Below are 121,309 nucleotides of genomic sequence, written 5' to 3' on the forward strand. Positions count from 1 at the left end.
AAAGTATTTGCAACATTAAGTTATAGGACTTTGACTCCTGGTTCTAAAAAGGACACCAGCTACTGCTTAAATCTTAAACACTGACAGCAATTAAAGCCTCATCTTCAGGCCTGGTAGAAAATGCCAATCAAAATAAACTGCATCCTGAGACACAGGGCCAGAAATTAAAGCTATTCAACTCCTCAAGGCCCAGGAACTATCATGGAAGAGATGGGCATGTGAGATTGTAGGGGCCAATTTTGAGAGATAGAATAAGTTGAGTTTCTCTGTAAATTAATCATCAATGTCTAAGGCACACTGATGTAAGACCAGCATATGGGCCCCTGTATCAGATTAACAAACTTTTTTTGTCATTTTTTTTAAATTGCATTTTAGGTTTTGGGGTACATGTGAAGAACATGCAAGATTAACAAATTTTTCTTGAAGCATTAACTGACTCCTTAATAAAGGTTATAAAAGGCATATGGAAGTTATATGTTACTGTCAAGATTAAAATTTTATAGATTGTTTAAAAAATTTTGAAAAACAAATTTAATTAGTTTCCTGCTGTTTTTTAAAATTAGGGCTTATTGTTTGAAAAATTAAGTCTCCTCTCCCAGACACTGAAGGCTTTTGCCTTTTTTTTGAAATCCTTGAGCTATCACTTTAGTCAAATGAGTGACTTATTTTACAATGACCTGTGATATCAAGTGTTTTGAAACTTTGATATCTGACAAAATTGTCAAACATCAATTATAAATTATGTTTTTTTGTCTTAATCATTTAAGATACTAGGTTCCCTAAAGTCCAAAAATGACATAATTTGGCATAAAAATTATACAGAAAGCACTGTCAAATATGAAATTGTGTTTGGTTTTCTTTGGACTGTATTTGTATAAATATGTTATTGGTATGTGTTCCAAAATTATGGGAAACTCCTATAATTTAATAACTTAATGTTGCAAGTACTTTATTCATATCCTATAATTCTGTTATGACTTTGTGTACATTATAAGTAATAATTGTAATTGCTATGTTAACTTATTATGTGCCAAAGAGGTAACAAATTTCCTTGTCAATTGTGTCTTTGACTATGGCTGCCCTAAAACTTTTTGTCATCCATGGACAATTGTGTTGTTTTGGTCCTCTTTAGAAGGTGGTTTTATAGCTGGGCACGGGGGTTCATGCCTGTAATCTCAGCACTTTGGGAGGCCAAGGCGGGTGGATCACAAGGTCAGAAGTTCAAGACCAGCCTGGCCAAGATGGTGAAACCCCATATAACTAAAACTACAAAAATTACCCAGGCATGGTGGCAGACACCTGTAATCCAAGCCACTGGGGAGGCTGAGACAGGAGAATCACTTGAACCCAGGTGGCAGAAGTTGCAGTGAGCCGAGATCACACCATTGCACTCCAGCCTGGGCAACAGAGTAAAACTCCATCTTAAAAAAAAAAAAGTAAAGAAGGTGGTTTTATAATCAGCTATAAAACTCTAACAGGTGCTCTTGAGTGCAAGTTTCTGATAACTTTGGAGACTGTGACATCAGAATGGAGGAAAAACTTTTGGGACTCATGGAGAGCTGAAATGTTCATGAATGTCAAGCAGAATAGGAATTAACTGCATGGACTGACCATATAGAAGACTGAAGTAATCTTTTTGACTTTTTGCTTAAAACATTGTTGATCCTTTGTTTTGTTTTTTCAGAGTCAAAAGAGTCTTTTCTTTTGAGCTATTGATAGCTTTTAATAAGTTATTATACTCTTACGAACAAAATTTAGAGCAGATTTGTTTCTCTCTGCCTGATTTCTTCAAATTTGGAAACTATTTGTGAGTATTCATAATTTATTGCAATAGTTATTTGCATAAATGTAGTAAGAATCTATTTTTATTTGTAACAGGACACAATTGGAGAAACTGATTATTCTACCAAGGCTTTGAATGGAATGGTGTGCTTTCCTTTAAGGAATTAAACTTGATTTATGGAGCCAATAAAAGCCCCGTGGGAAAACTGGCCTCATACTCTGTCTACACTGTCCCTGTCCAGGGTTCTTGACCTGTGGTAAGTAAAGAATATCACTTTCTGACAGGCCCAGGAGCCCCAAGTTTTATCTTGGGGCCTCAAGAGGAGAGAAATTCATGCAACTCATAGGTATTTGATGGTACAAATCCATGGCAGGGCTTAGCTTTAAACAAGTCTTTTCTGGGATTCCTTCTATGAAACAAAGTTCCATCAAAGCCAATTTAAAAGCCTATGTAAAAAAATAACTATTCTTCCTGCATTGTATATGGGTCATCAGGCCAAGTATAATAAAGGAAATCAGTCCTACCATGATTTGTGTTTGGTAAAAATGAGAAATTGGAGAGACAAAAATTTTGTTTTAAAAACTATAGTACCCCTGTTGTTAGATTCTAATCTTAACTAATTTTTTAAATTTTTATTATTTTCTACAGTTTGAACGAAATTTTAATTTTTTTGGCTACAAGTCTTCAAAATAATCTTTTCAATTTTTTTATTTGTTTTTCCCCATTTTTCTTAATTTGGAGTCAGTGAAAACTAAGCTGTGCTTTTGTAAAGCCCTGTGAACTGAAGCTTGACAACTTAAACTTCAGAAGAAATAATGGCAACCTATTTACACGCGTGTGCCACCTTCATACCTGCCTACGGATGTATGGACTTCTGAGTAATGCGGACTGTATCGATTTTCCAGGATGGTTCTTCTGTTTGTTTGTTTTCTCTCTTCCTTCCCTTATTTTCTCTTCATAGGACATGAGACTTGACAACCTTCTAACTATGAGCTTCCCTAAGAACTTGGGACCTACTGGTCTAGGAATAAACTCTCGTAACCATAGAGATCAGAGGAAACCTGAGATGAGAGACTCATTTTCTCCTAAAATGCTTTCTCCAAAAGATTTTGAAAAAGAAAAGGGTGGAAATATGAAAGGAAAATGTCTTAGGGTCCCCAAATCACTAAGCTAAAGGGAAGAGTCAAGCTGGGAACTGCTTAGGGCAAACCTGCCTCCCATTCTATTCAAAGTCACCCTCTGCTCACTGAGATAAATGCGTATCTGAGTTCCTCCTTTGGAGAGGCTAATCAGAAACTCGAAAGAATCCAACCATTTTTCTCTTACCTACCTACGACCCAGAAGCCCCTTCCCTGCTTCGCTTTGAGTTGTCCCGCCTTTCCAGACTGAACCAGTGTTTATCTTACATAGGTTGATTGATGTCTCCTGTCTCCCTAAAATGTATAAAACCAACCTATGCTTTGACTCCCCTGGGCACATGTTGTCAGGACCTTCTGAGGCAGTGTCATGGATGCGAGTCCTCAACGTTGGCAAGGCAAACTTTCTAAATTAACTGAAACCTGCCTCAGCTACTCAGGGTCCACAGTTTGCTGTCTCTCTTCACTAGGAAAGTGTTCTGCAAAGGCCGGCATCTCTTTTACTGAGTGATGTGTTCCAAGTGCCTGGAGCAGTGTCTGGCATGTGGAAGGTTTTCCATACATGTGTGCTAATTAATGAACTAGCCTTCTATGCTCATGCAGGGTGAGAGCTGAGTTTGGCTGAAAATGTGGTCCAGGAACTTTCTGCATAAGACTGTTACGGCCCCCATGGCCAACAATCATCTGCCCAGGCTTGGAAATTTCCCCAAATAGCGAGGAAAATGGTCCCGACAAAATTCAGCAAATCCAGGGCAGCTTTCAGTCAGGCTTCCTTTCCCGGGGTTCCTCGCTTCCTCATCTGCAACAGGCTTGAGTGATGCTATTGATCATTCCAATGAGAAAAAGGAAAAGGAAATGGAGGGGCAAGTCCCAGCTGGGGTGAAAAAGACGACTTGAATGGCTCCGGCTGCAGATTAACCTTGGCCTGTGGACTTTTCTGCTGCTGGAATGAGGAAGCCCACATCCCTGCGGTGGGGGCGCTGAGAGGGCTCGGGGTGGCTGAAAGGAGCTGCATTCCTGCTTGGCCTCTTCTCCATCTTCTCTTGGGGTGAGCCTCACCCTGGATCACAGCCACTAGATAGGGCCTAGAGGATCAGTCCCTGCTGTGGCCCCAGCCTCCCCTCCTCACCTGGCACCTCTCGGGGAGTCCTTGTCTCATTTGATAAGCAAAGAGCTGGGGCTGTGTGGCGGGTGCTCAGCCTGCAGATCAATGGCATCCAAGATTGTGACCCCAAGTGCTGGGTTCTGTCCCCTGTGGATCCCCTCAGCCTCTTCTGGGGAGTCTTCCTCCTCCCATGGCCCCCTTCTTCCCAGCAGCACAGCCCAGGGCAGGGGAAATTTCTGGAAGACAAAGTCACACACCCAATGCAGAACCGCAGATCACAGGGCCAAAAGCACCGTGCAGTTCACATTTGCCCAGAGAGGGCGAATAACCTGTGTGTTCACACAGCTCCTGGGTCAGTGTTAAAGAGACAGCTGGAAATGGAAGCTGGACCTTCCGACTTTTTTTCTTTTCTTTTTTGAGACAGAGCAAGGCTCTGTCTCCCGGGCTGAAGTACAGGGGAACCATCTCAGCTCACTGCAACCTCCACCTCCCAAGTTGAAGCAATTCTCCTGCCTCAGCCTCCCGGGTAGCAAGGATTACAGGCCCACACCACCATACCCAGCTACTTTTTGTATTTTTAATAGTGACGGGGTTTTGCCATCTTGGCCAGACTGGTCTTGAACTCCTGGCCTCAGGTGATCTGCCCACTTTGGCCTCCCAAAGTGCTGGGATTACAGGCGTGAGCCACTGTGCCCAGCCTAGTTTTAAGTTATTTCCAGTGCTGAGATGTGATTCCCTGAGGCAGATACAACAGCTTTCTTCCACCCCAGAGCTGCTTTCATCAGGGCTGCTGCCCTGAAATTCCCAAGCTGTCTTGTCTGGCCACTTGCCAGCGGCCGTAACCGTTCATGTCCTCGGCACACTGAGGGGTAAGATTCTTCTCTAGGGTGTTTGGAAGTATGTTCGGGAACGTCATTTCCCTTCTCATGGCTGAGTCTCTAGCTTCGCTGAGCCGTCACCCTCCCGGGTCCTCTCTTCCTAGGCCCTGAGACTCCAACGAGCGAACACTCGCCTTTTCCCTCTTCCCAGTCAGTCTCCTCCCCACCCCCGTACCTTCAGCCTGGCCAGGGGACGAACATGTTCCTGGCTCTGGCTGGGATGCAGAATCAAAGGATGAGGAAGATGGAAGGGTGTTAGAAATGACTCTTGTCCCACAGTGGGGAGCCGTCTCTTCTCCCCAGTGCCTGAGGATCAGAGCGGACGTGAGGGTTCTCGCTCATGCACTGAGCACCGAAGACGTACATACGTTTGATGAGCATCGACTGTGTAACGGGCACTGTGTGAGAGCTTTACCATCTCATGTAATCCTCACAACAAAGCCTAGTGAGGTAGGGATTGTCCATTTGACAGAGCAGGAAATTAAGGTTTCGAATGGCTCTTTAATTTGCCCTGGGTTACAGAGCTGATCGTGCCAAGGATTAGGGAACCCAAGCTCCAGGCGCAGGAGGGGCTGGTGGTGAGGTGCTGCCTCCTGGGCCTTCCCAGCTGCAAGACTGAGGGGTAAATGTCACTGTGCTGGGCACGGTGGCTCGTGCCTGTAATCCCAGCATTTTGGGAGGCCGAAGCAGGCAGTCACTCAGGTCAGGAGGTTGAGAACAGCCTGGACAACATGGTGAAATTTTGTAAATATACCAAAATTAGCCAGGCATGGTGGCAGGTATCTGTAGTCCCAGCTACTCAGGAGGCTGAGGCAGGAGAATCACTTGAACCTGGGAGGCAGAAGTTTCAGTGAGCTGAGATCTCACTACTGTGCACTCCAGCCTGGGCAACACAGCGAGACTCCATCTCAAAAACAAAAGCAACAACCTAGTGATTTCATCTCTTCAAATCAAATTTCAGAGGAGAAATTACTGGGCAAGGAAGGCAGGGGGGTCAGCTTGCCGACAGCCCCAACCTGCCGACGCTCAGCCTGCATATTTGTGATCAACTGGCTGCGTCTGGGAAACTCCCCAGTCACACCTGGGCAGAAGGCTGCCCCTCCTCTCCGGTTTAAGGAAGCAGGAAAAGGTGGCCGTCTGCGGAGACAGGTCTGCGGAGCGGTGGCGGCGGCGCCCTGGCTAGGATGGGCTCTCTCTGGGGTCTGCTTCTGCCCCTTTTCTTTTTCTGCTGGGAGGCTGGGGTCTCTGGGAGCGCTGCAGGTAAGGAGGCCAGACGTCCTGGGGGGCTTCTTCCCTGGTGGGGCTCCGGGAGTGAATTTCAGTATGGGCAGCCTTTCATGGGCAGGGTGGGATCTCGGGTTGATCAGAATGAACCACAGTGCTACACGTGAAGGGCTATTACTGTTCATAGAGTGTGCAGATAATGGTTTGTGTCAGTGTAAGCGCGCACGGCGCTGCAGTACACGCGAGCGAACCGTGGTGCTGCCATTGCACGGGGTCGCTGTGAGCTTGTGTTTATGAATGTGGGAGGGTAGGTGTGGCGGGGAAGCGGGGTGCGGGGAGGGGCCGGCTGGTGGTCATTTTGCAGAAGGCTGAAGAATGCAGCTTAACAGGATTCTGACGCCTCTAAGTTTATTACCCGGCATGGATCTCCTTCAAAATACAGAGTTCGTGTGAAAAGGTTAGGGTTAGGGTCGACTGTCACAAACTGCTTGGGAAGCGTGGATGCTGAGAGGCAGGGCTTTTGAGAAAGACGGGAACTAACATTGATCTGTCGCTAATAGTTGTGCCAAACTAATCACATACATTTTTAAAAAGAGAGCCCTCCATTCCTATGACCTCAGGGCCAGTTAAGGGAACAGGCCTCTGCTCTAGGCAGAAGTGCCAGCAGCCCCTTTCTGAAATGTTAGGTTTTGGTCAGGGGCAGAGGCTAACGCTTGTAATCCCAGCACTTTTGGAGGCCGAGGCATGTGGATCACCTGAGGTCTGGAGTTCGAGACCAGCCTGACCAGCATGGTGAAACCCTGTCTCTACTAAAAATGCAAAAATTAGCCTAGGGTGGTGGCGTATGCCTGTAATGCCAGCTACTTGGGAGGCTGAGGCAGGAGAATCACCTGAACCCAGGAGGTGGAGGTTGCAGTGAGCCGAGATTGCGCCACTGCACTCCAGCCTGGTCAAAAAGAATGAAACTTGTCTTGAAAAAATAAATAAATAAAAAATAAATGAAAAGTTAGGTTTTGCCTGAGCTGGCTCCCTGTGTCATGTGGGAAACGCCTGGCCAGTTTCTGTGGTTCTCGGCCCTCGGCAGGGCGGGGAGCGCTCTGTTTCCCTTGCTGGAGCCCCAAGGACTCTGCTGTCGGGAGCAGCACTCCCCACCCTGCCTCTGCTCCTCTCCCTCACTCCGCTTCCATGGGAAGGGGACACAGGTGCAGAAGCTCCTCCAGTCCTGGCCACTGCTCTGTCTTCTTGGCTCACCCTGGAAGGTGGACGCTGGCCCCACACATCCCTTCTCAAAGCCGCAGGCCGAGAGCCACAGGATCCCGGGGCTTGCTGGCCCCAAGTGGGTTGTCAGGGCTTCGGAGGATGCCAGTCAGGGCAGCTGCAGCTCCGTGGCTGCCGCACGGGCCTGGGCCTCCCAGGACTGCCTCCTCCTTCTTTGCTTATGCAGATGAAAAACGAGGTAACAGCACTGCCCGTCCCCACCCTCCTCCCAGAGGTGCCCAGGGTATAAATGCAGTGGCTCACGTGAAGTCCACTGGAGCTCAGCCTCACTGGGTCAGTCTTAACCACCACAGGCCCCGGCACCAGCAGACCAGAAACTGCGATGACTCCAGGCACCACGACCAGCTCAGAGGGAGCGCCCCAGACCCCCGGCCTCACTGAGACCTCAGCACCCGGCCACGCTGCCTCGGAGACTCAAACGCTGAGCACTGAGACCTCTCCTGGGACCTCAGTCCCAGCCAGCCCCATTCCAGTAGCAGACACCAGGGGAATCAAGACCACTTCCCCTGCGACAGAGACCAGGATCATCACAAAAATCACACCTCCCGACTTCGTGGTGGTGATCGCCACCTCCATGGAGACGTCGGTCACCAGCAGCAGCCCTGAGGGAGCCGGAGCGACCAGCCGTGAGACCGTCACAGGCAGTGATCCTGAGGACACCGTCTTTGACACCCTTTGCATCTATGACAGCTCTGAAGAGGCAAAGACACTCACTGTTGCCCTGTTGCCGCCGGCTCACACCTCCACAGAAGCTGAGGGCCTGTCCTCAGGGAGCAGCGCCTCGTCCCGCCGCTCCCAGCCAGTCATCACCACCTCATGGACCCCGGCATCCGACGTCACAGTCCTCACCGAAGCGCTGGTGACCGTCACCCACACGGAGGTCATCGACTGCAGCATCACAGAAATAGAAACAGCCACTCCCATCATCCCTGGGGCCTCAGACACAGACCACATCCCCACAGCAGCGGTGAAGGCCTCGCCCACCTCCCATCTACCAGCTCTGCCCGACTCCACTGCCGCAGAACCACACGTCACGGAGGCCACGGCCTCTGCTGAGACCCCATCAACAGCTGGTGCCACAGAGTCAGCCACACCTGATGCCACAGTTAAGACCCTACTCCCCACCAACAGTGCCACAGAAAGAGAAGTGACGACAGCCAAGGCCTTGACGCTCAGTGGGACTCTGGCGACAGTCAGCGGGAACCCGTTGGAAGAGCCCTCAGCCCTCTCTGCTGAGACGCCCAGTTACGTCAGAGTCTCCAGGGCAGCTTCGGTTTCCGCAGGGGCCGGGTCAGCAGTGGACGAAACGACGTCCTTTGCTGGGGCCTCCGCTTCAGCCTACAGCCCCTCGGAAGCAGCCACCACCCAGAACTTCACCCCTTCGGAGACCACCACGGACTTCAGAGCCAAGGGGCCCTTCCCCACCAGCAGGGACCCTCTTCCTTCTGTCCATCCGACCACAGCCGGCAGCAGCCCGGGAACCGGCAGCACCTCAGCCAAGACCCCGACGGAGCCCCTGACAGCTCAGACGGGGCGGACCACAACCGTTAGCGCAGGTAAGTGGCTCCCGCACGGTGACCTTTGGGGCTTGGGGACGCGGAGTTTCCAGGACATCTCGAGCCTGGGGACGGACAGGAAGGGAGGGTCTGGGGCCTGTTTGGAGCGCCCCTGACGTTGCCTCTTCGTGGTTTTCCAGTGGTTCTTGGCGAAATCAGGAAAAGGCAGATGGAGGGCTGTGTATGGACCGTGGAGGTGGAAGTCTGGAGAAATGGTTTGCCGTCTCAGCTCTGCCTTTAACAGCCCGAGTGGCCTTGGCCGAGTCCCTCTCCCTCTCTGGGCCTCCCTTTCTCTACCTGTAGTCGGAGAGACTTGGGATGGGCACTGAAGTCCTTTCCAGCTCTGAACTTCTATGAAGTTCACTGTTGAGCAGCTCTGGAAGCTTCTATTCCAGCCGTAGCCCCACAGAGGAGCAGCATGCAGGCATCAGGCCCAAGCTGCTGCTGTCTGACAGGCTGGGACCCCATGAAAGTGGGGCCCTCTGGATGCATTTCCTAGGATTTATGCCATAGATAGTGACTTAAAATAAATAAATACGGGCTGGGCGCCTGTAATCTCAGCACTTTGGGAGGCCGAGGAGGGTGGACCACCTGAGGTTAGGAGTTCGAGACCTGCCTGGTCAACATGGTGAAACCCCGTCTATATTAAAAATACAAAATTTAGCCGGGTGTAGAAGCGCATGCCTGTAATTCCAGCTACTCGGGACGCTGAGGCAGAAGAATTGCTTGAACCCAGGAGGTGGAGGTTGCGGTGAGCTGAGATCGCACCACTGCACTCCAGCCTGGGTGACAAGAGTGAGACTCCATCTCAAAAAATAATAATAATAGAAAAAAACAAATAAATACGGTGAAGGTGTGGGAGTTGAAAGCTCTATCTCTGAGGCAACGGGGACTTCTCAGGGGAGAGCTCGTTGCCAGAGGCTGCCTGGTCAGTGCAGCTTCCGGTCTGCAGCCTCCACCTCCGCCTCCTGTCACTGTCCTTGGGCCTCATCTCTGCGTATCCACAGCTTGCTCCCACCTTTCTGGAGGAGGTGGGAATACAAATATTAATCACAACCACTCAATAAAGAAAGACATTGTTGAGTATCTTTTGTGTTGTTGGCAGGGTGACATAAAAATGTTTCACACCCAGTGAGCATTGGCACCCCGAATGTTCTCTCTGATGGCAGGCAGTGTGCCACCAGCTCTGCATGTGCTCTGTCCTCTAACCTTCAAACAGCCTCATGAGGCGGGTAACACGACCCCACCTGACAGGGTTACAGATGGCAGCTAAACTGCTCTGGAAAGAAAAACCCTTTCCTCTGTTATTTGTTGATTAGATAAAACATTCATATGTGAAACTGAAACGTACCAAAAGGTACACCATAGACCGTCCTCCTCTCCTGGCTACCCCCACCCAGTCCTCTTCACACATGTAACCTGTGGGCTTCTTTCTTTTTCTTTTTCTTTTTTTGTTTTGAGACGGAGTTTCACTCTTGTTGCCCAGGCTGGAGTGCAATGGCATGACCTTGGCTCACCACAACCTCCGCCTCCCAGGTTCAAACAATTCTCGTGCCTCAGCCTCCCAAGTAGCTGGGATTACAGGCACGTGCCACCATGCCTGGCTAATTTTTTGTATTTTTTTTAGAGACGGGGTTTCACCATGTTGGTCAGGCTGGTCTCAAACTCCTGACCTTAGGTGATCTGCCCGCCTTGGCCTCTCAAAGTACTGGGATTACAGGTGTGAGCCACCACGCCCAGCTGGGACTGTTTCTTGTATGTAATTTTCTGCCCATGAAATGTGCATACGGAAGCAAGTCTATGTGTCTATTTCATCCTCATTTTTTGTGCCTGTGGAGCAAATGATAAACTCAGAAAAAAAGGTTTTCATTTACTTTGTATTTTGAGTCCGTATTTATGGCCTCGTGTTTTGTCTCTTCAACTGATTTTATTCTCTTATTTATTTTTTATTAATTAATTAATTTATTTATTTGAGATGGAGTCTCTCTCAGTTGCCCAGGCTGGAGTGCAGTGGCGCGATCTCGGCTCAGTGTAGCCTCCGCCTCCCGGGTTCAAGTGATTCTCCTGCCTCAGCCTCCTGAGTAGCTGGATTACAGGTGCCCACCACCACACCTGGCTAATTTTTGTATTATTAGTAGAAATGGGGTTTTGCCATGTTGGTCAGGCTGGTCTTGAACTCCTGACCTTGTGATCCGCCCACCTCAGCCTCCCAAAGTGCTGGGATCACAGGCGTGAGCCACTGCGCCCAGCCCTATTCTCTTAGTTTTATTGACCAGTCAATAAAATTGTGTTTCTTGTGGTTTAAACACTTACCATGAGGTCTACCCTCTTAACTGCTGCGATGCAGGATTGTCACCTACAGGCCCGGTGTGGGACGGCAGGGCACTACACTGACTCATCCTGCCTGACTGAAATTTCATCCCGTTGACAGCCCTCCGTCTCCCGTCTTTCCCAGAGCTCTTCTTTCTTGATTCCATGCTGTTTTGCCATCGCTTACTTAACCGGTTCTGTATGGATGGGCTCTTACGCTGCTTCTGGTATTTCATGATGACTCACGGCGCTGCAGTAAATCGTACCTTTCTCACGTGAGTGTCATTTTCTGTAGAATAAGCTTCCGGAAGTGCCATTGCTAGATCAATTCTAATAGTGTCGTGAGAGGAAGAAGCGACTTCAAGGCGGCAGGTGGAGCCTCAGTGGCAGAAGTTTCTTGCGGAGCCGCTAATGCAGGACAGCTCTTCAGCCCCCCACCAACTTCACGCGGGCCGAGGGCACCCCTCAGAGAGCCAGCCTCTCTCCGGCACCCTCCGTGGCTCGGCTCTTTTCCCACAGCTCCATCTAGGACCTCCCGGCCTTGAGAACATTCTAGATCCACGTTCATTTCCCCTTCCTCACACTGTTCTTTTGATTCTCCAAATGGAAGTGGTGCCCTAAGTCACTATTTGTTTCCCTCTTCTTGGGGGGTGCTACGGTGGCCCTAATGGTCCCAGAGGAATCCTTTTCTTTTTATAGCAAGTAAATGTAGCATCTGTGGGAATGCAGACACATTTATGCCTGAGAATGCCGCTTGAGCGGTGAGGGGGGCAGCTGGGCAGGATGAAGCCTGTCTTGATCCCTAAACTGACCCGACCAATTTTCATCTTCCTTTTCTTTTCTTTTCTTTTTTTTTTTTAGAGGCAGAGTCTCGCTCTGTCACCCAGGCTGGAGTTGAGTAGCCTGGCGCGATCTCAGCTCACGGCATCCTCCACCTTCAGGGCTCAGGTGATCCTCCCACCTGAGCCTCCTGAGTAGCTGGGATAACAGGCGTGAGCCACCACACCTGGCCCCGAGTTCATCTTGCTGTCCTCCATTTGCAGGTGAAAATGTAGGTTTCCTCCTCCTGCGGCTGAGCGTGGCCTCCCTGGAAGACCTCACTGATCCCAGAGTGGCAGAGAGGCTGACGCAGCAGGTGAGTAGAGGGAGGTGCGAGGTTCGCAGGGGTGCAGGAAAGATCTGCAGGGCACGGAAAAGCAACCACTACGCTTGGAAGGGAGCTCGTTCTTACAGAGAGCGAGGGCTGGGTCGGAGGACCCTGCCTGGCTGGCTCCTGCCGGCCTTCTCCGAGCTCCTCATTTCCTTCTCTGCGATGTGAACACACGACTCCCGCAACCCCAGTTTCTCCCGGTCCTTGGAAGCTTGGCCTTCTGGCCCCTGAGGAGAAGGTCAGTGATATGGAGGCCGGGTTATAGCATTTTATACAAAAACAGGCCAGGTCTGAGGATCCTGGAAGAGCCTCCTCCACCCTCAGTTACGGCTGGACCCTGCAGCCCAGACGTGGCCGTGGGGATTTTCTTTCTCTCCCTGCCTCGGCTGTGCTCCCTTTATTCTTCAGTCTTTCTTCATACGTATGAAGAGGCGGCCTTGTTAGCCCTAGATTCACGAGGCACTTCCCTCCCCACATTCTCATGTCATCCGGGGAAGGACAGGTCTCCTTAGCCTGGAAGGGCCACCGTAACTGACAACCCAGTCAGGGTCCCATAGAAGAAGGATGAGCCCCAAGGAAAGTGGGAGGCCAGGCAGAAGAAAAAGCGTGTAGACGTGCACTGCAGACGGGGCCCGAGGTTGGGATGCGGGTGTGCAAGCTGGGAAAATTCTCCTAAAAGCCGCTGGACAGGGGTGAAATTCTGCGGTCAGGGCGCCTGGGGACGGTGTGGCTTGCTGGATGGTCAGATTTCACGGGCCTGGCCTCTCTGAGGCATGGACGGTGCTCCCACCGCGCGGCACAAAGCAGCAGACGGAGCATGAGCTCTGCTCGCAGATGTGACCAGGAAGAACAGGCCCAGCACACAGCCTAGTGTGGGTCGCCTCTGACTGCCCTTGCCGGTACCCGGAGCTTGCATTTAGCACCTCTCACAGTCCATGGGTGCCACACTACTTATCAGTGGCTCAGGCTTACTGTCATCCCTTGCAAGGGTAACCCTGGCACAGATGCTGGGGGAGTCTTATGCCAGGTGCAGAGCTCATAGCCAGGCTGGACAGTGAAATGATTGCTCTTAGCAGACAGAAGCAAGATATGTCCATTGAGAGTGGGACCCTTTGTGGTAGGCAAAGAAAACCTCTGTCTGTCGTGAGTAAAAGGGGGATTTGTTGGCAGGGTCTGAGTGACTAGAATCAAAGGGATGCCAGGACGGCAGGCTTGGGAAAGAGGCAGGAGGACCCCCAGGGGCTCTGGGGGCCAGACGGTGGGAACAGACTGGCTGGGACACGGTCGCTCTTGCCAGTCAGATGGTGGGGACACGCTGGCTGGGACATGGTCGCTCTTGCCGGTCAGATGGCGGGGACACACTGGCTGGGACATGGTCGCTCTTGCCTGTCAGACAGTGGGGACACACTGGCTGGGACACGGTCACTCTTGCCGGTCAGATGGTGGGGACATGCTGGCTGGGACACGGTCACTCTTGCCGGTCAGATGGTGGGGACATGCTGGCTGGGACACGGTCGCTCTTGCCAGTCAGATGATGGCGGGAACACCTGGCTGGGACACAGTCGCTCTTGCCTGTCAGATGACAGGAACACGCTGGCTGGGACACGGTCGCTCTTGCCAGTCAGATGATGGCGGGAACACCTGGCTGGGACACAGTCGCTCTTGCCTGTCAGATGACAGGAACACGCTGGCTGGGACACGGTCGCTCTTGCCAGTCAGATGATGGCGGGAACACCTGGCTGGGACACTGTCACTCTTGCTGGTCAGATGGCGGGGACACACTAGCTGGGACACGGTCGCTCTTGCCGGTCAGATGGCAGGAACATGCTGGCTGGGACACGGTCGCTCTTGCTGGTCAGATGGCGGGGACACACTGTCTGGGACACAGTCGCTCTTGGTGGTCAGATGGCGGGGACACACTAGCTGGGACACGGTCGCTCTTGGTGGTCAGATGGCGGGAACACACTGGCTGGGACACGGTCGCTCTTGGCGGTCAGATGGCGGGAACACGCTGGCTGGGACACGGTCGCTCTTGCCGATCAGATGGTGGGGACACGCTGGCTGGGACACAGTCTCTCTTGCCAGTCAGATGGTGGGAACACGCTGGCTGGGACACGGTCGCTGTTGCCGGTCAGATGGCAGCGGGAATACGCTGGCTGGGACATGGTCACTCTTGCCGGTCAGATGGCGGGGACACACTGGCTGGGACATGGTCACTCTTGCCTGTCAGACAGTGGGGACACACTGGCTGGGACACGATCGCTCTTGCCGGTCAGATGGTGGGAACACGCTGGCTGGGACACGGTCGCTGTTGCCGGTCAGATGGCGGGAACACGCTGGCTGAGACACAGTCACTCTTGCCGGTCAGATGGCAGGTCCACACTGGCTGGGACACGGTCGCTCTTGCCGGTCAGATGGCAGGAACACGCTGGCTGGGACACGGTCGCTCTTGCCGGTCAGATGGCAGGAATACGCTGGCTGGGACACGGTTGCTCTTGCCAGTCGGTCACTCTTGGATACTGCCACAGCTGACGGGCATCATGCTGCCCACACACAGGATTTCACATGGGTTCTTGCTGCCTGTTTGTCTCGGGGTCACCTGTCAGAGCCACAGTCCTGAGTGGGAACGTTCGACAGGCTGAGCTTAGCTCTTGTGCTCCCACAGCACACACCTAGTTGCCGGGGGATGGAAAGAGGGGATGTCTGCATCCTTGACGGTCTCTCAGTGGCAGCACGGCCCATCACGACTCCCACTGTGAGGAGTCCCCTGAACGTGGCATGGGGATTTGGTGCCAGATGGCCAAATAAGTGACAGAGGCCCTCGGCACCTGGTAATTGAAGGAGCGAGTGCGGGTCCTTGTTGAAGAGGGAGGCCGGTTTTGTTTCCTTTTATTTATTGTTTTGAGACAGAGTCTCACTCTGTCGTCCAGGCTGAAGTGCGATGGCGTGATCTTGGCTCACCACAACCTCCGTCTCCTGGGTTCAAGTGACTCTCCTGCCTCGGCCTCCTGAGTAGCTGGGATTACAGGCGCCCGCCACCACACCTGGCTAATTTTTGTATTTTTAGTAGAGACAGGGGTTTGCCATGTTGGCCAGGCTGGTCTTGAACTCCTGATCTCAGGTGATCCACCTGCCTCGGCCTCCCAGAGTGATGGGATTACGGGCGTGAGCCCCCGTGCCCGGCCAGGAAGCCAGGTTTGAATGTCAGGTCTGAACCCCCAAACAGGAAATGATTTCTGGAATCGGAAAGACACTGGAACAGGTCAGGCAGCTGAGGCGCAGGCACCAGGCCACGTGGGGGTTGGGTGTCAGTTCTTGTCCGGGGACAGCTGACAGCTTGGGCTCAGGGATTAGACGATGAACTGTGGAACCAGCCAGATCTGGGTGTGAATTCTAGTTTCTAACCGTGTGGTCTTGGATGAGTGATTCCATGCGACTTTCATCCCTTACAATATGAGGATCGTAACACCTGCTTTACAAGGTTGCTGTGAAGTTTAGATGACATCGTGTGTGAAGCCCCTAGCCTGAGTCTAGCATGTGGGAGGCCCGGGAAGGGTTGCCGTCCTCCTCACGCGCTCTGCCCCGCTGTCCCTTCCTGTCCTCTGCCTGTGGTGAGCTCACAGGCCAGATGGGCTGAAAGGACCGCCTGGCTCCCTCGCTCTCCAGGTCCGCCGAGAACTCCACGCCCACGTGCCTCTCCTCGAAGTCTCCTTACTGCGCGTCAGGAGAGGCTAGTGGACACCAGCTGCAACCGGGCGTGTTTCATACACCAAAAGAGGGGAGTGCCTGTGACCTGGGCCCCCGCCAGCAGACCGGAGCTGCGCTGCTGTGTGGAGAGGTGCCCAGAAGTTTCTCATGAAGGGCAGCCGGCCCAAACCCCTCACCCCAGATGTGGTAACAGGACCCCAGCTCCCGTATACTGGAGTGTATGTGTGGGGAGGGGGCTTCACCTGTTCCCAGAGGTGTCCTTGGACTCACCTTGGCACATGTTCTGTGTTTCAGTAAAGAGAGACCTGATCACCCATCTGTGTGCTTCCATCCTGCCTTAAACGTCACTCGGCGTGGCCCAGGGCTGTCTACTGACCTGTACGCTCTTGCCATCTACAGTCTAGGGCTGTCTGTGCGCTCACGGCTCCCTCCTTCCTTCCACTGCCCCGGGTCTCGCTTTGCACTTCGATTAAGCATTTACTGAGACTGGCCTGGAGCCGGTGGAACAGTGAGCGACAGCAGGGCCGAGGTCACCTCTGTTCATCTCAGTATCCCCTGAGCTAGCAGGGCATCGAGCCTGTGGTAAGGACGCAGAGAATGTGGAATTGACCTGAATTTCAAGGTCTGGACACAAGCAGATTGAAAAGAAAGTCCGCAATATTTGATTATTCCTCTCATATCTTATAACTTACATGTTGTTATGTTTTAAAATTAAATGTGGTTTACTTTTTATTATAAAAGTGAAACTTGGCCAGGTACAGTGGCTCATGCCTGTAATCCCAGCACTTTGGAAGGCTGAGGTGAGTGGATCGCTTGAGCTCAGGAGTCTGAGACTGGCCTGGGTAACATGGTGAAACTCCATCTCTACAAAAATACACAAATTAGCTGGGTGTAGTGGTGCACACCTGTATCCCAGGTACTCTCGTGACTGAGGTGGGAGGATCGTTGAACCCGGGAGATGGAGGTTGCAGTCAGCTGAGATCACTTGTCACTCCGGTGACAAGGTGAGACCCAAAAAATAAATGAATAAAGATAAAAAGAAATAAAAGTAAACCTTGCTTATGATTTCAAAATTTTTAAAAATTCCAAAGACCAAGCAAAGTAAGAGTTAGGAAGAAGAGAAAGAAAAAGTTGTCTATAATCCCACCTCTTATACACAACAGTTTTTTATTTTATTCTTTTTTTTTAGATGAAGTTTCGCTCTTGTTGGTGCGATCTTGGGTCACAGCAAACTCCGCCTCCCCGATTCAAGTGATTCTTCTGCCTCAGCCTCCCGAGTAGGTGGGATTACAGGCATGCAACATCACATCCCGCTAATTTTTTTTACTTTTAGTAGAGATGGGGTTTCTCCATGTTGGTCAGCCTGGTCTCAAACTCTTGACCTCAGGTGATCCACTGCTTTGGCCTCCCAAAGTGCTGAGATTACAGGCGTGAGCCACTGCGCCCGGCCAACAATTTATTTTTTTAAATTGAGACAGGGCCTCACTCTGTCACCCAAACTGCAGTGCGGTAGTGCTGCCATAGCTCACTGCAGCCTCGACCTCCCAGGCTCGGGTGATCCTCCCACCTCGGCCTCCCGAGTAGCTGGGACCACAGAGTTGCACCACACCTGGCTAACTTTTGTATTTTTTTTGTAGAGATGGGGCTTTACCATGTTGCCCAGGTTTGTCTCGATCTGCTGAGTTCAAGAAATCCTCCCGCCTCAGCCTCCCAAAGTGCTGGGATTACAGGCATGAGCCACTGTGCCCAGCCTTATATACAGCTATTATTAGTGTATACTGTGCATTCAATTCTTAATCTCCCCACTTGGATGTTAATAAAATACATACCTTACAGTCACCATTTCTTTTTTTTTTTTTTTGGAGACAGAATCTCCCTCTGTCACCCAGGCTACAGTGCAGTGGCACAATCTTGGCTCAGTGCGGCTTCTGCCTCCTGAGTTCAAGCAATTCTCTGCCTCGGCCTCCCGAGTAGCTGGGATTACAGGTGCCCGCCACCATCCCCAGCTATTTTTGTGTGTGTGTGTATTTTTAATAGAGACAGGGTTTCACCATCTTGGCCAGGCTGGTCTTGGGCTCCTGACCTCATGATCCACCCACCTCAGCCTCCCAAAGTGCTGGGATTACGGGTGTGAGCCACCACGCCCCGCCAGCCTCCACGTTTCTAAAATCGAAGTTCTGATCTTTTCCTCTGCCCCTGCCCCACCTGCATCTTCGCCATCTCAGTTAATGTCAGTCGCTCAAGCCGACATCCTCAGCACTGCTCTTTATTCCTCTGTTTCTCTCACATTTTGCACCGGGAAATTCTGCTGCCATCAAACTATGCCCAGAATGTGGCCCCTCCTCAGCATCACCACTGCTGCCACCGAGATGGTCCAAGATGCCGGCATCTCTCACCTGGACTGCTGCCAGTCTGCCTGTTACCACCTCTGCCTCCTCCCCAGTCTAGTCCCAGCGCGTCAGCCAGGGCTGTCCTTCTACAACACAAGGCAGACCACGCCACATCTTTGCTCCAATCCTCCCATCTCACTCAGAAGAAAAGCGGAGTTCCGACAAGGGCTGCAAAGCCGTGCGTGACCCGCGCCCCTGCCGCCTTCGTCTGCTCTCTGTGCTGCAGCCACACTGATGCCTTTCTCGTCCCTCAATGCACCGAGCCTGCTCTTGCCTTGGGACCTTTCTGTGCACTGTTCAGTGTGCTCAGAGCCTTCTCCTCTAGACATCCACTCGGCCAACCCTCTGCCCCCACCTTCATTTCCCTTCTCAGTGAGGCCTGCCGTGACCGTACTGCTTACAGATTCAGTCTCCCCTCCTCCCACGCCACCGTGCCTGGCCGTCATGGCCTATAATTCTTTTTATATATTGTTGAACTTGATTTGCTAGTATTTTGCTGCTAATTTTTGCATCTTTGAGAGCTACTGGCCTGTAGCCTTCTGGTACTGCCTTTGGTTTTGGTGTGAGAGTGACACTGACAAACGACTCAGGGAGTAGTCCTCCTGCTTCTCTCTTCTGGAAAAGATTGCAGAAGATAGGTATTATTTTCTCCTGAAATATTTGGTAAAATTCTCCAGCGAACCCCTCTGTGTTGTGTGCTGAATTCTTGAGAAATGAATGCTGTGACTGTAGTTTTGTGTGGAGACTTCATTACATTGCACTTTGGGGAGTATGATGGTAAACTATAGCTCCGTGCATAAGAGACCAGCTTCGCCTATTGGGAGAAGTCATTCTCCATATAAAGGGGACAGTCTGGAGTCTGCTCAGATCCAAGACTGTGATGGCTAATAGTGAGTGTCAACTTGATTGGACCGAGGATGCAAAGTATTGTTCCTGGGTGTATCTGTGAGGGCGTTGCCGACGGAGACTAATATTTGAATCAGTGGGCTGGGAGGGGCAGACCCACCCTGAACCTGGGCAGGCACCATCTAACCAGCTGCCAGCACACCTGACGTGTGTAAGGCGGACAGAGGAACACGGAAGGACTAGACTTGCTGTCTTCCAGCCTCATCTTTCTCCCACGCGGGGTGCTTCCTGCCCTCAAACATCGGACTCCAGGCTCTTCAGCTGTTGGACTCTTGCACTTACGCCAGTGATTCAGCCACAGACTGAAGGCTGCACCGTCGGCTTCCCTACTTCTGCGGTCTTGGGATTCAGACCAGCTTCCTTTCTTCTCAGCTTGCAGACGGCCTGTTGTGGAACTTCACCTTGTGATCACGTGAGTCAATACTCCTTAATAAACTCCCCTTCATATACACATCTATTAGTCCTGTCCCTCTAGAGAACCCTAATACAAAGGTCATCTATATACACATACGGAGAGAGAGAGAGAGAGAGGCTAGCTCTGTCGCCCAGGCTGGAGCGCAGGGGCGCGATCTTAGCTCACTGCAACCTCTACCTCCCAGATTCAAGAGATTCTCCTGCCTCAACCTCCTGAGTAGCTGGGATTACAGGTGTGTACCACCACGCCTGGCTAATTTTTGTATATTAGTAGAGATAGGGTTTCACCATGTTGGCCAGGCTGGTCTCAAACTCCTGGCCTCAAGTGATCTTGGCCTTCCAAAGTGTTGGGATTACAGGCATGAGCCACTGCACCCAATCAAAGATCACATTTCTTTGGGTGCTTCCTTCACACCACTTACCCACCCACAAGAGTGAGCTTGAACACCGGCTTTGCACCATGTGACCTTTCTCACCCCATGATCGCCTTTTACTGGACCAGGCATAAACAACTGACGTAAATTGGACCAATCAGATTCTCCCTTCAGGGATTTGGGATTTAGAACTAAGAGGCAGCTACCTAGTTTCTGCATAAAGTTGGAATTGAGGTTTTGCAGGAATTGTGGACCAATTGTGTTGGAGTTGTTACACCAGATAGGTGTAAAAGTCCCACCTGCTGAGAGGATTATGTGGGAGCTGATCAGGTTGCTGGGGATAGTAGAGGCAGGGTAGGGCTGAGGGGCTGTGGGATGGAGAACCTCAGAACACTCTGGGGTCCCGGAAAGGACGGAGAAGGTATATTAGGGATCAGGTCCTCCAGATCTAAGGGTGGTGGGCGGCACTTTTCTTGAGTTGGTTCCCGGAAAGGGAGCCAAAATGGTTTAATCCCTCTTCCATGAAACACAGGCGTGGGGAGAAGACACTGCATTTATCCTTTTACAATTTTGTGAAATTGATGGACAAGCAGGCAGGGAGGAGTCCTGGGAGAGAGAGTCTGGGGCACTCCATCTTGGGGTATCTCTGTCCTCCTTAGAGGGTGAAACTGTGGCCTGTGTTGGGTGGGGGAGGAGCAGGTGATGTGGAGCGTGAAGCAAGGTTGGGGGAGCAACGCAGGATTTCCAACATGGGTAACCAAGGGCTGACCAGGGCTGGACCAGCTGCGCCTACTCCTCCACCACCTGCCCAACACGCCACCTCCACACCCTGTGCCCTCTGATGGTTGGGAGAAGCCTGTGCCCAGCCCTTTGGCCACCAGAAGAAAATCAGGAATAGAATCCCTGCTTTTGAAGACAAAAAAAGTCAGAGGGACTTTATTTAAATAGACTTTAATTAGAAGTAAACCAGGGAATTTTGTGTGCAGAAGCATTTTGGTTAACTTAGAGCCATCCCTGCATGATGAAATCTGGCGTGTGTGCACATGTGTGTGTGTGCGTGTATGTGCGTGCACATATGTGTATGCATGTGCATGCGTGTGTATGTGTACGCACACGTGTGTGCATGTATGTGTGTGTGTCTGCATGTATGTGTGTGCATGTGTGTGCGTGTGTATGTGTGCACATGCATGTGTGTGCACGTGTGCGTGTGTCTGCATGTGTGTGCATGTGCGTGCATGTGTGCGTGTGTGTGCATGCGTGTGTGTGTGTGCGCGTGTGTGTCTGCATGTATGTGTGTGTGCATGCACGTGCACGTGTGCACAGGCCAGTGTCCTCCTGTGGGTGTGGGTGTGTCTGTGTAAGGACCCATCCATGCACGTTTGGTCCTTATGGCCTCCTCATGTGCCCCTGCGCCTACCCCCAAGGCATAGTCTTGTCTTGATTCCCAGTATTCATTCTCCTTGAAGAATCCCAGGAGTCTTCAGTCACCTTCCCTTTTCCAGTCTCCCAAAAGCAATGGCGTCTTAGGTGTGTGGTGAGGATGGGGAGGGTCTTGAGGTATCCTGGGCCACAGCTGCCCCTTCAAGGCGAGGCCTCAGCTTTCCGAGTCCAGAGGATATGAGAATCTGGTCCTGGAGCAACCCCAGAAGTGCAGGACCACCAACGTCCCGAACCCCAGCAGCAAGACGGCACCGAGGGCCCCGAAGAAGATCCCGAAGAACGCTTCGAGTTTCACGCTCAGGTGCTCACAGCGCTCACCCCAGGCCGTGTAGATGGAGAAGGACACACAGCTGGGGACCGAGAGAGAGGCAGCGTGGTCAGAGGCGGCTGCTCAGCCTCCCAGCCTCTCTTCTGCTGGGGCAGAGGAGGTTCTCTAGGAGAGGCTGGGCTCGTCCCACTCTCTAGAGAGAGAGACTGAGTCAGCCTGAGGTCATGCTGAAGAGGCTGCTGGGCAAAGGAGGCAGGTGTGGGCTTTAAAACATGGGTCTAGGCCAGGCATGGTGGTTTCCGCCTGTAATCCCAGCACTTTGGGAGGCCAAGGCGGCTAGATCACCTGAGGTCAGGAGTTCAAGACCAGCCTGAACCAACATGGTGAAACCCCGTCTCTACTAAAAATACAAAAATTAGCCAGGCATGGTGGCATGCACCTGTAATCCCAGCTACTGGGGAGGCTGAGGCAGGAGAATCACTTGCACCCGGGAGGCAGAGGTTGCAGTGAGCTGAGAACGCACCACTGCACTCCAGCCTGGGTGACAGAGAGATACTCAGTCTCAAAAAATAAAAAATAAGTCTGGCTTTGGAAGCGTACCCTGCTCTTAACCTACTGGGCCCCCGGCAGCTTCCTTCTCATCTCCGAGCTGCCATTTTCTCATCTTCGAAGTGGTTCTAATACCCCACAGTGGCGCCTTTACTCTCCACACAGAGCAGGCACTCACAGCCCTCCTTTTTTCCACTGTCCCCTCTTCCCTGGTCTCCGAATTCTCTCCGATCTCAAAGGGAGCCATCGTAATTCCTGGGCCTTTGCAGTGTCTTGCCAGCTTGGGCTCCCCAGCACTCATCCACCTCCTGGCCGTGGCCCTACACACCTGCAGCGGGGCCCGCTGGGCAGGTGCTGGCACTGGCCTCCGTGGTCACAGTAGCCCCGACTGCAGGGGGACACACAGGTGAAGCCGCTCTGGGGGCCGTAAACCAGGTCGTAGCCCTCGTAGCCACTGCATTTGAAGTAAGCCCTCAGCATGCTCACGTTCACTGTTAGGACGAACACAGGCGAACACAGAAAGCAGCCAATGAACACAAAATCCTCCTGAGAAACGACTAGATACGTGCACAGACACACGTCCCTGGACATTCAGATCAGCGTGGTGGAGAATGGGGACAACGTTTCAGAAGTGGGGTCCGGTTACTACTGCATGTCGTTACCAAGGATGACAGTTTCCTACGGAAAATGCTTTGAAGGCGGCCAGACCTGAGTTGAAACTCAAACTCTGCCGTAACTAGTTGTGTAATTCAGGGAACATTCCTTATCTCGTGCAGCTTCAGTTTCCTTATGTTTAAAGGCATTGGAACTTACGCTGCTGTGAGATTTAAATGAGATAATATGTCCACAATACCCAGTACACTGCCTGACACAGAGTAAACACTCAAAAAATGGAAATGATTACTATAACATATTTTAGAATACGACACTATATTCAAACATACCATTATAAGGCAATATGTCAAATGGGAATATTGACACAATATATGAGATACTCTGTTCACAACTGCTTAAGGAGGAGCTTATGAAATATTAGGAATATTTGATCCTTCAATAAAAAGCCAATGTGTGAAGGTTCCGAGGCATAAAAGAAGGTTCAGAAAGGTATGTACAAAATATTGTTGTCTCTGGGGGTTGGAATTGCAGGGTTTTCTTTCTTCTCTTCTTTTTGTTAAATGTATGTTTCCTAAAGTTTCTGCAATAAACATATGATACTTATATAATAAAAATTTTAGGTTTTCAGCTGGGCACGGTGACTCATGCCTGTAATCCTAGTACTTTAGGAGGCCAAGGAGGGTGGATCACCTTAGGTCAGGAGTTCAAGACCAGCCTGGCCAACATGGTGAAACTCAGTCTCTACTAAAAATATAAAAATTAGCTGGGCGTGGTGGTATGCACCTATAATCCCAGCTACTCAGGAGGCTGAGGCAGAGGAATCACTTGAACTTGGGGGGTGGAGTTTGCAGTGAGCCGAGATCACGCCACTTCACTCCAGCCCGGGTGAAGAGGGAAACTCTGTCCCAAGGAAAAAAAAAAAAAAATTAAAGGTTATCTTTTTTTTTTTTTTGAGACAGAGTCTCACTCTGTCACCAGGTTGGAGTGCAGTGGCACAATCTCAGCTCACTGCAACCTTTGCCTCCTGGGTTCAAGTTATTCTCTTGCCTCAGCCTCCTGAGTAGCTGGAATTATAGCTGTGTGCCACCACGCCCAGCTAATTTTTGTATTTTTAGTAGAGACAGGGTTTCACCATGTTGGCCATGCTGGTCTCGAACTCCTGACCTCAGGTGATCCACCCGCCTTGGCCTCCCAAAGTGCTTGGCCTCCTAAAGGTGTGAGCCACCGTGCCTGACCAAGGTTTTCTTTAATAGCGTAGTCAGAGCTTGCCTTCCTGCTCCTCCTACCCCAACTCGCCAGCATAGAGTAGTTCTGAGGGATTTCACCGTATTCCTCCAGGAGAGAGGGGGCTTGACCTGGATTCTAGAAGAAGCTCTGGCTTGCTCCTGGACCCGAGTAAAACAGCAGTTTCTGTTGTGTTGGGACGGCCACTGCTCTGTTCTCTGCCCCATCCAGAAAATAGGGTGCATTATTCTTTTCTTTCTCTGACAAGCTTGCCAACTTATTCCTGTTCCGGGAGAACAGGGGCTGGGCTGTCAGCACTGAAAGGGGGCTCAGAAATCCCACCTTATTTTCAGGTCGGGGTATGGAGGCCTGGCCTGGGGAAGGTGCTTGCACATCATTCCCTGGCCAGTCTCCAGCTTCATACCCTCCAGCTGGAGGGCAGAGACGATGGGGATGCCCTTGTGTATGTTTAAGTGCAATGGCACTTTAAGAAAACCAGTAGCAATTTTGTGAAAATAAATTGCTGCTGTTTCGTGAGCAGCCGCAGTCAGCAGGCGGGGCCCGGAGGACGGGCTCTGGGAAGCCGCGTGCATCTGGCTGCCTTAGCAGCACCGGGAGCTCCTGCTCTCGAATCTAAAACGCGGCTGGATAAAACGTTCACGTTTTCTCTCAAAACCAAACAAAGTAAAACTAAATTAACGTGTATGTGTGGGCTGAAGCAGCCTCGGTTTACCTGCCCCCCGAAGTTATCCCACACTGTCCCCGGGATGGACTGACTCACGGGCCGTCACATCGCGCACGTCTTCCCTGGAGAGGGGCTGGAAGACCACGTCGTTCCTGGGCTCCTCGCTCCTCCGTGGGACGCGCTGGTGTAAGAACGCCTCCACCACCGCGGCCAGCAGCTGGTTGTTCAGGAAGTGGATGACAGGGCCCCGAGGGCGGTACTGGAAGCGCGACGTGACCGTCCAGTATTGAGCGGGGCTTCCTGAGGCCGGGGCTGGGGAATTGCTGTGGGGGGGGGCGACGGTGAGGGGGGCTGGGGGCCGGTGAGGAAGAAGACCCGGGGGCTCAGGGCTCACCGTCCCACTTACATTCGGTTCACTTCGCTGTTGTAGAGAAAGGCCCGCACGTGGAGGGTCCGCAGTCTGTATGCCACCTAGGGCAGAGGATGAGGGAATGGGGGGACGGGTGGCGGGGCCGGGGGCGGGTGTGAGGCCCCATCCAGAGAGGAGAGCCTCTCCCACCTTGATGCGTTTATTCATCCCTGTTTCCTCCTTGAATGTGAGACACATTCCTCACCCATCTCTGCGTCCTCGCCCTCTAGCCTAGTCCAGTGACTGTCACAGGTCCCCGTTTAACGTTTGTCGTGAGGGAAGGGTTTTCCATTCTCTCCCCTCCTAGGCCTCACATGACAAGCGGAGGATCTGATGTGCACGGCCCCTCCTTGCCTCTGATCCACGACCCTTGGCCCCTGCCCCAGTATATCAGACATCGATGGTCTAGACAGAACTAGGAGGTGGTCAGGTGCTGCGGGTGTCAAGGTGACTTAGGAGGAGTCTAAATTCAAAGAGTGCACAGTCTGGTGCAGGTGACAAGTGTCGACAGATTTTACCACGTGGAGTGCTATGCTAGCAGCAGTACTAATAGCAAAAATAATTTTTGAATACTTGTGTGTCGGGCGCCATACTGCTTTACACACATTGTTATTATTATTTTGAGATGGAGTCTTGCTCTGTAGCCCAGGCTGGAGTGCAGTGGCACGATCCCAGCTCACTGCAACCTCCACCTCCTGGGTTCATGCGATTCTCCTGCCTCAGCCTCCTGAGTAGCTGGGATTACAGGCATGCACCACCATGCCCTGCTAATTTTTGTATTTTTGGTAGAAATGGGGTTTTACCATATTGGTCAGGCTGGTTTCGAACTCCTGACCTCGTGATCCGCCTGCCTTGGCCTCCCAAAGTGCTGGGGTTATAGGCCTGAGCCACCTCACCCGGCCACACCCTGTCATTTAAATGGTGATACAACCTGTTGACTCAGGTGCTGATTGTCCCTGTGTTTACAGATGACCCGTTATATGATGGTCTAATTAGTACACTTGTTCTAGTGCAGCAGGGCAGGGGTTGTGAATCTGCCGTGCAGGACTCTAGGGCTGCAGCCACTCGGCAATTGTGCTACTTAGCCTGTGACTGAGGTATGGCACGGGAGCCAAGACGGAGCCCCCAGTTCCCTCTGGGAAGTCAGGGAAGACTCCCTGGAGGTGAAATGCCCTTTATTTTCTTCCAGATAACACCCAAGAAGTACAGGTCCTGAGATATTCTTAGAGGGAGAGGCTGGGGTGACTTGGCACCCCGGCCTCTGCTCACGATGAGTCGGTGACTCCAGCCCCTTCTGAGGTTTGTCCTGGGCCTCCCTCACCTCCTAACCCCCTGCACCTCCCATGGGGCAAGAGGCTCCGGCCTCCTCTGGCAACTGAATCCAGATGGATGACAAGATGAAGGATGGCCAGTGATGGCTCAGCCCTGGCCTGAACCCCCCAAGCTCTCCTTCCCACCCAGAGCGCAGCCTGCAGTACTGACCGAGGCGTTGACGTCTGCCATGGAGGCACTTTCCTCTTCGCTGAGCAAGAGCTGGATGACTCGTAAGGGAGGTTCTGGAGGTGGGAGAAGGAAATTCATCATCGCCCCATGGTTTACCCAGACTTACCCAAGAAGTCTGTTGGGCCAGCCCAGGGAGACTCCTCCATTCCACAGTGACAGAAGGTCACTGAAGAAGTCAGGACAAATGACCCTCACCCTAGTGCTCATTCCATTACGGTTAGGGCCTCCCTGACTCTCATCTCCCTGAGCCAGCTGTAAGGTCTCTGCCTCCACCCTTCCTCAGGAGGTCCACAGGCTCATGGTCCGCGCCGTGACAGCTGCCGTCGCCGGCCCCCGCAGCCCACACCTTACACCATCCCAGAGACCCCAGAGCTTCCCTGTCTTCCCCAAAGGCGGGAGGAATGCAGAGGTGAGGATGCCAGGGCACCTGGTGGTACCTAGGCTGATGGTCGGAGTAAAGTTGTTTCCAGCCAGGAGGCAGCGGCTGTCGGTGAAGGCTGGGGGGCAGGTGCATGAGGGCTGGCAGCCCAGAGCCTCGGAGATGTAGCAGTGGCCTTGATTATAGCAGTAATTCACAGGGCAGGACTGGTTCCGACAGAGGGAAGAGCTGCCCAGAGCTGCGGAGGGAGCGGAGGTCAGCAGCAGTGGGCAGCAGAGGGAGAGCCCAGCCCTTGGAAACCCGCTCTGGGACAGGCCTGGTTTCTATCCCACAGTGTTCTGCTGTGGGCCACTTGGAACCCCAGACCCTCCTTCTCCCCTTTTCCAGGCATTTCTCTGCAGGGAAACCCTCTTCCTCGGCCAGGCAGGTATTCTTCCACTTCTGCAGCAGGAGTGGAGTGCTTCTCAGACCCTCTGCTTCAGAAAGGACCCCGAAGGCTGGCGGCAGAAGACGGACCCCAGCCGGCTTTCCTCACACTCTCCCCTCTACTTCCATCTCCTTTTCTGCCTTAATAAAAGCTGCAGTTCCACCCCCTCTGGCCTTGGCTCTGAAGACACAGTGATCTCTAGACTTTTTTTGGGTGCCTTAGGGGGCTTGGTAAAGGCCTCCCTGTGATCTCCCTCATCAGACTCTGGTGGCTCAGAGCGGGAGGGACAGATGGCTGGGAGGACTCAAAGGGAAAATCAGGCACCTTTACTGCTGGATCCCCGTGCCAGCACCCCCAAATGTCCTGATTTGTGAGATGCAGAGACCCAGGCCTCGTGTCTCTGAAGACGCCCAGGGAGCCCGAGGACCCCGCTTTCCCGGTTCGCTGGCCCTGAAGTCTCGTCTCTTCACCAGACCATCTTCAGTCTTGTGCCTGGGGTTTTCCCCATCAATGCCTCAGGGATGCTGAGCGCTGTCCCCTCCCCTGTGCCTGTACAACCTCTTCTCCTTCAGCCCCACACCATCCACCACCCCGTTTCCCAGCCTACCTACATTTCCCATACCTACCCAGACCGAGCGTTCTAAGGCTTGCTGGAAAAGGGAGAGAAAGGGACCGCCTTTGGCTGTCTCCACACTTGAGCTACCACGTGTCCCCAGAAGCCCTCCTCCAGGCCCTGCTCCCAGCTCACCGGCACAGTGCCGCCCATCCCCAGTCAGGTCTGGAGGGCAGGCCTCGCAGCCCTTCCCAGGAACGCAGCTGACGTTTGGAAAGCACGGCTCCTCGCAGGCGTCCGCAGAGCGCTCGCAGTAGCGGCCGAAGGTGCCCCTGTCACACTTGCAGCCGGCCACCTGGAGAAGGGTTGCTGATCACAGGGCGGCCAGGAAACCAGACTAGTAAGGGCTTCCGGGTGTTTCTGACGGACCCATCTGGCTTGAGAACCCGTGGACCCTGGGTCGTGTCTTAGCTCTGCCAGCACCTACTGAGCAGCGTCTTGACCAGGCCTGGGGGCTGCGAGGTCCTGCCTACAGCCACACGGTAGTGCTGCCGTTTGGCCTCTCCGGGTCACCGTTTACCCTGACCCCCTGCCTGGTCCTGCACCAGGAGCTCAGCCTCTTCCCTCTCGCACTCTAGCTCCTTGCCTGAAATCCTTTCTAGAGGAAGACAGGGGATGAATGATTGACCGAATGCATGAATGAAACGTGTGTGCGTGTGTGTATGTATGTATGTATGCTCTACTACTGCTTGAAAACTGGATTCCTCATTCATTTACTTATTTTGAGACAGGGTCTCACTCTGTCACGCAGGTTGGAGTGCAGTGTCCTGATCTCTGCTCACTGCAACCTCCACCTCCAGGCTCAAAAGCTATCCTCCCCGCTCCCACCCTCCCACTGGGGAGGGGCTGGGATTACAGGCATGCGCTGTCATGCCCACTTTTTGTATTTTTCTTTTCTTTTTTTTTTTATGAGACAGAGTCTCATTCTGTTGCCCAGCTGGAGTGTAGTGTCTCAGTCTCGGCTCACTGCAATGTCCACCTCCCGAGTTAAAGCAATTCTTGTGCCTCAGCCTCCCAAAAAGCTGGGATTACAGGCATGTGCCACCACGCCCAGCTAATTTTTTGATTTTTAGTAGACATGGGGTCTGGCCATATTGCCCAGGCTGGTTTCAAAGTCCTGAGCTCAAGCAATCTGCCTGCCTCAGCCTCCCATGTGGCCTGCAAACCAGATGTCACGTAAGCTGCAGTTTTGACCTCCTTTGCTGACTCCCAAGCCAGGAAGACAGAGCCTCCCTGCTAAGCACCCTAAGAAAATGCAGCGGCAGCCCAGCAAAGGCTGTGGTTCCCCGAGATCCTGACTCCCCTTTCTAACGCCCTTACTGAAACGACCCAGGGAATCTCCCTAAAATGGCATCTCTGACGCGCTCTACTCCCAGGAGTGGCTATTTGGGGACATACAGAACAGCATATTGATCGCAATGTCTCTTTCCCACTGTGTTTTGTCCTTCTCTACTCCCCCCGCCCCACACCAACCTTCCCTACCTCTATCCCTTTCAAGTACTCATTCTCTGCTCATGCTTCAGAGGGGGTAGGGGTGTGTGTGTGTGTGTGTGTGTGTGTGTGTGTGTGTGTGTAAGGGATGAAGGAGGTGGTTTGTGTTGCCAGATAAACACTTTCCTTTCTGGGTCTTTCTTTACAACCAAAAATAAAAATAAAAACACAGATAGGACAAGAGTTGTGAAATGAGGCCGAGTATCTTGGCTAGAAACATGGCAAAGTAATGTCTCCAAACTGGAAAAGCTGTTTCTTTTAGCAGGAAGGAGAGAGTGAGCGAAGAAGCAAAGGGGCTTGGAGCTGTCAAGAGAGAGGGGACCCGCAGCTCTCTTCCCAGCACCCCGATGATGATATCCAGGGAGAAATGGCTGTGAGGTGCTTCTAGGCAGACGGGACCATAAACGGCCTCGTCAAAGGTTTCCTGTGTCTGAGCAAGGCGCAGAAGCGGCAGACCCTCTCCCTGGGTCTGAAGGGGAGATGGAGGGCAGAGCTGTGATGGAAACTGTGTGGACTCATGCCCAGGGACCCCATGCCCGCCTCCCACCCCACACCTCAGGGCCCTCTGCTGGGCTTGGCTGCAGAACTGTGGAACTGGGAACCACTGGGCACTGTGAGAAAGACAGAGGTGTAAGTTTCCTGCCAACCGGGCAGAATGGGAGGCAGGAGATAAACATTCAGTTGAACTATAAGCAATAAAGAAAGTTCTCTAGGACGGACACGGTGGCTCATGCCTGTAATCCCAGCACTTTGAGAGGCTGAAGCGGGCAGATCACCTGAGGTCAGGAGTTCGAGACCAGCCTGGTCAACACAACACGGTGAAACCCCGTCTCTACTAAACATACCAAAAATTAGCCGGGCATAATGGTGGGCGCCTGTAGTCCCAGCTACTCAAGAGGCTGAGGCAGGAGAATCGCTTGAACCCAGGAGGCGGAGGTTGCAGTGAGCTGAGATTGCGCCACTGCACTCCAGCCTGGGCGACAAGACCAAAATTTGTCTCAAAAAAAAAAAAGTTTCTCTGTCTTCCCAGGTGAGTTTATGGCCTAAGACTGGTATCCGCTCTATTCATCTACCACAGCTCCACCCACCTCCCAACACAGACACGCCCAGGAGAGGCAGAAACACAGCATCCCTCAGCACAGAAACTCCTCCACCCTTCTCCCGACACTCACCTCGAGGGAGGAGCCGCCCACCCTGCTGGTCTGGTTGTACAAACACTGGCTCTTTGCACTGCAATTGCAGACCGTGGTCCTGGGCTGGAGAGCAGACGACAAGCCGGTCTTGGCACTTCTTGCTAGAATCTCCAGTGAGAATGGCCTCAGCGACTTGGGTGTCCACAGCAATGTCCCATTCTCTGCCCCGGGGAAAATGAGATCGTTGAGAGCTGGGAGACTCCTCTGCTCTGTGGTCTGATGCATCCTGGCATCTAACACCCTGATTGCTGATTTGGGCTTCCCTCCCAACTCTCAGACCACCCTCCCCCTGCCCCAGACAGATCTCACTGGTCATTTTCTACGAGCAAGGCTGGTATGCGGGGGTAATCCTGGTCACACTCCCAGCTGGAAGGAGGTAGTACCAGCCCAACTGACTGATTGCAGCAGGGGACTCCACAGAGGGGAAACCCCAAAGGGCAGCCCTGCCTGGGCTTGCACTAGGATGGGACATCCTGGGGCATGCAGGATAAAGGCCAGGATCCTCCAGACACCTCCCCAGGCTACGCTGCCAGTCAAACTGGCTTCAGTCTCACAGCAGCCCCATCCTTTGCTCTGATTTATCACCCACCCCCACTTCCTGGACCTTTGACCAGACACCCCCTTCAGACACCAGACTAGAGTGAAACACGGCGACATATCTTCTGATCAAACTTATATTTTTCAAGAAAATACGAAAGTCTCCTTAAAACAGCAGATTGAAAGGAAGTGACAGACGAACATAATTTCCAGACCCTCATTCTTCAAGGGTGGAGCCCGGTGGAGAAGAAAATCTCCCAGTGCCATTGTCTTACACCTGGGAGGACACACGTGGGCAGAGGGGATGCAGGCACAGCAGTCCCTTCTGACACACGGAGGGAAAGGAACTCAGGCAGAGAGGCGAAGGGAACGCAGAACACGCTCCCTGGGGGCTTTGGTTTAGCCAAGAACAGCCACCCGCAGAATTAGTGCTGGTAACAGACAGAGCGGCATCCCCTGTGCTTTGACCCTTTGGCCCTGATCATGGATGCAGGCCTCGGAGTCTCGAGGGACCCATGGCGCCTTACTGGGTCCTAGTCCAGGAAACCAGACGAGGAGAGACACAGCTAGGTAAACATGGTTACCACACACAAAAAGGGCAAGAAAGGTAGTAAACAAAAGGATGTTTTATATTTCTTTAAATTTTCTCCTACATTAGATGCTTCCTTTAATATATGTAAAAATGTTGTAATTGGTAATTTTAAACTGTTGCACTTGATTTTCTAATAATTTGGTGAATGCATCATGATAATTAAAGATGACTGCATATGATCAGATAGAGATTAAATAATCTTTGCATCAGTTCCTTTTTTGTTGAGATGGAGTCTTGCTCTGTTGCTCAGGCTGGAGCAGTGACTCGGTCTCGGCTCACTGCAACATCTGTCTCCCGGGCTCAAGTGATTCTCCTGCCTCAGCCTCCCGAGTAGCTGGGATTACAGGCGCCTACCACCACGCCTCACTATCTTTTGTATTTTTAGTACAAAAGGGGTTTCACCATGTTGGCCAGGCTGGTCTCAAACTCCTGACCTCAGGTGATCCACCTGCCTCAGCCTCCCAAAGTGCAGGGATTGCAGGCGTGAGCCACTGCACCTGGCCTGGGGGGCACCTGTTTGAGGTATAGGTATCGTTCCAAAGAAATGCCAGTCCTGGATATTCAAATGAAAGAGTGACAGGAAGTTTTGCTGGGTATAGCGATGCAAAAATCCCAAAGTTTGATTCTGACCTCATCCCCTACCCACCTCCCCACTTTCCCCAGTCAAATATTCTTACTGAAGAGCTTCAAGTCAGTGCAATTGTCTCTGAGCGTGAAGGTGACATCCTCAGCATTGCTGGTGTACTGGATCAGCACGGTCTGCCCCTTGTAGGCTTCAACCACGCGGCTACCGTCGATGGAGGGCGGGTACTGATCTGAAACACCAAGCGGGGATGGGGGTTCCGAGGCAGGACGGTCTCCCGCTGTTTCAGCCTCCTCTCTTACAGTATATGGGAGGCATTCCCAGGACTGGGACCCCGCCCCGGAAGAAGGAACTATTCTTGTGCCTGCTCTCGGGCCGATGCACAGCAGGTCGGGACTGTGCCGCCCGCCTCGCCAAGTCTTTAGTTCTCTTTCTCTCCCCCACCGCCTCAAAAAGAGTTTCCTTTCATATTCTTTCCTGAACACAGTGCTATGCTGGGTGTGACAGAAAGGGGATTACAGAGCAGGCTTGTTTAGACCATCACAGAGTTGTGCCTTTGGCAAAGGGGAACGTCTAAACGGACATCGCATTTGTCCAGAAATACAGAGGGAGGGAAACCTTTTCATGGGTCTGTTTCTTGGAGCCCTGCCATTTCCATTTCACAGTTTGTTCACCCATTCATTCATTCAGTCCTTTACCAAATATTTATTGAGCTAAGTGGCTGGCACTGTCTGGGTAGTGAGGATACAGCCATTAATGAATAATAAAAATGATACCTGTGAAAATTATAAAATGTTGAGTAATTATAAATGCTAAGGAGAAAAGAATAAAGCGGGGAAGGCAAACAGGAAGTGTGGGTGAATGTGACATTTTAGGGTGGCCAAGAGAGGCCTCGCTGGGGACGGGACATTGGCATAAAGGGGGTGAGGGGGAGGGGGCAAGCGTGTGACTGTCCCCGCGAGAGAACTGCATGTGTGAAGCCTGGTGTGTCTGAAGAACACAGAGGAGCCCGCGGGGCTGGAGTGGAGGGAGCAGGGAAGGGCTACAGCACGAGGAGAAGATCTCTGAGAAGCAGCGGGATCAGACTGAGCAGGCCTAAGGCCGCCGTCAGGATGGAGAGAGCCGGGAAGTCACTGGAGGATTTGAGCAGAGGAAGAATCTGCTCGGTGAATGCAGATGCGCAGGGTCAAGCAGGGTCAGGGAAGGCTGCTCCTCATCGGCTCCCAGCTCTGAAAAGGCCTCCTGGGACCTCGGGCTACTTACTGAAGGTGGCGTTCACCCGCTTGTAGGTTTTTTGGAGCGCCAGCGTGTGAAGTCCAATGCTTGCGTTGCGCGTGGCCAGGGCGTCATAGATGCAGGATCTGTCTCCGTTGCAGCTGGAGATCAAGTCTTCATCCCGGGAGCCGTGTGTTTCCAGTTGGTCGTAGAAAACAGGGGTGAAGTTGGAGGGCAGCTGGTCATTCCTCTTGCCAAGGAGGCCTGTCCTGCTGATCTCCCCTGTAACACACAGGGCTCAACGGTCATGGATCAGGTGTGGCACTCAGCCTCACTTTGTCTGTGTCCACCCCTACCCCTCACTGTACGTGGCTTGGAGCGGTGGGGCTGTGGGAGTGCAGGGCCGGAGCGGTTTGCAGCTTGAGTCTGGAAACACGTGCTGCAATGAGAGGACCCTCCTCCCCGCCCTTCTCTCCTCCAGGTAGAGGGACACAGGCGGGATGGCAGTGGAGGGGACAGACCTGGGGTAGCATAGATTCCTCAGACCTCACGAAGGATGGTCTGCTTCCTACAGGCCCGACGGAGACGACATGGACATACCAGCTCCGCTCAGCCTGGCCTGCCCCGTCTGCCCCATCTGCCCCATCTGCCCCATCATCTGCCCCATCATCTGTCCCATCATCTGCCCCACCATCTGCCCCATCATCTGCCCCGTCTGCCCCGTCTGTCCCATCATCTGCCCCAGGACTCTGCCCAGACTCACAGGTCATTCCATAGTGGAAAAGCGTGGCCTCAGAGCTACTTGGGGGAATGGTGGAGCCATTGGGCATCCTCAAGTCGTCCTCCGGATTGTTATTCCAGATCCCTGAGGGACAGAGTGGGAGGTTGGCCACGCTGGGCACGCGGCTGTCCCCTTCCTGGCGAGCATCGGGGGACGCAGGGAGGAGCGGCCAGGACCTGGCAGCCTCTGCCTTTGCACCTGCTGCCAGGCCTCCAGGGTAGACGGGAGGACGGAGCCTTCACACGCTGCCCCTCTGCTTAGGGAGGAGCGGCAGGAAATTCGGGCAGAGATGCAGGAGGACGGGAGGGACATGGGAGGCAAGAAGAAAGGAGGAAGGATGTGGAAGTGCCCCCGCCCCCGCCTCCCTGGAGCCCACCCCGATGCTCCCTCAGAGCGGGAGGAGGGCAGGAAGGGAGCCTTAGCGGAGGCTGGAGAATCCCTCCCCCGGCCCGCTCCGTGCCCCGAGGGTTCTGCTCCGAGGAGGCCCGGGAAAGGGAAGCCGAGCGGGAATCGACCTCCGGCTGCCGCAGAGCCGCAGAGCCGCAGAGGCAGGTCCGAGCCGCCCTCACCCAGGAGGCCCTCGGTGCGGTTCCAATACTCCTGCGGGAGGCTGGCGGAGGCGTGGAGGATGCGGGAGAGCGCGGTCACCGAGACCGTGGCAGAGCCGTCGAAGCTGGCCGAGACCTCGGGGCCGCTGCGGCTCAGGAGGACTCCGGGGGCGCTGAACCTCTCGGGGCCTGGAACACAGGGAGGCAGCCGAAAGGAAGCCAGATCGGCCCCGCGGACCCGCCAGACACCTCCCAGCCGGGCCGCGCCACCTCCCTCCCCCGGGGCTGACACCGGGAGGGCTCCGCACTGGAGGCGGGAGAAGGAGGCCGCGAGCTCAGGCCCCACTCCCGGGAAAGGCTGTCCGCACACGGCTCCCCGCGCAGCTCGCTGCTCCTGGGGGGCGCGGGGAGAGGGCAGCCGACACTCCCCAGCCTCCCTCCCAGCCCCCCACCCCGCTACCTTCCAGCCCCCCTCCCAGCCCCCCTCCCAGCTCTCCCTCCCAGACCCCACTCTCACCCTACCGCCCAGTCCCAGTTCTCCCTCCCAGCCCACCTCCTAAACCCCCTCCCACCTATCTCCCAGCTTACCTCCCACCCTACCTCCCAGCCCCCCTCCCAGCTCTCCCTCCCAGCCCCGCTCCCAGCTCCCCTCCCAGTCCTCCTCCCAGCCCACCTCCTAAACCCCTCCCACCTATCTCCCAGCTCCCCTCCCACCCTACCTCCCAGCCCCCCTCCCAGCCCCCCTCCCACCCTACCTCCCAGCCCCCCTCCCACCCTACCTCCCAGCCCCCCTCCCAGCCCCCCTCCCACCCTACCTCCCAGCCCCCCTCCCAGCTCTCCCTCCCAGTCCTCCTCCCAGCCCACCTCCTAAACCCCTCCCACCTATCTCCCAGCTCCCCTCCCACCCTACCTCCCAGCCCCCCTCCTACCCTACCTCCCAGCCCCCCTCCCAGCCCACCTCCCACCCTACCTCCCAGCTCCCCTCCCAGCTCTCCCTCCCAGTCCCCCACCCACCCTACCTCCATCATCTTCGTGGTCAGGCTCAAATGTCACATTCTGGTTATCAAGCAGAACACGGATTCTGTCGTGAGGCTCAAGGAGCCACTGAACCTGCAAGGAGACGGGAGGGGATCTGAGCCCGCCCCGCAGGTGCAGCAGATGCCCAGGAAGGCAGAGGGGAGAGCGCCAGGGGCTGGGGGCTGCGCCCTGGACTGGAAGGAAGGTGCTGGAGGCTGTGGCCCGAGGTGGTGCCCACCGACCGCCACCATGGGCTCTGCAGGGCCAAGCTCTGCGCCAGGCATGGTTTTCAGAAGACAGCCTTCAACTCCCACAGCAGCCTGTGAGGCAGGTCATGTTATTAGCCCCAATCCTACTAGAAGAAACCAAGTTAAGTAGTTTCTTTGAAACCAAACAGCCGGGAAACCGCGGCGCCAGAACCATCACCCCGCCATCCCCAGGATTTACTCCGGGACAGCTGCAAGGGTGGAATGTGACCTCCCTCCCTCCTGCCCGGCTTCGCCTTCTTTCTCCTCTTCCTTCTCCTGGGTCTCAATATCCGGCCGAAGGTGCCTGTGGGTGAAATGCAGGAGGTCCCAGGCGCCCCTCACGAACCGTGACGGGGCCCAGGCTGCTGGAGTGGTACTGCGCGGCAAAGGCAATGAAGTTGGTGGCCTGGGCTGAGCCGGTCTGGGCGGTGCGGCCCTGCAGCTGGAAGGAGGAGTTCCCGTCCTGGGCCTGGACCAGCAGGAAGTCCCCCAGCCCATTGAAGGTGTAATTCACACCGTCCAAGGTGGTGATGTGGGGGTCCCCGAACATCCAGGCTGGAAGGAAAAAAGAGAGAGCACATCAGCATGACACACCATGGGCTGGGCTGAGATTCCCCGCTGCAGTCTGATAGGGCACTTGTCCGGGTGGACTCCAGCTGGGGAGATGTTCTCATGGAATCCTCCCCTCAAGGCCCCTGCACTTTCGTGCCCCCCCACCATTCTCACTCCTTCCCCAGCACCAGATACAAAGGCCTCCATTTGCCATCAGCCCCATCACTGGCACCCTCTCCATCTTCCCTTGTGGCCACAGCTCTGCCCCTACGCCTCATCCAGACGTTGTCCCAGAGGCCCAGAAGCTCCCCTCCCCGGATGCTCTGCCTGAGCCTGGACTTGACCCTCACCGGGCCGTGGGGGCCTGTATGCAGCGCAGCCTACTCGGGGCCGCCTCTGCTGGTACAGGGCACAGAGGTAGGGCTTGTCATTCCAGCGGCAGCACCAGCTCTGCGGCTCCAGTTCCTGGGCTGCAGAGAAGAGCAGTGAGTCAGGGAGGCGGAGGACCTGGAGATCCCAGCTGGAGAGCGTGGCAGGGCAGGGCAGGACGGAGTTGCTGGCAAGAGCATGGCTTTGGAATCCAGCACGGCCCTCCTCATCGACCTTGCGCGGTGGACAGGGTGCTGTCTCTTTTGCAGGCACTGGGGGACTGTGCAGCAGAGCACCTGGTAGGAGCTAAGCAGATTTCCTTTCCTGACGGTGGAGAGCCAAGAACCACCGCTCTCAACGTGCTGGGAGTGGGGAGGGTGCGGCTGACAGTCCGGGAACTGTGGAAACTGCCATAGGACGGGGGAGAGAGCGAGAGGACACAGACCACCGTGACCCCACGTCCCTGTGTCCTCCAGCTCTGTCGGAGGATCTCTGTGGGAGCTGACTCTCAGTCTACCCCCAAACGGCCTGCTCATCTGGGTCTACAGGGACGGGGTCAGACCAGGCGCTCTCTTCTTGCCTGGAAAGATGCCTCCACTCTGGCCTGGGGCTACGGGGCCAGGTGGAGATGGGGAAAGAGGCACTCAGCTCATTCATCCCCGAATGTCAGCTGGTGGGGATGCTGGAAGCTTCCTAACTTTACAAGATCAGGAAATGGAGGCCCAGATGGGGAAGGGTCTGGGAAGGATTGAGGACAGAGGCTTCATCCTGAGGGTCCCCTGCTTGGCTGGGAAGGTGGGGTTGAGAGCTTCATGGACTCACCACCGAACTGCTGAGGACTCTGCACGTGCCAGCTGTCACGAAGCTCTCCCCAGGGCCCGTAGCTGCAGCACGCGCCTCCTCTCCAGGAGGTGAAGCTGCAGAGCTGCCTGCTGCCGGGGGCCCGCCGACCTGAAACCAGTCCAGTCGCGCTCAGGCCCAGGCTGGGGCTGCCGGGGCTGGGCCGGGAACAAGCAGGGGGTTGTTTCTGGGGAGAGGCTGAGGGTGTGAGCAGAGAGGATGGTGGGTGGGCTTGCGGGGGACGGGAAGGAGGTGTCACCTATGCTGACGCGTCGGAATCGTAAGTCCCATCGTCCCTGCTGCCAGGAACAAGGGCAGGAGACCTGGTTCCAGCCCCAGCTGGGCTGCTGAGGCTGGCTCCTCAACCACTGCAGGCACATGAGACGGTAGTTGGGCCTTTCTTCCCTGTGTAGCCTGTAGAACTGCAGCCCTCGGAGGCCTGGGTCGGGGGATGGGGAGGAAAAAAGTGCTTATCCCAGGGCTTGGGGCTGCAGGCCCTGTCTTAGCTTTAGGGTCAACCCAAACTCACAAATGCACCCCCCGTGCCACTTCTCACCTCTTTGGACACCTTCAAAGGATGGGACCCAATTCAGATGGGCAACGAATCCTCCCCCAATGCCCATCACTGACTTAGTGTCTGTTTCTGATTACCAAACGTGGTTGCCACAGAACAAATAGAACTGGATTTACACTGCACAATTCACGTGGCTGGTTCCTAGGGCTAAAATGTACTTTGTCCTATCACATTTTGGAAACTGATTTCTTTCCCATTGCAGCCTCTGGACGTGGCACTGAGTCATGGAGAAGGCGCCGTCATTGGCCTCTTGACACCTGTCTTTTTACCTGCGTGAAAGCTCTTTGAGAGCAAACACAATTGTTCTTTTTCCTTTTAAAAATGTTTCTGGCTGTTAGCACAGTGTCTACCACACAGCAGGTGCTCAATAAATGATGATAATGAATGTCAGACCTCTGGACTCTTCTTGGTAGATTCTCTATTTTGAGATAGAGTCTCGCTCTGTCACCCAGGCTGGAGAGCAGTAATGTGATCTCGGCTCCCAGGTTCAAACGATTCTCCTGCCTCAACCTCCTGAGTAGCTGGGATTACAGGTGTGCACCACAACGCCTGGCTAATTTTTGTGTTTTTAGTAGAGACAGGGTTTCACCCTGTTGCCCAGGCTGGTCCTGAACTCCTGACCTCAAGTGATCTGCCACCTCGACCTCCCAAAGTGCTGGGATTACAGGCGTGAGCCACCTTGCCCAGCAGTAGATTTTCTTAAGGGATCTCCCCTGGGTTCTCATTCCAGCTCTGGACAGGACACTTGGGAGTATTGTCCATTCTACCCATTTATATCCCACCTCCCACAAGACCCTGTCCTCACTTCCAGGAGCTGGGCCCCCCTGAGAGTCCTCTTGGGTTGTACATCCGAGGGAGATGTAGCCCCCTCTGAGACTGTGCTGTGTCCGGGGGTGCAGAAGGTGCCAGCTGCTCCCTGGGCAGTGCCACGTCCCACTTAGACCTGTAGGAGGTTGGACCGTGTGGGGGATGCCCTTCAAGATGGTGGTGATGCCAGGGAGCTGCCCTCTAGGACTGCGACGGCACATGGGCTGAAGGACAAACAAGAGCTTGAGACCAGCTCAGGTGTGATAAGGTGGCACTTTTACCTAAGTTGGAATTCAGGAGCCTGTCAGGGCGATACTTCTCCCACACTGGCTGGAACATCAGTGGGCTGTTTTCGAAATAGCCATCTCCGCTGCAGGCAAAGGAAAGACGCTCAGGCCTCTGCCATGCACAGGCTCTTGCCTCTCGGTTGCAAGGCATCCATTCACTCTTCTAGCCGGTCAGCAGCTGGTCAACCAGCTAGGCAGTCAGTGGGTCAGCTGGTCATCCGACCCCCATCGTTGAGTCCCAGCACTGAGCAGGAGAGGGGATAAGACGGGTGGGCAGAGGTGGGAGGCTCTAACCGATTCCACATCTGATCGCCAGCTGCAAGGAAGTGGCAGGTCAGCTTGGTCATGAGATGGGTGTGGAAACAGCAGAGTTTCTGTTTGTTTCCCTTAAACAGAGGGATTGGAGAGGGGCGGTCTGGAGGGACAGTGTATCGTGAGGCTAAGAGCCGGTCTCTGGAGTTAGACAGTGACGGATTCAACTGCTGATCCCCACACTTACTAGCCTGGTGACCACGTGCAAGTTACTGACCCTCTCTGAGTTTTAGTTTTCACATCTGTGTAAAGGGATTACAGTAGCACCTACCTTGCAGTATTGTGAGGATTAAATGCAGTAACACCTGCGAACCACTCAGAACTGAGTGGGGCCCCAGTACATCAGGTGCTGCCACCACCACCGTCTCCATCACCGTCTGCAGGTGTGGGGTCCGAGACGCTCGGGAAGGAGGAAAGCCTGGAGCGGCCGCCTGCAGCCCCACCCCAGGTGCCTGGGCTTTTCCTCCTCCCTGACACAAGCGGGATGATGCGCCCCTGCGTGGCACCTTCCTCGGGCATGCTTGGACCGTGTGACATTCCTAGGTAGTTGGGTACTTCTACTCCTTACTCCTTCGCAGCACACCAAAAAACTAGCGAAAGCAGCGTGATCAAAGGGGTAAGCTGAACACTTGATGTAAGGGAAGACCACGCGCAGCGATTATCCAGAACAAGAGACATGTGACCTTCGCACTGATTGCCACACACCAGCTTATGGGAACGGCAGCGGGGCACCGTCACGTCGGAGAGAGCCTCCTCCACACGACAGGGGAATCCACATTTCAACCAGCCACAGCCCCCGCCCCTTCTCTCCCTTCACCACTGGCTTCATTTAAGCCTTCGGGTGCCCCCGGGTTAGTGAGAAATTCTCAGGAAGTCAGGAAGGCAGATTCTAGCCTCAGATGCCTGGGTTCAAACCTCCATGTTGCCACTTCCCAGCTCCGGGACTTTAGGCCAATTGCAGTCTATTTGCATCTCAGTGGCCCAATCCGTAGAATGGGGATAATAAATAGTATCTGCCTCATGGGGTGGTCGTGATAATCAAATGCAACAATGTGCATGAAGCGTTAGTGCAATCAGCCTTGGGTGTTGTTATCGTGATATTTGAGAAGGTAAGAGAGGCCAGCTGATGTCAGTGGAAATGAGGGAAGCCAGAGCTCTGGGAATTATTACAATGACGGGGACTGGGATGGGAAAGGGAATGGTGGACAAATGGGTGATCTTTTCATGTGAAGCAGCCAGATGCCTGGCCCCAGTGTGAGTCAGAAGCATCAGCCAGGAGGGTTCACGCCTGGCCCAGGATGGGAGTGTGTGTGCAGTGAAACCCCGCTCTGCACCCCTCCTGCCATCTGCTTAGTGCGGACAGCCCCTCCCATCCTACCTGGAGAAGCCCATGAGCACTGGGCTGCCTGCGTGCCGGGCCGCGTCCCACTGCATCCCACCGCTCTGGTAGAGAAACAGGGCATAGGACCTGCTCCCGTCCGTGGAGAGGATGGCCTGGTAGGTGTTGGCCTGGGGGTGGGTGGAAGCAAACACAGGGATGTCCATGAGTGACCGGGGGTCTCCTCTCTTATGTCCTCCCACCCGTCCCGCAGCCCCACTTTGATGTGCACATCACCTGTTCCCAGCCTGCCCACAGCAAAGGCATGGGCCCCAAAAGGCTGGCAAGTTTTGGGTCAGTTAGGGCAGCTTCACCCTGGGTGTGAAAGCACTTACCACCGTGTATTTGCCTTTTTGTGACTATCTTCCGGGAGGGGAGATAAAGGGTTAGGGTTATAATTCAGTTAGATAAGTGTTTGTAAGAGAAAGCTACCAGAACCTGAGAGCTGAGCCAAGATACCAGAGAGCTCGAGAGGGGACTTAATTAGCTCCCTGGGGGATATTTAAGAACACTGCCCAAATTGTCCCCTCCACCTGAACAGCATGGATGACCGGCTCAGGTGACACTGGGGTTTGCTGAAGAACTTTGTGACTACAAGAGCGGGGTCCTCAGAGGGAGGACAGAGGAGAGGGCTCCATGAGCCCCATGTCAAAGTTGAATGGCCTTGTGCTTAGGAGCCAGAGGCTGGAGTCAGAAGAGCCTCCACTCCAGGCCTGGCTTTGCCATTTGCTAGCTTCGTGACTGAGCAAGTTATTGATCTCTAACCACTGTCTGCCTCATCCCTAAAATGTGGATAATCATACCAGATCGAGCCACATGAAATTGCCAATAGCCAGACATTTTTGACTTACAGAAAGGCCACTTGCTATGTTTCAACCTAATAACACCTGGTTTGCTGGGAGGTCAAATAGGCAAAGGGCCGAGGCCGGCCACGGTGAGTGCTCAGCCAACAGCGGTGGCAGTGGGCGGGGTGGGGCGGGCTTGCTATAATTAGCAATCTTTCCTGGAGCCAGAGAGGGCTTTGGAAGAGCAGCCCCTGCCTAGAATTCGCGGATGTCTGACTCCCAGATGGCTCCCAGGGAGCTGTCCGCGGGTCTACTCACCCCGAGGCTCCACTGGGCAGGATAGGCGTGGGCACTGACCCACGTGACCTTTAGGGTCCACCTGGCCTTGTAGTCCCCGTTGTTTGTCATCTTTCTAATCCAGGACTCGGCCTGCAGGACTAGCAGGTTGTGTTCACCGTACAGCGTCTCGTATTCCTAGGAAAGGAGAGCAGATGAGAACAAGCCCACGAGGGTCCCACTCCCACCCAGGGACTCCCTCTTTCTGCCTGGGGATCCTGCCCACTTTAGCCCTCCCACATGGCCTACCCTCCCCTGTCCCAGGCCTGCATTTGTACCATGAGCTCTTCTGAAGTGAAGTTCAGTTCAAACCTGGGCTGCAGGAAGGCTGCAGTGTGCGGGATGCGGGGCCCTGGCCACTACGTCCAAGACCTCTGGACTTGAACTCAAGCGTCTCTTAGCTCAAACTGTCCCAGGGCACAGCCCCTCGGGCCCTCTTTCACCTCCCACGCCTAATCTGAGCTGCTTGAGGACAGGCGCGGTTCTCCCCATCTCGGAGCCTCTACGCTGCCCTGTCCGTGGCAGCGGCGCAGTCCACACTTGCCGCAGGAGCTTTCATCACAGGCTTCCTCTGATTGGCGTGGTTAACCCAGTCCAGGAGCACAGGAGGGGCCCTGCTGGACTCCCTCCTGTTAGGATCGACACCCTGCAGCCTTATTTTACAATCAAATGCTGCACTGTTAGCCCCCATCCCTGACACCTGCAGGGTCTTCTCATGATTGGGTTGGGGTATTCCTGACTCAGCTTAATATCCCTTGCTTCCTTCCACACCCACATTTAAGCCTCAGTCCCCTGCCTGCAGGGCCCTGGCTGTGGCAGCTGTAACTCTGGCAATGCCTTCCACACAGCTCTTTGCCTCCCCTGCCAGCTGCTGGGGGATCCTGATTGCCAGGCTTTGAAAGGCTTACCCGGTAAAATATGGTCCCCCGACTATGGGAGAAATCAGCATCATCCCAGAACGGAGCCACCAGGGCCACAGGGTCCCAGCCCGTGAAGCCTGTCGGGAGCGGGTTTGGGTAGGAGAAAATCTGGTCGTCTGACTCTGGGAAGATGATCTGGCCGTTGTCTGTGAACTGAGCACAAGGGTTTTGTGTGAGCGTTCAGGGAGGGAGGTGGGGAGGAAATGGCCCAGCCTCGGCCCAGCTCCTCAGAAGCTGACCCCCAGGGGCCTCTCTGGGTGGAGCTTTAGAGACGCTAACAACCCCTGGAAGCCATGTCCTATGTCCTGACTTCGGGAGAGACCTTTCCGTATGGGCCATCCCTTGGGTCCTCAGGCGGTGGGCCTGGTCCTGCTTCAGTGCAGACCCCTGGCTGTGGACCAGCCCCTCATAGGCACAACTCTCTTGGCCAGTCCTCTGGGCCCCATCCTGAAGCTTGTGACACATCAAGTGAGGCTCAGGGGGTGGAGACCCCCTCCCCATCTCTCAGGGGGTAGAAACCTCTCTCCATCACTCATGGGGTGAAGATCTCTCTCCATCACTCATGGGGTGAAGATCTCTCTCCACCACTCAGGGGGTGGAGATCTCTCTCCACCACTCAGCGGGTGGAGATCCTTCTCTCCATCATCCAGGGGGTGGAGATCTCTCTCTATCTCTCTCCATGGCTCAGGGGATGGAGATCTCTGTCTCCATCGCTCGGGGGTGGAGCTCTCTCTCCATCACTCAGTGGGTGGAGATCTCTCTCTATCTCTCTCCATGGCTCAGGGGGTGGAGATCTCTGTCTCCATCGCTCGGGGGTGGAGCTCTCTCTCCATCACTCAGTGGGTGGAGATCTCTCTATCTCTCTCCATGGCTCAGGGGATGGAGATCTCTGTCTCCATCGCTCGGGGGTGGAGCTCTCTCTCCATCACTCAGTGGGTGGAGATCTCTCTCTATCTCTCTCCATGGCTCAGGGGGTGGAGATCTCTGTCTCCATCGCTCGGGGGTGGAGCTCTCTCTCCATCACTCAGAGGGTGGAGATCTCTCTCTCTCTCTCTCCATCACTCAGAGGGTGGAGATCTCTCTCCATCACTCAGAGAGTGGAGATCTCTCTCTCCATCACCAGGGGGTGGAGATCTCTCTCTCCATCACTCAGGGGATGGAGATCTCTCTCCATCACTTAGGGGGTGGATTGTCTCTCTCCATCTCTCAGTGGGTGGAATTCTCTCTCCATCGCTCATCCCTGGGGGGGTGCAGCCCTCTCTCCATCACTGAGTTGCCCTCTGATGGTGTATTCCTCTCAGCCCCCTCCCTGAGGGGTGCAGGAGCCAGGACTGCCCTTCCAGCTCTGCTCCAGGAGACAGGGACCCAGGGGCCAGAGACTAATCACAGAACATGGAAACGACAGGAACAGTCAAGTTTCCCAAGTGCAGCTTTTTTACTTATAAGAAGGCCCCGCAGAAGTAGCGGTGGGCTGGGGGCGGGGCGTGCAGGTGGGCAGCCTTCGCCCGGCTCCCCGTGTTGCTCGGCTGGAGGCCTGACATTAAGAAGGCTGTGGAGGTGAACTAAACTAGCGGCCCAGCCAAGGCTGCTTCCACTCCCAGTTCCTGGGTTCCATCGTGAAGCTGGAGAGAGAAGCGGGCCCAGGGAGCTCAGGCTGTGCGGCCGCAGTGGAGAACTCACGTAGAGGGAATCCCGGAGAGAGGAGCCGAGGGGAAAGCCAGTCAGGGGCTTGAAGAGTGGGGAGGTGAAGTCCACAGTCCTCCTGACGAACTCCAGGTCCCCAGCGCCCGACCCGTAGGGGAGGAGGGAAACTCCTGGGCCAGGACAAAGAAGAGCAGGAAGTCCAAGTGGGCCTGGGCCTTCTTTAGGGCTGGAAGGGATCCCAGAGACTCCCCCACGCTGCCCCGCACCTGCCCTCTGTTCCCCGACGGCCCCAGAGGCCCTGCCAGCCAGCCATCAAGGGTTCTTGCACCCTCTCCACCCGCACTGGACACACGTCGTCATTTTACTCCCTAAACTGCGCCTGGCATCCTTTCCCCAGCTTGGAGAGAAACAGGTCCTGCTGTCAGAACACCAGCAAACGATTCTCAGTCTCTTACAGTAGTCCGATCCTTTTCAGGGTAAAAGGCAAAAGTCCAACGCAGTGAAGACGAGCAACTGCAAGTCCTTTTCAGGAAATGAGACTTGTTTCCTAGGGTGGCATTTCTCCAGAGACACTTGAAGACCCCTCGAGTTGAGCCTAGGCCGCCCTGGAGGTCCTCAGGCTGCAGCGTGAGAAACCTCGGCCCAGACAATTCTCACGGCTGCCGACTCCTTGGCGCCCTCCCTGGTCCTGCTTGGAATCCCGCAGGCTTCCCTGGCCTCACTCCCTGCCAACCTGACCACTCCGGCCGCGGGGTGCCATTTGTAAAATGCAAATTAACTGAGTCCTCCCTGGCTCTCCTCACCTACGGGATTCCCGCGTGCCAGCCGCACTTTGCCCCTCTTCTTCTCATTTTCAACCCCAAACGCTTCGGGGCTCCCCTCTGCATGCAGGACCGCGCGAGTGCTTCTCACTGCCGTGCCTCCCACGCCTCGTTCCAGCTGTCCCCGCCTCCTCCCTGCCCCGCTCCACGTCCCCGAGGGTTTCCGTCGTGTGCGGTTGTACCCTGGGATTACTCCTCTAACTGCCCGTACCGGACGGTGGCCTGTCCCCTGCTGGGCGGCACCGGGTCATCTCTGTGTCTGCAGCTCCGTGCACAAAGGCCGCCCTGGGCAGCGACTGCCACGCCGTCTCCCCGTCCTCGGTAAGGCCCTTCCCACCCAAGGGGGCAGACGCCGTGGGCCAGCCGGCCGAGGAGGAGCCTCGGCTGTGTCAGCCCTCGGAAGGCTTGGCGCGCACCTCTACGGCGCGGCTCACCTTTCTCAGACGGGACGGCGCCGGGGGCAGCCGTGGATCGCGTGTCTGTGGAAGCGTCGGGCACGGCGGGGCGGACGGTCCGCGAGGTTGCTGGGGGCGGCGTGGCGGCTGCGCTTGTCCCGCTGTCCGTCTCCGGGGAGGGCGTCGTCAGTCCTGGACACGTGAACAGAGAAGGCAGTGAGAGCGCAGCGGCGTCAGAGAGTCCCAGGAGTCAGGAGCGGAAGAGACGCTGGAAACCGCCTCTCCGTCTACCCACGGGTCGTATCCAAACCGCTCTCCACGTAGGAGGTGTCCTTCCCTGAGACGGAGTCCGGCCCTGTCGCCCAGGCTGGAGCGCGGCGGCGCGATCTCCGCTCACTGTACCCTCCGCCTCCCGGGTTCAAGCCACGCTCCCGCCTCAGCCTCCCGAGCGAGTAGCTGGGACTACAGGTGCGCGCCACCGCGCCCGGCTCATTTTGTGTGTTTAGTAGAGACGGGGTTTCGCCGTGTTGGCCAGGAGGCTGGTCTCGAACTCCTGACCTCGTGATCCGCCCGCCTGACCCCCCAAGGTGCTGGGATGACAGGCGTGAGCCGCCCGCCCCGCCTGCGACAGAAGCAGTTTCCTGCGGGGCCGGGGAGGAGGGCGGCCTGTCACCCAGCACACCCCTGTCACCCACCCCCTCCTCCTCCGTGGGACCCCACTCAGCCCCACCCGGTAGGTCACCGGGCTCTCCAGCCCTCCGCAGGGGGTCACTGGGAGAGACGGAGGCGGGGGCGGGGCGGGGGCGCTACCGGGTGTTTCCGTCTCCGGAGCGGGGCCCGGGGACGCTGTGGGTGCCGAGGCGCTGCTGGTGACGGGAGCCCGGGTGGCGGGGCCCGTGGACGGGGCGGCGGGGCCGGGGGCAGCGGGCGGGGGCGAGCGGCTGCCGGAGGTGGAGGGACTCGGTGCGGCGCTGGAGGGAGCGGGAAACGCGCTCGAAGGGTGCGGAGACGCCGGGGGCGCTTCCGGCGCGGTCCCCACTGACGGCTGCGTGGAAGGGGACACGGATGCGGCCACCGTGGCGCGGGTGGAGCTCCCACGCGTGGGGTCGGTCGCGGGGGCCCCGCCTGGCGTGGCCGGAGGCTGCTCAGGGCTGCGCGTGACCGGGACGCCCGGCGACGATGCAGGCGCCCGCGTGGCGATGGTCCCGTTGTCGTGGCCGGAGTGCACCGGGGTCAGGCCCGCCGCTCGCGCGGTCTCACGGAGGACCCAGCTCCCGCTCGTGGCCGCGGCGTCCTCCCTGCTGGGGACAGCGGTGAAGGGAGCGTGAGAGGCGACATCACGCAGGGTGCCTGGGACAATGGCGGACCCCGTTACCGCGCTTCCTGGGGTGGCATCAGGACTGGCTGAGGGGGACACAGTTCCCGCGCTTCCTGGGGTGGCATCAGGACTGGCTGAGGGGGACACAGTTCCCGCGCTTCCTGGGGTGGCGTCAGGACTGGCTGAGGGGGACACAGTTCCCGCGCTTCCTGGGGTGGCATCAGGACTGGCTGAGGGGGACACAGTTCCCGCGCTTCCTGGGGTGGTGTCAGGACTGGCTGAGGGGGACACAGTTCCCGCGTTTGCTGGGGTGGCATCAGGACTGGCTGAGGGGGACACAGTTCCCGCACTTGCTGGGGTGGCATCGTCGTGACTGGCCAAGGTGGACCCCGTTCCCACACTTGCTGGGGTGGTGTCAGGACTGGCCGAGGGGGACACAGTTCCCGCGCTTCCTGGGGTGGCATCAGGACTGGCTGAGGGGGACACAGTTCCCGCGTTTCCTGGGGTGGCATCAGGACTGGCTGAGGTGGACCCCGTTCCCGCACTAGCTGGGGTGGCATTGTCGTGACTGGCTGAGGGGGACACAGTTCCCGCACTTGCTGGGGTGGCATCGTCGTGACTGGCCAAGGTGGACCCCATTCCCACGCTTGCTGGGGTGGTGTCAGGACTGGCCGAGGGGGACACAGTTCCCGCGCTTGCTGGGGTGGCATTGTGACTGGCCGAGGGGGACACAGTTCCCGCGTTTGCTGGGGTGGCATCGTCGTGACTGGCTGAGGGGGACACAGTTCCCGCACTTGCTGGGGTGGCATTGTGACTGGCCGAGGGGGACACAGTTCCCGCGTTTGCTGGGGTGGCATCGTCGTGACTGGCTGAGGGGGACACAGTTCCCGCACTTGCTGGGGTGGCATCGTCGTGACTGGCCAAGGTGGACCCCGTTCCCACGCTTGCTGGGGTGGTGTCAGGACTGGCTGAGGGGGACCCCGTTCCCACGCTTGCTGGGGTGGCGTCAGGACTGGCCGAGGGGGACACAGTTCCCGCGCTTGCTGGGGTGGCGTCAGGACTGGCTGAGGGGGACACAGTTCCCGCGCTTCCTGGGGTGGCGTCAGGACTGGCTGAGGTGGTCCCCGTTCCCGCGCTTGCTGGGGTGGCGTCGTGACTGGCTGAGGGGGACACAGTTCCCGCACTTGCTGGGGTGGCATCGTCGTGACTGGCTGAGGGGGACACAGTTCCCGCACTTGCTGGGGTGGCATCGTCGTGACTGGCCAAGGTGGACCCCGTTCCCACGCTTGCTGGGGTGTTGTCAGGACTGGCCGAGGGGGACACAGTTCCCGCGCTTCCTGGGGTGGCATCAGGACTGGCTGAGGGGGACACAGTTCCCGCACTTCCTGAGGTGGCATCGTGACTGGCTGAGGGGGACACAGTTCCCACGCTTCCTGGGGTGGCATCAGGACTGGCTGAGTGGGACACAGTTCCCACGCTTCCTGGGGTGGCATCAGGACTGGCTGAGGGGGACACAGTTCCTGCGCTTCCTGGGGTGGCATCAGGACTGGCTGAGGGGGACACAGTTCCCACGCTTCCTGGGGTGGCATCAGGACTGGCTGAGGGGGACACAGTTCCTGTGCTTCCTGGGGTGGCATCAGGATTGGCCGAGGGGGACACATTTCCTGCGCTTGCTGGGGTGGCGTCAGGACTGGCCAAGGTGGACCCTGTTCCTGCGCTTGCTGGGGTGGCATCAGGACTGGCTGAGGCGGACACAGTTCCCGCACTTCCTGAGGTGGCATCGTGACTGGCTGAGGGGGACACAATTCCTGCGCTTCCTGGGGTGGTGTCAGGACTGGCCGAGGGGGACACTGTTCCCGTGCTTCCTGGGGTGGCATCGTCGTGACTGGCCAAGGTGGACCCCGTTCCCACGCTTGCTGGGGTGGTGTCAGGACTGGACGAGGAGGACACAGTTCCTGCGCTTCCTGGGGTGGCATCAAGACTGGCTGAGGGGGACACATTTCCCCCGCTTCCTGGGGTGGCATCAGGACTGGCCGCGGGGGACACAGTTCCCACGCTTGCTGGGGTGGCATCGTGACTGGCTGAGGGGAACACCATTCCCGCGCTTGCTGGGGTGGCATCGTGACTGGCTGAGGAGGATACCATTCCCGCGCTTGCTGGAGTGGCATCGTGACTGGTTGAGGGGGACACAGTTCCCGCGCTTGCTGGGGTGGCATCGTGACTGACTGAGGGGGATACCATTCCCACGCTTGCTGAGGTGGCATCGTGACTGGCTGACGGGGATATCATTCCCGCGCTTGCTGGGGTGGCATCGTGACTGGTTGAGGGGGACACAGTTCCCGCGCTTGCTGGGGTGGCATCGTGACTGGCTGAGGGGGACACAGTTCCCGCGCTTGCTGGGGTGGCATCGTGACTGACTGAGGGGGATACCATTCCCGTGCTTGCTGGGGTGGCATCGTGACTGGCTGACGGGGATATCATTCCCGCGCTTGCTGGAGTGGCATCGTGACTGGTTGAGGGGGACACAATTCCCATGCTTGCTGGGGTGGCATCGTGACTGGCTGACGGGGATACCATTCCCGCGCTTGCTGGGGTGGCATCGTGACTGGTTGAGGGGGACACAGTTCCCGCGCTTGCTGGGGTGGCATCGTGACTGGCTGAGGGGGACCTAGTTCTCGTGCTTCCTGAGGTGGCATCAGGACTGGCTGAGGGGGATACAGTTCCCGTGCTTGCTGGGGTGGCATCGTGACTGGCTGAGGGGGACCCAGTTCTCATGCTTGCTGGGGTGGCATCGTGACTGGCTGAGGGGGACACAGTTCCAGCGCTTGCTGGGGTGGTGTCGTGACTGCCTGAGGGAGACGGCAATTCGCTTGTTGATTGGGGGGTGTGAGTGTCCCTGGAGGGTCTTGGTGAGAACCACGTGGTCTTGCCTGAGGTGCACATTTCTTGGCGTCCTGAAGGTGCTGTGCCACTCGTCCTGGAGGAGGAAGGGGTAGCTGTGCCGGCTCCGACGGTGCCTGACCCTGAGGAGGCCGGCTGTCTTGTCTGTGTTTCTCCAGAGGCCTCTGTGCCCCGAGCCTGGTCGGTTTGGGTCATAGCTGGTGCTGTGTTGGGTGACGTGCTGGCAGAGGCCGATGTCCATCGTCCTTCTGCGCCCACTGCTGTTGACACCACAGAGGTGGCCGGAGGAATGGCGCCTGTGATGGAAAGCGATGTGCCTCCTGAGGGCCCCAGGGTGGCGTCAGGGCTTCTGGGTGCCGCCTGCAGTGCTGTGGTTAGGGCCTGGGTTGTGTGACCATCCCTGGTGGGGGCTGGGGTGAAGGTTGTCGCTGCACTTACGGTGGATGCGTCCTGAGGAACAATTTCTGAGGGCGAGTGTCCGCTGGCTGTGAAGGAAGAAGCTGGGGTGGTGGCTGTCTTGAGGCTGTCAGTCACGGGGGAGATGGACCTCGTGCTTTGGGAGTCTCGTGTGGTCTTCGAGGCTGGAGTGCGACCTCTCTGGGAAACAGCCGCTGATCCCTGAGGAGAGGTGCTTACGGGATGTATTGTTGAATGATATGTTGATGGTGCCGTTGTAATTTGTTGTGGTGTGTGTCCATCCAGCATAGGTGAGGAAGATGGGGCTGTGGCTGCTTTTGTCATCTGGGTCACACTGTATCTTGGGCTGTGGACAAGAACCTCTCCAGTGGTCCCCGTTTCTTGTGTCCTTTGTGTCTGGGCACCTGCCCCTGTTGTGTCTGGGAGAGTTGTGCTATGGGAGGGGCGTGTGGTGGGCTCTCCTGCTTCCTCTATTGTTGAGAGCTCAGAAGGGACTCCTGGATTAGTGCCAGCTGTCCACGTAGATGGACTTCCTGTGACAAGCATAGTGGCAGCGCTTGTTGGTGTTGAGGGCAGCTCTTTTGGTAACCGAGTTGTGTGGCCTTCACTGGAGAATGAAGTCAATGTTGTGTCATGTGGAGTAAACATCTCATGAGACACACTTGGAGAGACTGAGCGCCTTTCATGAGGCCGTCCTGTGGTCTCTGCACCTTCACTCCGGTGGGTGTGGAAAGCTGTGGAGAGTTCTGGAGGTAAAGAACTGGGGGAGAGTGCTGTTGACAGTGTGCCTGACCACCATGTGGTCGAAACTTTAGAAGTGATGGCAGAAATGGTTCCACTTACAGACAGCGATGTCTCCTCTGTGTTTCCAAGAGTAGAATCTGTGGAGGGTGGCATTCTGAGCACCTCTGATGTTACCGGGAATGTGTTGCTGACATTGGAAGGGGATGAGGTGGTTGTTTCACCAGAAGGGAGCATCTCCTGAGAAACTGTTCCACTCAGATTGAATCCACTTGGTGAGGATAAAACAGTTGCTGCAACCAGTGTGAGGGTGTTGATTTGAGGTACTCTGGTGGTCCCCATGCTCTGAGTCTGCTGGTTCTGAGGAAAAGCTGATATGTCTTGAGTAGAGGCCTTCGACGAACTTGCTGTGGATTGTCCTTCTGCTTCAGCTGTTATTGAGGCTGCTGAGGTGACTGGGGCAGGACTTTTAGTTCCAGGTGTTGATGTCTCCTCTGTGTTTCCAAGAGTGGAGTCTGTGGAGGTTGTCGTTGTTATGGTCTTGGATGTCATCATGGGTGTGTTGGTGACACTGGAGGGGATTGAGGTGGGCATTTCATCTGGACGAGATGTCTCCCAAGCCACAGTGTCTGTCACATTGAATACACTTGTAGAGGAGGAAAGAGTTGATGTGGTTCTCTGCGGGAGGGTGCTGGTTTGAGCATCTCTGGTGGTCTCCATGCCCTGAGTCTGGTGGTTCTGAGAAAAAGCTATTGTGTCCTGGGTAGACATCATTGAGGAGGTTGCTGGTGATTGTCCTTCTGGCTTAGCTGTTACTGAGGCTGCAGAGGTGACCGGCATAAGATTTCCAGTAAGTGGTGTTGATATCCCCGCTGTGTTTCCAAGAGTGGTGTCTGTAGAGGTTGTCATTGTTATAAACTTTGATGTCATCATGGATGTGTCCGTGACACTAGAGAGGGATGAGGCAGTTGTTTCATCTGGAGGAGATGTGTCCTGAGAAACTGTTGTGGTCACATTGTGTACACTTGGGGAGGAGGAAAGAGTTGATGTGGACATCTGTGGGAGGGTGCTGGTTTGAGACTCTCTGGTGATCTCTGTGCTCTGAATCTGGTGGTTCTGAGAGGAAGCTGATGTGTCCTGGATATGGGTCCTTGAAGAAGTTGTTTGTGATTGTCCTTCTGGTTCAGCTGTTGAGACTGCTGAGTGCACTGAGGTAGAACTTTCAGTTCCAGGTGTTGATGTCTCCTCTGGGTTTCCAAGAGTGGATTCTGTAGATGTTGTCATTGTTATAGTCTTTGATGTCATCATGAGTGTGTTGGTGACACTGTATGGGGATGAGGTGGTCATTTCATCTGGAGGGACTGTCTCCTGAGGAACAGTGTCTGTCACATTCAGTACACTTGGGGAAAATGAAGGAGTTGATGTGGTTCTCTGCGGGAGGGTGCTGGTTTGAGCTTCTCCGGTGGTCTCCGTGCTCTGAGTCTGGTGGTTCTGAGAAAATGCTGATGTGTCCAGAGTAGAGGTCCTTGAAGCAGTTGCTGTGGATTGTCCTTCTGGCTCAGCCGTTTCTGAGGCTGCTGAGGGGACTGGGGTAGAACTTGCAGTTCCAGGTGTTGATGTCTCCTTGGTGTTGTTGAAAGTGGACTCTGCAAAGGTTGTCATTGTTCTAGTCTTTGATATCATGAGTGTGTTGCTGACACTGAAAAGAGATGAGGTGGTTTTTTCAGCTGGAGGGGATGTCTCCTGAGCAACAGTCCCTGTCACACTGTGTACTCTTGGGGAGGAGGAAAGAGTTGATGTAATCATCTGTGTGAGGGTACTGGATTGAGCGTCTCTGGTGGTCTCTGTGCTCTGAGTCTGCTGGTTCTTAGAAAAAGCTGTTGTGCCCTGGATCGAAGACCTTGAGGAAGTTCCTGTTGATTGTCCTTCTGACTCACCTGTTACTGAGACTGCTGCAGTGACTGGCCTGAGACTTTCAGTAACAGGTGTCGATGTCTCCTCTGTGTTTCCAAGAGTGGAGTCTGTGAAGCTTGTCACCTTTGGTGTCATCATGGGCGTGTTGGTGACACTGGCAGGGGATGAGGTGGTTGTTTCACCTGGAGGTGCTGTCACATTGTGTACACTTGGGGAGGATGAAAGAGGTGATGCGGACATCTGTGTGAGGGTGGTGGTTTGAGTTTCTCTGGTGGTCTCTGTGCCATGAGTCTGGTGGTTCTGAGATGAAGCTGATATTTCCCGATTAGAGGTTCTCAAAGAAGTTGCTGTTGATTGTCCCTCTAGTGTAGCTGTTACCGCGCCTGCTGAGGTGACTAGGGCAGTGTTTTCACTTCCAGTTGTTGATGTTTCCTCTGTGGTTCCTGGAGTGGAGTCTGTGGACATTGTCACTTTTGGCATCTGTGATGTCATCGGGAATGTGTTTCTCACACTGGAATGGGGTGAGATGGTTGTTTCACCCGAAGGGGATGTCTCGTAAGGATTGCTCTTTGTAGAACTATGTCTACTTGAAAAGGATGAGGGAAACAGTGCTCTCGTTCCTGTGAATAGAAGACAGAAAAACTTCATGAGATGAAAGTTTAAGCTCAGTGAAACTGAAGGTTTTATTACACAACTATTTTTTACCCGAAGCACTCCGTGTCACCAGGCGACAAAATGATGAATGTAATCGTTTATTTATTTAACCATAGCTAAGAATTTTGCCTGCATATGCAGGCACCTACTGATAATGAATATTGCAATAAATAATATATGTCAACACTTTGCCTCCATTATGTTTGCCTCCGAAGATTTTGTTTTGCTTTGTTTTTTGAAATAGGATCTTGCTCTGCCACCCAGGCTGAAGTGCAGTGGCGTACTCAGGGCTTACTGCAGCCTCGACCTATAGGACTCAAGCAGTCCTCACAACTGAGCCTCCCAAGTAGCTAGGACCACAAGCATGTGCCATCATGCGTAGCTAATCCTTTTTTTTGTAGAGATGAAGTCTTGCTGTGTTGCCCAGGTTGGTCTTGAACTCCAGGGCTCAAGGAATCCTCCCGCCTCAGCCTCCCAAGGTTCTGGGATTAGAGGCATGAGACACCATGTCCAGCCTATTCTGGAAGAACTATAATGGAATTACTGATTGAGTGCACCTTGTACTTTCCCCATATGAAGCTTAAAAGCCAAGATTCATGTGTTTCAGTCTCACAAAAATGTTTAACTGAAATACACACGTATCATGCATTTAAAAAAACGAAATTACCCTTATGTCCTATACACATATTTCTCAAACACTGCCCAGTAGATGAGTAGCCTGATTCCTTTTTCATCGCCATCTTTTCTTCTCCTTAGTCTTGTACTCACTCCTGTCAGTTTTTCTTCTAAATCCATCTCCTAATCCCATCTTCTCAAATTTTTCACTTGTGGTTCTCTTTTTCCACCTCCTCTCTCTCTATTTCCCACCTGAAAAGCCCAGGAACACTGCTGCCCCAGCAGGACAGAGAGAGGGAAAAGCTGTGAGCTTGTATATGTGACTGTGTTGCCTGCCTGAATCCATATCCTACTGGCATTTGCTCAAACAGCTTTGTTCATTCTGCATAAAGTAATGGAGAGCGCATGCCCAATTATGGAAGAGAATTTATGAAGACTCAAGTGAAAGCGACACTCCCTCTTCTCTGGAATAATGGTGTTTTTGGTGGTGGGGGGTGGGGCAGAAGAGTCCCTGCCTTACATTCACACATGGAATTATCTTTCTTTCATGTTGGTTTCCCTGTAGATGGTCTTTGCGGGTCTCTTTGCTGCTTGCTGGTTCCCTCTACTTACAATCAAGAACTTCTTCCTGCAGCTCTTTTTCTTTCTAACTGAAGTGAGAGTGAATTCTGTTCTGTTTTCAAAATCACGTGGGGAGGATGGTGGCTGAGCTCAGGACAAGCGTTGGGGAGCAGCTTCTCAGGGTGCCCCGCTTTGTCATGGCCAGCAGGGCTGATAGAATGATGAGGCCCAGAGGCCACAGGGATGGTGACCCCCGGTACTTTTTAGAGCCCAGAAAATGTTTTCATGTTACTTTCTTTTACAATTACAAGAAAAAAAAATCCAAATAATAATGAATTCAGCCTTGATTGCTAGTCTTTGCAGTCATAGCATAATTTTTGATGTTTTTCTTTTACAGAGGGAGGGGTCCAGGAAGATATAAGTGTGTAGGGCCTGTGAAAGTCAAAAGGTGGCCGTTTTGCCAGATGGTCTGAACAAGGGTCTAGGCACATTGATGAGGAGACAGGCACAGTAGAGATTCATTGATAACAATCTAGTTTCATTTTGTATTTTACATTAGATTGGGCAGTTTGTATTGAAGTTTTTCCACAAAAATTTTTAGCTTTTTGTGAAGTTTGTCCACAAACAGTAAAATGTTTATTAAAAAACAGGGCCGGGCGTGGTGGCTCACGCCTGTAACCCCAGCACTTCCGGGGGCCGGGCGCGGCGGCTCACGCCTGTAACCCCAGCACTTTGGGAGGCCGAGGTGGGTGGATCACGAGGTCAAGAGATCGAGACCATCCTGGTCAACATGGTGAAACCCCGTCTCTACTAAAAATACAAAAAATTAGCTGGGCATGGTGGCGTGTGCCTGTAATCCCAGCTACTCAGGAGGCTGAGGCAGGAGAATTGCCTGAACCCAGGAGGCGGAGGCTGCGGTGAGCCGAGATCGTGCCATTGCACTCCAGCCTGGGTAACAAGAGCGAAACTCCGTCTCAAAAAAAAAAAAAAAAAAAACAGAGCTGGCTGGGTACGGTGGCTCATTCCTGTAATCTCAGCACTTTTGGAGGCTGAGGTGGGTGGACCGCCTGAGTCCCAGAGTTTGAGACTAGCCTAGGCAACATGATGAAACCCCGTCTCTACCAAAAAAAAAACAACAGTGGTTCGTGCCTGTGGTCCCAGCTACTAGGGAGGCTGAGGTGGGAGGATGGCTTAAGCCCAGGAGGCGGAGGATGCGATGAGCTGAGTTCGCACTACTGCACTCTAACCTGGGTGATGGTCAGGCCATGTTTCAAAAAAAAAAAGGCCAATAACAACGCTATTTCTTATGTTGATGCTAAAACTTTTTCCTATATAGTTACTATGATACAACAATTAACTCAGCTTCAACAATTCTGTGGTATTTTGTTATTTATTGAAAACCTTTTTTCCATGTATCAAGAGGTGTTGTTCCATTAAGGAATATGAACATCAAGGCTAAGGCACTGCCCCTTCTTTGAACAGAGCGGTTTTCTCCAAGGCGACAGTAAGCAGACTTAAAACTCTTAATCAGAAGAAGATTTTTGGTAATTCGTCAAATTCAAAACACCCAGAGTGGAAATAAGGTTGATATTCTGCAGAGTTACCAGCCATCTGGTTGAGGGCTCTGCTGTACACCTTCAGGACCTCAAAAGTAAATTCATCAATGACATAAATTAGTTGTTTTTAAAATCCTGTAACGTGGATGTCCTTTTCAAATGTAAAGATGTCATCAATCTGTTTTCAAGGAATTTAGAAATAAAATTGAGTTTTCATATATTTGATGTGATTTGAAGTGGCCAGTCTTTCTTGCTCAAGTTGCCAAATACTCCTCTCCTTAAAACAGCCCTGAGAGGTACAAAAAGATGAAGGCAGTGTCCCTGCCATGGAGACTAAATGGTACCTGTAGGGAAGGAAACATTCAGACTCATAGCACAGCCTGCATCAGGGTGGCCAGTTAACATGGCTGCTATATGAGCCCCAGGGTCAGGTCTGGTCAGTAAAACCTGCTCCAGGTCAGTGGTTTAGAGACTTGCCTGGGGGAAAGCTTGACGAAAAAATTCTGCAATAAAGAATAAGACAGTCTTGCTGGGTGCAGTAGCTCACGCCTGTAATTCCAGCACTTTGGGAGGTTGAAGCGGGCGGATCACCTGAGGTCAGGAGTTCAAGACCAGCCTGACCAACTTGGAGAAACTCTGTCTCTACTAAAAATACAAAAAATTAGCCGGGCATAGTGGCACATGCCCAGCTACTCAGGGGGCCAAGGAAGGAGAATCACTTGAACCCGGGAGGCGGAAGTTGCAGTGAGCCAAGATCACACCATTGCAGTCCAGCATTCCAGCCTAGGCAACAAGAGCAAAACTCTGTCTCAAAAAAAAAAAAAAAAAAAAAAGACAGTCACAGTCTCCGTGGACCAGCAGATTTAGTCTTTCCTCCTGCTACCTCTAGGGAATCTGGGCAGACCAGATGAGTGGGCTCCAGCACAGCACACCCCCTCCACCAAGGCACAGACAAAGCGCATGGTTAAATGGGTCCTGCTTCCCGTGCTACCCAACTGGTGAGAGCCCCCAACAGGAGTTGTCAGACACTCTATACAGGAGTGTTTCTACTGGCATCAGCTCATTGCCCCTCAAGGTCAGAGATCCCAGAGGAAGGAGGAGACACCCATCTTTACTGTTTTCCAGCCTCCTCAAGTGACATCTTCAGGTGCAGGAGAGTGAACTGGATGAATACGGCCTGAAGAGAACCCCCGCAAACTGCAGCAGCCCTACAGAAGAGGGACCTGACTACTGAAAGAAAAACAGACAGAAGCAATGACAACAGCATCGAGAAAAAAAGCCCCACAAAAACCTTGTCCAAGGGTCAGCAGCCTCAAAGATCTAATTGAGATGAACTCATGAAGTTGAGAAAGAATCAACAACAACAACAACAAAAAATGCTGAAAACCCAAAAGGCCAGAGTGCCTTTTCTCCTCCAAATGATTGCAGCACCTGTTCAGCAAGGGCACAGAACTGGATGGAGGATGAGATGGATGAACTGACAGAAGTAGGCTTCAGAAGGTGGGTAATAACAAATTTTGCTTAGGTAAAGGAGGATGTTCTACCCCAATGCAAAGAAGCTAAGAACCTTGATAAAAGGATACAGGAGCTGCTAACTAGAATGTGTTTATAGAGGAACATAAATGACCTAATGGAACTGAGAAACATAGCACGAGAGCTTCGTGAAGCATACACAAGTATCAGTAGCCAAATCAATCAAGTGGAAGAAAGAATATCAGAGATGGAATACTATCTTGCTGAAATAAGGCAGGCAGACAAGATTAGAGAAAAAAGAATGAAAAGGAATGAATAAAATCTCCGAGAAATATAGGACTATGTAAAAAGAGCTATGACTGATTGGAGTATCTGAAAGAGACAGGGAGAATGGAACCAAGTTGGAAAACACTTCAGGATATTATCCAGGAGCACTTCCTCAACCTAGCAAGACAGGCCAACATTCAAATTCAGGAAATACAGAGAACCCCACTAAGATACTCCATGAGAAGATCAACCCAAGACACATAATCATCAGATTCTCCAAGGTTGAAATAAAGGAAAAAATGTTAAGGGCAGCTAGAGAGAAAGGCCAGGTCACCTACAAAGGGAAGCCCATAAAACTAACAGCAGATCTCGCAGAAGAAACCCTACAAGCCAGAAGAGAGTGGGGGCCAATATGCAACATTCTTAAAGAATTTTCAGGTCAGACATGGGGGCTCACACTAAGCTTCATAAGTGAAGGAAAAATAAAATCCTTTGTGAACAAGTAAGTACTCAGATATTTCATCACCACCAGACCTGCTTTACAAGAGCTCCTGAAAGAGGCACTACACATAGAAAAGAACAACCAGTACCAGCCACTCCAAAAACATACCAAATGGTAAAGAGCATCAACACAATGAAGAATCTGCATCAACTAATGGTCAAAGCAGCCGGCTAGCATCAAAATGGCAGTATCAAATTCACACATAACAATATTAACCCTAAACGTAAATGGACTAAATGCCCCAATCAAAAGACACAGACTGGCAAATTGGATAAAAAGCCAAAACCCATCAGTGTGCTGTATCCAGGAAACCCATCTCACATGAAAGGATACACAAAGGCTCAAAATAAAGGGATGGAGGAAGATTTACCAAGCAAATGGAAAGCAAAAAAAAAGCAGGAGTTGCAATTCTCATCTCTGATAAAATAGACTTTAAAGCAACAAAGATCAAAAGAGACAAGGAAATTACATAATGGTAAAAGGATCAATGCAACAAGAAGAGCTAACGATCCTAAATATATATGCACCTAATACAGGAGCACCCAGATACATAAGGCAAGTTCTTAATGACTTACAAAGAGACTTAGACTCCCACACAATAATAATGGGAAACTTTAACACACGATTGTCAATATTAGACAGATCAACGAGACAGAAAATTAACAAGGATATCCAGGACTTGAACTCAGACCTGGACCAAGCAAACCTAATAGACATTTATTGAACTCTCCACCCCAAATCCACAGAATATACATTCTTCTCAGCACCACATCACACCTACTCTAAAATTGACCACATAATTGGAAGTAAATCACTCCTCAGCAAATCCAAAAGAACGGAAACCATAACAAACAGTCTCTCAGACCACAGTGCAATCAAGTTAGAACTCAGAATTCAGAAACCAACCCAGAACCGCACAGCTTCATGGAAACTGAACAACTTTCTCTTGAATGTTGACTGGATAAACAATGAAATGAAAGCAGAAATAAAGATGTTCTTCAAAACCAACGGAACGAAGACACCACATACCAGAATCTCTGGGACACATTTAAAGCAGTCTCTAGAGGAAAATATATAGCAATAGGTGCCCACATGAGAAGCAAGGAGAGATCTAAAATTGACACCCCATCATCAAAATTGAAAGAGCTAGAGGAACAAGATCAAAAAAACTCAAAAGCTAGCAGAAGACAAGAAATAACTAAGATCAGAGCAGAACTGAAGGCGATAAAGACACGAAAAACCCTTCAAAAAATCAATAAATCCAGGAGCTGGTTTTTTGAAAACATCAACAAAATAGACCACTAGCCAGATTAATAAAAAAGAAAAGAGAGAATAGCCAAATAGATGCAATAAAAAATGATAAAGGGGATATCACCACAGATTCCACAGAAATTCAAACCATCATCAGAGATTATTACAAACAACTCTATGCACATAAACTAGAAAACCTGGAAGAAATGGATAAATTCCTGGGCAGTTGCCTCCTCCCAAGCCTAAACCAGGAAGAAGTCAAAACCCTGAATAGACCAATAACAAGGTCTGAAGTCAAGGCAGCAATTAAGAGCCTACCACCCAAAAAAAGCCCAGGTCCAGATGGGTTCACAGCCGAATTCTACAAGACATACAAAGAGGAACTGGTACCATTCCTACTGAAACTATTCCAAATAATCCAAAAAGAGGGAATCCTTCCCAAATCATTTTATGAGACCAACATCATCCTGATACCAAAACCCGGCAGACACTCAACAAGAAAAGAAAACTATAGGCCAATATCCATGATGAACATAGATGCAAAAATCTTCAATAAAATACTGGCAAGCCTGCAACAGCACATCAAAAAGCTTATCCACCATGATCAAGTAGGCTTCATCCTGGGGATGCAAGGCTGGTTCAACATATGCAAGTCTATAAACGTAATTCACCACATAAACAGAACCAAAGACAAAAACCACATGATTATCTCAATTGATGCAGAGAAGGCCTTTGACAAAATTCAACAGCCCTTTATGCTAAAAACCCTCAATAAACTAGGTATTGACGGAACGTATCTCAAAATAATAAAAGCTATTTATGACAAACCAACAGCCAATATCATACTGAATGGGCAAAAACTGGAAGCATTCCCTTTGAAATCTGGCACTAGACAAGGATGCCCTCTCTCACCACTCCTATTCAATATAGTATTGGAAGTTCTAGCCAGAGCAATCAGGCAAGAAAAAGAAATAAAGTGTATTCAAATAGGAAAGGAGGAAGTCAAATTGTCTCTATTTGCAGATGACATGACTGTATATCTAGAAGACCCCATCGTCTCAGCCCAAAATCTCCTGAAACTGATAAGCAACTTCAGCAAAGTCTCAGGATACAAAATCAATGTGCAAAAATCACAAGCATTCCTATACACCAATAACAGACTTAAAGAGAGCCAAATCAAGAACAAACTGCCATTCACAATTGCTACAAAGAGAATAAAATACCTAGGAATACAACTAACAAGGAACGTAAAGGACCTCTTCAAGGAGAACTACAAACCACTGCTCAACGAAATAAGAGAGGACACAAACAGATGGAGAAACATTCCATGTTCATGGTTAGGAAGAATCAACATCATGGAAATGGCCATACTGCCCAAAGTAATTTACAGATTCAATGCTATCCCCATCAAGCTACCAATGACCTTCTTCACAGAACTGGAAAAAACCACCTTAAACTTCATATGGAATCAAAAGAGAGCCCGCATAGCCAAGTCAATTCTAAGCAAAAAGAACAGCGGGAGGCATCACACTACCAGACATCAAACTATACTACAAGGCTACAGTAATCAAAACAGCATGGTACTGGTACCAAAACAAAGATATAGACCAATGGAACAGAACAGAGGCCTCGGAGGCAACACAACATATCTACAACCATCCGATCTTTGACAAACGTGACAAAAACAAGCAATGGGGAAAGGATTCCCTGTTTAATAAGAGGTGTTGGGAAAACTGGCTAGCCATATGCAGAAAGCAGAAACTGGACCCCTTCCTGACACCTTACACTAAAATTAACTCCAGATGGATTAAAGACTTAAACATAAGGCCTAACACCATAAAAACCCTAGAAGAAAACCTAGGCAAAACCATTCAGGACATAGGCGTAGGCAAGGACTTCATAACCGAAACACCAAAAGCATTGGCAACAAAAGCCAAAATAGACAAGTGGGACCTAATCAAACCCCACAGCTTCTGCATGGCAAAAGAAACAGTCATTAGAGTGAATTGGCAAACAACAGAATGGGAAAAAATTTTTGCAGCTTACCCATCTGACAAAGGGCTGATAATCCAGAATTTACAACGAACTACAACAGATTTACAAGAAAAAAACAAACAAGCCCATTCAAAAGTGGGTGAAGGATATGAACAGATACTTTACAAAATAAGACATACATGAGGCCAACAAACATATGAAAAAATGCTCATCATCACTGGTCATTAGAGAAATGCAAATCAAAACCACATTGAGATACCATCTCATGCCAGTTAGAATGGCAATCATTAAAAAATCTGGAGACAACAGATGCTGGAGAGGATGTGGAGAAATAGGAACACTTTTACACTGTTGGTGGGAGTGTAAATTAGTTCAACCATTGTGGAAGACAGTGTGGCGATTCCTCAAGGACCTAGAAATAGAAATTCCATTTGACCCAGCAATCCCATTACTGGGTATATATCCAAAGGATTATAAATCGTTCTACTATAAGGACACATGCACACGAATGTTCATTGCAGCACAGTTTACAATAGCAAAGACCTGGAACCAACCCAAATGCCCATCAATGATAGACTGGACAGGGAAAATGTGGCACATATACACCATGGAATATTATGCAGCCATCAAAAACGATGAGTTCATGTCCTTTGTAGGGACATGGATGAACCTGGAAACCATCATTCTCAGCAAACTGACACAAGAACACAAAATCAAACACCGCACGTTCTCACTCATAGGCGGGTGTGGAACATAAGAGAACACATGGACACAGGGAGGGGAGCACTACACAGTGGGGTCTGTTGGGGGGAAATAGGGGAGGGACAGCAGGGGGTGGGGAGTTGAGGAGAGATAGCATGGGGAGAAATGCCACATATAGGTGAAGGGGAGGAAGGCAGCAAATCACACTGCCACTTATGCACCTATGCAACAATCTTGCATGTTCTTCACATGTACCCCAAAACCTAAAATGCAATTAAAAAAATAATATATATAAAAAAAAGAGAAACAATGTTGGAAATGGCTAATAAATTACAATGGTCTTAAAAGAGAAAAAAGTTGAATGAGAATTTAGTAAGAGGCATTAAAGAAAGAAAAACAAGAAAATTGAAATTAGAAAAAGGAAGAAGTAAACTGGGTCAGAGAAAAAAGTGGTTGAAATGAAAAACATTTCTTATATATTTTCTCTATTATCTATTATTCAATCATTTATCATTTATCTATATATTACATACATTATATTTTTTTGAATCTTTTCACAATAGGTTACATGCATCAGGAAACCAGGCTATTTACCCCTTAATACTTCTGTATATATTCCTTATGAAGGAGGATATTTATTTGCACAATCACAGCACAGTAATCAACTACAGAGAATTTAACACCAAACATCCCTGTTACCTCATCTATAGGTTGTATTCCAATTGCATCTATGGTCCCAATAATATCCAGTTCAGAATGCATTTGTGTCCTTTAATAATATATAAAAAGACATAAATGCATTTAATTGTTATGTCTCTTTTTTTAAAATTTTACTTTAAGTTCTGGGATACATGCGCAGAACATGCAGGCTTGTAATATAGGTATACATTGTTATGTCTTTTTAGCCTCCTTTAATAAAGAGCTTCTTGGCCTTTGTCTTTCATTAAAAAACACAGGCCAGATAGCCTATAGAAAAAAAAAAAGAAAAGAAAAAAAAGAAAGAAAGAATAGAATTTTCAACTCAAAATTTTATATCTGGGCAAACTAAGCTTCATAAGCAAAGGAGAAATAAAATCCCTTCCAGACAAGCAAATGCTGAGGGAATTTGTCACCTCCAGGCCTGACTTGCAGGAGCTCCTGAGGGCAGCACTAAACATGGAAAGGAAAAATTGGTACCAGTCACTGCAAAACACATGAAAATGTAAAGACCCATGACATTAAGAAGAAATGGCATCAACTAGTGTCCAAAATAACCAGCTAGCATCATAATGATGGATGAAATTAATACCTAACAACATTAACCTTAATAAATGGGCTAAATGCCCCAATTAAAAGAAAGAAACTGGCAAATTGGATAAAGATCAAGACCCATCAATGTGCTGTATTCAAGAGACCCATCTCATGTGCAAAGACACACGTAGATTCAAAATAAAGGGATGGAGGAAAATTTACCAAGCAAATGGAAACCAGTAAAAAGCAGGGGTTGCAATCCTGGTCTCTGACAAAACAGACTTTAAACCAACAAAAATTTTAAAAGACAAAGAAGGGCATTACATAATGGCAAAGGGATCAATTCAACAAGAGGAGCTAACTATCCTAAATATATATGCACTCAATACAAGAGCACCCAGATTCATATAACAAATTCTCAGAGACCTACAAAGATACTTAGACTCCCACACAATAATAGTGAGAGACTTTAACACACCATGGTCAATGTTAGACAGATCAACAAGACAGAAAATTAACAAGGATATTCAGAATTTGAACTCAGTTCTGGATCAAGTGGACCTAATAGATATCTACAGAACTCTCCACCACAAAAAACCAGAATATACATTCTTTTCAGTGCCACATGGCACTTACTCCAAAATCAACCACATAATTGGAAGTAAAACACTCCTCAGCAAATGCAAAAGAAATGAAATCATAACAGTCTCTCAGACCACAGTGCAATCAAATTAGAACTCAGGATTAAGAAACTCACTCAAGGGCTGGGTGTGGTGGCTCACGCCTGTAATCCCAGCATTTTGGGAGGTTGAGGCAGATGGATCATGAGGCCAGGAGATTAAGACCATCCTGGCCAACACAGTGAAACCCCATCTCTACTAAAAATACAAAAATTAGCCAGTTGTGGTGGCATGCACCTGTAGTCCCATCTACTTGGGAGGCTAAGGCAGGAGAATCATTTGCACCCAGGAGTTGGAGGTTGCAGTGAGCTGATATCGTGCCACTGCACTCCAGCCTGGTGACAGAGTGAGACCCTGTCTCAAAAACAAAACAAAAACAAAAAACAACTCACTCAAAACCACACAACTACAAGGAAATTGAACAACCTGTTCCTGAATGTCTCCTGGGTAAATAATAAAATAAAGGCAGAAATTAAGAAGTTCTTTGAAACCAATGAAAACAAAGAGACAACATACCAGAATCTCTGGGACACAGCTAAAACTGTGCTAAGACAGAAATTTATAGCACTAAATGCCCACATCAGAAAGCTAGAATGATCTCAAAGTGACACCCTAACATCACAATGAAAAGAACTAGAGAGGAGAGAGATCCAAGACGGATGATCACTAGCAGCTCGGGATTGTAGCTCTCAGTGAAAGTGCAGAGAACGAGAGGCCACACTTTCAGACGAATTTTTGTTGCTCACGGACCAGGAGACTCCCAGCAGAGGAGCCCCACGGGGCGCCAGCGCGACTCTTGTGGCTGGCGAGGTGGTTTTGCCACCGCCTCGGCGCAGCAGTTCTTGGTGCAGAGTGAGCGGGACTGGGTCCCCTTTTGGCCGATGTTGTTTGGAGCTCCGGGAAGACAGAGTTGCCTATTCAGCTGATCGAAGGACGGACTCAAGAAGGGAGCTAGACCGGAGATTCCCGGGCAGAAAAGCACCATCAATCTTAACACCGCTGTTTTGGCCGGTGCAGTGGGTTGCTCAGATTCCGGTGCTGGGAATCAACAAGTTTGATGTCCACTCAGAGACCTAATTTGAAAGTCGGTAATCACAAAGATGACAGGTGGATAAATTTACAATGATGGGAAGAAACCAGCGTAAAAAGGCTGAGAATACCCAAAATCAGAATACCTCTCCCTCTACAGGGGATCACAGTTCCTCATCAGCAACGGAACAAGGCCTGATGGAGAACGAGTGCGTTCCATTAACAGAAGTAGGCTTCAGAAGGTGGATGATAAGAAACTTCTGTGAATTAAAAGAACTTGTTCTAACCCAATGCAAAGAAACTAAGAACTTTGAAAAAAGGTTTGATGAAATACTAACAAGAATAGACAATTTAGAGAGGAATATAAGTGAATTAATGGAGCTGAAAAACACAACACGAGAACTTCGCAAAGTATGCACAAGTTTTAACAGTTGAATTGATCAAGCAGAAGAAAGGATATCAGAAGTCGAAGACCAACTTAATGAAATAAAACGAGAAGTCAAGATTAGAGAAAAAAGGATAAAAAGGAATGAGCAAAGTCTCCAAGAAATATGGGACTATGTGAAAAGGCCTAATCTATGTTTGATAGGTATACCTGAATGTGACTAAGAGAATGAATCCAAGTTGGAAAATACTCTTCAGGATATTATTCAGGAAAACTTTCCCAACCTAGTAAGGCAGGACAATATTCAACTCCAGGTAATACAGAGAACACCACAAAGATATTCCTCAAGAAGACCAACCCCAAGGCACATAATCATCAGATTCATTAGGGTTGAAATGAAGGAGAAAATACTAAGAGCAGCCAGAGAGAAAGGTCAGGTTACCCACAAAGGGAAGCCTATCAGACTCACAGCAGATCTCTCAGCAGAAACCCTACAAGCCAGAAAAGAGTGGGGGCCAATATTCAACATCCTTAAAGAAAAGAACTTTCAACCCAGGATTTCATATCCAGCCAAACTAAGCTTCACAAGCGAAGGAAAAATAAAATCTTTTGCAAACAAGCAAGTACTTAGAGACTTCACCATCACCAGGCCTGCTTTACAAGAGCTTCTGAAAGAAGCACTACACATATAAAGGAACAACCAGTATCAGCCTTTCCAAAAATATATCAAAAAGTAAACAGCATTAACATAATGAAGAACTTATATCAACTAATGGGCAAAACAGCCAGCTAGCATCAAATCGCAGTATTAAACTCATAAATATTATTAACTAGATAAAAAGCCAAAACCCATCGGTATGCTGTATCCAGACCCATCTCACATGCAACGATACACAAAGACTCAAAACAAAGGGACGGAGGAAGATTTACCAACCAAACGGAGAGCAAAAATAAATAAATAAATAAAAGGCAGGAGTTGCAATTCTCACTTCTGATGAAATAGACTTTAAAGCAACAAAGATCAAAAGAGGCAAAGAAGAACGTTACATAATGGTAAAAGGATCAATGCAACAAGAAGAGCTAACGATCCTAAATATACACGCACCCAATACAGGAGCACCCAGATACATAAGACAAGTTCTTGATGACTTATAAAGAGACTTAGCCTCCCACACAATAACAGTGGGAGACTGTAACATCACATTGTCAATATTAGACTGATCAACGAGATAGAAAATTAACAAGGACATCCAGGACTTGAACTCAGACCCGGAACAAGTAAACTTAATAAACATTTATAGAACTCTCCACTTCAAATACACAAAACACACATTCTTATCAGTACCACGTCACACCTATTCCACAAGTGACTACGTAATTGGAAGTAAATCACTCCTCAGTAACTGCATAGCATTTCATAGGTTTAAATGAAATATTGGTTGGCTCCTTGTTTGTTATTTTCTTCCCTTATTCCTTCCTGTCTCCATTGTTAAGCACAGTTATTGGCATAAAAGAGATTTTCAGTTCCCATTTTTAGACTGCATTCTAGCCTGGGCAATAAAGCAATACTCCCGTTCTCTCTCCCGCTTTCTCTTCCTTTTTCTATAGAACCAAAAAAGAGCCTAAATATCCAAGACAATCCTAAGTAAAAATAACGAAGTGGGAGGCATCACGCTACCTGATTTCAAACTATACTACAAGGCCACGGTAACCAAAACAGCATGGTACTGGTATCAAAAGTGGTATATAGACCAATGGAACAGAATAGAGGCCTTGAAAACAAGACCACACATCTACAGCCATCTGATTGTTGACAGACCTCAACAACAACAACAAAAAGCCATGGAGAAAGGAGTCCCTGTTTAACAAGTGGTGCTGGGAAAATTGGTTAGCCATAGGCAAAAACTGAAACTGGACCCCTTCCTTACATCTTATACAAAAATTAAGATGGATTAAAGACTTAAATGGAAACCCCAAAACCATAAAAACCCTAGAAGAAAACCTAGGCAATACCATTCAGGACATAGGCATGAGCAAAGATTTTATGATGAAATCACCAAAAGCAATTGCAACAAAAGCTAAAATTGGGCTGGCTGCGGTGGCTTACACCTGTAATCCCAGCACTTTGGGAGGCCAAGGCGGGTGGATCACCTGAGGTCAGGAGTTAGAGACCAGCCTGGCCAGCATCGCAAAACCCCAAAACCTTGTCTCTACTAAATATACAAAAAAATTAGCCAGGCATGGTGGCAGTCACCTGTAATCCCAGCTACTCAGGAGGCTGAGGCAAGAGAATCGCTTGAACCCAGGGGTCGGAGGTTGCAGTGAGCTGAGACCGTGCCACTGCACTCCAGCCTGGGCAACAGAGCAGGAAAAAAAAAAAATCTAAAATTGAAAATTGGGATCTAATTAAACCAAAGAGCTTCTGCACAGCGAAAGAAACTATCACCGGAGAGATCCAAGATGGCTGATGATTAGCAGCTCGGGCACGTACCTCCCAGTGAAAGCGCAAAGAACGAGAGGACGCCACACTTTCAGACGAATATTAGTTGCTCACGGACCAGGAGATTCCCAGTGGAAGAGCTCCACGGGTCGCCAGGGCGACTCTTGTGGCCGGCATGGCGGTTTTCCTGGTGCCTTAGCACGCCAGTTCTTGGTGCAGAGTCCGGAGATTCCCGGGCAGAAAAGCACCATCAATCTTAACACCGCTGTTTTGGCCGGCTCAGTGGATTGCTCAGATTTCGGCGCAGGGAATCAACAAGTTGGACGTCAGAGACCCAGTTAGAAAGTCGGTAATTATAAAGACGACAGACAGACAAATATATAATGAAGGGAAGAAACCAGCGTAAAAAGGTAGAGAATACTCAAAATCAGAATGCCTCTCCCTCTACAGGGGATTGCAATTCCTCATCAGTAACGGAACAAGGCTTAATAGATTACACGTGTGTTCCAATAACAGAAGCAGGTTTCAAAACGTGGGTGATAAGAAACTTCTGTGAATTAAAAGAACTTGTTCTAACCCAATGCAAAGAAACTAAGAACCTTGAAAAAAGGTTTGACGAAATGTTAATGAGAATGGACAATTTAGAGAAGAATATAAGTGAATTGATGGAGCTGAAAAACACAACACGAGAACTTCGCGAAGCATGCACAAGTTTAAACAGTCGAATTGATCAAGCAGAAGGAAAGATATCAGAAGTCGAGGACCAGCTCAGTGAAATGAAACGAGAAGACAAGAATGCAGAAAAAAGGATGAAAAGGAATGAGCAAAGTCTCCAGGAAATATGGGACTATGTGAAAAGACCTAATTTACGTTTGATAGGTGTACCTGAATGTGATGAAGAGAATGAATCCAAGTTGGAAAATACTCTTCAGGATATCATTCAGGAAAATTTTCCCAACCTGGCAAGGCAGGGTAATATTCAACTCCAGGTAATACAGAGAACACCACAAAGATATTCTTCAAGAAGACCAACCCCAAGGCACATAATCGCCAGATTTATTAGGGTTGAAATGAAGGAGAAAATACTAAGGGCAGCCAGAGAGAAAGGTCAGGTTACCCATAAAGGGAAACCTATCAGACTTACAGCAGATCTCTCAGCAGAAACCCTACAAGCCAGAAAAGAGTGGGGACCAATATTTAACATCCTTAAAGAAAAGAACTTTCAACCCAGAATTTCCTATCCAGCCAAACTAAGCTTTATGAGTGAAGGAAAAATTAAATCTTTTGCGAACAAACAAGTACTTAGAGAGTTCACCACCACCAGGCCTGCTTTACAAGAGCTTCTGAAAGAAGCACTGTACATATAAAGGAACAACCAATATCAGCCTTTCCAAAAATATATCAAAAAGCAAAGAACTTTAACACAATAAAAAATTTACATCAACTAATGGGCAAAACAGCCAGCTAGCATCAAACGCCGGTATTAAACTTATATATATTTTAATTGGATAAAAAAGCCAAAACCCATCGGTATGCTGCATCCGGGCCCATTTTACATGCAACAATACACAAAGACTCAGAGAGAAGGAGGAAGATTTACCAATCAAACAGAGAGTAAAAATAAACCAATAAACAAAAAGCAGGAGATGCAATTCTCGCCTCTGATAAAGTAGACTTTAAAGCAACAAAGATCAAAAGAGGCGAGGAATGACATTACATAACGGTAAAAGGATCAATGCAACAAGAAGAGCTAACGATTCCATAGATCAACGAGATAGAAAATTAACAAGGATATTCAGAACTTGAACTCAGACCCGGAACAAGTAAACTTAATAAACATTTATAGAACTCTCCACTGCAAATACACAAAACATACATTACCACATCACACCTATTCCAAAGGTGACTATATAATTGGAAGTAAATCACTCCTCAGTAATCGCATAGCATTTCATAGGTTTAAATTAAATATTGGTTGGCTGTTTGTTTGTTATCTTCTTCCCTTATTCCTTCCTGACTACATCATTAAGTATAATTATCAGTATAAAAGAGGTTTTCAATACCCATTACTAAATTGCATTCTAGCCTGGGCAAGAAATCAATACTCCCATTCTCTCTCCCTCTTTTCCTTCTCCCTCCTCCCCATTCTGTCTCTCTCTTTCTCTTCCTTTTTCCTCCTCCCTATTTTCCTCTCAAAAAAAAAAAAAAAAAAGCTTTGATCTTTCCAACTGTAAAATCTAATATATCCCTAAATATATCATGTGGGTTAGGCAAAAAAAAAAAAAAAAAAAAAAAAGAAACTATCATCAGAGCAAAGAGGCAACTATAAAATGAGAGAATATTTTTGCAATCTACCCATGTGACAAAGGTCTAATATCCAGAACTTAGAAGGAACTTAAACAAATTTACAAGAAAAAAAAAACATCAAAAAGTGGGGAAAGGATATGAATAGACATTTATCAAAAGACATTTATGCCACCAACAAACATATGAAAAAAAGTGGCCGGGCACAGTGGCTTACGCCTGTAATCCCAGCTTTGGGAGGCTGAGGCGGGTGGATCACAAGGTTAGGCATTCAAGACAAGCCTGGCCAAGATGGTGAGACCCCCATCTCTATTAAAACTACAAAAATTAGCCTGGTGTGGCAGGCACCTGTAGTCCCAGCTACTCGGGAGGCTGAGACAGGAGAATTGCTTGAACCTGGGCAGCAGAGATTGCAGTAGGCCAAGATCCCACCACTGTACTCCAGCCTGGGCCACAGAATGACACTCTGTCTCAAAAGAAAAAAAATCAACTCATCGTTACCAATCATTAGAGAAATGCAAATCAAAACCACAGTGAGATACCGTCTCACATCAGTCAGAATGGCAGTTATTAAAAACTCAAGAAACAACAGATGCTGGCAAGGCTGTGGAGAAATAGGAAACTTTTACACTGTTGGTGGGAGTGTAAATCAGTTCAACCATTGTGGAAGACAGTGTGGTGATTCCTCAAGGATCTAGAACAAGAAATATAATTTGACCCAGCAATCCTATTACTGGGCATATACCCAAAGGAATATAAATCATTCTGTTATAAAGATACATGCACACGTATGTTTATTGCAGCACTATTCCATGCAGTAAAGACATGGAACCAACCCAAATGTCCATCAATGACAGACTGGATAAAGAAAATGTGGTACATATATGCCATGGAATACTATGCAGCCATAAAAAGGAATGGGATCGTGTCCTTTTCAGGGACATGGATGAAGCTGGAAGCCATCATCCTCAGCAAACCAACACAGGAACAGAAAACCAAACACCACGTTCTCACTCCTAAGTGGCAGTTGAATAATGAGAACACATTGACACAGGGAGGGGAACATCACACACTGGGGCCTGTCGGGGGCAGGGTAAGGGGAGGGAGAGCATCAGGATAAATAGCTAATGCATGCGGAGCTTAAAACCTACATGATGGGTTGATGGGTGCAGCAAACCACCATGGCACACATATGCTTATGTAACAAACCTGCATGTGCTGCACATGTATCCCAGAATTAAAGTTAAAAAAAAGAAAATAAATTTTAAAAATTAAAAAAATTGGTAAATCACAATTGTGCATATTTAGGGGATAAAAAAATAATAAGAGATGGGGCCGGGCATGGTGACCCACTGCGGCAACCCAGAGGCCGGGCATGGTGACCCACTGCGGCAACCCAGAGGCCGGGCATGGTGACCCACTGCGGCAACCCAGAGGCCGGGCATGGTGACCCACTGCGGCAACCCAGAGGCCGGGCATGGTGACCCACTGCGGCAACCCAGAGGCCGGGCATGGTGACCCACTGCTGCAACCCAGCACTCTAGGAGGCCAAGGCAGGAGGATCACCTGAGGTCAAGAGTTTGAGACCAGCCTGGGCAACATGGTGAAGACCTGTCTCTACTAATATTAAAAAAAATTAATACAAAAATAGCTGAGTGAGGTGGCAGGTGCCTGTAATCCCAGCTACTCCAAAGACTGAGGCAGAAGCATCACTTGAACCCAGGAGGTGGAGGATGTAGCGAGCAAGAGATGGCGCCACTGCACTCCAGCCTGGGCGACAGAGCGAGACTGCCTCAAAAAAAAAAGAGAGAGAGAGAGAGAGAGAGAGAGAGACGAGGGTGCAGGATTTCCACAGAGGAAGGTACCTGATAAGCACTGCTTCAAATTGTCTAGAAAAAAAACAGTCCCCAGAATATAGCCAACGATCTCCAACTCCCAGCTGTCTTCCTTATAAGGAGGAGGATGAGGTTAGACTAGAATGGTGAATGAACTGTTTTAAACTCCATGGGAAGAGGGAAACAATACCCCTGCTATAAGGCAGGTTGACCCTCTCACGTTGAATTATAGCATTATTCCTCTATTTCCCCGCCATTCTGTTTCCACGGTGATTTACGTTAATAAAGCATGGCATTTCTGGTTTAAACTCAGCTTGATCATCATATACTGTTTTATTTTCAAAGAACCAACCTTTGGCTTCACTGATTCCATTTTTAATTGTTTCTACAGCGAGTTCCGGCCTCCTGTTACCGTACCCTTCATTCTGCTTTCTTTTTCTTTTTTCTTCCTGGTCTTTCTAGTCCACTCTTTTTGCTGGTGGTTCCAGCTTTATGCAGGGGAAACTCAATTGGCGTCCTGCCTCCGCCTCCCAAGTAGCTGGTATTACAAGCATGTGCCACCATGCCAGGCTAATTTTTTTGTATTTTTAGTCGAGACCGGGTTTCACCATGTTGGCCGGGCTGGTCTCAAACTCTCGACCTCAGGTGATCCACCCGCCTCAGCCTCCCAGAGTGCTGGGTTTACAGGCGCGAGCCGCTGTGCCTGGCCCTTTTTCTTCTTCTTTTTTTTTTTTTTTAAAGATGAGGTCATACTTGAACACATTATTTCTTACCTATGAATAGCCTACTCAAGTTTAGTAGATTGAGTTATCTGCAAACTGTTTTCCTAAATAGCTGAATAATGACTCTGTTGGAGGAGCGGCTTAAGATTCACTGTTTAAATGATGGTGAAAGACAAATGCAGTAACTGTAGTTTGTCGTCATGAACACTAATCTCTTCCTTCTCACAAGCCCAACAGATTGAGAGGTTTCGACTGCGCCTTCTCCCTAGACAATAAAACTATGTCCTCCGCGTGAAGTGACTCACGTGCCCTCCTATTTCAGGCAGCAGGAAACTGTAATCAACTCGGCTCAAGATAAGCACGTTCTCTAAATAAAGATTTAAAAAGAGGACTCCCAGGACACAGCCGGGTCTAGCAAGATTTTCAGCCGGTGCTACGAAGCGAGGAGCAGCAGCGCGGGGCCGGGGCCTGTCCTGGATCATGCCCCTTTGTGCACAGGCAGGGGATGCGGGGCAACAGGCATGGTCTCGCACACTGCCAACAGGTCTGTAAACTGGTACAATCTTTCTGCAAAGGAATTTGGTGTGTGGTGCGCACCTGTAGTCCCAGCTACTCAGGAGGAGGCTGAGGCAGAAGAATCACTTATCCCAGGAGGAAGAGTTTGCAGTGAGCTGAGGTCACACCACTGCATTCCAGCTTGGGTGACAGAGCAAGACTCTGTCTAGGAAGAAAGAAAGAACAGAAAGAAAGAGAGAGTGAGAGAAAGAAAGAAAGAAGAAAGAAAGAAAGAAAGAAAGAAAGAAAGAAAGAAATTCTAGTGGGTGGAGAGACCATAGAGAATGATTTTTGGTGAGAAAATGGTTCTCAGTGGGGCGTGGTAGCTCATGCCTATAATCCCAGCACTGACAGGCTGAGGTGGGAGGATGGTTTGAGGTCAGGAATTTGAGACCAGCCTGGGCAATAGAGCAAGACCCCTTCTCTGAAAAAAAAAAAACAAAAAACAAAAACGTGGTTCTCAAAAGATAGGGTGCATCAGCATTTTAACACACGCCCAGAGTGACTCTGATACGGGTGGTCTATGGACCACATGTTAAGAAACACTGCCCTGAAAATAAAATGGTAGTATCTACTCTTAACGATGTTTGTAAGCTAAAATCATCGTGCTGAAGTTGTAAGGCGTAGAAATGTCCAGCTTGAGCAAGTTTTATTCTAAAAAGTATTCATAGCCTTGTTCTTGCTGCTCCCGTGTTGGGTAGAATGAACTGACCTTGACTTTTACCGGCGTGCAACTCAGGCCCTTCAGGTTCCGTCAGACAGTCAGACAACTGAAACTTGTTCTCACTCTGGCCAAACGCTTCAGCTTGTGGAGCAGACAGCCGGGAGACTTGAGTGCAAAGACTTGGCATCGGAGAGAAACAGGTCTCTCCTCTCTCCCCACGACACTCCATTTTCTACGTCACCGAAAGGACCAAAGCCATGCCACTTCCCCTCCTTCGACGTCCAGAACCTTCTCCACACCCTCCCCGGGGCCCTGTGGCCCCCGCTGCCCGGCCGGCTCACTCCTCCGCCTCTCTCCGTCGCAGGTGCTCTTTCTGCGTTTCTCTCTCTTTCGCCTGTGAACATGTCCGGGTGTCTCTTGTGCATCTTGAGTCCTCCTTGGCCCGGTCTTTTGTTTTGCCCTCCAGTGCTGTGACAAAGGGGCGTCCCCTCACTGCCTCTTCCCCACGCACCGCCCGCTCTGCCCACCTCCGTCACTTCGCTCGAGCTATCGTCCTCAGAGCTACCAGGATCTCCTTCCCAAGCGCAAAACAATTTTCTCCAGTCCCCACTCGTCTCGTAAATTCAGCCCCATCCATTTATCGTTCACGTATTGGGCAGATGTGTATGGAACACCCGCCTCGATGTTCTCCCCCGGGCCAGCAGCCCCAGGCCATCCGTCACCCAGCCTCATCCTCCCTGAGCTGAAGCGTCCTGCTCCACCGTCCACTTTCCCTGGCCCTCCACGCCCGTCCTGCCTCTCTCCCTGCTCCAGCCCTTCCGTCCCTCTCCGGCCACACTGCATCTACCCTTCTGCCTTACGAATCTACTTCTTCCTGACTCCCCTCCGCAGGATTTCCCGCCTCGCGTATGCAGCGCAACAGGTCCCAGTCGAACTTCCCTCCAGCCTTCCTATTGTCGGTACTGTCAACAGTCCCCCAGACATCCAGGTCAGAAAGCTCTGGGTCCTCCTCGATTTCTTTCTCCTTCTTGTCCCCAGTGTCACAGTTCCTCCCAAGCGTTTGCCCCGTCACGTCCTCTTGTTCACTTTGCCGCCCCCACCACTCCTGCTGACCCTGGCTCCACAGCCTGCTCTCAGCCTCCATCGCACCCCTGTGGGGACCAGGAGGGAGAGTTTCTGCTGTCGTCTTCCCAGCTTGAATTGCTTTGGAAAACATCCTGCACCGCCTGCCCTGGAAGGTGCCTGCGCAGGTCCTGGGGACATGGGTCTCGTCGTTGGAGGCGGGTGACTGGCATTGCCACTGTGACATAGATGCCGGAAGCCAGAGTCCTGAGGCGTGTGTCCTCAGAGGGAGGCCACTGGGCGAGCATGGGCTTCCTCTGGTTGTGACTGAGCAGAGTCCTTCCAGTTCGTCTGCCTGCTCTGCCGGACGGCTTCTGCAACAAGAAACGGCCACGCCAAGGGGTTTCTAGTTTCTGTGGGAGACATCGTCTTCAGTTTTGTAGCCGGCGGCTTAACTTCAACATACATTTTAAACTGTTTCCCCTTTCTCTTGGGTTTCTAAATACAACCTTAAGGCAACTGCAAAGGCCTTTTTCCTCAGCCTTAAAATACACTCCACACCCCTCCCTTTTCTCACCACAGGTATACACTCCCTTCCACTCATCTAACTGGATGCAAGGAGCTAATTACGTATCTTCCTAAAAGTTTTAGGGGCTAATCTTGAAAGAGACAAGCCACATCTGGAAACCCAGTGCAGTATTCCAGAAATTACTTCAAGACAGCTCATTCAAATCCAGCCGTTATTAAAATAATGTCAGCCTGAGGTCCAGATGGACTGGGACCCAAAAGAGCCGCCAGAACAAGACACGCGGCACAAGACTCAGCCCGATTCTTCTTCCTACCAGACCTTGTTAATTAAACTCCGCCAGCAGCGAGCCTCCGGATCCGCGCTGCGCTACGCTTCGAGTTGCTGTCAACTGACTTGTGATGAACAGACCCAGAGACGTGGGGCTCCTTTTCTACTTCTCCCGTAGGCACACTGTGACTCCATGAATAATAAAAATCTTCATAGCTATATTCGTACGGTGCTTTATAGCTTATCTTGTTAATAGTGGTCTCATTTCACAGGTGAGGAAATTGAGATTTGAAGAGACTGAGTGATATTACACACCTTGGAAGCAGCAGGGCTGGGGGCTCAAGGTAAGAGCCTCGTCGGCTCTGAAGCTGCGAGCTTGGATGCAGAGCTGAGGCAGCAATGGTGAGATAGTGACTGACCCGCCCGAAATTCTTGGACTGCCGCATGCAGAGGGGTCTGAGCCTGAGGCCAGGTCAGGCACATTCTCAGGGGTGAATGCTGTGACACTGGGATTTCTTTTTTTTTTTTTTTTTTTTGAGATGGAGTCTTACTCTGTCACCCGAGTGCAGTGGCGTGATCTCGGCTCATTGCAGCCTCCTCCTCCCGGGTTCAAGCGATTCTCCTGCCTCAGCCTCCCGAGTAGGTGGGATTACAGGAGTGAGCCACCAGGCCCGGCTAATTTTTATGTTTTTAATGGAGATGGTTTCACCATATTGGCCAGGCTTGTCTCGAACTCCTGACCTTGTGATCCACCCGCCTTGGCCTCCCAAAGTGCTGCGATTACAGGTGTGAGCCACTGCGCCCGGCCCACACTGGGATATTTTTGCCAGCGTTCCTGGTTTCTCCTTTTGGGATGATGTCAGAGAGAGCTGTGAAGGCTGTTGACCCCTTAAGGTGACAAGATCACTGTGAGAAGACACAGTGTGACATCAAGTAAAATGGATAGTTTTTAAGATGTTCCTTAGAGGAGGAGGCTCCGTCCAGGGACGAGGAGGGCTCTGGAGCTGGCACTGAGGTAGAGACATTCCTCACACCTGAGGCCTTGAACTCTCCATCGAGCCTCTGCCTCACATCAGCCAGAGACCTCCCATCCTGCTTATTTTCTCTCCTGAACCGTGTCAGGCGGGAGATGTCCCCAGGTGCCTCGCGTCTCTTAGGGCCCCAGGGATGTCAAGGATGACTGACAGCAGGCATCGTTTTCCCCAGGTGGCCCTCTGGTGACTCCGCAGGTGCGACAAGGCGACAGGTGTGCTGCTGGCTCGGGAGAAGGAGTGGTGGCAGCGTGAGTGGTGATGGCGGAAGACACATTCCGGGATGGGTAACGGCACTGCCGGAAGAAACAGCAAAGCTTCCGTGCGCTGTGGGCTGAGGCTTGTTCCTGGCATCTGGTCTGTTTGTTTTCCGTTTTTCCTGGAACGGGAGGTGAGGAACCCATAGACTGTATCGCACAGCGTTCCTTCCTGGCATTACTTCCTGGCTGGTGGGGCCCCTGGCCTGGCCGCCTCGGGCAGTGTAAGCCCAAGGGAGGCACCCAGCTGTAAGGACGGGCTTGAGGGGAGCACTCACCCCCACCGGGCCGAGGGCGTCCGGAGGTGTGCAGACAGTGGGGACCGAGGCAGAGTCGCCAGCCCTGCTGCCCTGGGTGAGGAGCCAACACTATTGTGTATCAGCCTCAGAATCAACTGTGACCCGTGTTGTGCCCACTGGGTATTTTTCCTAGAATTCAAGATGAGGAAAGACGCTAACTCAAATGCTTGGAATAATCGATCTCATGTTACCTCCAGCGCCTGAAACGAGGCCTGGCCTACAGGAACAACTTCACAGACGTCTGTGGAATGCATGAACTCCTGCGTCCCCCTGTCCTGGCCTTCGGTTTCTTCAGCGGAGGCTGGAGAGAGGGTGAGGCTGTCTGTTTCTTTTTCTTTTTTGAGACGGAGTCTCGCTGTCTTGCCCAGGCTGGAGTGCAGTGGCACGATCTCAGCTCACTGCAGCCTCCGTCTCCCGGGTTCAGACCCTCCACAGACTCCATCTGTTCTTCCCAACTATGCCCACCGGCGTCACACCCCAAACAACGCCTGTCACCAGGCACTTCTTCACCGTGGACATCCCCACAGGCCATTTGACCTCATTTCTGTGAGCATCTGGGTGGCAGCACCCAGCCACTCTGGTGATTGCCACAGAAGCTCCAGCCTCAAGCCAGGAAGCACCGAAACCCGGCTTTGACCACAGCACGCCAGCCCAGCTCAACCGTCTTTGCCCAGTGCCCCCTTCTCGGAACTTCCATCTCCAGGCTCCGCCGTCTGGGTGTCGGCGCCCATCTCTCCTGGCTCCCGCCTGAGGCAGCCACACCCTCCTAGCCTAGGGCTGTCCTCAGGAGCTTGGCTATCTCTGCCACAGTGCTGGTTACACCTCTCAGGCTACAGCCATCACATTGGCCTCTCCTGGCCCCAGAACTACCGTGGCAGTCACAGGAGAAATAGGTAACCTGAGGCTGGGTGTGGTGGCTCATGCCTGAAATTCCAGCTACTCGGGACACTGAGGCAGGAGAATTGTCTGATTCCAACTGGGATCACAGGCACACGCCACCACACCCAGCTAATTTTTTTATTTTTAGTAGAGGTGGGGTTTCGCCATGTTGGCCAGGCTGCTCTTGAACTCCTGACCTCAAGTGATCTGCCCACTTCAGCTTCCCAGAATGCTGGGATTACAGGCTTGAGTCACAACACCTGGCCTTGTCTGTCCATTTTAGTTACTCAAAATCCATAATCTGGGCCAGGTGCAGTGGCTCATGCCTGGAATCCCAGCACTTTGGGAGCTGAGGTGGGCAGATCACTTGAGGTCAGGAGTTCGAGAGCAGCCTGGCCAACATGGCGAAACCCCACCTCTACTAAAAATAAAAAAATTAGCCGGGCGTGGTGGTGGGTGCCTGTAACCCCAGCTACTCGGGAGGCTGAGGCAGGAGCATCACTTGAACCCTGGAGGCGGAGGCTGCAGTGAGCTGAGATCGTGCTACTGTACTCCAGCCTGGCAACAGAGTGAGGCTGAGTCTCAAAAAACAAACAAACACACACACAAACCCCAAAAACAACAACAACGACAATAAGACCCTTGAGTAAGTGCCGACAGACTCAGTTCATTTGGGCTCCGTTTCTCGGAACATGCTGGGGCGTGAGCTCAGCCTGATAGAAAGATGTATATTTGAGGTAAAGGAAACCACGGGGAGAGATAGGCTGTCAGGTCTCTGTCCCGGCCTTCAGGGAAGTGGCTCTGGGAGCTACACTGTGCGTATTTTAAGCACTTAACAGCACCACGAAACCAGAAAACAGACACAGTAGCAAAACCACTCGTTTGAACATGTGAAAGGCCAGCCACTCCTTGTCCTGTCTCGGCAATGAAGACACAGATCACTTGCATGCCAAGCATTGCCAGGCCAGGCTCTGCCTCCATAGCTGAGCCCAGAAACCAAGGGCGTGGACGGATTGACAGGCAGGGAGCGGTGAAGCGTGCCATCAGCTGCAGCCAGCTCCTGCTCTATGGCCAAGATTGGCATTCGGGGGTCGGCTCATGCAGTAAGCCGCATTCTGAATACACCTAGCCAGCCCTTACAAACCCACAGGAGGCACGGGGTGGCTTCTTAGAGGCACAGGAATCCTTACATGAAGGAACGTACCCTGCGCCCACACTACTGCCCACGCCAACCAGGGTTCTACCACATTCCTTCCCCCGTCTTCCCAGGCCTCTCTCTCAAACACGTCTTTATGATATGGCTTGGCTTTTCTCTTTCCTTTCCTTTTCTTTTCCTTTCTTTCCTTCTTTCCTTCCTTCCTTCTTTTTTCTTCCCTCCCTCCCTCCCTCCCTTCCTTCCTAACTCTCATCCCAGGCTGGAGTGCAGTGGCACCATCTCTGCTGGCTGAAACCGCTGCCTCCTGGGTTCAAGTGATTCTCCTGCCTCAACCTCCTGAGTAGCTGGGATTATAGGCGCGAGCCACTCCACCCAGCTAATTTTTGTATTTTTAGTAAAGACGAGTTTTACCACATTGGCCAGGCTGGTCTCAAACTCCTGACCTCAGGTGATCCGCCCGCCTCAGCCTCCCAAAGTGCTGGGATTACAGGCGTGAGCCACCGCGCCCGGCCCCTCACGGCTTTTCTACTTTACACCAGATGCTGCCTCATTTCATTCTCATGACAACCTTCCTCTTGGGCTGAGATTGCCGATGAAGAGCCCGAGACTCCAGAGCCGAAGGGATGTCCGCTGCTGGTTCCCCGGCTGCCGAGGGCACCCCTGACACTGGGCCGCTGAGTTTCGGCTCCTGCTCCTCACTGCACCTTGCTGGTCCTTGGCGGAATTTGGCCGATTTTCTTAGCAGGACCTCTTGTCCAGGCATCCTTTGCTTCTCGGTGTCCTGGAGCACAGTGGGTTTCCCAGAGGGGCAGAGGGGTCTGTGGAGAGTTTTGGTGTCCTTGGCGGCAAGCTGAGGTGGCCTCTCCCAGACTGGCAGACAGACTGGGGGTTCTCCGAGGAGGGGCCCATAGAGACCCCTCCCCTCAAGGTGCGCTGTGGCCGGCGTCTCCTCCCCTGCCCTGCACTTGCTCCAGCCTGTCACCTCCCCGTGGCTGCAGTGGCCCCTGGGTTACTGGGCCACTGATAGTATTGGAGACCAAGGCTTATTTCGACCCCGTTGCCTTTGCCTGGGGCGTGGAATCACAAAGGCCAGGCTTCCTTCTGAGTCATTCCTGCTCCGGCAACCAGTAGACACCAAGTTCCATCTGTCCTTGTCCAGCCCGCCTCTGTCCCGCTGCGCCTAATCCTTTAACCCTTGAGAGCCAGGGCTGTGCCTTCAGGAAGCCCTCATTGCAGCGACTGCTTTGTGGAAACCCTGGGCTTTCCCTCTGGCCTTGGGCTTCGGTGTGACCCAGCCTGGGTGAGGGCTCTGCCAGCAAGTGTGCAAACAGACCCGAGACTCAAATACAGGGAGATCATCTGCCAGCCCCTCAGGGAGCCAAAAGTGATGGGGCTGGCGGCTGCCCGTCCCCCAGAAGCTGCCCTGAGGGGGTGGGGGCTGCCTGCCAGCCCTTGGTGACAGTTTTTCCTGCCAAGGCCCTGGTAATGCCCCTCAGATGTGTAGGTGCCATCTCCCAGCCACACCACCTCCGCTCCCAGCCCAGCTCCACTTGGTCCCCTTAACGCGAAGGACTCCGCACTCCAGGGCGTGCCTATAGCGTCTTCGGGTTGTCACGGAGACGCCCTTGCACATTTAGAGCCCTTCACTCCTTCCCCAGGTCAGACCCCCACCCCAGTGCTTTCCACGCCCACCCCAGGCCTTACCCCTCTGGGCTCCTCGCTGCAGACCCTGCTGCCCGGCTCCTGTGGAGTTTGATGACCCTCACATGGGGCTGAGTGTCCAGCTGGCACCTAACACATTTGGGGTCAGCTAGAAATCACAGATTCTGAAACTCAAGAATGTAGGGGTCAGGAGGTCAAGCCATTCACCACCGCTTTTGTTTTTTTTTTTTTGAGACGGAGTCCCATTCTGTCACCCGGGCTGGAGTGCAGTGGCGCGATCTCGGCTCACTGCAACCTCCACCTCCCGGGTTCAAGAGATTCTTCTGCCTCAGCTTCCCAAGTAGCTGGGATTACAGGTGCATGTCACCATGCCCAGCCGATTTCTAAGTATTTTTAGTAGAGACAGGGTTTCACCTTGTTGGTCAGGCTGGTCTTGAACTCCTGACATCGGGATCTGCCTGCCTTGGTCTCCCAAAGTGCTGGGATTACAGGTGTGAGGCACCTTGCCTGGCTCACCACTGCTTTTTACACAGCGGACCAGGAGCCTGGGGAGTCTCAGGGCAGGGCCTGGTCACGGGGGCCAGAATAGTTCATGGCAAAGACTTGGCACTGGGGCTCCTAAATCCAAGCCACCTGCCTGGCGTCCCAACCCCCAGCCTTGCTCTGGGAGCCATGATTCCCATGGAGACCCCTTCATCCACTGCAGGGCAAGGGCATGTGGTGGCTCCGTCTGGCCTCCACCTCCTCACCATGTGATGAGCGCTCACTTGGGGGCGTGTGGCTGGGGTGGGGTGGGGGTGCTGGAGGGTAGGGAAGGTGGTGGTAGTTCCCTTTGCGCTCAGCCAAGTCCTGGAATGTCCCATTTCACCAGCACTGCTTCTCCTGCAGCCGTTAAAGGGCATTCGCCTTCTGACCCACGCCCAAGAAACTCCGCAAAGATGCTCCCAAGAAATACTTTCCTTCAGTGAAAGCCTTCCCAGCCTGCTGAGACTTAAACTCCTGACTCCTCACCCTCTTCTGGACCCCAGACACTCCCCAGCAGGCTCTGACACTCAGAAATACAGAAGGAAACTTGATCCTGAAGCCAGAGGGGCAGCCTGAAAAGTGCTGGGAGGAGGTCTGGGGGCCCCAGAGGGAAAGTCTCCCAAAGGCCCTGCATCCCCCCAGTCCCTGGCTCTACATGGAGGGCATGGAGGAGGCCAAGGCCAAGGCCGGTGTCAGGGCTACGAGCCCCACACAAGGCCTGACCCAAGCAGAGGCTCTAACCCCAGGCTCAGAGGTGAGCAGCCCCGGCCAGCCTCTCCCAGGCCTCCCAGCCCTGCCGCCTCCTCGGCACCGCCCTCCAGGCCGGCGGCCTCTCCTCCGCTCCCTTCGGTCCTGCGGTGTCCTGGTCATCTCCGTGCCTCGGTGCGTCTGTCTCTCGCCTGCCTCGTCCTCTCACGCTGCGGCTTTGCATGAGATTCTCTTCCGTCCCCGTCACCCAGCTTTCCTGCTTTCTTTGGCACCGTCTTTCCCCTGGACTCTGCCCCTCTTGCTGTAGCTCGCCTGTCTCTCCACGAGGAAGCCCGGGCTCCCCCCGATCCTTCTGGACGTGGCCGGGCTCTCTCCGTCTCTCTGTCCTCTCTTCTCTCTTTCAAGCATTCTCCCTCTGTTTCCCCTCAGACCTTGCCCTGTACCTGCCAATTCACACCTCCTCTTCCCCACTTTTCCCCTCTTCTTTTTTATTTTAATTAATTTATTTGAGACGGAGTCTTACTCTAAATGTTTGTTTGTTTGTTTGAGATGGAGTCTCGCTCTGTCACCCAGGCTGCAGTGCAGTGGCGCCATCTCAGCTCACCGCAACCTCTGCCTTCCAGGTTCAAGCGATTCTCCTGCCTCAGCCTCCTGAGTAGCCGGGACTACAGGCGTGTGTCACCACACCTGGCTGATTTTTGTATTTTTAGTAGAGATGGGTTTCACCATGTCGGTCAGGCTTGTCTTGAACTCCTGACCTCAAGTGATCCGCCCGCCTTGGCCTCCCAGAGTGCTGGGATCACAGGCCTGAGCCCTGACGCCCGGCCCCACTCTTTGTTCTCCCTCCCTCCTCTCTGCCTCCTCTCCCTCTCTGGGTCTCTCTCCCCCTTCCCCGCATCTTGTCCCATTCATCTCTCTCTCCTTCTTTCTCTTCCTCTTCTCGGTCTCCCTTTCCGCTCTTCTCTCTCTCCGGGCCTCTCTCTCTGACAGCCCCCAGCTCCCCCATGGGGTCCCAGCAGCCAGCCTCCCCTGCCCCCTCCATTACTTACCCACTACCACTTGCGGAAGGAGGCAGAGACACAGGCAGCTCAGGGACACCCAGGGGACCCTCCTCCGGCGGGACCCCCTCATGGCTCCAACAAAAGTCCCTCCTGCTCCCTGGGGAAGCCCCAGGGCCCAGGAGCTGTGGTGTGAGGAGCAGAAGCGAGCTGTCCCCTCCGGCGGCCGGCCAGAACCAGGTGCATTTCCCTGAAGGGGCCAGAGGAAACTGGGAAGAGGACAAAAGAGGGCGGGGCCCCACGCCAATCACCCCTTTCTTTCCTTAGCCCCACCCCACTCCCCCACCAGGAAAGAAAACACCAGTACACCCATTGCTCTGCTGCTCATCAGCCTGAGCCAAGTGGGGGGAGGGACAGGAGGAGACGTGGGGGAATGGGAACGGGGTACACCGGAAATGGTGGGCCACCCTCCTAGCTGGATTCCTGGGCCCTCTCCTTCCTCCCAGGGGCTGCCCCTGTCCCACCAGACATTTGGGCTGCTGGGGAGAATGGGGAAGAAAGGGCCCCAGAGGGAGCTACCTTGGGGGTGTATGAATGGGGAAAAGAGTGAGATTTCAGGAGACCCCGGGGAACGATGCTGGTGAGGGGCAGGAACAGAAATGCACCAAAAGGGGTGGTGTGCCCAGAAGATCTGCTCAGTGCAGACACACGGTCAACCCCAACCAAATGGTGGGGTTCTTTCCAGGACAGGGAGCCAAAGCTGGGGTGCAGGGAGCCTGGGACCCTCTGGGAGAGTAGCCAGAGGATCTGGCCTGGGCAGTGGGCGGAGGGAGCAGCTGTCCCCTACGAGGAAGTGGAGCTGGTCCTGGAGACCCGGGGGTTCCGCTCACCCGATTTGACCTGTTGGAACTCACAGGCACAGGCAAGGAGGGGCAGGGACCCCAGGCAGGTTGTAAAGGTGAAGGGGGCCATTGAAAGGCAATGGCCTTTGAAAGGCGGCTCTCTGAAAGGCAAAGACGGGACACCCCTACACCCCTCTTTGCCAGTGTCAATCTCTGCTTCTGCTTCCTCGAGACTTGATTCCTGAATGTGGGGTGTCTGTGGAGTGACTGGTCCCAGAGCAGGGACCTTAGGCTCTCAGACGCCATGGAGCCCAGGGTGAGCACTCGGGGTTTCTGCATTCCCACGAAGAGCCAGCCCCATCCAGCGAGAGTCCATAGCGGACACCGTGGTGCCATCTCCAAGGGTCGTTGTCCTGTGACCACTTCCCAAGGTCAAAGCCTGGGCCGTAACAATGCGGACACTGTGGAGAGGTGCACGGCCCCCATCAGTCCCTCCAGCTCATGATGGATGAGCTGACCCTGTTCTTTCCTGGGAGTAAGAAAGTCGTAAAGGTAAAGAGGGGTGTGGCACATCCTGAGGGCACCTGGACAGGGCAGCAGGAGGGCACTGCTGAAGGGAGTTTGCTCTGTCGCTGAGGCTGGAGTGCAATGGCACAACCTTGGCTCACTGCAACCTCTGCCTCTGGGTCCCAGCGATTCCCCTGCCTCAGCCTCCCGAGTAGCTGGGATTACAGGCACCCGCCACCACACGTGGCTAATTTTCTTTGTATTTTTAGTAGGGATGGCATTTCACCATGTTGGCCAGTCTGGTCTCGAACTCCTGACCTCAGGCAATCTGCCCACCTCGGCCTCCCAAAGTGCTGGGGTGACAGGTGTGAGCCACCACGCCCGGCTCGTGATCATTTTTCTGTCAGCTCTCACCCATGGTCCCCCAGTACATTTCCATATGTTTTGTTTGGTGACGCTTTCAAACTACAGTTTTCCATCTATAGGGGAGAAGGAAGCATTCCGGGTGAGACCAAACCGGGAGCTGGACATGGTATTGACCAAACACAGGCGCTGAGCACTTTCCAGTGCCAGGAAGGCCAGAGGCGCAGAGCGGTCTCCGGAGGCTGCTGTGACGGCCGAGACTCCAGGAGGGCGTTACAAAACCTGGGCTCGATCCCAGCTCTGCCACCGAGTGAAGTCACAAAGTCACAGCCTCTTCGAGCTGAGTTTTCCTCGTTCGTCTGTGAAATGGGGATAATAACGCCTACCTGAAAGGTTGTAGGGTGGGAATGAGTCCGCAGGTGCTGAGGTGCTTTGGGAGTGCTAGGACACCTGTGGAGGAATGTGGCTCCTCCTTCTGTCCCGGCATCGTCCCTGAAGGGAGACACAAACGAGGCAAGCCAGGGAAGAGGAGGCGTCGGGAAGTGAATTTCCCGGCCCGGGTCTTTCCTGCATCCCCTCTGAGTTTTACAGGATCCCGATTAGGAGCGTGAGATCCTGGAGATCTGGGCGTGCGCAATCCCGTTCACCTCTTCCCTGCCCACACCCGTTTCCCTTCTGCCTTCCAGCTCCCCTCACCTTGCCCATTTTCCAGAGTGAGGATGCGTCTCGGTCTCTGTGATAAATGATTCCTCCTTCCTTTGGGTTGGATCACAGGACACACATTGGTCCTTCCTTCTCCCTTCCCAAGGCATCTGATGGGGATAGAGCGGGGAGAACGGGGGAACAAAACGAGCGGCTTCTCTAGTCCCATGTGGCTGAAAAACCTCCCAGGCCCGTGTACTGCCGGCTTTGCCTAGGGGCATGGATCTGAAGTCAGGTGTAAGTTATGTTCCATGGGAGGCAGAAAGAGCTCAGTGTGGATGTGAGTAAACCGGCGCAGGGATAAGATCACGAGCTTTTCCCAGACTGGGCTTGAATAGACCACTGGACCTGGGGCAGCAAAGTCAGGATCTCCAAGAGAGGTTCCCTTTCTAAGCTACCCAAGTGGGAGTCCCTAATGTTTTGGGTCCCCTAAAATTGCTTACCTCCACATCATTTATGCCTCGTGCTGTGAATAAAGTTAAATCTGGTCAGACTTCGAACAACTAGGCTGAGATAGGGCGGGAAACTGGATGCTTATGAAGTCTGATTTACCTACTAAGTCCGGACCAAAAAGGCTTGTGGGTTCTCTAGTCAGTGACCCACTGAAGTCGGTCACTGGAGTGCCAGGCCCTGCGCATGTGCCGGACCCCATGTAGTGCAAAGCACCGCCCACCTCACATGTGAGCACGCTGAGGTTCCAGGAGATGAACACATGTGCCCGTCGTCACTGAGTCACGGGCAGGTCGGGTGATCCCCAGTCACAGTTTTCTGGGTCACACAGTAAGCCATAAAGCTGGAATTTCAGCTCTGTTCTGCCTGGCCCCAAAGCAGAAGAAGGGCAGTCACCTGGGCTGAGCGTTTACGACATCCTTCGCTCTGGGTCATTTCCCGGTGGCAGGTGGAGACGGCCTTTTGGAGGGGACTTGCTGTCCAGCTGCAAGGACGGTGGCTAGTGGACAGCCTCCAGCTGCCGGCCCCTGCAGGGGGCCTTGGCTTTTATGCTGAGCTCATGCGCTTCTCCAGGTGACCCTGTGGCCATGACTAAGCAAAGTGGCATCGCAGTGACCCCACCATTTCCACCCCCCGAGACTCCTCCAACAGGCGGTGAGCCCCTCAGAGCACCCCATAGAGCAGGGGCTTTGTGGCTGTGTCAGCTCCGCCACATCCTCCTGCCCGGCTCTGCCCCCGCCCTTGTCCTTTCGCAGGCATCACCCCCTCATTGTCTTCACATTCCTTCCCCCAGCTCAGCGTTTGCTTCCAGGAGGGCCCAACCGGAGACACACATACAAGAGGACGCCCTTTTTACAGATGTGGAAGCTGGCCCTCCGAGCGGGGTTTCAGACCCAGGCGAGCACGACTCCAAACCTGCCCCCGTCCGCGGCTCCGTACTCCAGGGTTCAGCAAGGAGGCGGGTGGGCTGGGACCCCGGCACCCACTGTGCGTGGTCTCTGTCCGAGGCCATGGTGAACGCAGGGGCCCTGGTGCTCCGGCCACACAGAGGCCACTGCCATTCTTTTGGGATTGGGTTTCTCCTTTCTCTAAAGGTGCCAAGCATTTTCTTGCCAATTAGCTCATTTCCCGTCTCATTTTACCTCTGTGGCAGGGCGGGCATGATGCCTATGCACGCAACGTCTTCTGGAAGGGCATCCCCATGAAGTAGGGGCCACCCTGGGGCACAGGAGCGCATGGAGGCCCAGGATCTAAACTCATCCCATTCACCCAGCCTTAAGGAGAAGAAGACCAAGGCCAGGAAGTCAGCAAGCCCATGAAGCCAGTGAGCCAGCATTCAGTTCCCCGAATTTAACACCTGTGCCCTTCGGTAGGGCTTCCCTTTGTACAGCTTAAAAGAATAAAAGGATCTTAATGTAATTTAAAACTGAAAGAGACCCTGGTGACTGTGTCATCCAAAGTCCTCATTCTACCATGGGGGAGGTGCAGGCCCAGAGAGAAGGGAGATCCTCGTTCTTGTGGCTGGCGAGCAGCGGGTCCGTCCTGGAGCCTGGGTCTCCCGGACTCTCTCTGCCTTGCTGTTGAGCGTCCCATGCCCATTCAGTGCTCTTTGCACGCTCCTGGCACCCAGTTAGACCGCAGCTCCCAGGCTGAACCTCTGCTACATAAACACTCCGTACATGTGGCCATGATAGGGATGGAATGAGAGTGGGCCATCTTCTCAGACAGGGTGGGCCCAACCCCGGCCGAAAGCTGTCTTCTAAAGTAAAGTTTAAAGCTCCCTCCCTCCCCCATTATAAAGGTAATATACACCCTCCATAGAGATATGAAAATACTTAAAAATAGAAAGAAGAAAAACATCATCAATATTTCACCACCCAAGAATAACCCTGTTAATGCATTGATAGATTTCTGGCTTTTTCCTTATACAGAACTCATGTCCATAGTTTAATATCCTAGATAGAGTTTGGCCTCCTCTTTACCACCTAACTTTTTTTTTTTTTTGAGACGGAGTTTCGCTCTTGTTACCCAGGTTGGAGTGCAATGGCATGATCTCGGCTCACCGCAACCTCCGCCTCCTGGGTTCAGGCAATTCTCCTGCCTCAGCCTCCCAAGTAGCTGGGATTACAGGCACGTGCCAAGGTGCCCAGCTAATTTTTTGTATTTTTAGTAGAGACGGGGTTTCACCATGTTGACCAGGATGGTCTTGATCTGTTGACCTCGTGATCCACCCGCCTCGGCCTCCCAAAGTGCTGAGATTACAGGCGTGAGCCACCGCGCCCGACACTTTTACCACATAACTTTAAACCTAAACGTAACCCTGTGAAGTGCAAAGCACCGCCCACCTCACATGTGAGCACGCTGAGGAGATGAACACGTGCGCCCGTCGTCACTGAGCCACGGGAAGGTCGAGTGATCTAGGGAAACTGGAGAGTGCTGACTCCCCAGACACAGTTTTCCGGGCCACACAATAAGCCACAAAGCTGGAATTTCAGCTCTGTTCTGCCTGGTCCCAAAGCAGAAGAAGGGCAGTCACCTGGGCTGAGCGCTCACGACATCCTCTCTGCCTTGCTGCTCTTTTTTTCTTTTTTTTGAGATGGAGTCTGCTCTGTCACCCAGGCTGGCGTGCGGTGGCGCGATCTCGGCTCACCGCAACCTCTGGCTCCCGGGTTCAAGTGATTCTCCTGCCTCAGCCTCCCGAGTAGCTGGGACTACAGGCATGCACCACCACACCTGGCTAATTTTTTGTATTTTTAGTAGAGATGGGGTTTCACCATGTTGGTCAGGCTGGTCTCAAACTCCTGACCTTGTGATCTGCCCACCTTGGCCCCCCAGAGTGCTGGCGTGAGCCCTGCGCCCGGCCTCATTCGCACTTTTCCAAAGGCCACATGATATGGCATCGACTGCCGTCGTATCTGAACTAACTCGGACACGGTTATTCACAGTCTCCCCTGCCGCAGGTAACGCCCGGGTGAGAGGCTTTGTACCCACAGCGCCCTCTGTGTTTAGGCTCATTTCCTGGACCTGGAAGCAGGGCAGGTGTGTTCCGATGGGCGGCTCTGACCCTCCTTATCCCACAGTCGGAAGTCCGTGAACGTGAGCTCGCTCCCTCCGGGATGTCGGGCACTTTTTTAGACACTTGCGGTCAATTAACTCTTTCAATGCTGATGGTCTAATGGTGGAGGCAAAGCCCACAACAGAACAGAATAATTACTCAGGTGGCCTAAAAATGATGGGTGGATTAAGGATCCTGCAGGTGGGTGGGGAAACAGGCCGTCTCCCCTCCACCTCCATCATGCCGCGTGGCCGTCTCCCCTCCACTTTTTTTTTTTTTTTTTTTTTTTTTTTTTTTTTTTTTTTTTGAGACGGAGTTTCGCTCTTGTTACCCAGGCTGGAGCGCAATGGCGCGATCTCGGCTCACCGCAATCTCCGCCTCCTGGGTTCAGGCAATTCTCCTGCCTCAGCCTCCTGAGTAGCTGGGATTACAGGCACATGCCACTGTGCCCAGCTAATTTTTTTGTATTAGTAGAGACGGGGTTTCACCATGTTGACCAAGATGGTCTCGATCTCTTGACCTCGTGATCCACCCGCCTCGGCCTCCCCTCCACTTCTATCACGTCACATGGCCGTCTCCCCCTGCCTCCATCACGTCACATGGCCATCTCCCCTCTGCCTCCACCATGCCGCGTGGCCGTCTCTCCGTGCCTCCATCACGTCACGTGGCCATCTCCCCTCTGCCTCCATCACGCCGCGTGGCCGTCTCCCCTCTGCCTCCATCACGTCACGTGGCCATCTCCCCTCTGCCTCCATCACGCCGCGTGGCCGTCTCCCCTCTGCCTCCATCACGCCGCGTGGCCGTCTCCCCCTGCCTCCATCACGTCACATGGCCATCTCCCCTCTGCCTCCATCACGCCGCGTGGCCGTCTCCCCTCTGCCTCCATCACGCCGCGTGGCCGTCTCCCCTCTGCCTCCATCACGTCGCGTGGCCGTCTCCCCTCTGCCTCCATCATGTCTTGTGGCCGTCTCCCCTGTGTGAGTGTCTCTGTCTTCTCTTATGAGGATGCCAGTCACCGGATTAGGCTCTGCCTCAGTTTGACTGAACTAATAACCTCACCATGTCTGAGGGACATGAATCTTGAGGGACACTTACTCACCCCAGTACAACCTCCTTGAAGAAAATTTGGGGAAGGGTAGGTGTATGGGTCGTTACAATAGAAGCTTCTTGCCGAATGATGATGACACATTTGAGAAGACCAGCAGGTGTGCCCATGTCACCCTGGGCTGGCCTGATGCCCCAAATCTCTGATCTCGTCACCACTGAGTCAGGAGCCAGGCTGTGTGACCAAGGGACCAGCTTGACTATCCCTCAATCTAACTCCCTAGGTCACGAAGCCGGGCAGATGGCAGCCTCAGGAGCCCCCAGCCGTGCTTTATCAGGCCCATGTTGAGACCACCGCTCCCCTGCCCAGAGGGCAGAAGATCAGGTCCCAGGCTGGCCACACCCGCCTCCGTGATCTCAGCCCTGCTTTCTTGAAGGTGAACTTGCTACTGACATCACACTCCCTAGTTTCCTTCTGTAACCAGAGAAGAGGGTAAGGGTGGGAGAGGGAGGGAGAGAGGCCAGTATACCTAAAACTAAATAAATGTACCCCACCTCAGCCTCCAGCATTCCACAGACAGGTGTGTCCGCCCGCTCCTCACCCGCCTGTGACCCCGCGTGCCCTCCAGGTGGGGAGGAACTAGACCCGGACACTTCTTCAGCTCACACCACGCCAGACTCTCCCTTTAGGGGAAAAGGGACTTCTTCCCAGGCCCCACCCCCTCGAACCTGCTTCCGCAGGTGCACCTGGAATGTTCTCACTCCTCCGCCCCCAGTTCTCACTCACGCTTCCTGGAGCTGGAGGAGGGGCAGGAGGATGGTGATGAATAAGGCTGCATGGACATCATCACTGAAATGAAAGCTCAGCTTCTGGGGTCCGGAGACAGCTTTGCGTCCAAGGGGCCGGGGGCAGCATAAGCTGCCAGGGTGTGGCGAGGCCCGGGAGGCGAGCCTTTGGGCAGCGTCTCGCCTGGTTCCCCTGGTTTCCTGCTGGAGGGGCAGGGTGGGTGCCGGGGAAAGAGCAGGAGCTCTGAGTCGCTGTGGGGAAGCGCTCCTAGCTGAGCCTCCACGTCTGCACAGCCGGGAGACGGGATGTGGTTCCTGTTAGCTTAGTGCATCGTGGGTTCTCAGCAAACGTCAGTTCTTCCCTCCCCGCCCTCCACCCGGGAACGTGGACACGGGAAGAGAAACTATTTGGAAGGAGAGTCTGGGGTTGTTCTGGGTGGAAGGCCAGATTGCTGATTCTGGCTGAGTGAATGATTCTGGAAGGGAGACGGGGTGAGGGGGTTGGGCCTGCCACCGGGCTCAGGAGGCTGCTGTCCCCTCAAGGGTCCTCGCACACTGGCTGGGTCAGGTGAGCCGGTGTTTCTCACAGGCAGATGAGCTGTTTCACGCAGCAGTTCTGCAAGGTGGTAAGTTCTTCAAGCCCTGTGGTTTCCAGATGAGGAGACAAGGCTGTTTGAGAGAATGCGGTTTTCAGAAGCAGAAGCAATGAGGTTGAATCAGCCCACTGCCAAGCGTAACACACCAGGGCAAAGAAGCAGGGGTCCTGGATTGGAGGGCTCTCCAAATATTCCGAGCTAGACCAGCTCTCCGGGTTGTCCAAGCCTGCAGACCCGCATGCAAGCTGACTATGTGAGAAGAGTTAAATGTAGGCTGCAATATCTACATGATAATAATGATACATATTACCTAATGATCAATATATTGTGATGTTATACCATAGCATTTATCACATACAACGCAGTTACTCTATTAGCCTTATCTCAATGTGAGATCACTTTTTTTTTTTAATTATTTTATTTCTTATAGAGATAGGATCTCACTTTGTTGCCCAGGCTGGTCTTTTTATTTATTTATTTATTTTTAATTTTTTTGAGACAGAGTCTTGCTCTTGCCCAGGCTGGAGTGCAGTGGCACAATCTCTCTGCCTCCTGGGTTCAAGCAATTCTCCTGCCTCAGCCTCCCGAGTACCTGAAGTTACAGGCACGTGCCACCACACCCAGCTCATTTTTGCATTTTTAGTAGAGATGGGGTTTCACCATGTTGGCCAGGCTGGTCTCAAACTCCTGACCTCAAGTGATCCACCCACCTTGGCCTCTCAAAGTGCTGGGATTACAAGTGTGAGCCACTGCGCCTGACTGAGATTCACTCTCCAAAGAAACAGGATGTTGCCATTCAGCCCATAAACCCAGCTTTCAGAGAACCTGGTGTGGAAAAGCCACCCCGCCTCCTGTGCTGTCAGAGCAGAGATCACGGTACTTTGCCTAAAGTATTAGAAACACGAAACCCGAATTCTGGCTCTTTGATTCAAGCCTCTCCTTTCCCTACCAGCCCTCTGCAGAAGCAGGAGGCAAAGCTAAAACTCACGTGTTTTTATCTGTATCTGTGAGTCCGTGTTTCTACATAAATGATCGATGCATTTAAAAAACAATGACTGACTTTATCCTTCTCAGGACCCGAGATATGGTCTCTCATCAGATGCCTACAGAGGGTGAGGAAGGCAAGGAGGAGGTGGGGAGGGCAGGAGGGGGGTGCTGAGCAGACGGACAGGGGGATCCAGGCATGCGGACCAGACCTTGAACTCAGGAACCACGGAGAGCGCAGAGCCCCCAGGGAACGAGAAGATGGTTGCCCTGGGCAGAGGGCAGCCCCAGGAGCCCCCAACTGTGCTTCATCAGGCCCATGCTGAGACCATCCTCTCCCCAGCCCAGGAGGGCCACAGAAAAGTAGAGAAAGCAGAAAAGCGGGGTCCAGGTGGCGCGGGCCACACCTGCCTCCGTGAGGCAGACGAGAGCCTACAGCCGTGAACTCAGCCCAGGCCAGGGCATGGAGGGCACAGCAACAAGAATAAATGAAGCTGCGAAACCAGGGCCCCTTTGGCAGGGCGCATGTTCAATGAGCCAACCTGTGCGGCGCTGTGACACGTGTTGGTGCTGACTCACCGGAATTCCAGGGAACGTGGCTGGAGTCAGTCCTTTGGGAACGTACCTGGAGTCCTTTGGGAACGTGGCTGGAGTCCAGGTGCTGCTGGGGCGGCCTCGGGAAGGAGGAACGTTTCTGAGAAGAGTGCAGGGCCCCCATCTCGCGGGCTGGGCGGGGGGTGCGGAGGAGCTGTGCAGAGGCTCTCGTGTTTGGGGGTTTTCTGGGGACAGCTGTTTTCTACTTGAGTTCACGGGGAATGAGCGAGGTGAGTGGGAACCAGAAGGGCAAATCCTCGTCCCGGGAGAGGGGGCTTCGCAGGAGCAGCCTTGGCTCTTGGCCAGACACTTCCAGCTTCCCTCTGGCCCCCAGAGATTCCTCTCGAGATTAAGCCCTGCCTTGCCGGCCTCGCTGCCACCTTCCCGCCCCTCAGGAAGCCCTGGAGGCCCCTATTGCCCGGAGGAGGCCCCTCCTCACATGGCTCCAGGGATTCCTCCCCAAGGTTTCCTTCTTCAGGGAAGAGGAGACTCTTGCTCGGGGAGTTGTCGGGGCTGTTTCTAAGCCAGGCAGACCTTGACTTCCTTACCTGCCTTCCTGCCCTGGGTTTTTCCCGCACAGACCTAGGGCTGCCCGGCTGCCCGCGCCCCCGCCTCGTCTCCCCCGCCGCTCCCTCCTGGGTCAGCCTGAGCGCCATCGCTTCGCAGTCCACCTCCTGTTATCAAGACCTGGGAAGGCCTGAGCGTTGCCCCGCCTGCAAGCTCCCAAGCGAGCTGCCAGGCTGAGTGGACGCTGGCAGAGGACAGGAGACCCCGGGTCAGAGCCCCGGGCTCCAGCACTCACGGCACGCGCTCTTCAGTGCGAATGAGCTTCGTCTTCACGGGCCACGCAGAGGCAGCTGCGTGGATTGTACGACGCGGTGGGTTTGCCTCGCCGCCGAGGCGGTCTCAGCAGGGGCTGCGAGGCAAACCTGCCCAAGCTTTCTTTCTCCCGGTGGCAGACATTGTCTTCATTCCATAGAACAGCCAGCAGATCTCCCTTCTGCCCCAGAGGGACTGTCGCCGTCCACCAAGCCTTTCACTAGATCAACATCCTTGACCAGAGAGTCCGGATCAAAAGGCCGTCAGCGCATCTGCTCCTGAGACTTGCAGAAATGTGGGAAACCAGTGAAAACTTGTCTCCCGACACCCGAGAGCCACTGCAAACCCAGCCCGACAGGCGCAGGCTGCTGGCTTTTTCCTCTGTTGCAGGTTTTACCCCAGGTGTATCCACCCCCGTGGCCCAGGCCTCCGTGGCCAGCACAGTGCCCGGCCCCTAAACAAAGCTCAGGCGATGTTTGCCCAGCCTGGACTGGATTCCTGAGGCCCATACACGTGCAGGGTTTTTTGTGTTCCTGTGGGGCTTGATTCAGCTGGATACAGACTTCTTTTCACCTAAAATGAAATTGCTCCTAAATAATTGCAAAATTCACACGTTGCTCAAATTGTACCCCGATCTGTCAATCGCATCGGAACAAATTAGTGTTTCTGAAAGACGAGTCACAGCAGAAGTGCCTGCAGTGTTCTGATGTGTGGCAGCATCGGCACGTGCACTGTTCACGGTCATCACCCCAGGAGGGAGTTACTGGGAGCCATTCTCAGGAGGGATGCTGAGGACCCACCCCGGTGAAGGGCTGTGGCCGAGGAAAGGGACTCACCGTGGCTGAGCTCTCCAGGCTTCCCAGAGAATCCAGAAGGAAAGTGCTGCCTCCCATGACCCTCGCCAGCCTGCTCAGGGCCCCTTGCCCAGTCGCCCACCTGCTGGCTAAAAAACAATGTAAAAACCGAAATTACCCTTCCTGGACTGCTCTTTCTCTCCTCCCCTCTTTAAAAAATCCTGTTTTTGCTTTTGTTCCTTGACAGCAGCCTAACAGTGTTCTTTTTCATATATGGGAGCTAATTCTTTTTTTTTTCTTTGAGGCGGAGTCTTGCTCTGTCACCCAGGCTGGAGTGCAGTGGTGCGATCTCCGCTCACTGAAACCTCCGCCTCCCAGGTTCAAATGATTCTCCTGCCTCAGCCTCCCAAGTAGCTGAGATTATAGGCACCCACCACTACCCCCAGCTAATTTCTGTATTTTTTAATTTTTTTTTTTTTAAACAGAGTCTCGCTCTGTTCCCCAGGCTGGAGTGCATGGCACAATCTCAGCTCACTGCAACCTCTGCCTCCCTGGTTCAAGCGATTCTCTGGCCTTAGCCTCCTGAGTAGCTGGGATTACAGGCATCCGCCACTACACCCCACTAATTTTTGTATTTTTTAGTAGAGAGGGGGTTTCACCATTTTAGTCAGGCTGGTCTCGAACTCCTGACCTCAGGTTGATCTGTCTGCCTCAGCCTCCCCAAGTGCTGGGGTTACAGGCGTGAGCCACTGCACCCAGACTGGGAGTTAATTTTCTGCATGCAGATAACCACCCGTGTGTGCTGGGGAGCTCTGAGGTAGTCCCCCGTGCAGGACCTGCCGCAGACAAGGGCACAGCGTGAACTAGAGCGCGGCTCCGTCTTCTCACAGCCCCTTTGCTCGTACCACTCCCCAGGGGGAAAAGCAAGTTCACAGACTGAAAGAGCGCGTGCCTCGAGGGAAGTCCAGCCCGAAGGCGCTAGGATTTGGAGGTTTGTTGTGAGAGATCGCATCTGAGAAGGGGAAGGGCAGTGACGGGCTGGGGGCTTCAAAGTGTCTTTCCACTCTAGAGGCTTCCTGAGATGCTCCTCCATGGCCAGGGTGGGGACGGGGACACCAGGAGGCATGTGAGAGTCCTCCCATGCCCACCGGCACCCCTGTGTCCCGGACTAGGCAGAGTTGGTGCCAGCCTTTGTGGCAGAGGGAGGGCAGGGGCAGAAGCGTGGGCGTCGGCGCAGTTTTCAATTTCTAGAACAGGAATGTCCCGTGTCCAGGCTTGGCTTTTCGTCCGTCACTGTTCTGTTTAACTACGTAAGCCTTACTCTGACCTGGAGATGGGCAAAGAAAACAAGAGACTGGAAAATACGATAAGCCTCACTGATCACAGGAGCTCCCACTGATCAGCCGAGTGCGGTGGCTCAGGCCTGCAGTCCCAGCACTCCGGGAGGCCAAGGCACGACAGACGATTGCCTGAGGCCAGGAGTTTGAGCCCAGTCTGGATAACACACCAAGACACTGTCTTTCCAAAAAAAGCTTTTTAAAACTAGTTAGGTGTGGTGGCACCTCTGTGGCCGCAGGTACTCAGGAGGCTGAGGAAAGAGGGTCGCTTGAGCCCAGGAATTCGAGGCTGCACTGTGCCATGTGTGCACCACTGCACTCTGGCCTAGGTGACCCTGTTTCAAAGAAATAAAAATAAGAAAGAGGCCGGTCACGGGGGCTCACGCCTGTCATCCCAGCACTTTGGGAGGCGGAGGTGGGCAATGTAAGGCTGGCTGCCTCGCTGGGAGCCGAGTGGACACGCCCCTCCCTCTCCGCACCTGAAAACTACGTCACCATTCTGAGCACATTACTCAGCATTTGCCCTCTCCACGCGGGCTACCCGTACCCATTTCCGCATTCCAATCTCAGCCCTGCACCCGCCAAAATTTTTAAAAAAGCCTGCCAAAGACCTGCCCTATGGCAAGCTTGCTCCGTACATCCTCAACCAGCCCCTCGTCCATGCCCGGTCCCTTCATAGCCAATGAAATTACCTCCTCTTTGTTTCCCCGCAGTCAATCAGCTACCTCCACTCCCTATAAAACCCCACGCCCCAAGAAGAGAAGCACAACTTCTCCGGCCCCTCCTGTCGGACCGTAGAACCTCGCCCAGGAGCTAATTAAATTTCTTTATTCCAATAACTGGCCTCAGTTGCCTCATTTAAATCTCAGTTGCTTCATTCAAACCTTACAGGCAGATCACTTAAAGTCAGGAGTTCACGACCAACCTGGCCAATATGGTGAAACCCCATCTCTACTAAAAATACAAAAGTTAGCCAGGCATGGCGGTGCGTGCCTGTAGTCCCAGCTACTCGGGAGGCTGAGGCAGGAGAATCACTTGAACCCCCGAGGCAGAAGTTGCAGTGAGCTGAGATTGTGCCACTGCACTCCAGCCCGGGTGACAGAGCGGGACTCTGTCTCAAAATAAACAAACAAATAAATAAAAATTTAAAAAGGAGCTCTCCTGAAGTGTGCGTAGTAGAAAAGGAGGAGGCAGAGGGGACAGTGAGGAGGGAAAATCACACCCAAAATCCAAACATTTTCGACTTCTGAATGCATTTGGCAAGATTTCAAAAGGCAGTTAACTTTGTATGTTCCAAATAGCATAAGTTAACGTGAATGGCAATTTTAAGTAACCAAGAAAACATATTTGCAACATATTTTTAAAACATCGTGTCTTTTAACATATAATGAGCGTTTACAAGATAGTAATGTCAACACTTTAAGATAAAATAAAAGTGGCAAGGTACATAAATACAGAGAAGTTTTCAATCTCACTAGTATTTAAAGAAATGCATGTTAAAACAAGCAGCCATTTTTAAAGATCAAATTTGCGAAGCTCTGAAATAAATGACAATACCTAGAATTAACGAGCGTGTGGGGAAATGAACGTTCGTAGTTGCTCTTGGGATTATAAATTGGTACATTTCTGGAAAGTAATTTCCTAACACATAGTGAAAGTTTTTTTTTTTTTACATGGAGTCTCACTCTGTTGCCCAGCCTGGAGTGCAATGGCGCTATCTCGGCTCACTGCAACCTCTGCTTCCCAGGTTCAAGCAATTCTCCTGCCTCAGCCTCTCAAGTAGCTGGGACTACACACATGAGCCATCACACCTGGCTCATTTTTGTATTTTTCATAGAGATGGGGTTTCACCGTTTTGGCCGGGCTGGTCTGAATCTCCTGACCTCAAGTGATCCGCTCATGTCGGCCCCCCAAAATGCTGGGATTATAGGGGTGAGCCACTTCACCGGCCTCGATGTGGTGAAAGTCTTAAGATTTTACGTCTACTCCTTAAAATTTACTTCTAAGAATTCACTCAAAGGAAATACCCAGCCAAGTATAAAAACGTATGCACATGGCAACAATTGGAAACTACCTGGTGGCTAACTATTGGAGTTTGATTATTATGATGCATCAGTGCAATGGAATGTACGATATTCATTAAAAATGATCTTGTAGGTGGCCAGGAATGGCAGCTCATGTCTGTAATCCCAGCACTTTGGGAGGCCAGGATAGGTGGATGACTTGAGCCCAGGAGTTCAAGAGCAGCCTAGACAACACGGTGAAACCCTGTCTCTACCAAAAACACAAAAATTAGCTGGACTTGGTGGTGCAAGCCTGTAATCCCGCTACTCAGGAGGCTAAGGTGGAAGGATCTCTGGAGCCCCAGAGGCAGAGGTTGTAGTGAGTGGAAATCGCACCACTGCACTCCAGCCTGGGCCACAGAGTGAGACCCTGTCCCAAATAATAATAATAATAAATAGTAAATAAACTGATCTTGTGGAAGAATACACTTGACCCTTGGACAACGCAGGGATTAAAGGGCACCAACCCCCCTGCAGCTGAAACTCCGTATATAACCTTTGACTCCCCAAAAACTTAACTGCTAACAGCCTACTGTGGGCCAGAAACCTTGCTGGTGACACAAACAGTTAATTAACATGTATTTGGTCTATGTATTATATCCTGTATCTTACACTAAAGTAAGCTAGAGAAAAGGCACTTAGGAAAATCCTAAGCGAGAGAGAATATATTTCCTATTCATTACGTGGAAGTGGATCATCAGAAAAGTCTTCATTCTCATCAACTCACACTGAGCTGGCCGAGGAGGGGGAGGATGAGGGGTTGGTCCTGTTGGCTCCGGAATGGCAGAGGTGGAAGAAAATCTGTGTCACTTACAGTGACCTGCCCCGTTCAAACCCACGTTGTTCAAGGATCAACTGTCTATAGCAGTCAGGGAAAAGGTAATAAAACTCTGTGAAGTACCACGTTTATCGAATGGCTGCACAGTATGCATAACCGTGGAACAAAACCTGGAACATAACCCACGAACAAAACCCCGGAATGAAACGTACCGAAGCGTAACTGGCATTCTCTGAGTGGCAGGATTCTGGGTAACTTTCATTCTGCTTGTTGATCTTCTCAACGCTAAGTATTGCTTGATAATACAAAAGTTTTATGAGTTTTTAAAATGAAGCTCTGTCTTCCTATTTGAGTTTCTCTCAGGTTTGTATTAACAGGAGTCTGATTTGCTTGAGAAGACACCAGTGCTGGTGAACGGGCAAGAGGAATATCGGGAGGAAGGGGTCTTCAGAGAACCCCAGGCTTGCCCAAGCACCAGGCACAATAAAGCTGTGTGTCTGCACGTGCAGAGGACTGCAGTGTGAATCATCTTCCTTTCTTGAGACAGTGTCTTGCTCTGCTGCCCAGGCTGGAGGGCAGTGGTGCGATCACGGCTCACTCCAGCCTCAACCACTGGGTTCAAGTGATTCTCCCACCTCAGCCTCCTCAGTGGCTGGGACCACAGGTATGCACCACCACGCCCGGCTAATTAAAAATGTTTTGTGTAGAGACAGAGTCTTACTGTATTACCCAGGCTGGTCTTCAGCTCCTGACCTCAAGCAATCCACCCGCCTTGGCCTCCCAAAGTGCTGGGATTACAGGCATGAGCCACCGTGCCCCAGCCTGAAATGTATTTTTATACAAGTTGTAGTTGAAAAGAAAAGTTGTGAAATGCGACTGTACAGCAGCCCCCGCCAAGCACTGCCCAGCCCTGGCCGAGCCCTTCTAGTGACGGGGAATTTGAGCACTCCCGAACTTTATGATGTTTCTTAACAATACAAACTGTTAGGCGTTTTTTCCTTATATTTAACAAGCTTTGGCCCCTCATCATGCCCAGCTAGCTCCCCACACCCCCTCTCTGGGGCAGCAGCTCAGACGTTGGGAGGCAGCCACCGTGTCACCCCCAAGTCCAGGCCCGCCTCCCCATCCGCACCCCCAGCTCCTTAACCCCTCTACCACTAAGTTTTGAGCCACTGCCTCTTCTGAGGACACCCTCCCCACACCCAGGCCACCCGGTCCGTTAAAGTATGAACCCCACCCTAGGACTGAGGCACCAAGCCAGGCCATTTTGTTTATTCATTAACCCATAGGTTCATTTGAAGATCGTTGAGTAAGAACTTGCGGTGTTCTCAGCACTGTGCTGGGTGCAGGAGAGACACCCAAAGAATAAAAAGGCCCAGCCCCCTGCCTTGGGGAGCCCCCCGACGGGTGGGGTGAGGCAAGTTGGCCCAGGTCATCTCGGTCGCCACTAAGCTGTGGTCCCCATGAGAACTGGCCTAGGGCCGACTGGACCAACGCTTACTCTGGCCGTGAGTGGAGGGAAGCCGGCCTCACTGCACGGCCACAGCCTGCCGCCCCCCCCCCCCCCGCTCTGGGCTGGCTGCCAGTCAGGACATGTGGCTGCAGCAGGCAGCCTGGGAACGTGTAGACCTCGGACCCCGCTGCGCCCTGTCCAGGCTTCCAAAATGCCTCGGGGCGGGAGCCGGAATGATCACCGGAGAGAATGGGCTTGCCGCTAACGCGAACTGCGTCGGGGACGTTCAGGCCACACGCCTCATCTGTCATGTCCTTTTGTTGTTATTTTTAAAGTTACCATTCATTGAGCATCTCTTGTGTTTGGCCTCTTAATATATTAGCTCTCTCTCTTTTTCAAAATCTGCTACAAACTATATAATGAAAACAGCATGGTGCTGTTATCAAAACAGACACATCAACCGATGGAACAGAATAGAGAATCCAGAAATAAATACACACACTTGTGGTCGACTGATTTTCAACAAAGACGCAAACACACAAAGAGGAAAGGCCAGCCTCTGTGATAAATACTGCTGGGAAAAGACACCCACATGCAGAAGAATAAACTAGGCCCTCATCTCACACCATACACGGAAGTAAGCTAGAAATGCATTAAAGACAAACGCAAGCCCTGAAACTGAAACCGCTAGAAGGAAACGTGGCAGAAAGCTCCGTGACACTGGTCCTGGCAATTAAGGTTTTGGACAAGACCCCAAAAGCACAGGCAACAAAAGCAAAAACAGACAAATGGGATGACATCAACTAAAAAGCTTCTGCACAGCCGAGGACGCAACAGAGCGAAGACGCCGCTGCAGAACGGGAGGAAAGTCTTTGCGAAGCGTGCTTCTGATAAGAGATTAACTTCCAAAATATGTAAGGAGTGCAAACAACTCTCCATAGCAAGAAGGCAAATGACTCAATTTAAAAATGTCTAAAGGACTTGAACAGATTTTTTTGAAAGAAGAAATACAAAGGCCAGTAGGTTTGTGACAAAATGCTCCATATCACCAACATCAGGGAAATGCAAATTGAAACCACAATGAGATGTCGTCTCACTCCTGTTCACAGAAAGAAAAGCAAGGAGGTGGGGAAGAGAGAAGAACCCTGGTACACGGCTGGGAATGCGAATCAGCACAGCCGTCATGGCAAAGTTTGAAGGTTCCTCAAAATATTAAAAATAGAACAAACATATGATCCAGCAACCCCCCGACATGGTGGATATGCAAAGTATATAGAAACGGTGGTCGGCTGAGTGCAGTGGCTCACGCCTGTAATCCCAGCCCTTTGGGAGGACAAGTCAGGAGGATCACTTGAGCTCAGGAGTTTGGCACCAGCCTGGGTAACACGGTGAAATCCCATCTCTACTAAAATACAAAAAATTAGCCAGGCATGGTCATGGGCGCCTGTAGTCCCAGCCACTTGGGAGGCTAAGGCAGGAGAATTGCTTGAACCTAGGAGGCGGAGGTTGCAGTGAGCCAAGATCGTGCCACTGCACTACAGCCTGGGCAACAGAGCGAGACTCTGGCTCAAAAAAAAAAAAAAGAAAAAAAATAGCCAGATGTGATGAGGCACGCCTGTGGTCCCAGCTACTCGGGAGGCTGAAGAAGGAGGATCACTTGAGCCCAGGAGTTCGAGGCTGCACTGAGCTATGATCACACCACTGCATTTCTGCCTGGGTGACAGACAAGATTCTGCCCTTAAAAATAAAATAGAACATTAATTTGTTCAGCAGCAATAGAAAAATAAACAAGTTAAAATCAGTATGTCAGAGACACATCTGCACTTCAACGTTCACTGGAGTAATATTCACAACAGCCGAGATGTGGAATCAGCCTAACTGTCCATCGATGAATCAGTGGATAAAGCCAATATGGAATAGATATGCAACAGAATACTATCTAGAAGTGATAAATAACACATGTTCTTATTCATATGCAGAATGTTAAAATGTCAAACTCAGTAGAAAGAGTAAAATGGTGGTCACCGGAAGCTGGAGGGATTGGGGAGACGCTGGTCAAAGGACAGAATTTCAGTTAAACTGGAAGAATAAGTTCAAAAGGTCTATTGTGCCTCATGGTGACTATGGTTAATATGTCATGCACTTGAAAATTGCTAACAGAGTAGATTTTAAGTGTTCTCACCACACACACACAAATCATAAATTTGAAAGGTAATGCCTGTGTTCAGTAGCTTGATTTAGTCATTTTACAAAGTACACATATATCAAAACACCATGTTGGTCGGCATGGTGGCTCATGCCTATAATCCCAACATTTTGGGAGGTCAGGGTGGGAGGACTGCTTGAAGCCAGGAGTTCAAAACCAGCCTGGGTAACACAGTGAGGCCCGTTTCTATCACAAACAAAAATTTAAAAAATTTGAGAAAATCCACCATGTTGTATGCTATCAATATAGATCATGTCTGTCAATTAAAAAATAATTTTGGCCGGGCGCGGTGGCTCACGCCTGTAATCCCAGCACTTTGGGAGGCCGAGGCGGGTGGATCACGAGGTCGAGAGATCGAGACCATCCTGGTCAACATTGTGAAACCCCGTCTCTATTAATACAAAAAAATTAGCTGGGCACGGTGGCGCGTGCCTGTAATCCCAGCTACTCAGGAGGCTGAGGCAGGAGAATTGCCTGAACCCAGGAGGCGGAGGTTGCGGTGAGCCGAGATAGCGCCATTGCACTCCAGCCTGGGTAACAAGAGCGAGACTCCGTCTCAAAAAAAAAATAATAATAATAATAATAATAATAAATAATTTTAAAAAAGTTACAGCAGTTAAAAAATAGATATTATCTCTACTCATTGAAATTTTGTTTATTTGTTTATTTATTTATTTATTTATTTTTGAGACAGAGTTTCACTCTTGTTGCCCAGGCTGGAGTCCAATGGCGTGATCTCGGCTCACCGCAACCTCCGCCTCCTGGGTTCAAGCGATTCTCCTGCCTCAGCCTCCCGAGTAGCTGGGACTACAGGTGCCCACCACCACACCTGGTGAATTTTGTATTTGTATTAGCGATAGGGTTTCACCATGTTGTCAGGCTGGGATTACAGGCGTGAGCCACCGCGCCTGGCCTCAATCTTTACAAAGTAGATGTTAACATCCTGTTTCACAGATGAGAAAATTAAACTGAGAGGCTCATTTTTTTTGAAGCAATGTCTATTAAGTGCCTTCTGTGCCGGGGTGGAGCTAAAAGCAGAAATAAAGGCTGTGGGGAGGAAGGCCCTGCTGTCATCAGCCTGGTCTGGAAGCAGAAGATAAACGGAAAACTGAGCGAATAATTTTAGTTGCGATGAGCTTTATGAAGGGAGAGCAGAGACAGTCCAGGGACATACAGAGGGACACTGACTTTAGTTGGTGGCAAGAGGCTGGCAGAGGGACGCCTGACCAGGGACCAGAGGAGGAGCATGAGGTTAGCCAGGCAGAGGCTGGCATGGCTGCTGTGGGCAGAGGGTGGCATGTGCCAAGGCCTGAGGTGGAGGGACACTTTGCCCACCCAGGGATCTGAAAGAAGTTCAGAGGGACTGGGGCAGAGGGAGTAGATGAGTGAGGCGAGCTTAGACAGCCGGGCAGAGTCAGTTTCTTCAGGTTTCCAAGCTCTCTGGGCATCAGAATCTCCTGAGGAGGCTGATTTCAGCACAAGCTCTGGGGCCGGCCCTGCCCTCCATGGAGTCTCAGCCTGTGAGTCTGTGCTGGGACCTGTTTCCCCAAGTGGTGCCAAGGCAGGTGGCCGGACAAGGACACTACAAGGGTCTTACTGGGCATCTGAAGGGTCTGGGACTTTTTCTAAGAAAGGAGAAGTTATTGCACCCAAAGCCATTCAGCAGACTGGCACAGTCAGGGTTTGGACCCACTCGGTCTGACTCCAAGCTGGCAGGCCACCATCTCTTCCTTAAAGATGGCACATCAGACCCTCTGTCAGACGAGTACACTGAGGGCCAGAGGAAGAAGCTGCAGGCGAGGGAATGGGGTCAGCAACACCAGAGCCCACATGGGACAAGGCAGCCCCAGAGCCGGCGGCCTGAGCAGAGCCTGTGATGTGTGTGATCCTTTCCCATCGCCTTAGCAGAGGCCCGCAGGGCCCTCCCCAAGTGCGTCTGTGTGGGTGACACCCCCCATGGGCACCGAGGAAGGGGAACTGTCCAGACCCCGGGCACGATTAGTGCCTGCAGAATATCTTAGCTTATAGTGTTATTACTCAGCTATTTCCTTTAAATAATCTTTATATATAATCATATATTAGTTTATAGAATTAATGCCTGAAGTATAACTTACTGCTTCCATCTATCCAGCTTATATAATCATACTTAGTACTTGTATCTGGCATACTTAGTTCTATATAATCTTTCTATATAATCACATAGGTATTGTAGTCGGAGCTGTACCGACACATTTAGTGCTGATTTGTACAATCCTTCTATATAACCATACAGTAGTTTGTAGTAGGAGGAATGCCTAGAGGAGTCACAGAGCAGAAGCCGTACAGGGGAAAACAGCCAGACCAGGACGAGAACCAAAGACCCAGGCGGTGGCGTCCCTGCCTGAAAGGGTACACGCTGTATGGCAGGCTTGGAGCAGGAGCCTCTCCTCCTGAGAAAGGAGTTGTAGCACCTTGCATCCAGTTCCTGTGGAAGGTAGGCCTCAGGCCTGAGATCCTGGAAGTAACCGAGGGAGAGGAACCCCTCTGGTGTGACCAGTCACGGCGGCTGTACACCTGTCAGTCTTTTCTCGCTTCTGTGCTAGCTCAAAGATTCCTCCCATAAATGTCTTAAGAGAAGAGCACAAGTCTGTCAGTCCCACTGCGATGGCTTACAGTATCCTCCTATTAGAAATCCTCTGAAGTCTCCAGCCCCCAGATAAGAAGTGTTGCGTATGACACCTGTTGCACACAGCCCACCTCCTTGCCTCGGTGACCTAATGGGGGTGGACCCCTTTTCTGTACACGACCCTCGCCCCCTACTGCACATGGTCCACCTCTCTGCCCAGGTGACATAATGGGGTGGCCCCCTCGCTTCTGACTCATGTGATTATGTATTCCCTGTTACTAAGCCTATAGATGATGGCCTCACTCACATCCCTGCCCCCTGCTCGTACCTAATAAATGCAGACGCTTCTGTGCATTTGGAGATCCCCTCGCCGATCTCCGCTCACAGCTGGCGTGGCCCCGAGTCCAGCTGCTGTTCACCAGTTCTTCAGTGTCCTGTCTCTTTACTTCTCAGATCCTGCACCTCAGCACAGCACAAGGGACACCCCACGACCCGGTGGGGCCCTGCAGCCCTACACGTCTGCCTCCGAATCTCATTTTGGCTTTGCAACAGCCTGTGAGAAGAGTGTACGGGAGGTTCTTCCCCTTTCCCTGATGGATACACTGAGGCCCATGCAGGTCATGCCATTTACCCGATGACCTATGTAAAGTCCGAGAGTGTGCTGGCGGAGCTGGGGGCCCGGGGGGAAGGGGCGCGGGACTCGCCCGTGGGCAGCCAAGGAGGCTGGGTGGTCCCTGATCACAGCAGAGGGTAAGGGCGGCAGCGGCCCTGCTGTCATCCACCACTTGGAGGCAGGAGGCTGGATGACCTGACCTTTGGATTTGTATCATGGGTGCTGCTTCGGTTCGGGGAGGTCACGGAGATCCCGAAACCTGCACGGTCTCACTGCTGTGCGGCCTTTGCTGGCTCCTCCCCACTCTGCGACTCAGTTTCCTCATCTGTGAAATGAAGTCGGGCAAGTCGGTCGCTATGCCGTTCTGCTCTGACATCGTCGGACTCTGAGTCTGCCTGGGTGGGTCTCTGATCCAGAGGACGCTGGCACAGTGAGCGTTTCGGGGCTGGGACAGAGGTGATCCGGGTGCCAAGAGGAACAAGGAAGTGAGGGGATATTCCAAATACAGCTTCAATCGGGCTGCTCTGAGCACTAGGTGGGGACAGGCCCTGACAGCAACCAGGGATGGGGACAGAGTCGTGCAGGGGGTGCAGGGAGTGACTGGCCCGTCCCAGCTCCCGTCTACTAGGAGAAGAATGGGCCGCTGTGAGCTGTGAGCGCAGGTGCTGGCCAGGCCAGGGAAATGGAATCGGCCACAATGGATCTCCTGGCAGAAGTGGCGGCCGCGGAGGCCCTCTAGAAAGGGGCCCACAAGGAGCCCCCCTCCTTTGGCATCCAGGACGGGCCAGAGGAGCAGGACCACAGCAGTGGCCGTTGAAAGGGACATCCAACTCGGAAGACGAGTCCCAGGTTCCCAGAGCTTTCCTGCCGCCACCCAGAACCCTAGCAGGGCCCTCACTGGCAGCTGGCCCTTCCTCCCCAGGAGTGAGAGCTCAGAATGGCGGATCCCCTGGGGATGGTCTCCACCAGGCTGCAGCAGAGCCACGGCCACCTCCCAGCCCTCCCGGACAGTGACACGCATCTCCTCCCGGCTGGTCCTCCTGGGGTCAGCCTGCTTCCCCCGACACCCCGTTCCCCACACGGTCCCCGCCACCGCCCTCCCGCATTGGGCACCTGTCCCGCCTGCCCGCGTCAGACCTCTCGTGCTCTGATCCATCCGCTCCTGTTCTCCACACTCTCCTCCTCGTGCACCTCTGGCCTCTGCCCACTGCTGACGTGGTCGGCCCCTTCGGCCTCAGCAAAGTTAACATTCAGGAAAGATCACGTTTCATAAATGCCTGCAATTCTAGAGTCGAGAGATGCTCCCTGGAAGGTCAGGTTGACCAGGCCCACCCTGGCAGCCCAGTAGGCTAGGAGTGAGTCTCAGCTGCGCCCTAGACACAGCCAGGCCCTCAGAAACCGATGCCTGCTCGCCAGACCCACGGGAGCACAACTGACACACAAACCCGAAGGCCGGTTTATTCATTTAAAGTAGAAAGCGGAACCCCGGGCTGGTTGAATGCTTCGGTGCAGAGTGAGTTGTCCTCCCTGTGTGGGTCTGTCCATCTTCCATGGAGGCTGATCCTTCGCAGGGATTGTGTCTGGTGACAGGGCATCCCCTTCACAGCTCTGGATATCTGAAGACTCGAACTGGAGAGCTTGCCAAGCCTAGAAACAGAATCGGGGAGAGAAGGGTGTGAGGCTGTTTCCCAAAGCAGGACGCGCTTGCAGGAGCAGCCTTCCAAATGAAGACTGTGGATAATTACGTTTGCAGAAGCTGCTCACTCACTCGCTTCTGGAAATACACTGTGCATCGGCCTAGTCAAAGCTCTGAAACGAACACCGGTTTACACCAAGTTTTCCAAATTTATTTGACCACGAAAGTGTTTTCCCTCACCCTCCCTAATACTACCCAACGGGCAAGGCTGGGCTGCTGGCAGGAGTGATTTCCCAGGCCTCTTCGAGGTGGGGAGCTGGGTCCCCCTGTCCAGGGTCCCTGCCCTCCCACCAGGCTGTCTCGTGGGAGCAGCCGCCAGGCCCCCTTCTCGTTCTCATTTGGCTGGCCTCGCGGGCACATTCTTTCTGTCCACGTCACCAACAATGCCGAGGCCTGTACACCCTCATGTCAGCCTGAGAACCCTTTCTGTGCTTGATGGGACTTCCTGACCAGCAACAGAGGGGACAAATGAACAGGTTACAGGGATTAAACACAGAAACATCAACTGTGTGTGCCCTGAACTCATAAAGGACCAGGTGTCTTCACAGGATTAAGAAATGGAGGCGTGGACCTGGGCTGAGTTTTGGGGTGAGGCCTGGGGAGACCAGAATTGCTCCAGCTTATAGAATGGCCAAAATCTGCAGCGTCAGGGGTGATCTGGGAGGGAGGGGCAGGAGAGCCTGGGAGAGGAAGAGGAAGGCGGATCTAGCAAACAAAAATAGAGAAGATGCAGTTAAATGTGACTTTCCTGTAAACAGTGGGTGATTTTCTTTTAGTATGATAATCGCATGCAGGATTTGAGAACGCTTTCTAAAGAAGATTTGCCGGGCACGGTGGCTCACGCCTGTAAACCTAGCACTTCGGGAGGCCGAGGCAGGCGGATCACGAGGTCAGAAAATCGAGAACACCCTGGCTAATACGGTGAACCCCTTCTCTACTAAAAATACAAAAAAATTAGCCAGGCGTGGTGGCTCATGCCTGTGGTCCCAGCTACTTGAGAGGCTGAGTCAGGAGAATTGCTTGAATCCAGGAGACAGAGGTTGCAGTGAGCCGAGATGGCGCCATTGCACACCAGCCTGGGCAATAAAAGTAAAACTCCATCTCAAAAAAAAAAGTAGCACCAGCAAATGCGGCGTATTGCAAAATTAAGATAGTTTTGTTCTTCATCTGATACTGTACAAGCAACAAATAAATACACAACAAATACTTCACAAATGGAACGATAATTAAGTATTTCAACCCAAATCCAGGTATGGATCGACACAAGTTACAATGTCATATAAGGCTTAAGAATAACAATGTTATCTTCCTGCCTAGTGGGAAGCCTTTCCTGGTCCCTCTGCTTCCCACTCCCTCTGCCTGCCCGCTTCTGACCCCGCCCGGGGCCTCGCTCCCCTCTTGGCACCTAAGGGGCAGTGAAGGAGGTTGCCCAGTTATCAACCACACCCCTTTGGACTGGGTTTCCATTTCAGATTGTGGCCTGGTCTCTGCTCTCCCCGGGAGGTTTCTGTGCATTAGTCACTCGGCTGCAGGATCACGGGTCAGCAGAGATGATGGGGTCACCAGGAGGACAGGGAGGGAGTCTGGGCTGCAGAGCCAGGACTCGGCCCAGGGACTCGGCCTCTGAGTCACTCTGGAATGACCACGGCCAAGCCTGTCCTGGGGAGAGAGGAAGGCACAGGCCAGTGATGGGTCTAGCTGGGGCTGGCACTAGGTGCGGGCCCCCCGGTGACTTGCCCGATCTGCCCACACACCCAGAGGGGGGCAGTCCAGGCTGTGCCAGGCTGGCCACCCTTCCCTCCCTTCCAGCCTGTCACAAACCCAGCACTTCCTGCTCCGTGCCTAGGTTCAGGCCTGGGTCTTACTACCTGGGACCAAGCAGGGGCTTCCTCCCTGATGACCCCAACCCAGACACTCCACCACACAACCCTGGCAGGAGCCTCCTCTGCAGGCTCCCCTTCCAGGAGCAGCCCTGCACAGCGCAACCACCGACCCGGCCGGACCAAGCCACACACTCCCAGGCCGTTCTCCTCATCCACTGACAAAGCGACAGGCCACCAAGTTGGCCCTTCACACCCTTCCTGGGGGAACTAGAGATGCTCTCAGCGTAATAATGCACCAGAGTCGTGAGGCCACCAATGATGGCAAAAGGAAGGTGTGCTGGTTTTGCGGCTGTTCCCTCCTGAGGGCCATTTTCTTTCACCCTCTCCCCTCCTCCATGGCTCCTAAAGTCATCTTGCCTGCTCCAGGAAGAGGAAAATCAAACAGAACCAAGACCCTGGGTGGATGGAAGGGGCTCCAGGACCCCTGGATGTGGAGGAGGGAGGGAAAGGCCGGGGTAGGGCAGAAAGAAGCGTCAGTGTCCCCACCCGGGGGGGCAGCTCTGAACATGGTGTCCCTCGGTAGAGGATTGCTTAACAGGGAAGGTTTCCTTCTGGAAGACTGTCTTTACACTCTTTCAGATCACATGGGAATGGGAGCTGGGAACAGTTCAAGGGTCCACATGTTAAGAAAAGGGTCCCAATCCAGACCCCAAGAGAGGGTTCTTGGGCCTCACGCAAGAAAGAATTCAGGGCGAGTGAAAGCAAGTTTATTTATTTGTTTGTTTGTTTTTTGTTTTTGAGACAGCGTCCTGCTCTGTCGCCCAGGCTGGCATCCAGTAGCTCGATCTCAGCTCACCACAACCTCCGCCTCCCAGGTTCAAGCAATTCTCCTGCCTCAGCCTCCAGAGTAGCTGGGATTACAGGCGCCCACCACGGTCGGCTAATTTTTGTATTCTTAGTAGAGACGGGGTTTCACCATGCTGGTCTCAATCTCTTGACCTTGTGATCTGCCTGCCTTGGCCAAAAGCAAGTTTATTAAGAAAGTAGAGGAATAAAAGAATAGCTACTCTACAGAGCAGCCCCGAAGCCTGCTTTGCCCATTTTTATGGTTACTTCTTGATGATATGCTAAACGAGGGTGGATTATTCATGCCTCCATTTCTAGACCACATAGGGCAACTTCCTGACGTTGCCATGGTGCTGGTGGAAGTGTAGCCCTGAGGTCTACCAGAGGTCACCCTTGGAAGGCTGGTCGCCTCGCCGGGAGCTCGGACGCACACCCCCCCCTTTTTTCCCCGAGAGCTCGGACACGTCCACCCCCTTGCACAGCCTAGCCTTCCCTTAAAAACCCCACCAGTATGCAAACGAAGTCTTGCAACTCTAGCCAATAGCAGTCAAGTCCTGTATGCAAACAAAGGCTTGCAACCCTACCCAATAGCAGTCCTGTCTCGCCCACACCCCGCTCTCCCACAACCAATCGAACGCCTCCACTCTCTATAAAACCCCACGTCGGAGAGGCGTCCCTGCAACTTCTCTGGCCCCTCCTGTGGGACCGCAGAATCTCACCCGGGAGCCGAATAAATCCTTCGCATTGGATCTTCGTGTGCTGGCCTCAGTTTCTTCCTTTTAAAACTCGGCGAGAACTTAACAAACCTTACAACCCTCACGGCCATCTTGGTTTTGGTGGGATTTAGCCAGTTTCTTTACTGCAGCCTCATTTATCGGCAGCGTCTTTACGACCTGGGTCTTGTGCTGACCTCCCATCTCATCCTGTGCCTGTTATGGGAACGCAGCCCAGGAGGTTTCGGCCTCACTTACGCAGCTCCCATTCAAGATGGAGTCGCTCTGGTTCACACCCTCTGACACTAACCACAGCCAAAGATTATGAGTCTCCAGCAGAAGCTACGCACTTACCGTTGTGACAGTTCTCTGTGGCAAATGCTTTTGATGTCTATGATACAGAAGAGAAAGCCGGGCTGGAGGAGGGAGGGAAAGTTGTTGGTGACCATATGCCCAGTAAGCGGTGGGGTGTGCCAGGCGGTCTCACTGCAGCCCACGTGCCCAGTCATGCCACTGGGAAGGTGGCCACGGGGAGGAGGGAGCCTCCATCACTCCAGGCCCAGTGCAGCCCTCGGAAACCCTGAGCGTGGGTGTGCGGGGCCAGGTCTCCCGGGCAGCCCCAGGCAGTGGCAGGGGTAGAAGGGCACCCAGCGGTCTGGGTGCTCCCCTCCGCCCTCCCTCCGCCCTTCCTGCAGGCAGGTCCCGGCTTGCAGGACAGAGTCTGAGGCTCTCCCAGCTCCTCTACCTCCTGCCTTATTTTCTCACAAAGTCGCCGTCCCTAATAAAACCCTGGGGAGTTTAATCCCCATCTTGGCGGCTGCTCCCTGGAGGGGCTGGACTCGCCCTTGGCTGTGTGCTCCTTCCCCACCCACGCTCAGCTCAGCCAGGACCACGCACTGAAACTGTGGGACCAGTGCTGCGGGCAGCGGGTGCGGGCAGAAAGGGAAGCGCCCCTGTCCCGGGGCAGCCCCGGCCCCCGCGCCTGCCTCATCTGCTCCTGCTGACACCTGCCCGGCTCTGCGAAGCCTCACTCGAGGTCACGTTAATTCCAAGTGAAGCTCAGCGGCTCTCAGTCCTGGCTGCTCATGACAACTCCGTTGAGAGCTTTTTAAAACTTATGGGGCCGTGGCCGGGCGCGGTGACTCACGCCGGGAATCCCAGCACTTTGGGAGACCGAGGCGAGCAGATCGCCTGAGGCCAGGAGTTCGAGACCAGCCTGACCAACGTGGAGAAACTCCATCTCTACTGAAAATACAAAATTATACAGGCATGGTGGCACATGCCTGTAATCCCAGCTACTCAGGAGGCTGAGGCAGGAGAATTGCTTGAACCCAGGAGGCTGTGGTTGCGGTGAGCCGAGATCGTGCCACTGCACTCCAGCCTGGGCAAGGCGAGACTCCGTCTCAAAAAAATAATAATAATGTCTGACTGTCCCAGACCAATGAAATCAGACTCGGAGTGAACCCAGGCACCAGAACTGTTCGGCCCTCCCGGTGAACCTGACAGGCAGCCATGGTTGAGAAGCAATGGGGTAAAGGCAAGCATCTGGAGTCAGATGAGCCACGAACTCGAATTTAGGAAACTCCCATCTCTCTCTCAATCTCGGTTTCCCCATCTGTCCAAGGGGGTTCCCAGGATTCCCTGGGGTTGTTCTGAGATACAGGAGCACACGGGTGGCCGCCTCAGTGGTGCCCTCGGCAGGCAGTGGGTGCGTGCGCGGGTGTTCTCAGGCTGTCCTCTTTCAAGTCCTCATGGTAGCAGAGGCATGACACCTGTTCCCTGAGCTCCCGGAGCTCCCGAGTGTGAGGACACAGACCCAGCAGAGAACGCGGGAGTCTGTATCCACGTCGCCCTCATTCCGAAACAGGACGTGGTGTGGGTGTTGAAGGATGGGGCCGTGGGGGGGCGAGGAAGATTATTTGCTGGTAGCTCAGCATCTGTGCAGGATCCTGAAGCACTCCTGCTCCCCGCGGGGCCACCGTAGGGGTGGGAAGGACCCCTAGAGACACTGATTGGTGCCTCCCCAGTCTAGGCCTGCTGGGCTCCTGGTGGATGTTTGTGGTGTGGGCTTCGACAGATACTTGGGGTTGCCACATGAGGAAGGGGGCCTGGGGCTGTGGTTCCATCCGCCAGCCCAGGCTCTGAGAGCATGGGGCAGTTAAGGTGGGGTTCCCCAGGGAGGCCAGGCTGCTCTCAGTCTCAAGCTCCTATAGCCTGTGTCCATGTGGGAGGATGGGCCCTAAATAAAGTTTACTCTTTTCTGTTATAAATAAACCTGGCTGGCTGGGCATAGTGGCTCAGGCCTGTAATCCCAGCACTTTGGGAGGCTGAGGCGGGCAGATCACCTGAGGTCAGGAGCTCGAGACCAGCCTGGCCAACATAACGAAACCCTTCCTCTACTAAAAACCCAAAAATTAGCAAGACGTGGTGGCACACGCCTGTAGTCCCAGCCAGTCAGGAGGCTGAGGCAGGAGAATCACTTGAACCCAGGAGGCGGAGGTTACAGTGGAGCCAAGATTGTGCCATTGCACTCCAGCCTGGGCGACAGAGCAGGACTCCATCTCAAATAAATAAATAAACAAGCCTGGCCATGGCCTAGTGACCTTGCAGCTCTGGAGAACCTCCAGACACCTGCCAGGCACATGCAGTGGGAAGCATGGGCTCTGGTGACAGGAAGACCGGGGTCCGGATCCTGCTCGCCGCCCTGCTTACTAGCCGTGTGACCCTGGACAAACTGCTGAACTGCCCTGAACTTGGTTTTCTTAGGCTTATTAGGAGGATTGGTGTAATGCCACGTAAAGTTCCAAGCACAGGGTTTTCCCTGGTAGACCAGTCGTTCTCAACGTGGACAGTGCTGACCCCTAGGGGACAGTTTGGGAAGTTCTGGGGGTGTTTTCAGTCGTCTCCAAGCCAGAGGCTCCTGACAAAATCGTTTTTTGCACAATTTTAAGACAAACTGAATTTTCCAGGAAAGCAACTACTGTGTAAGTTGAGAAAGTTTCCTGATGTGTTCTGTCTGGCACCTCACCAATGTGGAAAATCTTCCCGCTGACGGCAGTGGCACTGTGGCATCTGAGTGGCCGTGTGACACTCGTGTGTCAGTGCTCATGGGTTACGGTAGTCACGTAGATACAAGCGTCCGGCCCTTGAAACATCTCCCAGTGAAACGCTTCTGACGCTCCACTGTGCACACAGATGCCCTGGGGACTGTCAAAGTGCAGAGTCCTGTCCCGTTGGTCTGAGGCGGGACCTGAGAAACGGTGCTGTGAGGTCCTAGTGCAGCCGCGCCTCAGTGCTACGTGCAGAGAGCGTGCTTTATCATCAACTATGCTCTTCTTCTTTATCCACCTCCCGGGTTCAAGCGATTCTCCTGCCGCAGCCTCCCAAGTAGCTGGGACTACAGGCACACACCACCACACCCAGCTAAATTTATATTTTTCATAGAGACAGGGTTTCACCATGTTGACCAGGCTGGTCTTGAACTCCTGACCTCAAGTGATCCGCCCGTGTCAGCCTCCCAAAGTGCTGGGGTTACAGGCGTGAGCCACCACGCCTCTTATCTCTCTTTTGAATACACTTAGGGCATGATCTTGGGTCAAGTTCCCCAGGAAACACTCTGAGAGGGAGGTCTGTGTGGGGTGTGCTCTCAGTAACACCTGCGATGGGCGGATAACACAGCGGCGAGCAGAGGGAGAAGTCGAGCTGTGATACAGTCACAGCAGAGGGTGCAGCTGGCCCCCCAGGTCAGGCCTGGGGTGGCCTTCAGAGATGTCCCAAAGTGAGGCAGGAGAGGCAACTCGACCAGTCACTGGATGTGTGCTTCCCCTCCCCCGGGGACAAAAACGTAGCTCTCCTGGGCCTCAGCTGTGAGCTGTGAGCAGCGAACACTCCTGCAGCTTGGAAGAGGGTCTTAGTCCCGGACGAGGGGTGTGGGTGGCACACCCATATTCACGACAGACAGCATGCTGGGGTTTAAATACGGTATGGGAACAGATTATATCGTCTTCGGAATTTCACTGCAGCATAGTACAGGTGTTGCAAAATATTTGCCATAGAAAGGGAACACTGAGTTTCACAGTCTTAGCATCTCTGTACAGGGTAAATGGCGGAGGCTCCTATTACCAGGAATAACAGTTTGCCAAGCTCAGCGAGTATCTACTGAGTGCTTACCATGTGCCAGGCGCTGTTTCAGGCACTTGGAGATACATCCATGAACAAAGCAGTGAAGGCCTGTCCTCTGTGGAGGTTACGCTCTAACAGATGGGAAGGGGCCACAGGCTGTGATCCATCTCAGCGTCAGGCCCATGTCTGCCCTCTGGATGACCCACATCCCACAGCTGGCATCAGTCAGTGGGTATCTAGTTTACAGCAAACCTGCCACAACAGCTGGACAGGCACCTGGAACTCTTCACTTTCACCTAAGGATTTGTGCTCCCAAAAGTACGGGGGAAATTCCCGTTGGCTTTTTTTCTCTTTCCATCTTCTCTTCGTTGGCCCAGAGGCAGCTGCAGTCCCCGGAAGTGTGTGGTAGAGCAGGGAAAGTCAAGCCCAGGCCTTCAAACCAGAGAATCAGAAAGGGTGGGGGAATGGGGGTGGGGGCGGAGTGGCCCAAAAGCCAGAAAGCGTCAAAGGGACTGAAGAGAAGCAGGCAGCTCAGGGCATCAATCCCATAAGCTGCACGTGGGCTCCTGGGCTCAACCCTCGCCTGCGCATGCACGGACACCACAGGCTCTGAGAACTGAACCGCTCCCAGACGGGCCACTGGTTGGTGCACACACGGGACAGATCCCCATGGCAATACAAAGACTCGAAAACGGAACGGACATTGGGACACCCCTCACAGGAGGCAGCGGGGTCTGAACCTAAATCAATTACCTGCTCAATTCGTTTGTCGGACCCATCAACGAACAAGAATAACGTTCTCTGCAGGCTTTAGACAAGACCCAGAGTCTCATCACATCATCTTCGCAAGGTCTAGGGTACAATTCCAAAACCACTCAGTATACAAACCACCCAGCACTCTCACATAGCACAAGGAGAAGGACAAGCAACTGACACCAATCCCAAGACGAGGCAGACGCCGGAATTAGCACAGGCGTGAAGCAGCTTTAGAACCACGCTCCAGGAAGTCAGAACAAACACTACTGAAGCGAACAAAGAGAGTATCTCAGCAGATACGTGAAATAGTAAAAAGAAACAAATGAGAATTTTAGAACTGAAAAATACAATAACCCAAACAAAAAAATCACCTGAGAGGCACAAGACCAGAACGGGCCATAGGTCACAGATGTCCACAGGCAGCCCGAGGCCTCCTCAGGTTTGGAGGACGTGGCTGGAGGGCACGAAGACTGGCACCAAACCGAGTGGCCTTTGCCCCAGACCCTTGATGCTGCTGCCACTGAGGCCCACCCAGGCCCAGATCTGCCCAGTCCCACCCCAACCCCCCAGCACTATGCATTTCCTCAACTGCCCCTCTGCGAGCCTGTCCCACCCAGGTGCAAGCTCCCGATGGAAGACACGGGTGGTTTCTCTCCTACTGTCATCATAAAGCTCCGCATCCAGCAACGGGCACAAGAGGAGGTTGGCAAGCTGAGGACGCACCTCCAACCTGGCCTGCAGGGGAGAAGCAACAGTGAGCGGGCAATCAGGCCTCGCGGCTGGAAGTTCCGACACATCGACTTCCTCACGATTCCTCAGCCCCGTTTCAGGACGAGGAAACTGACGCCCTTGAGAGATTAAAAGGCTGGAATGAAGCTGCACGCAAGTAGCAGAGCCGGGGCCCGACCCAGGGCCTCTACCGAGGGAAGATGAGGGAGAAAAGCAAAGCGAGGCAGCAGAGACAGCGGAGGCAGCCCCGGGAGGGGCTAAAGCGTCGGCCTCCGCCATCAGTCTTCCCCTTCCTGGGACACAGCACGGGGCATCAGGGCTGCTGAGGGACAAGCTCTTCCTCTACAGTCTGCGAAACTCAAGCCCAGAGAGAACAGGGACCTGCCTAAGGTCACACAGCCATGGCAGAAACACCTGCCTTCCTGAACTTTCTATATTTAAGTAAAATTAAGTACAATAAGGCTTTTAGAATCTTCACTAAAGATTTCATTTTTACCAAAACATGTACAGATGTAGAAGAAAGTTCTTGAGCCAGGTGCAGTGGCGCATGCCTGCAGTCCTAGTTACTCAAGAATAGCAAGACCCTATCAGAAAGGAGAGGAAAGAAAGGAAGAAAGGAAAGAGGAGGAGGGAGGGAAGGAGGAAGGGAGGGAGGAAGGGAGGGAAGGAAGGAGGAGGAAAGGGAGGGAGGGAGGAAGGGAGGGAAGGAAGGAGGAAGAAAGGGAGGGAGGAAGGAAGGGAGAGAAGGAAGGAGGAAGAAAGGGAGGGAAGGAAGAAGGAAGGGAGGGAGGGAGGGAGGAAGGGAGGGAAGGAAGGAGGAAGAAAGGGAGGAAGGGAGGAAGGGAGGGAGGGAGGAAGAAGAGTTTTTATGTGTAGAGATGTGCTTTAAAAATCTTTTGCTAAAATGACATTATGAGACTGAGCACAACAGCTCGCACCTGTAACCCCAGCACTTTGGGAGGCCGAGATGCGTGGATCACTTGAGGTCAGGAGTTCAAGACCAGCCTGACCAACATGGTGAAACCTCGTCTCTACTAAAAATACAACAGTTACCCAGGCATGGTGGCACATGCCTGTAATCCCAGCTACTTGGGAGGCTGAGGCAGGAGAATCACTTCAGCCTGGGAGGTGGAGGCTGCAGTGAGCCAAGATCGTACCACTGCACTCCAGTCTGGGTGACAGAGTGAGATTCTGTCTCAGTAATAATAATAATAATAATAATAATAATAATAATAATAATGGCCAACTGTTATTTTTTCAAGGAATGCACCAGAGTAAATGCTAAGCACTGAGAGGGAGTCAATGGTAATAGACTTAGCACAAGTAGCTTCTTTCGGCAACAGGAGTAGTAGGAGGAAAATGGGAACTCTGTAACCAACCGAAGGCGGATGAGGGTATTTTGGCACAGGTGCTCAGTATTCACAAATCCGTAACAAAGTGAGCGCATTAAACACACACCACAGGACAGAACCCCGAGCTGTTAAACGGTGATTGTATCCACGAGCCAGAACCAGGAGTGAGCCGAAGATGCCATTTTTCTGTGTTCCAGAAGTTCTATAATGAGAATGTTCTTTTGGCAGAGAAGGTAAACATTTCATCTGGGGGAAAAGCCAGCTCTCGTTTCGGCCAGGGACGACAGTTGGAACCGCAGCTGTGTGATGTTCAGCCCTCCGTACCCGGCAGCCTGTTCCGACTCTGCTCGTGACGGTACCTCTGGCTCTCAGTACGTGCCAGGCACACAGTAGGAAGCAGAAAATGTGTGTTGATGAATGGATGAATAACATACTTAGATATATGTTATTATTTGAAATTTTAAAATTTCTGTGAGGGAGCACATTTATTTTTATTTTTTCCTTTTCCCACCTCAGAAGCTTTCAGAAAAAAAATTTTTTTTGTTTTAATTTTTAAAAAATGCCTGGGCACGGTGGTTCACACCTGTTATCCCAGAGTTTCGGGAGGCTGCGGCGGGCCGACTGCGTGAGGCCGGGAGGCCGAGGCAGGTGGACTGCTCAAGCCCAGGAGTTCCAGACCAGACTGAGTAACCTGGTGAAACCCTGTCTCTACGAAAAATTAGCGGGGCGTGGTGGCTCACGCCTGTAGTCCCAGCTACTTGGGAGGCTGCGGTGGGAGGATCACCTGAGCCCAGGAGGCAAAGGTTCCAGGGAGCCCAGATCGTGCCAGCCCTCTCCAGGCTGGGCAACCGGGCGAGACTCTGTCTCAAAAACAACAACAACAAAACTTCTAGTAGAGAAATAAAGGAATTAGAAGCATCATTCTAAGTGGGAAGTACGAAACTGAGACAAAGAAAAATGAATGCAGAGGGAGCCGTTAGCTTTCCTGCTTGTGGACTAGGCTGTGGTTAAACAGCGTCCTTATCAGGCAAGACACAGCGCTCAGCACCCCAGGACTTCCGGCAGCCGATCCCCCTCCCAAACACAGCGCTGCCTGGGCCTGTGAAAGACGCTCAAGCCTGTAGCACTGCCACCTGCAATCCAGGTGAGGCTGACGGGGCTTTTCTGTACGTCTACTGGCCTCTGATCAGTTATCCTCATTCCCAAAGCCACGAACAGCCCTGAGGTTTCGAGGGAAAGAGGGTAGGTGAGGGGGTGGGCAGCTGGCAGGCCAGGCTGGGAAGGAAGTAGGGTACCCCGCTGTAGGCTGAGTCCTTCCAGAGCCCGCCCCAGCAGAGGGATGTGCCCTCCTCCAGGGCCCTCTCAGGTGCTGGCAGGCGAGGACAGGGGACTAGGGACCCCATTTGCCATCACAGACAGTATGTCTTACATTAAAACAATTACTGTATTTTGACCGGGCATGGTGGCTCAAACCTGTAATCTCAGAACTCTGGGAGGCTGTGTCAGGAGGACAGTTTGAGCTCAAGAGTTCAAGACCAACCTGGGCAACACAGTGAGACCTCATCTCTAAAAATAAAATAAAATAAAATAAAAATCACCTGGGTGTGGTGACTCATGTCTGCAATCCCAACTCTCTGGGAGGCCGAGGCAGGAGAATTGCTTGAACCTGGGAGGTGGAGGCTGCAGTTAGCCGGTTAGCCGAGGCCACTGCACTCCAGCCTGGGTGACAATGAGACTGTCTCAAAATACGTGTGTGTGTTTAGTACATTTTCTTTCATGAAAAAAATCCAAAATATATGTTTCATTTTAATAAAAGAGACAAGTGTTTCTGGAAAACCTTTTAGCACTATTAAAACAATTTGTTACAACTGGGTGCAGTGGTTCATGCCTGTAATCTCAACACTCTGGGAGGCCAAGGTGGGCAGATCACTTGAGCCCAGGAGTTCAAGACCAGCCTGGGCAACACAGTGAGACTTCATCTCGACAACAACAACAAAAAAGAACAAAATTATCTGGGTATAGCGGCACGTGCCTGTAGTTCGCACTGC

At 52.4% G+C, this 121,309-nt stretch overlaps 2 protein-coding genes across 2 annotated transcripts; one reads left to right on the forward strand and one right to left on the reverse strand.

Annotated features, from left to right (window-relative positions):
* The first annotated feature begins 6,040 nt into the window (after positions 1-6,040).
* On the forward strand, positions 6,041-16,469 carry MUC20 (mucin 20, cell surface associated). The gene is made up of 4 exons (XM_012444983.2): positions 6,041-6,162; positions 7,698-8,960; positions 12,314-12,405; positions 16,087-16,469. Exons 1-4 carry the CDS (start codon positions 6,087-6,089, stop codon positions 16,153-16,155), a joined length of 1,500 nt encoding a protein of 499 aa, XP_012300406.2. The 5' UTR covers positions 6,041-6,086; the 3' UTR covers positions 16,156-16,469.
* Positions 16,470-21,134: 4,665 nt separating this feature from the next.
* MUC4 (mucin 4, cell surface associated) lies at positions 21,135-76,453 on the reverse strand. The gene is made up of 26 exons (XM_064360069.1): positions 75,309-76,453; positions 47,280-54,460; positions 46,589-46,787; positions 45,370-45,503; positions 43,678-43,842; positions 42,752-42,907; positions 41,649-41,779; positions 39,953-40,041; positions 39,670-39,807; positions 38,550-38,729; positions 38,273-38,401; positions 37,432-37,551; positions 36,876-37,084; positions 36,284-36,374; positions 35,286-35,453; positions 34,699-34,800; positions 33,984-34,217; positions 32,815-32,952; positions 30,988-31,169; positions 28,460-28,619; positions 27,343-27,522; positions 26,885-26,958; positions 25,400-25,464; positions 25,090-25,316; positions 22,798-22,960; positions 21,135-22,002 (listed from the first exon to the last, which is right to left on the reverse strand). Exons 1-26 carry the CDS (start codon positions 75,487-75,489, stop codon positions 21,807-21,809), a joined length of 10,992 nt encoding a protein of 3,663 aa, XP_064216139.1. The 5' UTR covers positions 75,490-76,453; the 3' UTR covers positions 21,135-21,806.
* Between the last annotated feature and the right edge of the window lie 44,856 nt (positions 76,454-121,309).

Source organism: Aotus nancymaae, unplaced genomic scaffold (genome assembly GCF_030222135.1).
Source record: "Aotus nancymaae isolate 86718 unplaced genomic scaffold, 86718_ANA_hifiasm-v0.15.2.pri h1tg000038l, whole genome shotgun sequence".
Taxonomy (NCBI): Eukaryota; Metazoa; Chordata; class Mammalia; order Primates; family Aotidae; genus Aotus; species Aotus nancymaae.

Coding starts and splice junctions, on each gene's coding strand:
- MUC20 (XM_012444983.2), top strand. CDS start 6,087: ATGGGCTCTCTCTGGGGTCTGCTTCTGCCCCTTTTCTTTTTCTGCTGG. Junction 6,163..7,697: donor GGTCTCTGGGAGCGCTGCAG/GTAAGGAGGCCA, acceptor TAACCACCACAG/GCCCCGGCACCAGCAGACCA. Junction 12,406..16,086: donor CAGAGAGGCTGACGCAGCAG/GTGAGTAGAGGG, acceptor CTCGCTCTCCAG/GTCCGCCGAGAACTCCACGC.
- MUC4 (XM_064360069.1), bottom strand. CDS start 75,489: ATGGAGTGTCGTGGGGAGAGAGGAGAGACCTGTTTCTCTCCGATGCCA. Junction 34,218..34,698: donor TTTCCACTATGGAATGACCT/GTGAGTCTGGGC, acceptor TGTGTGTTACAG/GGGAGATCAGCAGGACAGGC. Junction 32,953..33,983: donor GCGGGTGAACGCCACCTTCA/GTAAGTAGCCCG, acceptor TTGGTGTTTCAG/ATCAGTACCCGCCCTCCATC.